Source organism: Ursus arctos, unplaced genomic scaffold (assembly GCF_023065955.2).
Source record: "Ursus arctos isolate Adak ecotype North America unplaced genomic scaffold, UrsArc2.0 scaffold_32, whole genome shotgun sequence".
Lineage (NCBI taxonomy): Eukaryota > Metazoa > Chordata > Mammalia > Carnivora > Ursidae > Ursus > Ursus arctos.
The window spans coordinates 23,642,340-23,774,435 of record NW_026623008.1 but is presented as its reverse complement, the minus strand read 5'-3'; the positions used below and the strand labels follow the sequence as shown (position 1 = coordinate 23,774,435).

General features: G+C 50.1%; 6 protein-coding genes across 9 annotated transcripts; 3 read left to right on the top strand and 3 right to left on the bottom strand.

The window, feature by feature from the left end:
• The first annotated feature begins 19,784 nt into the window (after positions 1-19,784).
• Positions 19,785-42,796, top strand: BSDC1 (BSD domain containing 1). Of its 3 annotated transcripts, none has more exons than XM_026516787.4 (11): positions 19,785-19,832; positions 20,089-20,149; positions 24,997-25,113; positions 27,078-27,245; positions 28,869-28,923; positions 31,263-31,378; positions 31,804-31,872; positions 32,031-32,109; positions 33,103-33,582; positions 39,646-39,749; positions 41,246-42,796. In XM_026516787.4, the coding sequence occupies exons 1-11, from the start codon at positions 19,822-19,824 to the stop codon at positions 41,276-41,278; spliced, it is 1,293 nt and encodes a 430-aa protein (XP_026372572.1). In that variant the 5' UTR covers positions 19,785-19,821; the 3' UTR covers positions 41,279-42,796. The 3 variants fall into 3 exon arrangements, with proteins under 3 accessions (XP_026372572.1, XP_026372571.1, XP_057161163.1); XM_026516786.4 differs by having other exon boundaries at positions 40,160-42,796; XM_057305180.1 differs by having other exon boundaries at positions 39,646-42,796.
• On the bottom strand, positions 42,518-45,077 carry TSSK3 (testis specific serine kinase 3). Its single transcript, XM_026516790.4, has one exon. The coding sequence runs from the start codon at positions 44,134-44,136 to the stop codon at positions 43,426-43,428; it is 711 nt and encodes a 236-aa protein (XP_026372575.2). The 5' UTR covers positions 44,137-45,077; the 3' UTR covers positions 42,518-43,425.
• FAM229A (family with sequence similarity 229 member A) lies at positions 44,975-46,416 on the top strand. The gene is made up of 3 exons (XM_026516789.4): positions 44,975-45,724; positions 45,806-45,952; positions 46,158-46,416. The coding sequence occupies exons 1-3, from the start codon at positions 45,588-45,590 to the stop codon at positions 46,258-46,260; spliced, it is 387 nt and encodes a 128-aa protein (XP_026372574.1). The 5' UTR covers positions 44,975-45,587; the 3' UTR covers positions 46,261-46,416.
• A 19,855-nt stretch (positions 46,417-66,271) lies between these two features.
• MARCKSL1 (MARCKS like 1) lies at positions 66,272-68,672 on the top strand. The gene is made up of 2 exons (XM_026516792.4): positions 66,272-66,557; positions 67,391-68,672. Exons 1-2 carry the CDS (start codon positions 66,471-66,473, stop codon positions 67,901-67,903), a joined length of 600 nt encoding a protein of 199 aa, XP_026372577.1. The 5' UTR covers positions 66,272-66,470; the 3' UTR covers positions 67,904-68,672.
• Positions 68,673-68,879: 207 nt separating this feature from the next.
• Positions 68,880-103,156, bottom strand: HDAC1 (histone deacetylase 1). 2 transcript variants are annotated; one of them, XM_026516791.4, is made up of 14 exons: positions 103,002-103,156; positions 96,564-96,676; positions 81,997-82,114; positions 76,539-76,613; positions 74,827-74,965; positions 74,226-74,367; positions 73,130-73,222; positions 71,826-71,934; positions 71,603-71,743; positions 70,984-71,092; positions 70,759-70,889; positions 70,327-70,479; positions 69,758-69,806; positions 68,880-69,483 (listed from the first exon to the last, which is right to left on the bottom strand). In XM_026516791.4, exons 1-14 carry the CDS (start codon positions 103,048-103,050, stop codon positions 69,456-69,458), a joined length of 1,449 nt encoding a protein of 482 aa, XP_026372576.1. In that variant the 5' UTR covers positions 103,051-103,156; the 3' UTR covers positions 68,880-69,455. The 2 variants fall into 2 exon arrangements, with proteins under 2 accessions (XP_026372576.1, XP_057161283.1); XM_057305300.1 differs by lacking the exon at positions 69,758-69,806 and having other exon boundaries at positions 103,002-103,145.
• A 4,434-nt stretch (positions 103,157-107,590) lies between these two features.
• LCK (LCK proto-oncogene, Src family tyrosine kinase) lies at positions 107,591-130,296 on the bottom strand. Its single transcript, XM_026516793.4, has 13 exons — positions 130,159-130,296; positions 116,554-116,663; positions 116,195-116,276; positions 115,926-116,016; positions 115,592-115,690; positions 115,356-115,459; positions 115,039-115,188; positions 114,594-114,746; positions 114,273-114,452; positions 112,018-112,094; positions 111,772-111,925; positions 111,557-111,688; positions 107,591-108,242 (listed from the first exon to the last, which is right to left on the bottom strand). The coding sequence occupies exons 2-13, from the start codon at positions 116,656-116,658 to the stop codon at positions 108,040-108,042; spliced, it is 1,530 nt and encodes a 509-aa protein (XP_026372578.1). The 5' UTR covers positions 116,659-116,663; positions 130,159-130,296; the 3' UTR covers positions 107,591-108,039.
• Between the last annotated feature and the right edge of the window lie 1,800 nt (positions 130,297-132,096).

Here is a 132,096-nt window from a genome sequence, read left to right as displayed (position 1 = left end):
GTTGATCCAGATGTAATTTGGAACACCATTTCAGAGAGGAATTTGGCAATATTTATTAAAACTTAGAATGCACACTTCTTTTGGGATGCCTGGGTGGCTCAGTCCGTTAAGCGTCTGACCCTTGATTTTGGCTCAGGTCATGATTTCAGGGTCATGAGATGTAGCCCTAAGTCAAGACCCTAGTGGGCTCCAGCATGGAGCCTGCTTAAGATTCTCTCTCTTTTCTTCTCCCTCTACCCCTGCCCCCCTCCCTGCTCATGTGAGTTCTCTCTCTCTCACTCAAAAATTAAATATATATATATAATGTAAAATTAAACACACACACACATACTTCTTTTGTCCCAGAAATATCAATGTAAAAATTTACTCTTTCAGATATGTTGCAAAAAAACATCAAATTACAAGTTCAGAGATGTCCATTCACCAGGATTTTGTACTAGTGCAAAAGTAAAATGACCTGAATGTCCACCAATAGGAGACAAGTTAAATCAATGAAGTACAATCACACAGGTGAATACTATGCGACCACATTTTTAATGAGCTAGACTTGTGTGTGTTCGTTATGGAAAGGTCACCAAGATACATTAGGAGAAAAAGGCAAGATGCAAAAGAAAGTGTACTGTATGATCCTGTCCATATATGCGTGATTTTCCCCTGTAAGGTTATAGAAGCAAGAGTTAATAGCAGATATCCTTGAGAAGAGGGATTAAGGGTAAGGGGTGTGTGGAGGGACCTTCACTTTTTGTTTTCAACCTTTCTATACTGTTAGGTTGTTTTACTATGTGTATGTACTGCTTTCATGTTTTCTTTTTAAACAAAGTGGGGAAAGGAGGAGGGACAGAGGGATAAGGAGCTGGCAAACCAGGGAGATAAATCAGTGTCCGCACAACACCTCTCAGCCTGAAGAATGGTTTTATCTACAGGGCCTTCTCACTGGGCACTTCCATCTTTCACTGGAAGATGCCATTTTCCAGCAATAGTACCCAAAACTCATCGCCTTTGGCTTTCTCACTGCAAATCATCTGGATTCTACTGGGTCATATAAATACTCCCTAACTTTGCAAAAGTCTGTCCCCAACCCTATACTTGGCATATACTGTGGGAATCATTATTCATCTCACTTGCCTTCAGTGTCCTGCATCCCTGGGACATGCTGAGGATCACTACCTCTCCTTGGAAAGAAGCTTTTTGGGTATACCGCTCTCAGAAGTACATTTATCCACACTCTGGCAGGGACCCCCCGCCCCGGCCCTCTCACTGTTCCAATTCAATTCAACAGTGACGCTACATACAATGCCTGACACAAGGAAGATGCCAGGAGTAGAAAATGAACCAAGTACGGTGCATGTCCTCCAGGAGAGAGCAGACGCCAACACTACCACCTGCAACACACTCCCGCATTCTCCAGGGAATCCCACCCAGATCCCACGACTGTCTTCACTCAGGCACCAAAACCAGCCTTGAATTCCACCCACAGACTCTGACAAGACTCCTTCAGTCTCACCAACCTGAATCATGAAAACCTGCTCATCAAAAAAAAGGGGGGAGGGTGCACATCTGGGTGGCTCAGTTGGTTAAGCATTGGACTGTTGGTTTCGGGTTCAGGTCATGATTTCAGGGTGGTGAGATCAATGGTGTCCCTGGTCCGGCTCCACTCAGGGCTCAGTACAGAGTCAGCTTAAGATTCTTTCCCTCTCCCACTTCCTCCCCTTCTGCTCCTCCTCACTGCTCACGCTCTCTCTTTCCCTCTAAAATAAATAAATAAAATCTTAAAACAACAACCACCCTGCTCATCAGTTAATAGCATTTACTCAACACCACTCCTCATGAAACACTGTAGGAAGTACTTTACAAGCATCAAGTTTTATCTCACAATCACCCGATGCAGTAGATATGATCGCTGTATCCTCTTTTTCAGAGGAGGAAATTGAGGTTCAAATTTATAGCTAACACGCCCAAGCTAGGATTGGAACCAAAATTGGTTTCATTCCCGAGTTGACATGCTAACTGCTATGTCAACCTGACTCCCCAAAGGTTGGGGAAGTCACTCCTCTCCCAACGCATGGAGTGGAGGGGAAAGGCACAGGAGAAGAGTTTCCATTTCCACCGAAAAAATTTCGGGGTCAACTGCATCTTCGGTTCACCTGCTAAATTGCTCCCAAGACAAGGGGATTTCCCCCCGCCCCCTTCCAGAGCCAGACGACTCTGCAGAGATCACCGGAACCAGTTACTGAACCGGTCTTTGGCTCCTGAGGGTGGGGAACTGGAGCCTTGCCCCTCCCGTGGCCTCCTGCAGACAAAGTGACCATCACTGCGGTGAGCACTGCCCCAGCCCGGCCGAGCTCTCGCCTCCCCACCTCCGGCCCCGTCGCAATGGGCGGGCGCCAGGACCACCCAGATGGACGACGCGGGGGGACAGTCCAATGCCAGGGAAGGGAGGACAGCTGCCGTCGCTCCACGCCACCCCTCCCCACGCTGGAGGGGAGGGAGGGTCGGTCATCCAGCTCAGGTTCGCGCGGCGGGGGTCTCGGGAGTAGCCAGGGCCGGGAGGTCCAAAGGAGGACGACCGAGAGGGGAGTTCCCTGCCCGCTCCCCCTACCCAAGGCCGACCTCCAGGAGAGCCCCGAACCCTCCCCAAACCAATGAAAACTGGACCGCGAACCCGCTTCTCGGCTCTCACCTTTCAGCAGGATCCAGCCGCGCGGCCGCCAAGCTTCGCGCACCGGCACGCCCCCCTTTCATTCACCTGTCGCCCCCTCCGTGAGAGGCGAGGCAGCTAACCAGTCACAGGAGCTCCTGGGTTTAGGAAGGCGGGCCCTTCGGCCAGCAGGTTAGTCAATGGCGCCCGCGCCCCCTCCCGAGGCTGCGCTCTGACGGCGCCAGTGCTCGCGCGGTGACGGGAGTTGTGGTCTCAGCATTGGTTTCTCGGGCAAAGATATAGTGGACAAAACTACAAATACCGAGATACCAAGAAACGGCGCTTGCAGAAGGCTGGGGCTCGGTTGGGTCTTCTGAGTCGCACTTGAGGGACCTGCGAAGTGTTGGTGCCTTTGTCCGGAGAGCTGAAAGCACGTTGTGCCGGTTTAAGCGGCCTGGAGCATAAGAGCTCTGACCTGCAGTCCGCGCACATTTCACTTGCCGGCGCTCCGCAGAAATTCTGGAAATGGCTTCAACCACTCAACAGGTTTTTATTGAACGCCGCAAAACTCTCTTCCGTTGAAAAGCTTTCAGGTTCATGGATACAAGTGAAACGGTTAGATAGAGGTGTGCCTGGTGCTCGGTGACTACGCAAGAATGTTGTGGGACAGCTGTGAACGAGACAACCCAGCTTGCGGTCCTCGGGGAGCTGAGTTCTCTTAGGGGGTGTATCAAAATACTACAAACTGGCTTAAACAGCAGAAATTCATTGTCTCGCAGCTCTGGAGGTTAGAAGTCAAGGTGTGGGCTGGGTGGGTTCCTTCTGAGGGCTCTGAAGGGAAGATCTGCTCCCGCCCTCTCTCCCGGGCCTGTAGATGGCCCTCTTCACGTCCGCAAGGCTTCAGCCTGTATATATCTGTGTGTGTAGATTTCCCTTTATATAAAGTCATCGGTCTTATTGGATTAGAGGTACTCTAGTACAAACTCCTTTTTTTGTTGTTTTTAAGATTTTTATTTATTTATTTGTCAGAGAGCGAGCACACAAGCAGGGAGAGCAGCAGAGGGAGAGGGAGAAGCAGGCTCCCCACTGAGCAAGGAGCCCGATGCTGGACTTGATCCCAGGACCTTGGGATCATGACCTGAGCTGAAGGCAGATGCTCAACCTACTGTCACCCAGGCGTCCCTAGTACAACGTCATCTTAACTAATTGTTACATTTGCAACAATCCTGTTTTCCAAATAAGGTCACATTCTGAGGTGCTTCGAGGACTTCGACACAGGAAGTGGGGGTGGTTCAACCCATAACAAGGGGAAATGGCCAATAAACAAATAAACAACTTAAAAAAGGAAATAAATGAAGTGCATGGCAAAGAATTAAAACAGGTTGGTGATCCATGAAAAAGTGCTCAACATCACTCGGTATCAGGGAAATACAAATCAAAACCACGATGAGATACCACTTACACGGCTCAGAATGGCTAAAATTAACAAATCAGGAAACGACAGATGTTGGCGAGGGTGCGGAGAAAGGGAAACCCTCCTACACTGTTGGTGGGACTGCAAGCTGGTGCAGCCTCTCTGGAAAACAGTATGGAGGTTCCTCAAAAAGTTGAAAATAGAGCTACCCTATAACCCAGCAATTGCACTACTGGGTATTAGCCCCAAAGATATAAATGTAGTGATCCGAAGAGGCACCTGCACCCCAATGTTTATAGCAGCAATGTCCACAATAGCCAAACTATGGGAAGAGTCCAGATGTCCATCGACAGATGAATATATAAGGGAGATGTGGTATACACACACATACACACACACACACACGCACACGCATATAATGGAATATTACGCAGCCATCAAAAAATGAAATCTTGCCATTTGCAGTGACATGGATGGAACTAGAGGGTATTATGCTAAGCAAAATAAGTCAATCAGAGAAAGACAATTATCATATGATCTCACTGATATGCGGAATTTAAGAAACAAGACAGAGGATCATAGGGGAAGAGAGGAAAAAATGAAACAAGACGAAACCAGAGAGGGAGACAAACCATAAGAGACTCTTAATGTTAGGAAACAAACGAAGGGTTGCTAGGGAGGGCGGAATGGGGTGGCTGGTTGGTAGACATTGGGGAGGGTATGTGTTGTGGTGAGCGCTGGGTGTTGTGTAAGACTGATGAATCACAGACCTGTACCCCTGAAACAACTTAACTAAGTGATTTGATTTGGTGCTTTGGAGGGTCAAGGATGGCGGCTCAGGTGGCAACCTTTCAGTGGAGACCCTAATGGGGAGTGAGCCATGCTAAGATTAAACAGAAAAGCATTCCAGGCAGGGGAAGAGCGAGTAGGAAGGCTCTAAAAACAGATTGGAATGTGCCTAAGAAACAGGAGGATGGCCACTGGGGTGAGGCGGTGGGTGACAGGCAGACCAGCTTAATGGGTGTCCTACCTGAGAAGTTGCACAGAGCTCTGGACTCAGAAAAGCCTCACGCCTGAAACTAGAAGGTGGTGGTCGTTGCACAACATTGTGAATACACTAAATGCCCCTGAATTGTACAGTTTTAAATGGTTAATTGTATTTTAGGTGGATTTTACCTTAATTTTTTTTTTAAGTGTGGAGAAAAAGTGGTCACAGAGAGTATCAGTTAATTCAGCAAGTCAGTTAAGTGTGGGTCAATTAAGAGAAATTCTTCTAATAAATTTAATCCAGATTATGAGACTGGATTAAATTTCTTAGCAAGAGTGTGGAGTGTTGTTTACTGAGCTCCAAAGAAGTATTCTCTCCTCCCTTACCTTAAGAATTTGATCCTTCCTTCATTGATAAGATTGAACCCTCATGGCTAGAGAAAACTTAAGTCCCTTCTTGATCCTTGACCAGAACCAAAGTCCAAACATAACATGTCCTGGAGGATGAAAAGCAGATAAAAACTAGGGGAAAGGAGCTCTGCTCAAAGAAAACAATTGCAGGAATCTGCTCTTTAATTGCATGAAAAAACAGGTGATTTTTTTATGGAGGTGAATTTGGAAGGTACTTAACTAAGGAAAGCCCGAATATAATTTCAGATCAAAATGAATTTCTTGGTTTGAGTGGACTCACTGGAGACACTGCACCCAGTGTGCTTGTCCTGACAGCTGGTAGCTGTCACTCTAGTAATTTGAAGTGTTAGTTTATGCAAACCTACATACAGTACCGACCTGTCATTAATTTGAATGACAGTGGAAATCTCTTGGCATAAACCAGGGGAATAAATTCAAGGATCGCAGGAGTCAGGATGGTTTATTGAATTGGTATATGCATCTTGCTGACCAACCCAAACGTTATATTCCTTGAAAAGGCCCAGAATTCTCCTCCTTTACCAAAGCTAAAGGACAACTGATAAGGGGAATGCCAAAATCATTAAAAAGCACTTTGCTGACCATCATTTCTAAGCCAGGAATGATAGCGGGTGGGTCTGTAATTGAAATGCACTCTCATCTCAAGGAGGCTGGGAGGACTCTGGAGTGATACAGCCCAGGTGGTAGCAGTTACCCAACAAATACAAAGTGGGAAGTGTGATGAATAAGCAACAGGGTTGGCACGAAATCAGAGTGGCTTGATCCACAGAGATCTTTGGAAACAACTAACTGATCATGAACAGCCTACTAAATTCCCATCTAATTTTCTTCTCTTCTCTTCTCTTCTCTTCTCTTCTCTTCTCTTCTCTTCTCTTCTCTTCTCTCCTCTCCTCTCCTCTCCTCTCCTCTTCTCTTTTTTTTTCTTTTTTCTTTTCTTTCTTTGCTTCTTTCTTTCTCTCTCTCTCTTTCTCGCTCTCTCTCCCTTCCTTTCTTTCTTTCTTTCCTTCTTTCTTCTTTCTTTCTTCCTTCCTTCCTTCCTTCCGTCCTTCCTTCCTTCCTTCCTTCCTTTCTTCTGTCTTTCTTTTTGGTGGGCAAGCAGCAAAGCAAAGTTTATTGAGCAATACCAAAGTGATAGTACAAAGCTCCCGAAGAGGGAGGGGACCCAAGAGGGTTGCCCATAATTTTCTTAACAGTAACAAAACAAAAAATACTTCCATGGTCAGTGAACAAAGCCCTATCTTGATACAACAGACAAGTTCTATCTTTCATCCAATTCCCATACCTGAGTCAGTTTAGGTACCTAGACCATTGAAGAGAAAGACAGTTAAGGACGCTTCCAGAAGGGGCGCCTGGGTGGCTCAGTTGTTAAGTGTCTGCCTTTGGCTCAGGGCATGATCCTGGTGTACCAGGATCGAGCCCCACATCAGGCTCCTCCGCTGGGAGTCTGCTTCTTCCTCTCCCACTCCCCCTGCTTGTGTTCCCTCTCTCACTGGCTGTCTCTCTCTCTGTCAAATAAATAAAATAAAATCTTTTAAAAAAAAAAAAAGGACGCTTCCGGAAAGATCTGACATTAACACTGCAAGACCATAACATGAGTCTTTCTCCCGTCTTTCTCCAAAGAACTTGTGCACAAATATTCAAACCTTTTGGGAACAATCAGACAGTGGCCACACTAATTCCTGGATGCCCAGAATGCCTCTGTGCTGCACTGGAGTGTGGGTTTATGGAAATGTATGAATCAGCGTCCAGTCAGGAAAACAGAGACCACCCTACAAGCAGAGAGGAATTTAATGAAGGGATCTGGTCACAGGGAACCTAGAAATGCTGTAGAATGAGGGAGAGAAATGGCATTTTCCAGAGCCCAGGAAATTGCTACTGCTCTCGGGCTGAAACCTACAACCCCACATTCACTACTCATAATGCTGGGGGACCCACTGCTGCCAAAGCCAAGTTTCCTCCTGAAGCAAAAAGATTTCTCCCTTCTTCCCAACTTTGAAGATAACCCAATGCCCCCCATTGGCAGAACCTAACTGGGACCCAGCTATCGATGGAGTCCAGGAAAGGCAGTTTGCAGGCTTCTGGCCCTGGCAGTCCAGGGGAGATCACAGAGGGACAGGTGAGAAGCTAAGTACCAAGAGACGATATGAAGCCCAGGGGGTCAGGTAATAAACAGAGTTTTGACCGAGGTCCACTCAAGAATAAATATAGCCCCCAAATCCATCTGCTAGTTTTTCCTCATTTGTATAATTAGAATAAATATCTTGAACTACTGGCAGAATCCTACACCGGCTCCCAGGCTAGAGGTCAACAGCTTGTAGGTTAGGAAAAACAAACTACTTGAAACTACTGCAAACTACTTGAAGTGCCTCATTCCCATAAAATGTAAATTAAAAGATCCTGAGAGCATCAAAGAGATTAATGCCACCATGAAAGACTTAAAATAGGCAGAGGTGGTGATTTCTATCACATTTATATCCACGTCTTCGTTTGGACAGTAGAGAAGACAGTCTTGAAGAAGGCAGAAGAATAGTGTAAACTTAATCAAATGGTGACCCCAATTGCAAATACTGTTCCAGCTGTGGTTTTGGGGGAACATATATCAGGACTGCCCCCAGAACTTGATCAGGCAAATGCATTTTTCTCTACCATGACAAAGAATACATGAGAAGCAATTAGCTTATAATCCTGCCTCAAAGAAAAGCCAACCCTGCTGAATGCCCTAATTTAGACTGTCGGAGCCTTGACCCTACCGCCATCTGTATCAGTCCATTCAGTGCAGAAAACAGAAACTGCTCCAGGTGTTTCAAACAGATCTTGCTCACCAACAGCCCCAGCTGCCGAGAGGTGATGTCTGCCTTACTTCTGCTTTCCCAAATCTCATGTGGGTGCATCTACTTAAAGGAGCTGAATTTACATCCAGAACCTTAGCTGTAAGGGAGCCTGGGACATGGTCTTAGCTTTACAAGTCCTCACACAGAAGGAGGACGGACTAGAGGTCAAGACTCAATCCAGGTATCTGTCCCTTCATCCCACAGGCTGTCACCCTGCTGGCCCCATGCTGGTAGAACCCAAAAAAGACAATAGCAGGTACCAAAGAATGGGAGATAAATCCAGTAAAAATACAGCACCCTGCCACTTCATTAAAATTCTGGGTGTCACCTGTTCTGAGACCCTTCAGGACATTCCCTCCCAGGCAAAGGATAGGTTGCTGATCTTTGGATTTCCTTCCTCTTAGAAGGAGCCCTAGTGCTTGATGGGTCTCTGGATTTTGGAGGCAACATACAGCATCCCAGTGCACTACTCCTACCCTGTAGTCAGTCTCCAGCTTTGAATAAAGCACCGAGCAAGAGAGGACAAAAGAGGCCTCCCTACCTGGTCCAGGCCACACCGTGCACGGAGTTCAGCTTTTTGGCCCTCATGACTGAACAGACTGTGACTCAGAGCCCCTGCAATGAATCAGGGTGTTCTATGGGGCCGACCACAGACACTGAGAGAGGGATCACGTAAACAGGACCTTAGGGCTCGGGAGCAAAGCCATGCTTCCTTCATAAGTAAGTGTTTTTCTTTTGAGAAATAGCTCCTGGGTTTTTGCTGGGCTCCCGTGGACTACACACCCAACCAAGGGCACTCCAGCTGACCTTGTAACCTGAGCTGTCCATCAATCTGATGGACATCCGATCCCTATGCCCAGCAGTCCTCGAGGGGAAATGGTCCCAATAGAACCTGGCCTCAACAGCCCCAAAGGGGCAATGGGCAAGGTGTTCTTGCTCCCAGTGTGTCCATTCCTGCCGCGCTGCTAGAGTGACTTCAACCTAGGAGACTGGGAAGGAAAGAAATGTGGAATTACTTTATGTGTCCTGGTACCAGCCAGAAATGAACTGCTGTGGCTTGAGCAGCCCTCTCAAGATGACCCTGAAGGAGAGCAGAGGAAGGATGTCGTCCTGGTGGCAGAACTTGGAGGGAGTGGGGCATGTGGTTTTCCACTTTGTCTGGAAGGACAGATGGCCTAAAATTAGGATCGACACTGAATCATAGGCAATGGCTACTGGAGGAAACTACTGAAGAGACTTGGGAGCAAAAGGTTGGGGACAGAGGAGCAAGGATAGACCTGGTGAAATAGGCCCAGGCCAGTAGAATGTTCCAAGCTACATGAGTGATTGAAACAAGGCTCCAGTGTGAAGGGAAAGATATCAGAGCCTGGTTTTCTTTTCTTTTCTTTTCTTTTTTTTTAAGATTTATTTATTTATTTGACAGAGAGAGAGAGACAGCCAGCGAGAGAGGGAACACAAGCAGGGGGAGTGGGAAAGGAAAAAGCAGGCTCCCAGCGGAGGAGCCCGATGCAGGGCTCAATCCCAGGACTCTGGGATCACTCCCTGAGCGGAAGGCAGACGCTTAACGACTGAGCCACCCAGGTGCCTCCCAGAGCCCAGTTTTCTGATGACAGATTCTGAAACAGCAAGAAATAGCTTAATGGAAATGATTAAGTAACCCCAAAGGATAGTGGGGAAGAAAATCCCTCAACAGGCAGAACTGTAAGCAGTATGTCTCATTACCCACTTTGCCTGGAAGGAGAGATGGCCTGAGGTCAGGATCTATACCAGTTCATGGGCAGTGACTAATGATTTGAGTAGCTGAGCGTCTTACAAGATTGGAAGTTCATGACAAAGAGGTTTGGGAAAGATAGATTTCTTAGAATCGTTCCTTAAAATGATCATAAGACAGCTTGTATGCCATACAAATGCTCACCATAGGCCTCTACTGTGGGGGAAGTTTTTTTTTTTTTTAAGTTCTTATTTATTTGAGAGAGATGTATGGGGAGGGGCAGAGGGAGAAGGAGAAGCAGACTCCCCACTGAGCAGGGAGCCCGATGCAGGGCTTGATCCCAGGACCCTGAGGTCGTGACCTGAGCTGAAGGCAGACGCTTAACTGACTGAGCCCCCCAGGAGCCCCTGGCAGAAGCTTTTAATAGTCAGCAAATAGAACGTTCTGTGGATGTTAACTAGATGGCCTCTTCCCCCAGCCAGTCCAGCTCTTTTTCTATGGGTTCATTGACAAAGGACCAAGATGACAGGGGTGGAGACTAACTATGCATGGGCTCAAGAGGAGGGATGTCCCTGGGCGCCTGCGTGGCTCCATTGGTTGAGCGTCCAACTCTTGGTTTCAGCTCAGGTCATGATCTCAGGGGTCCTGAGATCAAGCCCCACGTCAGATCTGTGCTCAGCTGGAAGCCTGCTGGAGATTCCTCTCCCTCTCCCTCTGCACCCCCCCAACTTGTGCTCTCTCTCTCTCTTTCTCTCTGTCTCTCAAATAAATTAATCTTTAAAAAAAGAAGAAGAGGGACATCCCCTCACCAAGGCCAACCTGGCAGCCACCACTACTGACACCCAGTTTGCCCACAGCAGCACCCAGCAATGGGCCCTTGATTTGGTGTCATACCTTGAGGAATCCAGCCAACTACAGAGTGGCAGATGGATGACATAGGACCATGTCCCTCATGGGGAATTTGTCTCACTAGAAGAGGTGCTTACTCTGGATTTGAATTTGCTTTTCCTGCCTTGCATGCCTCTGCCAGAACCTCCATCCGTATACTTCATACACCGTCTCATTCTGTCACAAGATGTTGTTTCTGACCACGGAAGTCACTTCACAAGAAAGAAGTGAGATACTGAGCTGACACCTGCAGGAGTCACTAGTCTTACCATGTGCTCCATTAGTCAACATTCTAGAATGTTGAAAAGGCCTATTGAAGGCCCAAGTAAGGTGCCAGCTGTTGGACCACACTTAGTGAATGAGAGAGCCATCCACAGAGTACCTCCTGTTCCTCCCTCAGCCAGATAGCAGCTCAAAAACCAAGGGGCTGGATGTCAGAGTGGCTCCTCTCACAATGAAACTTCTTGACACATCCAAGCACTACCTGCTTCTTGGCCTCATGAGACAATAGAGAAGTCAGGTCTATTAAAACCTTGTAGTGTCCAAGGGGGGGAATGCCTTCACCAAGTGATGTAGTTTTCCCACCGAACTGGAAGTGGAAACTGCCACTCAGCCATTTTGAACACCTCATGCCACTGAACAGACAAGCAAAGGAGAAATCAAAGTGTTTTCTGGGGTCAAAATCTCTGGCTATCAAGGGGAAAGAAGTTGTTACCACACAGTCGGGGCAAGAAGGCTTAGGGAAAGACTTGACTGTGGGCTCTAATGATCCTATTTCTAGACCACATCCTGTGATTACAGTCACTGCAAGACTGCCACAGTTGTATACAAGAGGTTCCCGCAGGGCAGGAATCTCTCAGGAATGAAAGCTTGGGTCTCTTCTGTGGGCTAAGAACTTAGCTGTCCAGGCAGAAGACACCTGGAAGAGGGATAGTGAAGAAGGAAGGTCATAAATAAAAGATCAGACATTTTAAAAAGATTTATTGATTATTTTATGGGGGGAGAGAGAGAGAGAAAACAAGAGGGAGGGGCAGAGGGAGAAGGAGAGAGAACCTCAAGCAGACTGCACACCAAGTGCAGAGCCCAAAGCCGGGCCCCATCTCACGACCCTGAGCTCACGACCCCAGCCGAACACTTAACCAACTGCGCTACCCAGGCGCCCCACAAGATCAGCCTTAAAATGGGCTATGGAGGTGAGGATTATAGCCTGTACTTGAACTTCCGTCCTCGGTGTGTACGCGTACATGTGTTAGATGCTTCTCCTTCCTCTCTGTTTCCCCTACCATGGTCTCCAGGCCCTTGTGTAGGGAGATTAACCTTACCAGTTAGTAAGACTGCAGATTTTTGGGAAGGGATTTTGAGAAAGCTAGAGGAGGAGCATCAAGGCATTGCAGTTCCTTCCTTGGGGAGTAGAGTGTTTTTAATTACCGCAGTCATAGCTGCTTTCTGCTACTTAGGAAGGAAGTGTAAGTTTGGGACATAGGGTGTATGTGTTTGACAGCAAATGGAGCACATAAGACTGTTAATGTTTGGGCCCCCCACATTACAGGGGAGGAAGAATTTTCCCTCAACCCTCCTAGGTTCCGTAGTTGGATCTATGAAATGCACTGATAACAGGCAGATTAATAGGAGAAAAGGAATACACATTTATTCACTTTTAATATTATACGCAAGCGGGGATCAGAGGGAAGAAAAAAAGAAATACCCCCAAAAGCAAAGGGATTTGAGAGCTTATACAGCATTTTAATAGGGGAAGGGGTGGGAGATGTAGGCCACTTAAGGGAGAGAGTAAATGAAGGGCCCTTAGAAGAAGATGGGGGGGGGCGCCTGGGTAGCGCAGTCGTTAAAGCGTCTGCCTTCGGCTCAGGGCGTGATCCCGGCGTCTGCCTTCGGCTCAGGGCGTGATCCCGGCGTACCGGGATCGAGTCCCACATCGGGCTCCTCCGCTGGGAGCCTGCTTCTTCCTCTCCCACTCCCCCTGCTGTGTTCCCTCTCTCGCTGGCTGTCTCTCTGTTAAATAAATAAATAAAATCTTTAAAAAAAAAAAAGAAGAAGAAGAAGATAGGGGGGATATGATGGTTTGTGACAAAGTGTGTCTGGGCGTGGTGTCGACTTCTAGTCTCTCCTGTGATAAAAGTCAATCTTTCCTGGTTGATGAAGCTCCAGGGGAGGGGATTTAAGACAACTGAGTTCCTTTTGAAGGATCTGTCATTGAGCAGATAGGGGTAAGGGGAATTCAGAGTAAGCCTCTCCCCCAGTTTCCTGTTTTATCAGGTGCAAAGCTCAAAATAGTCAGTATATCAAAGCCTCACATTTTGTGCTGGCATTTCCTGAATTCTGAAAGGATCCAACCCCAGTCTCCCTTTTTGGGGGAGACCCTTACTGTCTGACGTTCTAGTAAGAAGGAAATGCCAGCTTTCACCTCCGACAGCTATGACCTTCTACCGGCATAGAGGGGGCTAGATCTTTCCACTACCTAGTCTTAGGTATAGCTAGGGAGCAGGCTTCTGGTGCACAAGTCCCAAGAACAATGGTGGAGGCTGCTGGAAAGACACCATCATCATCATCATCATCATTAATTAACATTTTCTCATTATGAGACAGAGGCACAGGAAGAGAATGTGGCTTCCTTCCCTGAGTCAGACCACAGCGCCACCTTCTGGGAGTCTTGGTGACAGCCATCCCAGGAGCCAAAGTCATCCGCTCTACTGTGGCAACATCCCTTTGTTCTCTGTACCACAATACTCTTCTACCTCCGGGGTGGTTGTAAGATTTACATGAGACAACAGTGCCCAGCACACACAAAAATGTTCCCTTTTGTAAATTATAAAGTGATACACAGATGTACGCGTGGCCGGAGGGAAGAGAGCTTTGCCGGAGACCACACAGCACAGCACATTAGGAGTACAACCAGGACCAGGGGTGTACTGGAAAAAATTTAACTGGCTTCGGGGTGGGGGCGGGACATGTGGTGTTTGCAGATTTGATGATGTAAACACTCCAGCCTTCCTCAATTTTAAGCTACCAATGTGACATCACTGAACGCAGAGTTGGCAAGAGACGTAAAGCAAATAGGCACAATAAATGTAAGCCACTTCAAAGGCATAGATGATCATGAAATGTATAAAAATAATTATATAGTGATGAGTTTGGGGTATTTATTACCTTTGTTTTTATATAATTTATTTCATATAATTTTTATATAATTTAATTTTCTATAAAGGCTGTGTTCAACAGTCAGCTCATAAAATTCCTAATATTTTAAGTCAGCTCTAGAAGGCTGAACTAGAACCATTTTGCACGCTTTTAGGCAGGCCCTATGCTGCCTCTACGAGCAACTTAGGCATTCTTATTTTGTACTGGGTCCCACAAATGTAGCGGGTCCCGCTGCCAACACTGTGCTGGAATGTCCACAGCAGAACCAGGGTGGGTTTGGAGACTTCGCCTCCCAGGATCATCTCAGGGTTAGCTGCCTTCCACGCAGGAAGCCAAGCTTCACTAGGGGAGCCAGAGGGCATCGTAGGACTGCTCCCATCTGCTCAGCCTGGACCAGGGAACCAGCTTCACCTGAATGAGTCCCTAGCACCACCTGGTGGCACCAGGATGTCAGGCCCCCTTGGGAGCCAAAGCCCAGAAGATGCTTGGGACAAGAACCATCTGCCAAGAGGGGTCCAGCAGGGCAGGAGGGGGGATGTCAGTTAAAGGAGAGTCTGAGGGTCAGGGATGGGCTGAATTTATACATTCATACTTCCTCTAAGAGGTAGGAGAAAGTGTAGAGATCTCAAGGATGGTGAAAAAACAGTTTCAGAGAGACAAAGTGACCAATACCCATAACCCAGGATTAAAATGTACACCTGCTAATCATAATCCAGTGTTCCTACAAAATACTGTTTCATTAAACAGATGATTTTTTTAAGATTTTATTTATTTATTTGACAGAGATAGAGACAGCCAGCGAGAGAGGGAACACAAGCAGGGGGAGTGGGGGAGGAAGAAGCAGGCTCATAGCAGAGGAGCCTGATGTGGGGCTCGATCCCATAATGCCGGGACCACACCCTGAGCCGAAGGCAGATGCTCAACCGCTGTGCCACCCAGGCGCCCCTAAACAGATGATTATTAACCCTCTACCAGTGACTAGCTCTGTGTTAGACTCTGAGGACAGGGGTAAGGGGATAAGACAATAGTAATTACCACATTAAGGACTTTGTCATATGCTGTGTTAGGTGTTTTACTTATTTTACTTAATCCTCACCACAACCAGGAGTAGTATCCCCATTTTAATGATGAAGACAGTAAAGCCAGGGGACGTTAACTTACCCAAGTCCGCATGACTGAGAAGCAACTAGGCTGGGATTTGAACCCAGATCTGCGGGCTGGCGTTGAAGGAAGCCAAGGGACAAGGTGTGGGGATGAGCAGATGAGGAGGACCAGAGATCCAAGCAGAGGGTCCCACTCAGTCCACACACACTGAGGACCTCACAGGCAAGCAGTGTGCTAGGCCCGGGGCCGGGGACTGAGATAATGCAAACAAGACAAAGGGTGGTTTGCCTTCCTCACCTGTCTGTGGCGTATCACCTGGGTGGGAAGCAGGACAGGAGGCTGGACGAAGTTAAGACATATGAGATGTGCTGAAACTTGATGAGACAGGCTTGGGTTCAAATCAACCTTGGGAAAGTCACTCCATCTCTCTGAATCTCAGCTTCCTCAAAATGGAGATTAAAAATAGTTTCTACCTCATAGGGCTACTGGGAAGATGACACAAGGTACACTGTGTAAAATGCTCACCTGTTTAATAAATAACACCATTAGACTTATTAACAGTAGAGCCTGGTCACCGGTCACACCACCTTCACAGCACAAGCCAGGTCCATATTCACAAACCTTCGGTGACTCTCCTCTGTCTACGGATTGCGTTTGAATTTTTAGCCCTGCATCCGAGGGTCTCAGGAATCTAGATGTTAATGTCCTTTACAGCTTCACCTCTATCCTCCTCTTCTCCCTACTCATGTTAGCCACTCTGGCTTGCTCCAAATTACTCCTGTCTCTGTCGTTACCCTTACATTTATTCTTTCATTTGCTCAACAAATATTGAGTGTCTATTATGCCCCAGGCACTGTTCCAGGTGCTAGGGGTAGACGGGTGAACAAGACAAACAAAAACCCCTGCCTTCAGCGGTCCCCGGCTGGCTCAGTGGGTGGAGCATGGGACTCTTGATCTTGGGGTTGTGAGTTTGAGCCCCACATTGGCTGTAGAACTTACTTTAAAAAATAATAAAATAAAATAAAATCCCTATCTCTGGAGATAATATCTTTTTTAAAAAATCCCTGTTGGGGCGCCTGGGTGGCACAGTCATTAAGCGTCTGCCTTCGGCTCAGGGCGTGATCCCAGCGTTCTGAGATCGAGCCCCACATCAGGCTCCTCCGCTAGGAGCCTGCTTCTTCCTCCCCCACTCCCCCTGCTTGTGTTCCCTCTCTCGCTGGCTGTCTCTCTCTGTCAAATAAATAAATAAAATCTTTTAAAAAATAAATAAAATAAATAAAAAATCCCTGTCTTCATGGAGGTCACATTCTAGTCAGAGAGAGGCAGTTTTTTTCTGTTTTTTTTTTTATTTTTATTTTAACGATTTTATTTATTTGAGAGAGAGAGCGAGAGACAGTACAGAGGGAGAGGGAGAGGGAGAAGCAGACTCCGGACTGAGCAGAGAGCTTGACGCAGGACTCGATTCCTGAGATCATGACCCGAGCCAAAGACAGACACCCAACTGAGCCACCTAGGTGCTATTTTTTCTGTTTTTTAAAGTAAAGATATAGTATATCAGATGATGGTAAGTGGTGTGGAGAAAAAAATTAAGCAGGAGAAAGGAATGGGAATGCAGGGGTGCAATTTGCAATTTTAAATAATGTGTTCAGAGTGGCTAAAAGACAATATTCAAGTCAAGATTTGAAGGAGGTGAAGGTTTGAAGCAGATGATATCTGGGATAAGAGCATTCTAAGCAGAGGGAACAAGTTCAAAGGCCCCGAATCAGAGGGCCGTGCTGGGAACTTTCAAGGAACATCAAAATGGCCAATATGGCTGGAACCGAGTGACTAAAGGGACCAATGGTTTGAGGTCAGTTCAACTACATACGGCCTTAAAGGAGATCGTGAGGACTTAGCATCTTTTCCCTGAGTACAATAAGGAGACATTGGAGAATTTGGAGCAGAGGAGGATTGTGATCTGATTTACAAAACTTTTAATGTGATAAAATAGAACATGAAACTTCCGATTTCACTATTTTCAACTATACAGTTCAGTAGCAGTAAGTCCATTCCCATTGTTGTGCAGCCAAAACCATCAATCATCTCCAGAACTTTTTCACCGTACCAAACTGAAACTCCAACCCATTATTAAACAATAACTCCCCATTCCCTCCTCCCTCTAGCCCCTTGTATCTACCACTCTACTTTTTGTCTCTATGAATCTTGACTACTCCAGGTATGTCATATAAAGGGAATCATATAATATTTATCCTTTTGTGACTGGCTTGTTTCACTTGACATAATGTCTTCAAGATTCACCGACACTGTAGCGTGTGTCAGAATTTCCTTACTTTTTAAGGCTGATAATATTTCCACTGTATGTATACACCACATTTTGTTTATCCATTCGTCTGTCAAAGGACACTTGGGTTTCTCACACCTCTTGGCTATTGAGAAAATGCAGCAATGAACATGGGTATAGAAATATCTGTTAGAATTCCTGCTTTCGGGGCACCTGGGTGGCTCAGTCAGTTAAGCATCTGCCTTCAACTCAGGTCACGATCCCGGAGTTAAGACTATACTATAGGAAGGCAAGAGTGGATACCAGTTAAAAGGCTCTCGAGTTTATCTAGGTGAGAAACATAGTGGCCGGGATTTACAAAGTAGCAGGGGAGATAGTGAGAAGTGACCAGATTCTGGTTTTGCTTTAAAGGTAGAGCCAACACAGTCAGTTAAGAGTCAACTTTTGATTTTGGCTCAGGTCATGATCTCAGGGTTGTGAGACTGAGCCCTGTGTTGGGCTCCAGGATATGGAGTGTGCTTAAGATTCTCTCTCTCCCTTTCCCTCTGCCCTTCCCCCCTTTCCCTCTAAATAAATAAATAAATAAGAAATAAATAAGGGTAGAACCAATAGATTTGCCAAGGAATTAGCTTTGGAGTAAGAAAGAAAGAGAGAAATCAAAAATTTCTCCCCCGTTTTTGGCTTGAGCAACTGGAGGAATGAGGTTGCCATTTACAGCTTTGGGGAAGTTTGCAGGAAGTTGAGGTTGATACATCGGGAACTGGGGGACATGTTAAGTTTAATATGGCTATTATACAACCAAATAGAGATAATGATCCTGGTATTCAGAGATGTGAGGGTTAAAGAGAAAATTTGAGAGTAACCAGTGCATAGATGGCATTTAAAATCATGAGACTTGATGAGATCATCTGGTGAATGATTACAGACACCAAAAAGGAGAAGGCTGAGCCTTGGGACATTCCAGCAACCAGAGGCCAATGAAACAACAGTAGAGAACGTGAGAAAGAGATGCCAGTGAAGTAGGAGGAGAGTCAGAAGGGCATTGGTGTCCTGGAAGGCAAGTGAAGAAAGTCTTCAAAAAGGAGGAAGGTGATCAACTGTGTCAAGTAAAATGCTGATGGGCCAAATAAAGATTGAAAATTGGTCATTGTTCTTAGCATTCCCATAAAAGTTATTTCAGCGGATTGTGGGGAGGCAAAAATCCGACTGAAGTGAATTCAATAAAGAATGGGAAGAGGGGCGCCTGGGTGGCACAGCGGTTAAGCGTCTGCCTTCGGCTCAGGGCGTGATCCCGGCGTTCTGGGATCGAGCCCCACATCGGGCTCCTCCGCTATGAGCCTGCTTCTTCCTTTCCCACTCCCCCTGCTTGTGTTCCATCTCTCGCTGGCTGCCTCTATCTCTGCTGAATAAATAAATTTAAAAAAAAAAAGAAAAAAAAAAAGAATGGGAAGAGACGGGAGTTGGAGACAGTGAGTATAGCCAAGTCTCACAGGAGTTTTGGGGGATTAGGTAAAGGGTGTCCGATCAAGAGAGGGTTGGTGTTTATTTCCATGCTTTTAAGATGGGAGAAATAGCACGTATGACAGGAACAATCCTGTAAAGAGAGAAAACGAAATGGGGGGGGGGGATTACTAAAGCTCTGCCCCTAAACAGACAAGAGGCGACGGGATTTGATGGGTAGCAGATCCAGAAAGTCTCTGTCTCCCTTTCACAAGTCAATCCAGGTCCAGCTCCAGCTCGCGAAGTTCTGGTTTGGGCTACCAAGAGTTGACGTAGTTGAAAGTGTGTCTGTCTCCACAATATTCTCAGAGCCCTTCCAGATGCTGCATGGAAGTCAACTTCATGAAGAATTTTTCTCCATACACCTGCAGACCATGGCCCAGGGCCCCGCTCTGCGCTTGTTGGCCCGAAGAGACCCAAGCAGCGGCTACGCGGCTTGTTTCATAAAGGGGGGTGGTCCTGGCCCTGCGCTCTAGGATCCAGACTTTCGAGCTCCAGGCCGGGTCCCTTCTCTCCCCTCTGCTCCCACACCTCCCACGGTCCGGGCCCGCTAACGTGGCCCCTGGCAGCCACCGTATCCGAAGTCAGTTGATTAAAAAGTAGTTGTTGGTGGGGGTAGGACTAACGCTTGGGGGTGGACCCGAGAACATACTTGAGTGAGGATTGGGCCGAGAGTTCAGGGGCGGAGTTTAAGAGCGAACTCTAGACAGAGAGTGGACCGAGCTCAAGAAGGCGGAGCCTAGTGATGGAGCGGGGCGGAGATTGGGCCGAGGGCGGTGTCCGCGCGAGGATTGGGCCGAGCGCTCCGGGGCGGTGCTTGGGGGGGCGGTGCCGTGTCGGAAGTCAGAGGTCAGTAAATAGTGGTGATGTCATGCAGGCAAGATGGCGGAAGGGTGAGCCCGTCATCTAGCTCTCGGGCGTCGGGGCCTGAATTCTCCCAGGGTCGGGGTGCTGGGCCAGGGTCCCCGTGGGGAACAGGAGGCCAGCCCGGGAGTGGACGGAGCTGAAAGGGCGGGGTGGAGTCTCAGTGTGAGGGGGTGGGTCTGCCAAGTCTCGGCCCGCGGACCACATCTCAGGGAGAAACTGAGACCCGATCATGCGCGGGCAAGAGTCGCACCGCAGGGCCGCCAGATGTGTCTGTCTTCACAGGGAGGACGTGGGCTGGTGGCGGAGCTGGCTGCAGCAGAGTTACCAGGCAGTCAAGGAGAAGGTAAGCCGGGCCGGCGCCCTTCTTCCGCCAGGGCCTCGCGCCGCCTCATGCAAGCGGGTCCGAGCGGCCCCGCCCGACCAGTGTGGGCTCTGGGCCTGAAAGATGAGGCCCACCCGGGCTGTACCGTTATCCCCGGTCGGTCTCAGGGAGGACTGACCCCCGACTCAGACCAGTGTGACACTAGCCACGATGAAATACAGATTTTTTTTAAAGGCCGGAGCGACCCTTTTGTAGGAATCCATAGGAAGAGCAGTTTATTCCAGCTCAGGAAATTCACAGCTTCGTAGAAGAGAGAACCTTTGATCTAGGCCTTGAAGAAGAATTCTGCAATAGAAACTTATTACTATAGTCATTCAAATACTAGAATGCTACAGCTAGCACTGTCTGACAGGTCCTAAGGATGCAGATGCTATCCTGGGCCTCGCAAAGCTCACAGTCTAGTGGGGAGGCAGCAATCCTTATGGGATGAGTGAGCCTTGGCCCTGCCAATGAACAAGGCTGTTGTGTGTTTCTGTTCCACCCCATACTAGTTTGTCAAAACCAGCCCAAGTGAATTGTGGAGGAAAGGTTAATTATTGTTTACTTCAAGAAATTGGGGTGAGTCCTGCTTCAGGGCAGACTCCAGGAGGCTTCTGATCTCGGTTAAATCAGTCCTCTATTCTGGAAGCATTTTAATACCTCCTTTAGCCTGCATACTCCTGTTCAGCCTCTCAGCTACAGCCTAGCAAATTTGAGAATGCCCTGAGTTGTTTCTGTTGTTGATGAGGACTAAGAGAATTTCACACTGAAGTTTAATTGAAAAGACCTCAAAGGACCTCAAAGGACCATTGAGCAATCTCCTGGAAGGAGAGTCTGACGTGCCTTCAGCAAATGTTGGGCGATGACTTCCTGTGTGTTTTCCTCAAGGCGGGTCTTACCATAACTCATGAAAAATAGATAGTTGGTTAGCTTTCTATCTTTGTTTTTGGGGAGCTCTCTGTTTGAAGCAAGGGTGTGGATGTTGTTTCTGCCTTTGACCATTCCCCATTCAGAAAGAGGGGACTTAATGTCCCTCTCAGCTAGTTACCGTTATATGGATTTGGGCAAGTTATTTAACCTCTCTAGGCTTCAGTTCCTCATCTGCAAGATGGGAGTACTAATAACACCTACCTGATAATACTGTTGTGAGGATTAAATAATAATGTGTGTAAAGCACCAGGAACAATACTTAGCACACTGTAAGTAGTATATAAGCATCAGTAAATTAATTAAACTGAGGAGGGTGCTGGGGAAACCTCTTAAACACCATCAGTCCATTTTTACTTCCATTTTTTTCCTTGGTCTTTCAGTGCTTTTCTGGCCTTGCCTGCACCCATCCTGGCTCCATCTAGACTACTCAGTTCCCAGGACCCTCAGTTCCCTTGCACCCCTTAGCATACATTGCCCTAGACACTACAGTGCTGAGATGGTGCTATAATTGATCTTTCTCTGCTCCTTATCGCCTCCTATAGTGTATGTGTGTGTTTGCATTTACCCAGAGACACTGATAAAGAAAGTCATTGCTCTTTGGTCCAACCACAGATTGCCCAAGCTTATTTAGGCCTGAGCACCCCCACCCCCAGCAAGCTTTTTCATTCTCTGATTTGCTTTTCTTCCCCTTATCTTCTGAAACTTACCCCAAACCTAACTCTTCCCTCCAGTGGTCCTTTCAGCTACTTCCTCTTTTACCTCTAGGAGACACCCTCGCCTCCTACTTTTTATATTTGAGGTCAGCAGCATGACCTCTCATAACTCCCTCCCCATCCCTGCAGCTGCCCCATGTAAGCTTATCTGTAAACACACTCAACTTCACCTACCACGTGCCAAATCCAGCGGGTGGTTTTCAGCCCTTATCTTCCTGGGCCTTTCGGCTGCATTTGACACTAGTGATCACTCCCTCTTTCTTGAAACTCTACTCCTTTGGCTTTGTGGCAGGCTTCTCTCTCACTTCTCCACATCGCCAGACTTTTCTTTCCTGACTCTTTCATGGCTTCCCTTACAGGTGTGGTGTTTGAGGGGTCTTGTCCTCAGCTCACTGCTCTGTTCACTCTACAAACGCTTCCTGGGTGACCTCCTCCATTTTCATGATAGTGTGATTCCTGGTCCTTTTCTCTGAGCTTTAATGTTTGAGAATAACTCCTGCTGGACAACTATCCCGGATAACCCACTGTCATCACACATTCTGCGTGACCAAAATCACTGTCATCATCCTCTTTCTAAGCCTGCTCCCCCTTCTGCATTTCTGTCTAAGCTGGGAGCACTGTGTCTACCCAGTCACCTAGGTTAGCAGCCAGTGGCTCTTCCTTGATTCTCCTGCATCTGTTTAATCCCTAAATCTACCATTTTTGCCTAATATTTCTTGAATCAGTCCTATCCTTTCATCCTGACCAGCACTATCCTTATTCATATTCTTTCATTGCCTTTTCTGAACTCTTAACAGCAGCCTCCTGACTGTTCTCCTCCGTCTTCTAATCTTGTCACTTTTGGATCTATCCGTGGTACTCCAGGCCAGTCACTGGAGTGACCTACGAAAAATGCAGATCTTATCATGTCCCACCTCCTTCCAACTCTTGGTGGCTCCCCATCACCCACCATCGTTGCCCTTGGCAGCCTTTCCAGCTTTCTTCCAAACTACTTCTGCTTTATCTTGAATGTTCAGGACAGAAATGCTCAGAGGCCTCAGTAAACCCTGTGCCCTGCCGTGCCCCAGCTTCCTTTACCAACTCCTGCTCGTTCTTCTAGGTGCTCAGTCCAGGCTTCCCTTCACCAAGTCTTTGCAACTTCCTGATAAAACACTGGTCACCACTCTGCTCTTGTACATTGACACTGTTACGTGAGCAGTTCGCCCGGTAGATGATGACCTTCTTGAGGGCAGGCACCATGTCTGTTCATATTGGTCCCCTCAGAGCTCGCAGTCTAGTGAGGGAGACAGTCATTCATCAAATCATCATGGCAGTGGTTATATAATTAAAATTTGCCCTCGTACGTGTAAATTTAACAAGCAAACATTCTTTGAGCACCTACTCTATGCCAGGTTCTGTGTCACATACTGGGAAAGCATCAGTGAGCAAAAAACACGGGCTGTATGTTCACAGAGCTCCGTTTATCCAGGAAGCTAGCTATTGAACGGGTAATCATAAGTCTACAGCATGACAAATGTTAGAGAACATGCAGGTGCCCTGGGAAGCAGGGAGCCAACCTAATCTGAGGTGGCATCCGGGAAGCCTCTCTAGGGAAGTGACATTTAAGGAAGAATCAGAGTTAACCAGGTGAGGGGGTTCATTCGTTGTGTCTGTTCACGTATGTGTTTCCAAGAATTACAATCGTGTGTTCAGACCTCCTGAAGATAGGGAGGGTGCTAGAGCATTTGAGAAACTTGGGGAAAGCCAGCTAGAGCTCGTGAGAGACACAGTGGTAGGGGATGAGAGTCTGCCAGAGGTGAGATTAGGTGGGCTTTGGAAGTGAAGGTAAAGATTTTATACTTGCTCATAGGATACTGTGTAAGCACTGAAGACTGTGAAGCAGGGGCAGCCTGGTCCGCCCTGACTTCCAAAGCCCCCAGCAGTGTCACAAGGACAGGGTAGTAGAGGTCTCTGATGTACCCTGCAAGGAGTCCATTTGACAGAGCAGGTTGGCCTAGACCAAGGTGTTGGCAGAGTGGATGGAGAGCGAATTAGTAAATGATCCCTCCACCCCAATTAAGGAGTCCCGAGTCTAAAATGGAGACGCGATTCCCCTCTCAGAGAAGCTTCTGGCTGATAGATGACACTGCCCCATCCAGAGACATCCCAGGCTGCTGAAAACTAGACAGGCCCTTCCCCAAAGAAAAAAACCACCAGAACTCTCCAAAATGCTAACACACACACACACACACACACACACACACACACACACACTGCAGCCGATTATCCAGCAGCCGATTATCCATGTGTAAAATGAGAAGGCTTGCCAGGGCGACCACAGAGGTAGTCTGGGAAGGTCCCCCAGAGTGAGTAAGGGTGAAACAAAGCAGGGCAAGACTCAGACTGGAGCTGAGGGCCTGCTGTCTCACGCCGTCAGAGTGCAGGGTGAGTGGCAGGTCAGTTCAGCAGAAGAAATATCCATTCTGCCCTACGGATGAATAGAATCCTGGAGTGGTAGAACCAAGAACCCCTCGGAGAGAAACCAATCCAGTATTTCTCTCAACATCCCCTTTGTTGAATGTAAAAATCACACACCTTTTTACTGGTATTAAATTGTCATGAATCACTCATAAATGCTTTCTGAACTAATGCGACATGTTCATTAAACTTTTCAGACACATAATTTCACATACTGCCTCCTCTTTTAACTGAATCTCCCTGTACAAAAAAGTAAAAGTAGAAACACTTCCCTTTGATAAAAATTCACACACCTTTTCTTCATGTTATTTGAAAGTTGAAACAAACGTCATGACTTAAAGCATATCAGAGCAACGCGTCTGACTCTCTTTTGTTTCCAGATGACATGTGCCCCCTTCCCCAGCCTGCTCTTGAACCACTGACATGGGCCGCCTCCCTCATTTTACAGAAAATTGAGACTAGATGAGAGTTACTTGTGGCCACAGAGCCTCTAAGTGCCAGGGCTAAGACTTGTCCCCATTCTCAGAGCAGCAGGAAGTCCCTCTGTATGCTGCTATTCAGTAATCCCAGGTCATGGACTTGGGACAAGCAAGCATTGTTTCTCTGCCTGGGCTTCCCACATCACCTGAGTTTTCCATGTGTCTGTCTGAGACGGAAGAAGCCCAGGAAACAGGAACGAAGGGCGGTGGAGCCAGCTGGCTCTGTCGTCCTTCTCTTGTCTTCCCATAGTCCTCCGAAGCCTTGGAGTTCATGAAGCGAGACCTGACAGAGTTCACGCAGGTGGTGCAGCATGACACGGCCTGCACCATTGCGGCCACGGCCAGCGTGGTCAAGGAGAAGCTCGCTGTGAGTACTGCCTCCACCCTCTGAGTGACTGTCCCTCACAGCCTGACCTGCCCTGGGCCCCAACCTTTCTACTGTTAAGTGATTGTTTCTCCCCGTAGGCTCCCACTTGGAGAGAATTGTGTCTGTCGAGCAAACAGGCTACGTAGAATAAGTATTAATAGGCTTTCCCATTTCTGTATTGTTTTAACAAATGTTTTCCTGTTTGCAAAGTCATTCTTTGTAGACAGTGTAGAAAATACATGTAAGAAAAAGAAGAAGACCTAGAGACACCCAGAATTCCATCTCCCAGAGATAAGGACTGTTAATATTTGGGGATTTGTTTCGTAGGTCCACTTTTTTTTCAGAACGGGAATCAACTGAATATCATGTTTTATAACTACTTTCTGATTTAATCATTGCAGACCTCACTCTCCAGCCTCATAAATGGCCTGTTATTTTGGTCTGTAGATTCAACCAGTTCCTAGTTTCCTATTGCATTTTTTTCTGGTACTATAAACAGAGCCACAGTAAACATTCTGATTGCTAAATCTTTGCCCTTCATATTTTCTTTATAATAAAATACTATAATAAAATCATAGGGTGAGTACAGTTTTAGGCCTTTTACTATCTATTGCAAAACTACCTCCAGAAAGGTTGTGCCAACTTAATATTCTTACTGGCCCTGTTTTTCCTTAATCAAAGATGTGTAGCAGAATCTTCTGGTGAGAGAGGAGTTGGATTCTAAAGTCAGTGTGAAAAGTGAAAGTTGTGTATGGTTGGCTGTGCCTGCAAATCTCAAGCTTCTGATGAAGTATAATATCCAGGTTTTGTATGAACAGTTCCTCCTTTCGTATTGGGACAATTGCACTTTCTTCATTTGATCACCAGCTGAACCAGTGGCCTTGTGATTAGAGGCCATGTTATGAGAAACATGTTTCGGAGTTCTTTCAACCAACCTTATTTGGTTGCCTCTTCTTGTAAAATACCATCTGCCTGCTAATCACAGCTGCTGATGAGCATGGATGACAGGGAGTAACCCTGCTGATCCGCCAGAGTCCAGCCAGTAGCACAGATGCCACTCGTTTCTCCCATTTATTCATTCCTTTTCTTCATTCAGCAAAGTGACTGCGTGTCTGTGCCACGTGCCAGTGCCACCTGTGCCAGCACCCTGGTAGATTCCAGGTGTAAAATGCCTGGATGACCTCATCAGGAGTAAATATTATGGTTTCCACGAGGTTTAGGGCCTGGCCCTATCAGCATCCCATCTCTGCTTTGCTTCGAGGCCATTCTGACCAGTGTGGCCCAAGCTTGGTGTCCCACTTGCCCCGTACATTGGCCCTCAGTGGTCCCCAGTTTGCCTCTAGGCAGGGCTACCTGTTCTCATCCTGCCCATATTTCCCCAGCCTCTTGTACGAAATGTTCTACTTCGGGAACAACGATGATGATGAAATTGTAATACTACAGTACTGCTGTTCGGTAAATGTCTGTCGTGTGCCAGGCATTGTACATGCCTTATCTTTTTTATTTGTCACAGCCGCCCTCTGAAGGAAGTCTGTTTATCTGCATTTTACAGATCATGAAACAGACTCAGAGAGGTTTAGGTCGCCAAAACTAGTACCTTTCCCAGCACTCGACCCGAACGTCTGCTTCCCCACAGAGTGTGTATGGCGCACTTCCTCTCCTGCCAGTCTTTGATCAGCCTGACTGGCCTTGAAATTTTTATGAAACAACGAGTCAGAGAGTTCTGCTCTGACTTATCCAGGCCTACCGGGTCCCTGTGCCACATCCCCATCTGGTATACGGGGACTTGGCTACTTCTGTCCTTCTCCAACCCCAGAGATGGGGTGAGAGGCCCTGAGTGCTTCCCTGGTCCCCACACATGGCTCACACTTTTGCCCCTGATGCTTCACCCCTCGGTACCCCCATCCCCTAGATTGCAGCCTGCTCCTGGGCCACCTGTTTCCTCTGCCCCCTTCTCTCTGCAGACCGAAGGCTCCTCGGGGGCAACAGAGAAAATGAAGAAGGGGTTGTCTGACTTCCTAGGGGTGATCTCCGATACCTTTGCTCCCTCACCGGACAAAACCATAGACTGCGATGTCATCACCCTGATGGGCACGCCCTCCGGCACAGCTGAGCCCTACGATGGCACCAAGGTATTTATTAGCAGCCTCCCCTGCAGGTGCCTAACAGCACCGGGTTCTGGCTTCCAAAGCCACTCACGAAAGCCAGAAAATAAGTATATGGCTATGACTGAATTGGAGAGTACTGAGCTCGAAGGTAATGGCTCCTAAGTCCATAATCCCATCCCTCAAAGAGAATCACTGATTTCTCGTTGGTGTCTAACCTGTTACTGCTTTTTGTTTATGAGCATTGGTAAAGATAGTTTGGACTTTTTCTTTTTAACCAAAAAGGCACTTTATACATGCAATTTTATAACCTGCTGAAAAAAAATTATAAAAAATATTAGCATCTTTCTTAATCACCATAATCTTAATGTCTTTACGTTCTTGCAAGTGCAGGTAGCGTCATTATTCAGTCGTTTCCCTAGCGTTGCACGTTTGGACTCCTTTGAGCTTTCAGCCCTAAGAAGGAATGCTGTACGGACATGATACTGTCCGCACTGGGGTTAGGCTGATTTCCAGTGGGAATAAATGCATGGGGGGAGGATGTCTTCAAAGCACCTAGATCAACAACAGTGGCTGGATATTTCTTAGACATTTTATCTTCTCGGCATTACTTCTTAGAGTTCATGGAGTGTTTTCTCCTAAATTCACAGTGTGATGTCACAGCACTTTGGACTTCATAGCATTTTACCACATTGAATTTCCATTCCAAACATAATGACTTTTCAAGAATTATCTTTCAGCACTGGTGTCAGTACCACCATTTAGTGACCATTTGAGTGGAAGTGTGAAATTTCTTAAATTGTAGGATTTTAAATGGTAACAGCAGTGAATCACAAAGCCCCTCGATGAAGTTCTAATGCAGACAGCCAGCCCTTGCTTCACATAATACTGAGGAAGGAAGGTGAGGTTTTCTGTGTGTCACTCTTGTGGCCTTAACGGGAACACAGCAGATAATTCATTTGGCAGACTGGCTATGAAATTAAGAAATTCTTGGGGAGCCTGAGTGGCTCAGTCAGTTAAGCATCTGCCTTCGGCTCAGGTCATGATCCCAGAATGCTGGGATTGAGCCCCACATCAGGCTCCCTGCTTGGTGGGGAGTCTGCTTCTCCCTGTCCCTCTGCCCCTCCCCACTGCTTGTGCTGTGCCTCTCTCTTTCTCAAATAAATAAATAAAATCTTTTAAAAAAAGAAAAAAATCTTAAATTCTTGATGAATGGTTTTAACTTGGGGGAGCTTAATTACTTCAAAATTTGTCCATAAATTTGAACTTATTAATATATTTGAACTAACATTTTTCAAGTTTCACATAACTCAAAAGCATTTTATGCATACAATTGTATAGTCTGCTTACACTGTATTTTCTTAGTTCCCAAGGTAGAGTACTAGGGGAAAGACTATTTTTCTAGAAGCCTCATTTTGCACTCCTAGCCTAGTGCTTCCTTCTCTAGCCAGTAGGGTGAGCTGATAAGTGCCCCGAGGGTCTGGCAGCTATCAGGGGAGAAGCTGGGTTGAGATTTTGAATGGGAATAAATGTATAGGAGAGGGATATCTTCAAAGCATCTCAATTAACAACAATGATAGGGTGTGCTGTCCGAGGGGAGATGTTTTCGCCACCTAGCACTCCAGAATTTCTGTTCTTTGTTTCTTACAGGCTCGCCTCTATAGCCTGCAGTCAGACCCGGCAACCTACTGCAATGAACCAGATGGTGAGGGGGTAGCTGTGAGGGGACAGGCTTGCGGGGAAGGGAGACCAAGGGGGTCTAGGATGAGCACCCTGTTTATCTCTGATAGCACTGGCCCAGCACCCCCTGTGCAGAGGGACCAGAGTGGGGCTAGAGTGTGCCTTACATATGGTGGGATGGGTTGACAGTCCCTTTTCCTCCCTGAGCCTGGACTGTGTTCATCCCAGTCTGCAAGGACTTTGCTCCACTCCCTCATCCTCCGCTCAGGCCCCATCCCCGCCCTGCTGCCCTGCCTGCCTTCCCTTTGGCATTTGTTGGCTGAGCCCCTGCCATGCAGCAAGCCCCAGGCTGGGAACTGGAGCTCAGAAATTAGTCAAACCCTCACCCCAGTCCAGACCTCCAGGAACCTGCTGTTAGGAAAGAGAAACGGGAAACTGTGGATAAAGCAATGCTAGTAGGGATGGAGTGCTGCTTCCACAGACCCCAGGAGGGAAGCACCCAGCCCGACCTGGGGAACCCAGGATGTGACACTCAGATTGAGGTTTTAAGGATGAATTAGAAGTCAACTAATTTTGGGGCACCTGGTGACTCAGTCAGCGGAGCATGCGACTCTTGATCTCGGGGTGGTGAGTTCAAGCCCCGCACTGGGCATGGAGCCTACTTAAAAAAGAAAAAAGAAGTAAACTAATTTTACTTTTATCAGTGGGGGAAGGTCATTCAAGCATGGCAACAGGACATGTGAAGCTTCTACCCTGGGGAAGGCTGAGAGGTGCATGTGGGGGAAGGAGGCAGAGAGCTGCTGGTGGGGGCCAGGTCGGAAGGGCTTTGGGTGCCAGACTGAGCAGTTTGAATTTTGTTCGAAATGCCTCAAGGTAGTGGTTCTTGACCTTGTTTTAGTCACAGAGGTCTTTAAAAATCCATTGATAATGACAAGCCCTCTCTCCACAAAATTTTATAATGCAGTAGGGGAATTCTTTGACCCTCTGAAGCCCATCCTTGGACGCAGCTTAAAAAGCCCTCCCTAGGGGTACCTGGGTGGCTCAGTTGGTTGACCTCCTATTCTTGGTTTTGGCTCAGGGTCATGAGATCAGGGTCCTGAGACCAAAGAGTCAAAGAGGATTCTGCTTATCCCTCTCCCTCCCCCTTTGTCCTCCCTGCCCCCCCCCCGGCTGCTCACTTGCTCATGCTCTCTCTCTTTCTCTCTAAAATAAATTAAATCTTTAAGAAAGGCCCTCCCTAGACGGGTACCTGTCTGCCTGACTCATTCAGTGGAGCGTGCAACTCTTGATCTCAGGGTCATGAGTTTCAGCCTCATGTTGGGCGTAGAGTTTACTTAATAAAAATAAAAATAATAATAAAAATAAAAGCTCTCCCTAGTGAACTACTGAAGGGTTTTGAGGCCTGGGGTGATTAGATTTTGCATTTCGTAAAAGCGTCGTCAAGCATGGTTGTAAAGGATAAAATAGAGAAAGACAGAAGATGGGCAGACTGGGTAGGAAGCTTGGTAGGAATCCCCACGTCAGAGGGAAGGCCAGAACCTCGGGAGTAGCAGGTGGAATGAAGAGGATGGTGTGCATATGCACACTGAGGAAGTGGAATCCAGAGTGATCCGATAAAGGGGGAGTCCAGGAGGGCACCCAGAGCTCTGGTGGATAACTAGGTGGGACAGCTTGGGAGGGAAGAAAACGAGCACACATGGGTTTGCTGCGCTTAAGCAGGTAGAAGTGTCCAGGGGATCCCTGGACCCCTGGATCTGGAGCCCAGCAATGTAGCTGGGGCTGCCAAGACAGACTGAGGAGTTGTTGGGGGAAGGGAGAGGTTGAGACTTGTTGTTTAGTGGAGCTTTTCTGAGGAGAAAACAGAGAACGAGAAGAGATAAGGAAAGGAAAAGAGGAGCCCACTGAAGACTCCGATGGGAAATCACAAAAGCCCAAGAAGCCAGGAGAGAAGAGGGCATTCACGAGGACAAGCGGCTCCCAGGATCAGAAGCTGGATTGGTCACATGAGTGAGGGCAGAGAATAGCCTTTAGACGGAAACATGGGGCCCCTGGGGACCTGAGAATAGCGGTTTCAGAGAGGAGGGGATTCAGTAGCCAAGTGTAGTGGGCTAAAAAGCAAGCAGGAATGTGAGCACATGCAGACTGCAGCCCGTTCTAGAGATCACTTTTCAGTGCCTTGCCATGATACCAGTGGGGCCTACCTACCCCATCACCCTTCCTGACCCCCCACCTTTGGCCAAATGGCTTTGAAAAAACCTTAAGCTTTCCTCACTGTCCATGTCCAGACTTAGGTGTGTCTTCTGTAGGCCCAGTGTTCTCTCTCCAGACCCAGGAAACTGACCATCAGTGTCTGTCCCTCTGCAGGGCCCCCGGAATTGTTTGATGCCTGGCTTTCCCAGTTCTGCCTGGAGGAGAAGAAGGGGGAGATCTCAGAGCTCCTCGTAGGCAGCCCCTCCATCCGGGCACTCTACACCAAGATGGTGAGGACCCAGCTGGCAGGACCTCACCCACCTTCGGTTTCAGGTGTCGGGAGGTGGGAGAGACATATCTAGAGTCACCGCAGAGTCACCTGGCCCAGAGAGCAGTCAGAGACCCTCGAGAGCCAGACCAGCCAGGTCCTGAGCCAAGAATCCACATGGGTATAGTTGATTTGTCAGGTTTCTGGCAGTCATGTGAGAAATGGAAGGGCCAGCAAAGCCTGATGGGAATTCTTTTCTCCCTCCTTGGCCAAGCTGGGCCAAGAAGGTGGGTCTGGGGGTGGAGGGTGTAAGTGCTCTGAGAAAAACTGCTCAGCTACTTAACCACATCTGAAACCCAGAGTAGCTGGGGCAGGCTGATAAGGCTGGGGACACAAACCCTACACAACCACCCCCAAAGTCTCATCTCCACTGTTGCCTTCCTCCAGGTCCCAGCAGCTGTTTCCCATTCGGAATTCTGGCATCGGTATTTCTATAAAGTCCATCAGCTAGAGCAGGTATGCTGGCCTGGCCTGGGGAGGCCCTCCACTCAGCCCTTGGGGAAGTAAGCTGGGTTTTGTTGAGGGAAGAAGGGGCAAGAGCTCTGGGGTCAGGGCTGGGGTCTGGGAAGAGCATGCCCTGACTGCTTCTGGCCATCTTTTCCCCCCACACTCAGGAGCAGGCCCGGAGGGATGCCCTGAAGCAACGGGCAGAACAGAGCATCTCCGAAGAGCCTGGCTGGGAGGAGGAAGAAGGTAAGAGATAGTGAGAGGTGATGGGCAAGTAGCAGGTCCTGTCCTGCCTCTGGGGACCATCTGGCCATTCTGTGAGCACTGGAGAGACCTGGCACCCGTGGAAGTATAGGGCATGCACACCGTGTCTGTACGTGCTGAGGATAGGCTGAACCAACCAGGAAATGTGTGCCTGGACTGATGGGAATTCCTGGTGTAGGTACAGAAGTCACGTGTGGCAGGAGCAGCACATTCCCCGGCCAGCCCACGGACCAGCCCCTTCAGAGCCTCCTGGGATGCTTATTGGAATTCCAGACTCCCTTCCCCCTGTCCTAAATGAGACTCTGTGGGGATGTGGCCAAACTTGTTTTTTTGCTTCACACCCAGCACAGAGCCCAGAGCGGGGTTTGAACTCATGACCCTGAGAGCAAGACCTGAGCTGAGATCGAGAGTCAGACGCTTAACCAACTGAGCCCCAGGTGCCCCAAACTTGTATTTTTAACAAGCTCTCCTGATAAAGTTCATGCCTAGCCAGGTTTGGGACCTGTTGGCTTAAGGAGGGAGCTGAGCATCCTCTCTCTGGTAGCTCGGCTTAGGATAGGATGTTAGAGCCACCTGCATGCCAGGAACACATTTATTAAGTGTTTTCTTTATTGTTCTCTTTACTAAGGAAAGTTAAGTGTCTTGTTGCAGATCATACACTGGAGATACAGCGGAGCCCATCCTGAGCCCAGAACTTATTCACTGTCAAGCCTTAACTTTCTAGTCTGTAATACCATCCCGGGCTGTGTTGCCGGAAGCTGCCAGACAAATACTAGGCCTCATGGGTAGGAGAGATTTTGACCTACAGGGAGTATCTGCAGACGAACCATGATGGGGAGAGGGTGAGGAAACTGGCACCCTTTAGTCTTGATCAGAGTAAGCTTCGGCAGGAACCTGAGGTCTGTCTTCAGGGAGCTCCAAGGTTATCTTGGGGCCGACCAGGGCACATAGCCCTCTTCCCTTTTCTCTCGACAGAGGAGCTTGTGAGCATTTCACCCACATCTCCGAAAGAGGCAAAGGTTCCTGTGGCCAAAACTTCCACACCCCCTGAAGGACCACCTGGCCCCCTGAGCCCCTGTGAAGAGAATCCGGTGACTGCAGCCGAGCCTCCCACAGAGGTGACTCCGTCCGAGAGCAGCGAGAGCATCTCCGTCGTCACGCAGATTGCCAAACCTGACGCTGCAGCCGAGGCACCGGTGCTGCCCAAGGACCTGTCCCAAAAGCTTCTAGAGGCATCTTTGGAGGAACAGGCCCTGGCTGTGGATGTGGGTGAGACTGGCCCCCCGCCCCCAGCTCCGTTCAAGCCCCACACCCCTTCTGGCCGCCCCAGTGGCCCAGAGCCCAGGCCTCCAGCCAGAGTAGAGACTCTGAGGGAGGAGGTACTCACGGACTTACGAGTGTTTGAGCTGAACTCGGACAGTGGGAAGTCTACACCCTCTAACAATGGAAAGAAAGGTAAGTCAAGGCCGAAGCCCAGTGGGTGGGGGGCAGGGGCAGGCAAGTGTTGCTACCCCATAAGGCAGACTGTGTCCTCATCCCTTGTGAGGATCCCAGCAGCAGTTGCCCTTTGTTTGTGATACTGATGATGATAACAGCTGCTGTCTATTAAGGATTTATTACCATAGTTCATCCATTTAAAACGTACCTATTTTCTAAAATAAGGGTGCATCTTACAATCATTGGGGTCTTAGGTTCAACAAAATAAGGTTTGTGCCAGGTTCGTATGTTATATTGCACTTAGTTTCTCATCTCACAGCCCAGTGAGGTCAGTGTTATTGTCCTCTTTTATAGATGAAGAAAGCAAAGCTCAGAAACATTAAGTAACTTGCTCAAATTCGCATGCCAGGACGTGGCAGGCCCAAACTGAGAGCCGGGTCTCTCGGACTCGAAGCCCATGCCCATAGCTACCACGCTGTGCCAGTTTCCATGCATTTGTACGATGCAGCCTTATGCTGGGTTGGAAGTCCCTGTGACATTGAGTGATGTCAGAGGTCTTTTCCCCTAGGTGACCTCAGAAAAGTCATTTAACTTCCCTAAGCTTATTGCATTATTATAAGTATGAAATACATAAACAACACTTAGAGGTAGAGTTGAAAAAAGAATAAAATAAATACTCATGAACTTGTTATGACCCAGCTTAGGTAATAAAGCTTTAGTTTCTTATCTGCATAATGGAATTTTAGACTGGAGACTGACTTTTTGTCAAAGGGGAACCTCTCTATTTCCTGGAATTAAAGGACAATGATAGCTCCGGTGTTGACTTTTTTGCCACATCAGAATACCTCTTCAGAGATAGCTGATTGTCAGCAAGGCCTCTCCACATACACAGACACACACAGTCTCTGCTGACCCGCCAGCCTCTCCTGAAACACACACACACACACACACACACACACACAGTCTCTGCTGGCACACGGTACCAGTCAGCCACAAAACTTGCCCAGCAGGTGAGCCCACGCCTGCTGATGCAGTGAGAGACTGGTTTGCTGCAGTGGGAGGGAAACTGGCCCCACCCCACCCCTACCCTTCTCCCTGATGGAAACGGTAGGGTTTCCAGTTTCCAACACAATGCTTCCCTTCTGGCTCTGATTCAGTGAGGTCATCCATTGAGCTCCTACCTGCTCTTTATGAGACACTGAGGAGGGAGGGGCAAAAGCTGCGGTCTTTGTGATGAAGCATGAAGCAGTATGGGGCAGGCTGGGTGCTGGTGGAGTTCAGAGAAAGAAGGAACCTCCGGGCATCGGCGGTTGTTCCACCGAGGAGACAGGCGTTGTAGAGGAGAGGTGGAGGGTTTGGGGCAGGTGCGGGGGAGTGGTAGTCCCGGCTGAGGGGCCTATGAAGTCCAGATAGCAGAGGCCATGGGGCACATGGAAGGGGCGGTGATGAAAGCCTACTTTGCTGTATTATCTCCCAGGACAGGGAGGAATCGGAAGGGTAGATGGGTTAGCTCAGAAGTAGAACTTAAGAGCTTACCCTTAAGCCAAACTTGGAAGGTTGGACTTGGTGCCGTGAAGCAGCAGGGCCTGCTGCTCACATGACAGGCCCGACTGGTACTGAGAGCTTTCCGTGTACAGGCCGAGGGCTCAGGCTCTGGGGTTCAGACAGTTCTGGGTTCAAATCCCAACCTTGCTCCTAAGCCATGTGACTTCAGAAAAGTCACTGATCTTCCCTAAGCCCCATTTATTCCTCTATCAATTGGGGGTAACTGTTTCACGATAGGTCCTCAGTCAGGGAAGAAATCTGAGTAGAGCCCTGCTTTGGGGAAATGATAATAAGGAACCATCTCTGAGCACTTTCTAGATGTCTGTATAGCTCTGTGCTAAGCACTGGATATGCATATCACTCAGTCTTCACAGAAGCCCAAGAGATCTGGGTAATTTTCCCCATTTTTTTTTACTGGAAGGAAAGGGAGATCAATCACCCATCCACTAAGTATCTAGAAAAGTGTGAAATGGTACTTTGGGAAGGTGGAAGACTAGGTGATGGACCCAAAAGGCAGTGGGGGGTTCCTGGCCGGGTGGTATGAAGGGCCCATTTGAGGTTGTGGTTGTGGGGAATTGGGCCACGGGAGAGCAGGATCAGAAAAATAAGCGGCGGGTTGAAATGGGACGAAATGAGATTGTGGGGAAGCTGCCGCACGAGCTCTCCATCGCTCTGCCCTGCTGCCTCTGACACTCAGGGTTGCAGGAGGGCTGGGGAGTAGCTGCAGAAGACCCACCAGAAGCAGTTGTCATCACGTAGTCGGGGGAAGCTAGGGTCTTGGACTAGGGGGGCACAGTGGGAACAGAGTAGAGAGAAGGAATCTTAAAAGAATGAAGGCTTGGAGACAGTGACTCCTGTTCCCTCTTATGTCCATATCCTTAGATGACAGAAGAGAGCTTGGTCCCTGCATGCAGCAGAGTCTCCTGGGGTGGCCTCACCACAGGGTCTCCCAAGGTCCCGGGGCAGTCACTGTCATCGCAGAGCTGCTTCCCACCTGCATTTTCTCCCAAGATCCATTCAGTCTAAGAGACTGGACTTACCCTGCTCAGGTTCCCTTAGCAGGAAGGGGGAGGAGAGATGGGGACAGGACTGTGGCCTGCAAACTAGAAGGAGCCCTGGGCTCAAGGCCCTCCTTCCCCAGTGACTGACCTGGGGCTGGCTTTTGCTTCTGTTTCTTTTCTGGGGAAGCAGAGTTCTAGTTAAACAATAAAATGAGCTGAGTGACAGCACCGTGAGGTTAGTAATCGCCTGAAAACTCCCCTTTCTTAAAAAACAACAGCAGTGAAACTCCATGAAAGCTTAAATTGTTTTGGCATAAATCCATTCTCTGCCATGCACACAGTGTCAGGGAGATCTTAGTACTCTTGTCGTGTGACCGGACAGGATGGGGGGAGGGGAAAGAAAGCCCCGATTCTCATCTCTGCCACTCGAAGCCTTCGTCTCATTATCTGTAAATTGGGACTGTTGGTACCCACCTGAGAGGGTGGATGTGAAGTGCTCCAGACTGTAAGCTGATACTGTTTTCCACCCCTGGAAGGGCTGCCCTAGCATTTAAAGCCTGAAAAAGAGAGACTCACATCCCTGGAGGGCAATCTGAGGTTAGGGAGAGCTGTCATGGCCACGGCCACAGCTCCGAGATGCAGAATCAGCCAGGAGTCCGGCTTCTAAGCCACAGGAAGCCTGCCCTGACAGATAGCCCGGCGTGTGCCACCGGAGTGTCCCGAAGGCGCAGGGAGACTTGGACACAGAGTGTGAAGAACTGGGTCTTGGTTGCCGGTCTGCCCTGGCGGGTGTCGGGACCACACGCAGCATTACTTACCCCTGAGACAGTGCCTGTGACGGCCCCGTGTGTTCAGTTCCCGCCACGTGTACGTGGTACGTGCACGCCACACTGACCCTCTCATCCTAACACTGTTGTACCTCAGAACTGCAGGCCCTGGTCTACAAGGAATCACCCAGGTACCTATTTATAATGCAGAATTCTGGGCCACTACCTAGACCTGCAGAATCTGAATGAGGGGGGTGGGGAGGCAGGCGTCTGCAGTATAATCTCCTCCTGTGCGGTTCTCTGCAAAGAGGCTGATTTTATCCTTATTTTATAAATAGACTGAAGCCCAGAATAACTTACCCAAGACTACACAATAGATAAAAAAAAAAAGTAGGGATTCCACGCAGGTCTGCGTGGCTGCAGAGACCACGCATGATCTTCCGAGGATGCTTGTGGCTAGCCCCGTGGCTAGGAAGGAGAACAGTGCAACACCCCTTATAAGGAGTGTAGGGGCGCTTGGGGGGGGTGTCAGAGCCTGGGTGCCTGGTGAGGAGCAAGCTGAGCAAGAAAGAGCAAGGACATGTTTCTAGGTCATGCCATTGAGAGGTCAGGGACCTCCTCTTTTTGAAGGTGCTTTTCATAGACGAGAAAAAATACAAAGTAGTGTGTGTTCATTTTAGGAAGAAAAAAAAACCCCAAACAGAAAAATTACCCCCTGACCTCATCACCTAAAGGGAACTATTGTTAGTGTTTTTGTGGGTATGTTGTGCATCTTTTCTCTATGTGTACAAGCATCTCTGAGCATATTTTTAGTAGAATCATACTGCATATACTTTTAAAAAAAAAAACTATTTTTGTAGTTTTCTTCTTAGTAATAACTTTTGTGTGTACATTTTTTTTTTATGTTGCCTATAAGAAGTCATACCCAAATGTGAATGTTTAGAACAGTGATTGCCAAATTTAGCAGGCATCAGAATCACCTAGAGCAAGGATTAGTCGACTTTTTCTCTGTAGGACCAGATCACAAGTATTTCAGTCTGATGGAAGAACGCCTCAGCTCTGCTGTTGTCGCCGCAGAGCAGCCGTGGGCGATATAGAAACAAATGGCAGTGGCTGTGCTCCAAAATTTAATTTCCCAAAACCGGCAGTAAGCTTTTGGTCCCCGTGCCCTAGTCTGCCAACCCTGCTTTAAAGATGTTTTTTATTTATTCATTTGACAGAAAGAGAGAGCACAAGCGGGGAAGAGGCAGAGGGTGAGGGAGAAGCAGGCTCCCCGCTGAGCACGGAGCCCGACGTGGGGCTCGATCCCGATCCCGGTCGATCCCGGGGTCGATCCCGGGGTCGTGACCTGAGCTGAAGGCAGACGCCCAATCAGCTGAGCCACCCAGGCGCGCCTGCTGACCCTGCTTTAGAAAAGGGGTCCATGAATATTTATTGAGCTCAAACTCTGTATTCGAGGCACTTGGCAGACGTGAGAAGGGAAAACAAAGATCCCTGCCCTCAGGGAGCGCACATTCCAGCTCCTCTATAGTTAGACAATAAGCAGAGGAAGTCTCGCGATGTAATATATTCGAAAGTTGACAAATACAATGGAAAAAAAGAACAAGTAGAGCAGAGTGAGGGGAGTGGGCTGCAGTTTGGAGTATAAGGTAGGATAGTTTGGGGGGCGGCGCCTGGGTGGCTAGTTGGTCAAGCCGTTAAGCGTCTGCCTTCCGCTTGGGTCGTGGTCCTGGGGTCCTGGGGGGTCCTGGGATCCAGCCCTGCATCGGGCTCCCTGCTCAGCGGGGAGCTGCATCTCTGCCCACCCCACTCGTGCTCTCTCTCCCACTCACTCTCTATCTCAAATAAGTAAGATCTTTTAGAAAGAAAGAAGAGAGGAAGGGAGGAAGGGAGGAAGGGAGGAAGGAAGGAAGGAAGGAAGGAAGGAAGGAAGGAAGGAAGGGAGGGGAAGGAAGGAAGGGAGGGGAAGGGAGGGGAAGGGAGGAAGGGAGGAGGGAAGGAGGGAGGGAGGGAGGGAGGGAGGGAAGGAGGGAAGGAAGGAAGGAAGGAAGGAAGGAAGGAAGGAAGGAAGGAAGGAAGGACGGAAGGACGGACAGCCGGGGTAGGCCACATTTAGATGGACAATTTGAGCAAGGGTGTGAAGGAGGCCAGGAAGTTGGCCTGTGGATGTCTGAGGAGAGAGTTCTAGGTACAAGGAGCAGCCCCTGCAGAGGCCCTGAGGCGGGAATGTGTCTGCTGGGTTTCCGGAGTAGCAAGGTCAGTGAAGGTGGAATGGAGTAAGTGAAGAGGAAGAGGTCCGTTGTTTATGTCTTCTGGAAGATGTCTGTGGCTCTGGGGAGCCTCCGGGCCAGAGTGCTTCTCCACTGTAGTAACTTCCTTTTTCTCACTTAATGGTTTTAGACTGTTTTGCCATGTGTGTAAGTGTTCTGCTGCCTAACATGTAAAAGTCACATAATGTTCCATCATGTGACTACGCCGTTTATTTATTTTTGGAATTCCCTATCAGTGAACCCTCACGTTGTTTTTTATGTTTTCATCACTATACCAGCACTACAGTGACCATTCTTTTGCCTAAATCTTCGCCTAAATCCAGGATTTTCCCTTCGAATAGATTCCTAAAAGTAGACTCACTGAGGGAGAGGGACGGCAGAATGTAAGCCCTCTGATGTGTACTTGTCAGGCCATTTTAAAGAGTGCCATCACCCTCAGCTACAAATGGTTCCCACATACCCCCTTCCCGCCTTTCACACTGTGGGTCACGGTTCCAGGCTCAAGCACGGACATCAGCGAGGACTGGGAAAAGGACTTCGACTTGGACATGACCGAAGAAGAAGTGCAGGTGGCGCTCTCCAAAGCGGATGCCTCTGGGGAGGTGAGTGGGCCTGACTGGCCTCAGGGAAGCCAGCCCCGGATCCCCGTGTCTGATGGACGCTCCCCGTCAGGCCCAGCTGTCCCCTAAGGGTGGATCCCTGCTTCTCTCTGAGATGGCAGCTTTGGGGAGGGTGCTGGGGCCTCCCACTCAGGCCCTGCACTGTTCCCATCAGCAGGCTCTGCTTCCCCTTCAGTTCCAGGGTGGATGGTGGGAGAGTTTCTGACGTTAGCTCTACATGAAAGTCACCTGAGGAACTACTAAAAAAAATATAGACTCTAAACCCTGCCCCACATCTTCTGATTCGTGGTCCCCAGAGATGGGACCTGAACAGATTTCCTGGCCTTGCGGCAAAAGACAGATCTAGGGCAAGTCACTTAACCTGAGCTTCTGTTTTCCCCTCGAAAACCTAGAACTGGCCCCAGAAGCTTGTCAGCCGTGATCGATAATGCACGTAGACATGGTAGGCATCGTGCCTCGGACGTGGGAGCACACAGTGACATTACTGAAGCCACCACAAAACCCATCCAGCTAGAAGCTCAGAGGCCTTCCTGCTCTTACTCTTCATTACCTGCCAGGGTCAAGAATGGGTCATTTTGAATGAAAGGCAGGGGGGAAAGCTCTCACAGCTACTATGTGACAGGCCTGAGGCTCCAGCCCAGACAGCTGATGCAAGTCAGTGTTTGTCGCACTGTCACACAGGAACCACACGATTCCTTCCATCGTGTCGCTCACAAACCTGCTGTGAAGAGGGGAACAGATGAGACACAGGCAGGGCTTCGGTTTTCATATTGGAAAACTGAAGCCTGGGGAGAGGTAGAGACCTTCCCAAGAGTCTTTGGCTCCTGTGACCTCACTATACCCAGGGCAGGGAAGGCCCCTGATGCCCTCTCATGTCACAGGGGCTTGATGCCTTCTGTGTTTTTGTGGCCCTCTGTAAAACCTGACAACATAAATACCTAAGCAGAGTCATTCTACCACCTCTTGTACCCGGGATCAGCTGACAGCAGGCCAATAGAAAGTTCCCTGGGGAGACTTCAGTTGGGGGAGTCGGGTGCTGGAGCCCCTGAGGAAGACTGTGTGAGCACCCGCAGCACAGGGCCACCTTGCTGCTGATCCCAGGGCCACTCTCCATTTCTCCTTAAGGGACTGACCAGCTCGGTTCCGGAGGCAGGGTGTCTCCTTCTAGCTTCCCCCCTTCCATCAAGCTGGTGGAAGCATTTCCTTTGGGTCTGGAGTGATGAGAGCAGTAGACCCACCCCTTAGGCCGAGAGCAACTCTGCTCCCCAGACACATTCCTTAAGACAGTGGTTCACTGTCACAGAGGGCAGGAGGGTATGGCCCAAGGCAGGGCTCGTGGGGGGGGGGGGGGGCAAGGCGGGCTGCTATTTAGGGGAGGGCTATCCGAAAACGGAGGCAGCAAGGGGAGCTTGGGTCTGGGCTTGACTCAGAGGAGTAAATATGTGTTTGTGCTCTCCATTATCCCCTCCTATCTGCAGCTGGAAGATGTAGAGTGGGAGGACTGGGAATGAGGGGAGCCAGAGCGTGCAGCTCCCCCACCCACAGAACCTCCCACCCCCTCGCTCGTCTCAGCCCAGCCCTGGAAGACACTGACTGAGAATGTCCCCCCAATGGCCTCTGTCAACCAGAGCTCTGGGCACAGATTCTGGGTGGCTCCTTGTTGGTCCTTTGGGCCTCTGCTCACGTCTGGGAAGGGGCTCACTAAATCCAAACCAGGAACTCTGACTTGTGCCAACCATAGGATGACTCAAGGGGGAGGAGACCTGCCCCCCTCACCAGAAGAGCCTACTTTTCTCTGCTGAACACCCACTGTTCTCGGGGACTCTTGCTGGGAAGTCCCAAGGGATAACTCTAGCCCTTCTACCTGTGTAGACAGAAGCTAAGCGGCAGTCTCTTGGAGGAAGCTGAGACAACGCTCTGTCCGCCCATAAGCAGGCAAGGAAGGCCAGCCTACCTGTCCTTGGCTAGACAGGGAGGCATGTTCTGGTTCCTAGCCCAGTGAGTAAGAGGCATTCGTCTCTGGGAAGCTCGCCTCTCTCGGGGATCTCCCCCTCCCAGGCATTTTCCAGTCCCAGAGAGGTTCCTTGTGGTTCCGAATCTAGAGACCAAACCCTGAGTTCCCACCTCCTTCCTTTTGTCCGGCCCAGGCTGGTATGTCCCCGATGCCTCTCCCAGGGCTTCTTCGTGTCGGATGCACCCAAGTCCTTAGCCCAGCTGTGCCGCCTGCAGGAGTCTGCTCTTGCGTTTCTTCCCCTCCCCAGGAAGGGAGGGCTCACTTCAGGCCCTTCTGTGCATTGCCTGGCGGGATACCTTGTCCAACCAGCTACCCACCTCGACCCCCCTGTAGCTTAGGACACAAGCCAGCTACCAGCGGTACAGAGCAGTGCTCAAAGCCGAGTACTTACAGCTCTGGTGAGCCCACCTTCTCCACCTCAGCCCTTCTGCTTCTTGAAGGGATATGCGGGGGGTGAACTTGTTGAGACTCTCATCAGGCTTCTGCAAAAGCTCTTCTTCCTGAAGACCGACCCAGTCTTTGTGGCTCTCACCCTCCACTCTGGTCAAGCTGTTCCTCTCTTGGGGAATGAGGGGCTGCGGGAATTCCTGGGGACCCTGGTGCTTCGTGACGCTGCTCTGGTGATTCTTGTACGGAATCTGGTGTGTTCACCAATGATTTAAAGGGATTGTGGTCAGGTATGCCAAGAGAGTGGTGGTCACTTCCACGTCAAACCTTCAGTGAGGGGGTGGGATGGAAAGAATGTTGAATCTTTTTTTTTTTTGACGGGATGGGGTATTTCTCTTTGTAATTATTTCTTTAGTTTAATTAACCTTTGGTTGTTTGTGCAATATTATATATTTTAAATTATAATGCCTCTCCCCAGAGTATTTTGTAGCCAGGAAAAGAAAAAAGGAAAAAAAAAAAAAAGATTCTAACAGCTGTTAGTTTTGTAATTAAAAAAGAAAGAAAAAAGAACTTTGTCCTGAACCTTTTCCAGACTTGCCGTTAACAGCATTAAAGAGATTCAACAGAAGCTGGAAGGTGTCGGGAGGGTCTATTCTTGTCCCCAGCAGCAGCTGCCCCGGAGGCAGGGCAGGACGGACACAGCGTGCAGGCCGCCTCCCTGCGTGGAGCCTGGGGAAGGGGCAGGGATGGCAGAGGGGGTGGTCTGGGTCACAAGGAAGTCCCCTGTCCTCACCTCAGACTCTGCTTAGACTCTGGGGTGGGGCAGGGACCAGGCCCCCAGCAGGCCTCTCACCAAGACAAGGAGCCGAGAGAGGCCGAGAGGCCGGCTCTGCGTTCCCAACGCTTCTGCGTTTGTTTGGAAAGGAGGTTGCAACAGCGGTGGTTCCAGTTGCTCTTGGTCACTTTTCCCCTCTCCTCCCCCGTGTGCATAGGACTCTGGGGTCTGTTTTTCATTAACTTGGGTTAAACACCTGTGTGAAAATCACTTGGTAGCTGTAATAAAAGGGAAGTTGAATGAGGCCCTCCGGTTGCATGAAGATCTTTAAAGGGAAAGAGAAGTAAGGCTGGGGAGGGTGTAGGTAAGTTTTAGGATAGAAGTAAACTTAAAGTGTAAAATATATATCACCATCTTAGAAACGGGTTTTTGGGTTTGCTTTCTCCCCCTGCTTTATTGGGGAGGACTTGCCATTGCTTTTATCAAGTGCTTGCTAGCCATGGATGCCAACTAACTTCTTCGATTGAAGGCCGGAGGATCATATCTGGTTCCAGGAGCCGCTTGAGCAGGTCCTGGCACTCGGCCGAGATGCCCAGATGAGCGGGGAAGGACACCCCCTTCTGCTGCTGCCACAGCATCTTGGGGATGTCTGTGTCGTCAAAAGGTAGGCTGGCACAGAGCATAACGTACAGGACCACGCCCATGCTCCAGACGTCCCCCTTCTTGCTGTCGTGGGGGACACCCTGCAGCACCTCGGGGGCGGCGTAGGCCGTGCTGCCGCAGAAGGTCTGGCTCAGCTCTCGGCGTGACTTGGGCAGCACCTTAGCGAAGCCAAAGTCCGTCAGCTTCAGGTTGAAGCCCTGCAACAAGGCGTTCTCACATTTGAGGTCCCGGTGGGCCACACCACAGCCATGGCAGTAGCGGATGGCCTCGACCATCTGACGGAAGAGGGCCTTGGCCCGGCTCTCAGGCAGCGGCCCCCCATTCAGCACACAGTCAAAGACATCCCCTCCTTCAGCCAGTTCCATCACCAGGTAGATTTTCCCGTCGGCAGACTCCAGCATCTCATACACCTGGATAATGTTCTTGTGGTCCAGGGTGCGGACGATCTGGAGCTCCCGAGGCAGGAATCTCTGGATAAATTCTGAGGAAACAAAGGGGAAAGAGATGGGGTATCGAGTCCAGAAGGGCATCGCTCTTCACCCTGTCTCCTGCCTTCCAGCTTCCGTCTGCCCACTGTAGCTGGGTCTGGGGCCTTGGTTCCCATTACCAGTCTTAAATGTCTAACTGCTTGGACGTTGCGAAGGATGCCCGCTGCTATTATTTTTGTAGTGAATATATTCAGAGAACTACGCCTTGCCACCCTCAGGGACTGTTGTGAGCAACCTGAGAGACCATGGATATCAAAGTGCTTTGGGGATTTTTAGACAAAACCGCTGAATCTCAGTTATGAGGCTTGATTTGCCCACAGCGTGGTGAGCTAACCCCTCACACCCCTGCCTCCGGACCCACGGTTCTTCCCATGAGCGCGGTCTTCCTTTTTCCCGCTTCTGCCCGCCATGGCAGCAGCTCCTACCCTCTGCCAGCCCAGGCCATGGCCCCTCTGCCCCTCTCTGTCCCCTTCCTGGAATAGGGAAGGCCCAGAAGGCTGCGTTCTGCCTCTGAGGACCCTTTACCTCCTGCCACTTTAATCTTGGCCTTTAGAGGTGTGATATTCCGGGACTCCCAGCATCCTTCTGTCCCCCTGACCTACCCCAGAGCCACAAACTCTTGCACTCCTTGGTTCCAGACTAAAGGGGAGGAGGGGATGATCCTTCCCACTCGAGGAAGTGCCCACCCATCTCAACCAGCCCTCCCTTCCTCCAAAGGGGCCCCAGCTCACCTTCTGGCCCTCCCATCTTGTCTATAATTTTAATTGCTACTTTTCTTTGGTGTTTTTTGGAAAATGCTTCTTTGACTTTTGAGTAGGTCCCTTCCCCAATGGTCTTGCCCAGCTGGTACCCATTGGAGAGCAGAAAGTCCTCCATGCTGTCTAGCGCCTCCTTCCTTCCTATCACCCTCTCAGCTCATGCTGCCTCTGTGAGGCAGCTCTACTCCACCATCGCCCTTGGCCTGCTTCTTTTCCCCCCAAGGACTTCATGCGCAGCCGCCCCCAGCGCTAGAACATTCTCCGTCTGGACACAGCAGCCACGGGTGGTGGGGAGGGAGAGGGCCAGACATTTTAAATCTCCGGCCCAATTGTGATGTAAATGCTGTGTGACCCTTGGCCAAAATTGTTAGTGCCTTTACCTGCCCTCACCATCACCACCACCAAACCCAGCAGGGGTTACAGTCACCGCCACGCCCCGTCCCCTCCCGCCAGGCAGGGAGTCGCTGCCCGCCGGGGGGCGCTCCTAAGCGTCTGGGCGCCGCCCGGGATGACGGGCTTCTTTTCGTGGACGCCGCCTCACGGCTGCTTGTCGCCGCCTCCTGCGCCCCAATCGGGCTGCCGGGGGTCTGCACGACCCGGTGCCGAGGCGCCATGGCCAGAGCCCTCCAGCCCCGGCTCGCGGCTGCGCTGAGTGCCGGGCGGCCCGAGACGGCGGGGGGTTCCCGGGGAGAGGAACGGGCTCTGTGAGGTCAGCGCGCCGCGGCCCGGGTCACAATGCAGCCCGCCCCCTCGACGCCCGGGCCGCGGCGCGCCGCAGACACCTGCCCGGCTCCGCCTGGACCGGAGCGTCCTCCCGCGGCCAGGGGTCCGGCAGCTGCTTCCAGCCTGGGACCGGCCTCGGCCTCCGGCAGGTGAGCAACGGCCCAGGGGGCGGGCGCGGGCAGGGGGCGCCCGGAGGCCCGGGAGCGGCCTGACCGCCCCTCCCCGCGCAGAGCGCCCCGGGGCCTGGACATGAGTGCCCAGGAGCCCCCGCAGGGTCGAAGATTCCCCATTGAGGCCGGAGACTCCCCTGGCCTTGCCGCCGCCCCCGAGTCCCAGGACAACCCGGAGCCGGTAGCCACGGAGCACAACCCGGTCAGGTGAGGAGGGCGCCCTCCCCGCGGCCCCTCCTGCCGCTCTGGCCCGGTCCCCGCCGCGCGGGGCTCCGGACCGCCTGCGTCCACTTGCCCTGCACAGAACCCCGTCCCCGCGTCAGGGCCCCGCGGAACCCCGGGGTGGGGGGATGGCCCGGGGGCACTCCGCGGGCGCGTTCCCAACAGCAGAGGCCCGCCCCGCTTTCCCTAGGCCGCTTCGACGCTGCCCGGGCTGCCACTGCCTGACGCTGCTGCACGTGCCCATCGACGTCTACCTGGCCATGGGCGGGAGCCCCCGGGCCCGCGCCACCTGAGTGCGCCTGCGCACGGCGGCTCCGCGGGAGCCGGGCGGGGACGAGGCCCGCCGCGGGCCACCACGCTGAGGTCGCGCGCGCCGAGCACGAGACAATGATGCACATTTTAAAATAAAAGAATGATGCACATTTTAATAAAGCACAGCATAAACTGTTCTTTCCACTCCGGGCTGGCCGTGTATGTCTATCCCGTCCATCGGCCCGCAAACTGCTCCGCCCCATCCAATAGCTCCTTCCCGTGGGCCGCCTCCTCCCTTGGACCCAGCCCTAGAGGCCCGTCCTCCCGGTCCGCGCCAACCACTCCCCCTCATTTCTTACTGGTCCTGATCTCTTCCAGCGCTACCTTTCCCCTTGGCCCCTGCCCTCATCCTTCTCCTCATCCCTCTCCTCGGTTTTCCAATGAAATTCACATAGCTGTGCTGGATTCCGGGGGTCCAGAGAAGGTCTGGACTGGAGAGGTTGGGCAATTTAGAATAAAGGGAATGACCCACCCGCACCTGCCCATTTAATGCTCCCAAGATGGAATTAGATTTTGCTACCTGCTGCTGTTCTGTGACACTGGGCACCTCGAATTAGGGGCCTTCCAGGCCATTTAGAGCCTTGATTTGTCCCAGGAGTGGTGGGACCAGAAAAAGATTGGGAAAGAAGTCGTTTGAAAAACCTTGATTTCTCCTTCCTATTTTATAGGGGAGCCTTGAGAGACTTGCCCGCGTTCCCCCAGATGATGACAGAGGCTAGCACACTCCTCGGTGTCCTTAGACTTAATGCTCTAAAATCCATCCAAGATCCAAGGCTTCCTGGAAGTATTGGCATTTAGCTGAACATGTATTTTCCACTTTCCAATTTTGCTTTAATTAGCCTGTATTGTTTTAATATTGGAAAAAATACACATAACCCAGCGGTCAGGTTCAGTCTCCTGTCCCCTGAAATCTAAATGCAAATGACTTAACACTCCTAATCCATGTGGGGTAGAATTCCAAGCCCTCCTTAGAGTACTTCAAAATCCCACACTCGCCCAAAATGACCACCGTTCTCGGTTTCCACATAAATTCTCTCCCAGGCGGTCCCAAATGTAAGAGACTTATTAAAAGAGGAGAGGATGTCAGTATATTGTACGCCTGAAACTAATATTACACTATGTTAACTAACTGGAATTTAAAACTTTTAAAAATAAAATAAAAAATACATTTTAAAAAAAAGAGGAGAGGATGTTTGCCAAAAAAGGGTCTACTTCGAAGTGAGGATTTTAGACTTGACCATTCGGTGCCCGGTCCTTCAAACACCCTCGTTCTTGAAAGCCCTCCCATGCTTCTCTTTGCCTTTCACCCACCGGAAGAATCCCTGGCTTTAGGCCACAGTGCTGGGTTCTCTCTCCTCTTTACTCCTCTCCTCCTCCACCCTTAATTCCTAGAGAGACCCCAGGGCTCTCAGTCACCCCATTAAGTGGAGTAATCCAGCTGTTTCGCTTCCCACCAAACTCCCTCCAGGCCGGCCCTACTCAGCATAACCCACGCCTCAGCTCTGGAGGAAAAGGGCCTTCTTCCCTGTAAACAGTCCCCCCACCTCCTTAGAAGACCACTGTAAGTTTCAAGAGAAAAAAATTATAGGCCTCTGTATTGATAAGACCTCTCCTTTGCAAGCAACTAAAGTTAACTTACGCCAAAAAGGAATTGGTTGTTTCGAGTGGCCGGGAAGGATATAAGCTTTCCAGATACAGAAGCTTCAAGGAAGAACTGCAGGAACTGAGTTTATCTCCTCTGGGCCTCCCAGGACTGCCCCTCTGTTCATCTCTCATCCCTGACTATCTCCTCTGGGCAGGGAACATGGCTGCGGCAGTTTGGAAATCTGTAGATGGAAGGGAGAGGTGCTTTCTCCCAGACTCAGTTTACCTGACCTTCGGAAGGGCAGTGATTGGCCCTCCTTTTAAGTCGCATGCGCACTCTTTTGGCCAATTAGCATCGGCAGGCAAGTGCGAGGCTATAATTGCCCCAGCTGGGCCAGCCGAACCTACCCTCGAGGTGGAAGCATGGCCAAGTGATCAGGGCATCACCAGAAAATAAGAGGCAGAGATGGAGAAAAAACATTTCGGGAGCAGAGAGAGCTTCTGTAAAGTTTGGGTAACCCTGGCAGGAAAAGAAGCCCGGAGAGACAGTGGCAGGAGCCAGGGCGACAACTCTGTTCCATGGCAATGAGGAGCCTTGGACAGTGTGACCAGGCGTCGGGTCACTGGGTTCTAGTTTGGGCTCTGTTCCTGCCTCGGTCAATACAAGTCCACCAGCCAGTCCTGTGCAGGGCACTGGGGATTCAGCGGTGAACTTGAAGGACACAGGCATTGGCCCTCCTAGGACTCACACGGCCTCCCTCAGGCAAGTCCCTTCCTCACTGGATTAAAAAAAAAAAAAAAATGGGGGGCCGCCTGGCTGGCTCAGTTGGAGGAGCATGTGACCCTTGATGTTGGGGTGGTAAGTTCGAGCCCCACACTGGACGTAGAGCTTACTTAAATAAATAAACTTTAATTTAAAAAGGGGGGGTGTCTGGGTGACTCGGCTGAGCTGAGCATCTGCCTCTTGGTTTTAGCTCAGGTCATGACCTCAGGGTCCTGGGACCAAGCCTCACATCGGGCTCTGTGCTTCCCCCACCCACACCCACCCCCTCCACCCCCACTCTCTCATTCTGCCTAAAATAAATAAAATCTTTTTAAAAAGAAAAAAGGGGCGCCTGGGTGGCTCAGTCTTTTAGCGTCTGCTTTCAGCTCGGGGCGTGATCCTGGGGTTCTGGGATTGAGCCCCACATCTGGCTCCTTTGCTGGGAGCCTGCTTCTTCCTCTCCCACTCCCCCTGCTTGTGTTCCCTCTCTCGCTGGCTGTCTCTGTCGAACGAATAAATAAAATCTTTTTAAAAATTTTTAAAAAAGAAAAAAACCTTACTGCCCGCCCTCCCCCCCATGCTTGGTCAGACCCTGGGGCCAGTTAGCTCCACTAGGGGGAGGGAACATTGCGCACAAAGGCCTGGAGGCTGGAAAGTGCGGGGCACGTTCCAGGAAGTCACTTCAATCACCTTCTCCCAACACCTACCTATCTGGACCACACCAGGTGCTGAGAACCGAGGCTTGAATCTGACAGATCTCTGGCCCTCGCAGAGCTCAGAATTCAGGGGATCTGGAGATGAGGTAACAGAAGAAAAGCTGGATCAAGGAGGCCTTGAATTTGAGCTTTGTTCTGTAGTGACAGCATGACATGCTCCAACCTGAGTCACTCACTCTCCTGTTTCTTTTCTCCTTTTCTATCCTGTTCTCTGTTTCTTCCTTTTTCCCCCTGGAAAAGTCACTGGCCTAAACTCAGATTTGAGTCCTGACTCTGCCGTTTACTAGCTGTTCAAACTTGGGCCCGTTACTTCGCCTCTCTGGGTCTCTGCTTCCAAATCTGTGAAATGGGTTAATGACACCTGCTGGCAGGTTTCATGCCTGTGTAGCACCAGCCCGGAGTCTCTGGCACGGCCAGCCCTTGAGCAAGAGAGGCTGCTGCTGCTCCTACCTCTGGCTTCAAGGGGCAGCAGAGAGCCAGCCTGTCACGTCCCCCCCCCCCCCCCCCCCCCCCGCCCCGGGCCTGGGCAATGTCCAGCCTTGGAGAGGGTCGGGGAATCCCTCTTGCCTCCCTCTGCCAACTTCCCAGCAGTTCTGCTCACACGAGCCTAGGAACTTGGTTGGGGGACATTTCCAGGGGAATCCCCAGGTGGGAAGGGGAGAGCTGCCTCCCTCACCCTCAAGGGTGAAGCTGTCCCCAGACCCCAGGCAGGACCCCCTGATCCCAACCTTATTCTCTGGGCCCAAGGAATAAGGAGGGACCTGGGGAAAGGGGCGTACACGAATCATAGCTTCCCGACTTGCCTCTCAGACACCTTATTAGCTAGCCCCTCCCTAAAGGACCCCCTTTTAGAAGGAGGGGGCGAAGTACAGATGGACCCCCAGGTTACCATGGAGATGGCAGGGAAAAGGTTGCTGCATTGTCATGGCAACAGTTGACGTCAGTACTACCCTTTCCCGTTGCTTGATATGGGGGGGGAGCCACCCCAACCACAAGCAAATACCCCACAAAGCCTCCTTCCCTTACCGAGCCAATCAGCCAGGGGGTCGACAGGCTTAATATAGCACAGAGTTAAAAGCAGTCTCTGATGTCAGTCAAACCTCGGTTCAAATCCTCGTGCTGCCTCGTCTAAGCTGTGGGAATTTTAGCAAGTTCCTTAAGCCCTGGAAGTCTCATTGTACGATGGGGGTAAATAAGCTACGTGCCTCCAAGGGCTAGTGTGAGGACAGCACGGGGTCAGGCAGGCCACGGGCACCGGGCCAGCTCATGGGAGGTGCGAACTGACATTAGGGACTGTTGAGTCCTGGGGACCCATCGGTGGATGTGCCCCTTCGGATACAGACTCAGCCCCTACAGAGCCTAGAGAGGATCGGGGAGGGAAGGGGGGTGTCTCAAAGTGGAGCCAGAGAGAGTGGAATTTCCAGACTCTGAGGAAACCCCAGATGCCACTTTCCCTGAAACCCTGTCACATCCGGACTCTGACCCAACTTCCCCTTCTCCCCTCTGCCTCCTCCTAGGCCTTCACGGCCGCCTTCTGCCTCTTGGGCCTCCCTCTGCTCTTCTAGGGGAAAGGATGGATGAGGACCCACGTGAAGACATCAGGCAACCAGACACCAGCTAGGTCAGCGGGTTGGACGCCACAGGGATATGGGTGTCCCGGCGCCCGGGGGCCTCTCCCCACCCACCCTCCAGGGTGGGGCCACCACAAACATTCTCATTCCCTGTCTCTGCCCTCACCTTCTTCCAGGCAATGACAGTCCATTCTGCTCCAGTTCCCCTGCCCGCACCCTGAATCCGGGGGCCCACCATTGCCCAAGCAACCCCAGCCAGACTCCCTGCTTCCTTCCTGGCTTGATGCCTCTAGTCCAGACATACAAAGACCACAGATCCAGCCATACCATTCTCTTATTTAAGACTCATTGATGGTTTCTTTACGTCACTTATCCAGCCGCACCAGACGCCCCTCAGCGATTCACAGAACGTTCTTCTGCCTTTAAGCATGCTGTTCCTTCCGCCTGGAACAGCCTCCCTCCCAACCCCGCTTACCCTTCAGATCTCCACCAATTGTCGCCTCTCCCAGAAGGCTCCTCTGACCTCCTGTCCTTCCCCTCTCACAGCACCTGCTTGTCCAGTGTGTACTCAGCTATTCCTAGATCCCTGGTGAAGGTCTGCCTCCCCCACCACACTCTGGACTCACGGAGGACAAGGCCTCTGGCAGGTTCGTCTTGGCATCCCAGGGGCCTAGAGTGGCAGGCTCAGGAGTTGGGAGGTCTGCAGATCAGACTAGCTAGCGAATGCTTGATAAGTCCACAGAGGACAGGCCCCAGTGCTGCGAAGAGAAGGAAGAGCAGAGCCAGCTAGGAGGCCCGGAATGGTCCCCCGAAGGACAGTGGAGCTGAGAGGAGCAGCAGTGACCCGGGAGGACATGGGGGGAGGAAATGTCCCTGGCACTGGAACTGGTAGGTGCCAAGGGTGAACTTGGTGCTGAAGACACTGTGCAGAGGGACGAACTGATGTTCTGGAAAGACAACCCTGTCTGCTTTGTGGGACCAGACCACATAAGGGATAGAGAGTGGCGGCAGGGAGCCAAGCCCGCAGGCTGCTACCGCCCAGGGGAAAGGCGAGGGGGCCTTGGACCAGGCATCCATTAGCAGTGGAAATGGAGAGAAGCAATGGGATTTTTTTTTTTTTTTAAAGATTTTATTTACTTATTCGACAGGATAGAGACAGCCAGTGAGAGAGGGAACACAAGCAGGGGGAGTGGGAGAGGAAGAAGCAGGCTCATAGCGGAGGAGCCTGATGTGGGACTCGATCCCATAACGCCGGGATCACGCCCTGAGCCGAAGGCAGACGCTTAACCGCTGTGCCACCCAGGCGCCCCAGCAATGGGATTTTTTAAATGTCCTGGGGGCGCCTGGGTGGCTCAGTTGGTAAAGCGGCTGACTCTTGACTTCAGCTCAGGTCGTGATCTCAGGATGGTGGGACAGACCCCCAAGTCAGTCTGGCTCCATGCTCCGGGAGAGGCTGCTTGAGATTCTCTCTCTCCCTCTCTCTCTGCCCCTCCCCCCCACTCGTGGGCTCCCTCTCTCTCTCTCTCTAAAATAAATAAATATAATCTTTTTAAAAAAATAAAATAAAATGTCCTGGAGAGAATAGGATTTCATAGCTGCTTGAATATGAAAAGAGAGAGAAGATACTACAACAAAACCCAGATTTTTGGTTCTGGCAACTGAGAAAATGGTCAAGCTAGGGAACATGGGTGGGAGGAAGGGCAGGCGTGGGGCACGTGTCCTGTGAGGTGGGACATCTGGGGGAGGGCGGGGAGAGGGGTGCCAGGAGACAGGTGTGGGGCAGAGAAGACAGATGAAGGCTGAAAGAGAGACGTGAGTCTCTGACAGAGGAGAAACCCCAGGCACGGGAACCAATGAGATTTCCTTAGGACACGATTAGGCAGTGAGCAAAGGATGAGAAATTTGCCATGTGGCAGCAGCCAGTACGATGGCGAGAAAATCAGGAGTGCACAGTGTCCAGAAAAACAAGGACGCAAAAGTTATTTCAAGGAGGAAGGAGAATTTGTATCGAAGGCAGCCACTGCTAAGGGGTCAAGTCAGATAAAGACTCCCAACCATCCCTTGGATTTAGCCACAAGGAGGTCAGTGGTGACCTTGAGAGCAGAGCTGTTCCTGCGGAATGGTGGGGGAGGAAGCCAGATCGCAGGGGCTGAGCGAGGAAGTGGAAACAGCCCTTTCAAGAATGTTGGCTGTGAAGGGGAGCAGGAGAAGGACATTGGGTTGAAGGAGAGCTTTCTTCTTTTTCAAAGATAGGGAAGACTAGAGCCTGTTTGCTGCTGGGAAGGAGCCATAGGGAGGGAGAGGTTGGAGATAGGGAAAAGAGGAAGGGATGAGGGGAGGGAGATTCCCGAAGGAGGGAAAACAGGAGATTAAATCCCCAAATATGGCTGCACAATTGGGGGGAAGTCAGGACCTGTATTGGGCCCTGGGGGCTCGGAACAGCTGCCCACTCTCCCCAGCAGCCAGTGTGAGTCACTGGGGGGGAAATAGCCCAAACTGGCAGTGTGGGAAAGGGAGCTGGGCCAGCACGTTCCTCTGGATCCCCAGGGGGTCGGGGGGCAGGGCCCAGCCTGGGCTCTGAGCCCTGAGCTGAGCCCTGAACCCCAAGCTCTGCTTAGAACAAGGGCACAGAGGGGTTGTCTCACCCCCTGTAGGGGTGGGCAGAGTCGTATGAAACCTGGGGTTTACTTTTGGCTTTTCTCGGCCACTCTCTAAACCTCAGTTTCCCCTTTTCCCAAAAGAGGGTGTTAGACCAGAGCAAGAGATTTCAACTTTTTCTTTGGGGGGGGGGGTATGCTGTCAGGGATCCTTTCTAGATTCTTTCCAGAAATATATGTGTATTTGGAACTTTGAGACAGTTTAGGGGGTCCTGGATCCCCAAAAGTTCATTCGCAGAATGTCTCCAGATAAGAACTCTTGAACTAAAGGTGGCCGAGGAGCCTTCTGCCTGTAACATTTGAAAGTGCCCTGGAGCAAGAGGGCCTTGGGAGGCAGAGGTGGGGGATCGTAAGCCTGAGAGCGGGGCCACCTTTTGAGGTGCGGGTTCTGCCTGAGCATGCCATCACGGGGTCTGTCTGTAAGCAGAGGCTGGAGGCCCCTGGGTGGGACGGGGAAGCTTTATCTAACCGGCAGCTGACCTTACTGCCCTCGGCCCCCTCTTGCTGCCTTTGACATCCTTGGTCCTGGGGGCAGGGAGTGGGGTAGTGTCTCAGGAGATCTCGGAAATCTGTTACCTGGCCCCCTCCCACCATTGCGGCTGGTGAAATCAGATCACAGACTAGACCCCAGCCGCCGGAGGAGCTGGTGCTGCCCCCATCTCGCTCTGCCAGCTGATGCCTCCTGCTAAAAACGGCCGTCCCGGAGGGACTATGGGCTTTCAGGCCTCCCCCTTCACTCCGGCAGGTATTTAAGAGGCCGAAGCCGGGCCAGGCGGGCTGGACGCCATGCTGTTCACCGAGACTGCCCACTTCGTGGTGAATTTTCTTCTGTCCCGGTAAGGGGGTCCCCGGGGAGGGCGCCGGCGCGATAAAGGAGCCTGGTCCAGCAGCTGGGGGAGGAGGCGTCCGGGCCCGAGGGCCCCGATGCAGCCTTCCGGTGCCCCTCCCTTGTCCCTCTAAAGAGTCCCTCGACCAAGAGTGACTTCGACGCAGGCCCCTACGCGTCGGATCCGAGGCGGCCCCTTTCTCCCCGCCCGTCGTGCTCCGAGGTGACCGCTGCCCCGTCTCCCCCGCAGGCGGCCCCGGGCCACGCCCCCGCACCGCCTGGACCAGGAGTTGTGTTTCTGGGGCTGCCGGGGCCCGGCCTTGCCAGCGCCCGCCTCCCGCCGCAGCCTGGGCGACTACTGGCTGAGCCCGCAGCGCCGCCGCCCGCCGGGCGCCGCCTGGCGCTGGCCGACGCGCAACCTGCTGCTGCTGCCCGGGACCACCAGCCTGGCCGACGTACCCTCTGCGCGCTGGCCCAGCTGCTACAGCGCGCGCCCGCGCCTCACGTGAGCGCGCGGGGCGGGGCGGAGGCCCTGGAGGGGGCGGGGCGGGGCCTGTGGCCGAGGGGCGGATCCCCAGAGCCCAGGGCCGGTCGGGGGTTGGATAGGCTGGGCTTGACGGTGCCTGGGAGCGGGAGGAGGGGGCGGAACTGGGTCGGAAGGGCGAGGCCCGAGGCCGCTGAGAGCAGGAGGAAGGGGCGGGGCTAGGCGAAATGGGCGTAGACCCGGAGTGGGGGGCGGAGCCTTGCCCATCCTGTCTGCCCAATTTTCCCTCCCTCCAGATGGAAGCACCGATGGCAGAATATTAACTACCAATTCCTGGGCAAGAGGAAGAGACATCTAGTTCCCCTGCGCCCGTGAGAGCCGGTGAGGGGCGGGGCCAACAGAGGGCTCGGCCGATGGGGCGGAGGCGGGGTTCCAGAGGCGGGGCCTAGCGGAGAGGGTGGGGGAAGGGCGAGGCGTGAACACCCGGTGGGGCCGCGGCAGCCGGGGCCTCCCAGGTTCCAGGACCTGGAGGGGTTGAGCTGAAGTCGGAAGGGCCCCTCCGACCGGCCGTGGGACTCTGCGGGGTAATTCATCCCTTCCTTTTTCTGACCACCACAGTCTTCACATGATTGACAGATTTGACTATATTAACATTTCTGTTCATCAGAAGGCACCTAAAAAAGTAAAATAGAGGGGCGCCAGGCGGGCTCTGTCGGTAGAATATGCAATTCTTGATCTCAGGGTCCTGAGTTGGAGCCCCACGTGGGCCATAGAGATTACTTTTAAAAAATAATAGTAATAATAATAATAATAATGTAAAATAGAGTTCCAAACAAGGCTCCAGCCTAGCAACCAAGCTGAATGACCTGAGAAAGGAAGGCTCGGGTGGCCTTGAAGGCACAGTCCTGAGTGTCATCCTATGTGCTTCTCTGAATGTCTGCATCGACCCCTGAGCACGGCGCTGTTTCTCTGGGTGTCCAGCTATCTCTCTGATCTCTATGTCCATTTATTTATTCAGCAAATACTTATCAAGGGCCTATTTTAGTTTGTGCCGGGTTTATACTCTGAGTCATCGGGTTCACATTGGTAAAAGAAACTATTGAAGTCCCTACCCTCATGGGGCTTACATTCTGGTTAGAGAAACAATAAAAAGAAGTCAGAAATCGACAGTGCGCTGGGTTTGAGAAGAACAAGGTGGGCCAGAGGCTACTTTATCTGGAATGAGCACGGACTCTGTCTAGTCTAGAACAGTGCCTGACTCATAATCGCGGCTCAGTAAATGTTGAATGAATGCATGGGTTGGTGAGGGCCTGTCTGAGGAGGTAACTCTCCATCAAGGCTTGAAGGATGAAGGGTCAGCCGCTCCAGACCCTGGCGAGAGTGTTCTGAGTGGAGGAAACAGCCTGTGTCATGTGTGGCCCCTTGCTTCTGCCTGTCTGCCCTGGAGTATCCCTGCTGCTGTGTCTCTGTTTCTGTGTGTCATCTCTGTGATCTTGGGAATTGAAAGGTAGGTTTAAACAGGGCCCCTCCAGGGTCTCTGGAAGTGAGGTCACTACTGAGCTGATTCAGCCCTCAGCCTACTCTGGCCTCACTAGCCTGGCCTGGACATTCTCCTGGAAGCAGGTCCTCTCCCCAGCGGCCTCAGTCCCACGACTTCTGGCTCCTTCCCAGGATAGCATCGTGTAGCCTGGCAGGAAGTCCTTCTTGCTATCTAACCACAGTCCTTCCTCTCATTCTGCCTTGCAGGCAGAGGAGTCCTGCCTGGAGAGCGAGCCCAGTAAAGACCTGACAGAGTGGGAGGGATAACCCCCCTGCAGCCCCAGATCTGACAAAATAATAATCGTAACAACTAATATGTATTGCTCATTTACTCTCTGCCAGGTAGTGTGCTAACACCTCGCGTGCATTTTCTTTTTTAAGACTTATCACACACCTACGAGGTGGGTACCGCTGTTATTTCCAGTATCCTCAGAGGAGGAGACTGAGGCTCCAAGCCATTATGTGACTTGCCCAAGGACACCCAGCTAGTTGGTGGCAGAGCTGCATGTGACCCCAGGCAGTGTGGGGTGCCCAGCTACACGCCCTCTGCCCCAGGGTTCCAGAGGCGTGTCATAAGTGTCTGTCTTCCAGGGATCTGGGGCGACAGGCTTCAGGCTCATCGCGTGATGGTCCCGAGGCTGACTCGCACCAAGCCAGGGTGAGCAGGAAGACGTCCTAGGAGCACTGCAAAATCCGGTGTCCCTCTCTGTGGGCGAACGTGCTCTACCTTTGCCCCCTCCCCTGGGATCTCCACGTTTCTGCCCTTCACTGCCCAAATAAAGCAGTTTTTGCCTCTCTCTGGCTCTCTCTACTTTGGGGGTGATCATTTCAACTCTCCCCATTCACACACACTGAGTTAGACTGAACCCACAGGGCTGGAAGGGCATCTGCCGTCACTCCTGATCCTTCCACTGCCCCCATCTCTGCCCCCACCCCACCCCGAGCCCCCTCAGTGGGAGAGAATGGAGGAACCCGACCTGGCTCCTGCTCTCCAGGCTCTCACAGTGCCATAGCAAGAGAAAAACAGACATAGGCCAGCTCAGTAAAATGCCACGGGGCGGGGGGAGGTGACAGTTTGTTTGGGGCACAGTGAGTCCTCTGGTAGGTCAGGGAAGACTTCAGGAGGGGTTCCTCGCGCTAAATCTCAGTGGGTGGGCAGGCACTGGGTAGGCATACACAGCGAATAGCACTCCAGCAGAATGGGCAGCATGGAGAAAGTTTTGGTCATTTACAGGCTGAAATGGTCACCCCACTGAGGGAGCCAGGGGGGCTCTGCCTAAAAGGAGGCTAACTGGGCCTGGAGCTTCAAAGACCTTGAACGCCAAAGCAAGGGGTTGGACATTCTCCAGGAGGAGGCTGGGAACCATGGACAGATTTAAAGCAAGGGAGGGACATGGTCCCCTCGTGGCATCTCCAGGCCTAGAGCCCTTTTGGGGCTGGTGGGCAGTGAGTAGTCTCTGGCCCTCAGCCAGGTCCAAGGCCTCAGGGCAACTGTCCCTGTGCTCCCCCTTACACACTCTCCCAGCTTCTACCTGGGGCTGAGGCCAGGAGTGGATCCTGCCCAAGCTCTCCTGCCAAGGTCTGGCGGAGGGTGCTGATGGCTGGATGGGGGAGTCTTTGGGCTGCTACCCTAACCATCCACTCAGTGGTCGACAGCAGCCCCCTTCCGCAACCCGTGAGGCCCATGTAGGACTCATCCCATGCCCTTTGTGGGGGCCTCAGTCCCATCAACAGGTAACGATAGGCAGCCCCACTCTAGCTTCCCACAGGAGCAGACTCCTAGAACCATCTCCCTTCCACCTCCAGCCCCTCTCCCTCCACACGGGACCCAGTCCCTGTCTCTGGTGCTCTCTGCTCCCTGAACGTCTCTGGACGTTGTCTTCTCCTCCTCTGCCCTCTGGCCTCACCTAGTTCCGGCCACTCTCGCTTTCATCTGGACAAGTCTCTCCCTGGTTTTCTCACCAACAACTCTGTCCCCTCTAGTCCACCGGGGCCTGTTTTCCTGTGTTTGCGTGTCCTTGTGGGTCGTCCAGGGTGATCTCCAAGGGGAGCTGGAGTCCTGGAGAGATCTAGGCTAGAGACAGATTTCTATAGACTTTCTGTCACACACACACACAGAGAAAGAGAGAGAGAGGTGTTGCTCTCCACCACAGATTGCTCTCCAGACGCATTGATCCTAATGACATCCCAAAGTCCCGTCACCTCAACTTGTCCCAAAAAGACCTCTCCGTTTCCATGCGTACCCACTGCTCCTCGTCTAGGCTTCCGTGTGCGGCTTGGCACCTCCTTCCCCCCATTTGCCCACGGTGGACCCTCCCTGGGCACCATGCTCAGCCTCCCCCCCACGCACTCCCTCCCTCCAGTCCTAAGTCCTTCCCTAAGTCCCGCCTCTTCTGCCCCCTGAACACCGCCTTCTATCTTCTTCCCCCCTTCAGCTGCGTTTGACATGGTGGGTCCCTCATTGCTTCTGAAAACCATGGCTTCCCTCAGCCTTCGGGACACCCCTGCTCCTGGACCTCCTCCTTTCTCACTGACCATCAGCTGAAGGCCCCTGCTAGCTCCCCTCCCAGACTCGAAGTGTCGGTGAGGCCCCTGGAGCTGTCTTCTCGAGCCACTCCTCTGGTGAATTCCATCCAGTCCCCTTCAAATCTGGGACACCCCACACTCTTAAGTCCAGGCTCACACCCTGTTAACTGCGAGCCTGATGTCTCCACGCGGACTCTAACGGGCATGTCAAACGTTAACTCCAAAGCTAGGCCAGGAACTGGGGACAGGCCCAGCTCTGGGGGTGCCAGTGTGGGCTGCCGCTTTGTACCTGAGGTCATGTCCCCATCGTGTCTTGCCTGGGTGACTGCAACAACCCAGCAGGGAGGGACCATCCAGGTAGAGGGACTGCCTGCGTGACGGCAGGAGGGAGAGCGCGGTTGGAGCTCGGCGGCCAGTCCGGAGTGCGCATGGGCCCCAGATGGTGAAGACCTAAGGCACAGACGCTCTGAGGGCAGTCGAGAGCCACAGCAGGGTTTAAAGCCAAGGGGACATGTTCGATTTGACATTCCTTTCACTCCTTCGTGCCTTCCTTGGCACATTTACTCCATCAGCCAATAAATATTTATTGAGCACCCTCTATTGGAAAGTGACCCCAAGGCAGAGGAGAGCATCTGGAGGGGCGGGACGTGGGGCAGAAGACAGTGAGAAGGCGGCTGTGGTGACGGCCCCGGGCACAGGGGAGAAGGAGAAGGAGAGGGGGAGGAGAGGGGATGATGAGCTGAGGGGGGTGGTTGTGGGGTTCCTGGCTTGGGCAACAGAGCAGTGGGAGCCCTAAGCCCAGACGTATGGACCATGTGGTGGGGAGAGCCTCTCTTCCTCCTGTGGAACCTGGAAGTCCTCAGGAGTGGTTTGGTCTGGGTTTTAAGAGAGAAATAGAGGGGCGCCTGGGTGGCTCAGTCAGTTAAGCCCTGCATCAAGCCCTGCATCTGGCTCCCTGCTCAGAGGGGAGTCTGCTTGTCCCCCACTGCCCCCTCCCTGCCTCGTGCTCTCTCTCTGTCTCAAATAAATAAAGTCTCAAAAAAAAAAAAAAGAGAGAGAGAGAGAGAGAGAAGAGTAGAAATTCAGCAAGTAGAGAAGTGGAGAGAGGCATTCTAGGCAGAGGGAGCAGCTTGTTCAAAGGCCCTGAGGCGGAAGAAGCTCAACACTCTGAGGCACTGAAAAGCCAGTAGTCAAAGTTCAGTGAGGTCGGGAAAAAGAGGGGAGATGAGGCCGCAAGCTTGCTCTCTCTGAGGCACGACCTGGAGTGCTCAGGGAGAGTCACCAGGATACCAGGCCCCCCTGTGCAGACAGGAGGGAAGGAGAATTTGAGGAGAGGCTAGGAGGGGACAGACAGATGTATTGGGGCAGGGGGCTTCCTAGCATGTCTTTCTAGGAAAAGTCACCACGAGGAGGTCCCAGTGGGACACTTCTGGGGTTGCAAGAGGAGAGGGTGAGAATCCTCAGGGTTCTGGGGAGAGACAGACCCCTTTCCCGTGTAAGGAATTGATTGAGCCAAATAAATTCCCCCCTGAATAATTCAGCATCCTGAGAACAGCCCGGTCAGTCCCTCTACCACCCGCCCCAGAAGAGAGTTGAGGGAGGGGGCGCAAGGTCGTCTCAGGGAGCTCCTGGCCTCCTGCCTCTTCCCCCCAGGCCGGGAAAGGAGTGGGCACACCGTTGAGTGTCAAGTTTGTGCCACGTTCTTGCCCAGCATGTCACTCGGTTGCCCGGGAATGTCGCTGGCTGCTCCCCAAGTGCTCTGCGCCTCAGGTGATGGGGGGAAGGGCTTCACTTGCTGGCACCCGCTCATTTACCTCACAATCAGCCCCAGACCTGGCTATTATCTTCCTACTTTACAGGGGAGGACACTGAGGCTCAGAGAGGGCCTACAGCCACACAGCTAGGACAGGATGCCTCGTCACCACGATCGCCTCAACACAACAACACCTCGCTGAGCCCTTGCCACAGCCTCAAGTGGCAGCCAGCGTCCTCGTTTTACGGGGTGCGCATTGGGAGGCCGGGGGGGGCCACAAAGCTGCAAGGTGGGTCCAGATCATTTGGAGGAAGAGGCTGAATGGGAGAAGTGAGGGGTCCGAGCAGTGTGGAGAGGAAAGGGTGGGACTGGGGACTGGACTCGGACAGGGTTTCAGTTTCCCTTTTAAAGGGACTGCCCCAGAGGGGGGATTTGGGGTTGGAAAGTTGTAAGCAATCCACGTTCCAGCCATTTGGCTGCCTCTTCCCCAGTGGCACCCAGGATCTGAACAGAAACTGAAAGTTGGGAAGAGGGGAGGGAAGGGGGAAGGGAGAGGCTCGGGCAGCCCAGGGCACCCGGGTTGAATTTCTGGTGACCTCATCGAGCCTGGGGGAGATAGGCAGGTGAGCCGATGACACACCTCTTGGCTATTGGGGAAATTGAGCCCCAGAGAGACAGCTCTGTTAGTGACTGGGCCCTGGCCAGGTTACACAACCACCCCACCCCACGCACGCACGCACGCGTGCACACACGCGCACATGCTCATTCACAGAGACCAAGGGAAGAGGGAGGGGAAGGAAGAAACAGGAGGGCTGACCGGCCTAAAATTTTGAAAAGGAACCTACGGAATCCCTGTGATTTGGTGACCGGCTGGATGGTGGGTCCTAGCGAAGAGCCCCTAACGTGCCCCAGGATCCAGCCCCAGGTTCAAGGCCCGTGACTGGCAGGGAGGCTGTGGACCTGGGGTCTGCTGACAACTAAACCAGAACCCGATGTACCCAGGATGCTGGGGAGTCGAGTCCCTGGGGTCCCCAGCCCGTGGCCGCCTGGCCTCTCCCCGCTGACACTCTCCGTGCTCCTCACAACTCGAAGCATCGAGCCGTTTGCGAATGCCTCTGGCCAAACCTAGCACTGCTCTGCTCCCCCGAGATCCCGAAAACCACTTTCTGCTAGTTCTGACCTCCACCTCTTCTGCTTGCAGAAACCCTCCGCCCCACTGGGCTTGTTTCCTCCTCCACAAACGGGAACAATGAGGGGACACATGTCAGCAGGTCACGAGATAAGGTATGGAAAGCAGTTGGCACAGGGCTTGGCATACGATCGGCGTGTAAGCAACGCTAGCAACTATGATTATTGTTGTCAGTGGTCATTCCTGCCTTTTCAGAACTCTCCCCAGTGGTCAAGGATCTCCATGATTCTGTGCTCTGGGGTTTTTCCTCCCCCTCTCTGCTGGCTCCCTCCCAGACTCCTTCCCGGGGTCCCTGCCTGCTGCCTGCCCCTCCAATGGTAGCACTCCTCGCTGCCTGGGGCCTTCCTGGGTGAACTCACGCACAGCTTGGCTCCCCTTCCCTTCAGCTAGCAGCATCCAGAGGCCCAGATTTCCTGGGGTCACTTCTGACTTAAAACCTACGGTCTGTTGTCCCTGTGAGGTCACTAGCCAGATTTTGGGCCCTGGTCTTTGGCTCAGGAAACATGATCTGATGGCATGTCTATGCGCTGCCTCCTGGATGTGCTCCCGAATGTTCCCTGGGCACCTCAGATTCAACAAGGCTCAATTCAGCAAGACCCCCCCCAATCTCCAAATTCTCTTTCCCTCCGTTTTCCTGTCTCAGTCCATGGATCCACTTGGCCAGCTGTCACCCACAAAAGAAATGCGGCAACAACATGGTCTCTCCCTTCTCCCAACACCCTCCCAACCCTGCACCAGCCAGTCAGGGAGTCCTAGGGATCCTGTCTCCAAACCTTGCTCCAGATTAGGCCTGTCCCTCCACCTCCACCCTCACACAGACCATTTGCTGTTCCCACTTCATCCTGTTCTAAACTTTTCCTCCATCCCTGGCCCGTGCATGTGCCCCTCCTTTGTGCAGCCTACAGGGCCCTTAGCTGACCCCCGTCTGGCTCTTCTTCTCCCCTTAAGGCACTGCCAGTCTCTCCCCCTAGATGGGAAACCCCTGAGGGCAGGGGCCCCGCATGACTCACAGCTGGTGCTCTGCCACTTGTGAGCAGAAAGAGGAACTCTCGTCTTCGTGAGTATGAATCATGGAGCCCATGGTCACTACACAGACCAGCAAACTGAGGCCCCAGGGAGAGGACTAGCTCACCGTTACAGAGCAGGAGGCCAGACGGGCCAAAACTAAGGTCTCTTGGTCCAGCTGACGCTCCCCAGAAGGAGATGGGGTGGCTGGGGCTGGGAGCCAGGCCATGCCAAGTCACCATACCTGAGGTCTCCATTGGGACCTAGCCATCCTCTGACGTCTCTTCCCCTCTCCAGGCCTGTGCACGTGCTGGTCCCTTTGCGAGGAAGGCCCACCCCCATCTCTGACGAGCTATTGCCCACTCACCGCTCACCTGGTATCTAATCTCATCGCTACCACAGGGCCCCCTCGGAGACCTCAAAGTGCACACGAACCTCCTTTATGGGGGCCACGTTCTCTTCTGCCTTCCCCCCACCTTCTGCCCCACCCTATGGCTCTCCTGAGGTCCTGGGCTACCTGCCAAGGAAACTTATTCCCTTCCATCCAGGGAGGCTAGGAGCACCTCAGGCCGGGGCGAGGGGCTGACGCCTCACTGGAGTCCTGGGACAGACAGGGGGATCTGTGTGAAAACATGGGGGTTCTAGTCTCTACAGCTGCCCTTCCCCCGTCCATCCCAGCGTGACCTTGTCCTTCCCATCCTCCTTCCCTTGCCACTCTGTCCTGGCAACAGCGCATACCTGAGAGGTTCTGACCACCACAGCCTCCGTGACCCACTGAGGCACACATAGCCAACACTCCCACAAACACCAAATAGCTACTTGTTCGTCCACACGCTCATAGATATTCTCTCACACAGACACACACGCATACACCCAATCACAGGCGACACGGTCACAACACACAATCTCAAGGACAGGCAGGCACACACCCAGAAAATCTCAGAGGTGCCCAGAGCACCACGCCTCTCTCTCTCACCCTGAATACACACAGCTAAACAAAGATGCAGGCTCACACAACCACAAACACGCACACCTGGTCACACACACACACACAGAGTCACAAAGTCTCTCACACACAGACAGATACAGAGCAATACAGAGTCACACACAGAGAGAAACAGACACACACAGTTGCACACAGGCCCCTGGAGACACAGAACAATGGGCGCATTGTCTGGCCTGGCAGCAGCTGGGGAGGAAGGAGCCACAGCGTGGACGGAGGAGGCCGTGGGGGCTGTTGTACCAGCCCCTCACTCCCACAGCATCCGAAGCCTCTCGCCTCTTCCAGAAGCCAGATTCTGCTGGGACCTGGATTTACTGAGGGACTGGGCTCCCAGACGACCCTTCCCCAGCCTCCAGCGATGTCTGGTGGGAGAGGCAGAGCTCCCCCGTGGCCCAGGCTCCCTCTGGGGCTCTGGAAACTCAGGGTCCTGATGTTCCTCTGTCCTCCTGGGATTTGCCTGTCAGCCCCTCAGTGCAGAGCCTGGAAGTCCGGACGCTTGGGATCTGCTCTTAACCTCTGACCCCAAACCCTCCAGTTCTTGCGCACCCTCCATCCGAGCCCTGCCAGCCGGTGCGGGCAGCGCCTGGCAGCATTGTGGGCTCCCTATTGTGGTCGAGACAGAGATGCAGGTCACCAAGTCCGTCCCTTAGTGGCAGCGGGTGAAGGCACCGTTCTGTCAGTGAGCAGCAGTGGGGCGTGGTGCCCCTCCTCTCCCAAAGCTGGTCCCCCTCCCACTCTGGCCAGGCAGTCCCAGATCGCAATGGAGAATTTTTCCAGGGCTTCCTCACTGCACCCCCCTTATTTTAGTAGGTCTTTCCAAAACCCCCTCTCACTCTCAGTTACTGGCATCTGCTGTGTGCCCTTGGAAGTGTCCCTTTCCCTTTCCAAACTTCAGGGTCCCAGTCTGGAAAATGGGGGTGGGGGGCGGCCGAGTGTTAATGAAGCTGCGAGTCTTCTGTAGCTGCAGAGTAGGGGTGAGGCTGGAGGCTACAGGGGTGAGGGCTGAATGTAGGTGCCACCTCAGCCCTCCTCCGCCCCTCTGTGGTCGGATCTGTGGGGAGTTCCTGATTTCTCAGGCCCTGGGGTGTCTCCACACCTCACAGCCTCAGGCCTCCCAGGAGGCCTTACCCGTAGGAGGGAAGGAGGGAGGGAGGGACGTGCTGAGCTGTCCAGGACACAGCCTTGCTTTTGCAACGCTTTCCTTCCTCCAGCCCCCGTCCCCTTCCTCCTGGGGGCTGAGGGCAGGCAACCGGACACACACATCCGGGGCCAGTCAGGACTCGGGGGTTCCCACAGACCTGTCCATACCAGGGGAAGGGGAAGTGGCAGAGGACCAGAGCTGGAGGGTCTCCAGCCACAGGCTCTCTGCTGCTGCCTCCAGGCTCCCTGACTCTCAGGCGGGGTAGGAGGCTGGGCTGGGCAGCCCTGGGGGCTGTCCTTAAGGGGCTGTCCCAGGAGCCTTGGTGATGTCCCACCCCTCCACTGGAGTGTTTAAAGTTTTGTTGAATTCCCTCCTGGAGTTCCTCTGCCTGCTTGGGGAGCCCTGATGTGGGGGAGCAGTTGTAGGGGGAGAGCATCTGGCAAGTCAGACAGGTTATGTCAACGTCTCTGAGCCTCAGACTCTTCAGCTTTCACATGGGGGATGGAGAAGCCCTTCAAGGTCACAGGACCGCCCTAGCCCGGGCTTTGTAACGGGTCCAGGCTGGGGGCAGGAGGGACTAAGGGTGAACTGGTTTGTGGGGGCTCCGTGCGACTGGCTGACAAGGGGCTGGGAGGAGAGAGGAGGGGCGGGCCTCACCAGTCTGACCAGAGTGACTCCGCAGCGGGCCAGACCCCCCAGGCTGACCAGGGCAGGCAGGCAGGGACGTGGGTGGGACCTGTGACGGGTCTCCAGGCCTGAGGGGGCGCAGACCCAGCGCGGGGCCCTGAGGCTTCTATGACCACATTCTCCTGAGCATAACTCAGGACCAGCCCTCTGACGAGTCTGGGCATGTGAGCCCTTCGAAGAGTTCTAGGGGGAGATTGACAGCAGCTGTCAGTGCAGAACCAAGGCGTTGGGGGCCACTCCAGGTGCTGGGGCGTCCACCCTGGGGGTGGGCGGTGAGAGGAGGGAATGGTTGCTCTCCCTTTCCTCAAGGAGCCCCGCTCTGCCCAGCTCGCTGAACGACCCGCCTCTCCCCTTTCCACGTTGGACCCCACCCGTCCGGGGTAGGCGAGTAGGCTGGGGGGTACCAGACCGCCAGCGTCGCCCACTGCGCCAGTGGGGCCCCGGACCTGAGCCCGCCTCTGCTCCTCGATTGGGCGCTCATTTAAATGTCCGGCCCCGCCCCGAGCTCGGGGCGCATATATAAGGCAGCTCGGCGGGCGGCGGGCGGCATTCTGGCGCGGAGCGGAACGGTGGCGGGCGTAGCTAGCGGGTCGGGCGCCGAGAGGGGGTGCAGCTCGGTTCCCCCCCCATACCCCTCCCCCTCAAGCGCGAGCCCCACCCCTCCGCCGGCCAGGCCGACCCGGCCGAACTATCCCCTGCGGCGCTAGCCCGGGGCGGCCCCGGGCGCCCCCCAGCAGACCCCCCATCATGGGCAGCCAGAGCTCCAAGGCTCCCCGGGGCGACGTGACCGCCGAGGAGGCAGCAGGCGCTTCCCCTGCTAAGGCCAACGGACAGGTGGGTGCGCACGGCACGGCCCGACTTGGCCCCCTCCTCCCACACCTCGCCCCCTCTGGGGCCCTGGGCCGGGGCCGCGCGCTTTGTCCGGCCCGGGACACGCGGCGCCCCCTCCCCCGCCCGGTCCCTTTGTTCTCGGCGCCGCAGCCCCCGCGGGCGAAGCGAGGGGAGGGGCGGGGAGGGGGCGCCGGCCCGGCCCCGCCGCCTTCTTTGTTTGCGGCCCCGGCCCCCGGCGCTGCCCCCCGGCCGCCCCGAGTGCCGCGCGGGGAACAAAGGCGCTGCCGGGCCGCGCCAAGGGGGCGCCCAGGGGCCGCGGGGCGGGTGCCCGGGAGGGGGGGGAGGGCACTTCACCCGCAGACCCGACCTCGGTGGCTTACAGCGTTTTTTTAGTGGGGAGTCGAGATGTGGGGAGAGGTGGGTGGGGGGCCGTTTACACAAAGCGGGAGGCTGGGAAAATGGGCCGTCCAGGTTCGGAGAAGAGCGCCCCGGGGCGGCTTCCCGCCCGATGTCGGCTTACTGGGCTCGCCCGCCCGCCGGGGATCGGTGGCCGCGAGCGGGTCCCCGCCGAATGGAGAGCGCGCCCCGGGGGAGATGGGTGGGGGGCCACGGGACCCCAGCGCCTCCTGCCGGCCGCGGCCTCTGCGCGCTCGGCCCCCGCGCGCTCGTGAGGACAGGAGGGAGATGTTTGACGGGATCCCGGTGTGGGTGAGGCTACAACCAACCTCCTGGGTTGCATTAGAGTCGGGATCGCATTGCCGGGAAGAGGTCAGGGGCGGGCTGGGGGAGGACGGGGTAGAGGCCCGACCCTCACTGCTGTCTCCTCTGCCCTGCAGGAGAATGGCCACGTGAAAAGCAATGGAGACTTATCCCCCAAGGGTGAAGGGGAGTCGCCCCCCGTGAACGGAACAGAGGAGGCAGCCGGGGCCACTGGCGATGCCATCGAGCCAGCACCCCCTAGCCAGGGCGCTGAGGTCAAGGGGGATGCCCCTGCCAAGGAGACCCCCAAGAAAAAGAAGAAATTCTCTTTCAAGAAGCCTTTCAAATTGAGTGGTCTGTCCTTCAAGAGAAATCGGAAGGAGGGTGGGGGTGATTCGTCTGCCTCCTCACCCACAGAGGAAGAGCAGGAGCAGGGGGAGATCGGTGCCTGCGGCGAGGAAGGCACAGCCCAGGAAGGGAAGGCTGTTGCCACCCCTGAGAGCCAGGAGCCCCAGGCCAAGGGGGCAGAGGCTAGTGCTGCCTCCAAAGGAGGAGACAGAGAAGAAGAGGCAGGGCCCCAGGCTGCAGAGCCGTCCACTCCCTCGGGGCCGGAGAGTGGCCCTACACCTGCCAGCGAGCAGAATGAGTAGCTGGGTGGGGGCAGGTGGGTGATCTCTAAGCTGCAAAAACTGTGCTGTCCTTGTGAGGTCACTGCCTGGACCTGGTGCCCTGGCTGCCTTCCTGTGCCCAGAAAGGAAGGGGCTGTTGCCCCCTCCCAGCCACGTTCCCTCTCCTTTTCCCTCCTGTGGATTCTCCCATCATCCATCTGGCCTTCCTCTTAAGGCCGGTTGAAGATGGTCCCTTGCAGTTTCCCAAGTTAGGTTAGTGATGTGAAATGCTCCTGCCCCTGGCCCTACCTCTCCTGTCCCCAGCCCTGCAGAAGGCAATTGCTGGTTTTCTTCCCCAATTCTTTTCCAAGTAGGTTTTGTTTACTCTACTCCCCAAATCCCTGAGCCAGATGTGGGGTGCCTACACTCCCAAACCCTGAGTGTCCAGCCTTCCCCCCTGTTGAGTTTTTAGTCTCTTGTGCTGTGCCTAGTGGCACCTGGGCTGGGGAGGACACTGCCCCTGTCTAGGTTTTTATAAATGTCTTACTCAAGTTCAAACCTCCGGCTTGTGAATCGACTGTGTCTCTTTTTTGACTTGGTAAGCAAGTATTAGGCTTTGGGGTGGGGGGGGAGGTCTGTAATGTGAAACAACTTCTTGTTGTCTTTTTTTTCCCCTCCCATTGTTGTAAATAACTTTTAATGGCCAAACCCCAGATTTGTACTTTTTTTTTTTTTTTCTAACTGCTAAAACCATTCTCTTCCACCTGGTTTTACTGTAACATTTGGAAAAGGAATAAATGTCGTCCCTTTAGTAGTGCTTTTTAATGAGTGGTCTTCTGGGGGTAGGGTGAGAAGATCGGTTAACCTCAACCCTTGAGGGAGGGATTAAGGTGAGGGGTAAGTTTGTGGGGTTGTTTTCTTGTTCAGCGGGTTGCCCAGGTTCTCATGGACCCCAGAAGGGCAGGGAGTGGAGCTGAAATCAACCCAGGGACACTGCTAGCAGACAAGCTCAGGAGGATGTAGAAATGTACCATTTTTATTACAAAGATTCTCACGAAAATGAAAATAGTATCTCAAAAAGGATACTAGACTACCAATCTCCACCTGCAGAACTGGACGAGGTTAGAGGGCAGGCAGTGTGAGTTCCTCGGCTCACATGGGGCCAGTGGGAAGGTATGATAACCAAACCAATCTAAAAATGGCTGGTGTTACCTTAAGGAGCATGACGGGAGGGGGTCCCTGAAGACCCAGCACTCCTAGACGCTCAATAAGGGCACCTTTCCAAAGCTACTAAGCAGCACTTGGCATTTTAGGATTCTGTCCTATGGCTGCTTAAGAGTACGCCTTCCAGACCCGGCACCCGTTATGGTTCAAAATTAAGAACTGGGGAAGGATAGGTGGCAAGGCAGCCACTAGAAAAGCTCACTCAACTTGTGCCCTGGGCTCAGGGCCCTGGTTCCTGTCTAGTCCCTGGGGATATTTATATTTAATATATTTTTATATAAATACACAGAGAAATAGAAAATATAAAATCTGAGGGGTTGTGGGTGAAAGGTGGGGAACTTGGCAGGAAGCCAGAACTGGAGAGGCGTGCTCAAGCCAACTTGACCTCCTCCTTGACCCTGTGGAGAGAGCAGAGACTGGCATGAGATAATGCACCCCAGAGGCCTTGAGGCAAAACATAGGGACAATGACTTCTATAGGACCCCAGCTGCCCAGGTGACTGCCGAGGGCTGGGGCTTCCTAGCTCTGCCTAGAACTGCAGAGACAAACAGACTGGTCCCTGAAAGAGGTCTTTGTAAGCTGCACCAGCTGTCCCTGCGCCTTCCCTCAGCCTAGCGGACAAAGGGGCTGGCGCTCCAATGCCAGGGAGATGGCCGAAAGCTCCTTCCTCACCCTTTGGCTTCTTGCTTCTCCTCCTTGGTTTTCTCCTCTTCTGTGACTTCTAGAACGTAAGAGTACAGGGATGACCAAGGGCTCCCCTCCAGAAAGACCCATGGAATCTTTACTTAGCCTGAAACCCATTCCCTAACACTACAGCTCACTGGGCATACAAAAGAGAGAAAAGCCCATCCCAGGCCCTCCCATTGAGACCTGCTGAGAACAAACAGGTCGGACCGGTTTTCCAGCCTGCTAGTGCCTGAACCCGGTGGGCGGAGGCAGCCCCCTGGGAAACTGGGGTGAAGTGCTGGGAAAGGGCTTGGGTGGTATGTGAGAGCCACACTCCTGACCACGGGGAGCCCAGGCATGTCCCTGGCTCCGGAGCCTGGCAGGGCTCAAGCAGCCAGTGGAGATGACAAATCGAGTTTCATTCTTTTGTGGGCCCTGCCACTTCTGGGAGCTGGGGCAGAACCCCAAACAAGGCAGGGTCTGAGTCAGCTCCCTCCTCCCAGTGCCCTACATAGATTCATCCTCCTCTCTGGTCTGGGGCTCAAGACCCAAGTGTGGGCGTGATCCAAACCCACCTTTCTTCTCTTCTGGGTCTTTCTCTTTTTCATCCTCAGTTTTGACTCTCTTGGCTTTTTTGAAGTTGGAAGCGTTCTTGCGACCACCTTCTCCCTCCTCATCGGAGTCTGAGAACTCTTCCTCACAGGCAATTCGCTTGTCAGAAGAACAGACTGGGAGGCAATGGGAAATGTGGGTGAGACAGCAGGAAATTAGCTTTACCTCGGGGTCTGTGCCCAGTGCTTCCCTGTGTGTCCTCCAAGAGACACCAAGGGAAGGGGTGACCAAGAAGAGGGGAACAAAGCTCAGACTCCCTAAACTGTCCCAAGCACTAGAACTTGGGTTTCTCAACAGAGGGGCAGCTTGGGAGGAATGTGGAACCAAGAACAGTGGTGGGAAGTCAGAGCTAACTACTGAATGGGAAGGTACTGGCCCTTGGGTCTGGGTCTTACTCGAGATACGCTTGTCAGGGTCTTCTTCGTCCTCGTCGCCACTCTCCTCTGGAATGGCATCCTCAGGAATCACCTGCATTTGGACCCCAGGTGCGTGGGGCAGCATTCTCAGGTTCTCAAACAGTCGCTGTCTATGGCCAATGGTAGAGAGGGTGGCTGGGCTCTGGTTAGGGACAAACCAGAGCCTGGAATGTTCAGTCAGGGGGCGTCTGGGGATATACTCACTTGATCTTCTCCAGGTATTCATTGGTATTCTGGTTGGTCATATTGGAAGGACTGATGTGAAGTTTGAAATCTGGCCCAAAGTATTCGAAGTAGTCGTTGTACGGAAGCTCTAATTGGGGCAGGAGATAAGAGTCAAGAGACCTGGCTACCACGGGACCCTGAGAAAAGCATCTGTAGGTTTATCTAGAACTGTCAGCCCAACCATCTAACAAGAGTACTTGGGTACTTACAGGGTTTCAGTCTTTTTAACGCCATTCTCCAGTGTATACACACACACACACAATGAGAAGGCACAAGCCCCTGGTTAGAAAAATTTAGGCAATGCTCATTGGGAGCACCTCCTCGCTGACTACCCCAGTTCCCCTACGGAGGAGAAATTCCAAAGCTATAAATAACCACTGATAATTTTGTCTAGACCAGAAGCGGGAAGGAGAGAGGACGGGGTCAAAAAAGGACTCAGGAAACACTGAAGTTCTGACAATCACGAGAGTACAGGCAGGAGAATCAATGACTAGTATCAGAAGAGGAGAGGCCACACGGCCAACGGGAAAGGGCTCGTGAACTTGAGGACACATCCGCTCCAGCTCTGCCCAGCCCCACCTGGCCCTGGAGCTATTACCATTCGGGATCTCCGTGTCCAGGGCCACAGCCGTTTCGTACGTCCAGCAGCGGGCCACGTTACGGATGGTGTAGCCGCCTCCGCCCAGCATCAGCATAGGCAGGTTGAAGCTCTTCACAAACTCCACACACTTGGCATGCCCTTCGGTGGGAGAAAGGGGTGCTGGGTTACAGGAACACCCAGCGGGACCCTGCCCACCCATCCCTAGGCTACACGGTCTCACCTTTGATGGTCAGATTGAAGCAACCTAACCGATCCCCAGACAGGGAGTCAGAGCCACACTGTAAGACAACCGCACTGGGCTGGAACATCTCCATCACTTTAGATATGACCTAAAAGGACACATCCTGGTCACCACTGGCTTTAAGAAAAGTTATGTGATGTTTGGGGCTGCAAAGGGTGGGTGCAGTACTTCTGTTCCCTATCATTTACTCCTACCTTTCCACTCTTCCTCATGCTGGGTGGTCAAGAGGGAACATCGGTCTGGGGTTCTTGTTTCCCTCCTTGGGATTTCAGTTCTCCCATTTGAAAGGCTCTCCAAGATCCTTCTAGCTCTAGTAACGCTGAACCTAGAAGAGCCTCCTCAACTTTCCCTCAATCTTTCCCTTCCTTACTTCTCTGCCCAAGCTCCAGTGCCACTCCTCCTGACCCTTGGCTGCATCTGCCCGACACCTTCGGTCCCACAGACTTTGAGCCTCATATTGTGAGGGAGCGCTCACTTTTGTCTTTCTCTTGCTGACGGGATTTTGACGTTAGCCTAGGACAAAGCCCACACCTTGGGCTTCACTGTCAGCCTTACTACAAGGCATACGGCAGGCACTTGACTACTTCAACTTATTAGTCTAATACTCCAGTAATGGTTCCTTGTGGCCTGCAGGCAGAGATTCAACTCCTCAGCTTGGCATTCAAGGCTCCCTTTGAAATACTGACCCCAACATACGTGCCCTACCATATCCTTCAACAGTCCTCCCACCCATCATACTGGCCTACACACAGCTACGTACTGGCACCTCTGTGCTTCTGCTGGTGCTGTTCCCCCTGCCGAATGCCACCCCCAGCCCTCCAGCCTCCATCTCCGTCTTCACATGGGCAACTCTGCATTTTTCAGAGTCCAGCTCAAATATCACCACCTCTATGAAATCATCTCTGACTGCTCTCTCCCCAGCCCAGGCAGTGGTTTGTCTCCCACTGTTCTGTTCATCCTGCAAAAGCAGTAATGACCACACACTGCTGTGTATGCGCCTGCCTCCCGCAATGTAGACTGTGAGGTCTTCAAGGGCATGATTCATGTCTCACATATTCTGGTATCCAACAGAGGGCCTGACCCACAGAAGGCATCAATAAATATTTGGATGAATTTCGTTCCTCTAGCTGACCACACAGCATACAATCCAGGGTCAAAACACATCTCATTGCCCGAACAGCTTCTCATGGGGGGAGAGGCCCCTGAGGTATGCTGGGGGTACTTTGCTACCCCTCCCTTAGACCAAGCCTGACTGCAGTCCAGGTGGTGGATAGGCCACTTACCGGCTTGAAAATGGCCTCATAGGACTCGTCATCGATCCCATCTCGGAGCGGGTAGTTAACAGCGTAATACTTGCCTTTGCCAGCCCCAATGTCCTAATCAAGAGGGACATTAAAGTAAAACTGAAAGATGAAACTAGGAAGAAGTTCAAGGATGGGGGCTGGAAGGCTCAGGACAGAAGCAGTGGTTCTAAGAGAGACAAGAGGGGCCCAGAGCTGAGCCAGGGACAGAACAGAAGCATCTTGGTTAATACCAACCCCTTCATGGGCAAGTCTAGCTCACAACTCTGGACACCCCACTGAGCCTGTGCCCAGGCTGAGAACTGTTTATGGAGTCGGAGATGGACCATCCCATGCCACAGCACGAGACCTCTGAGCCGGGCTGGGCCAGAGACAATACCCACCCTGGGACAACCGCTTCTTCCCCGGAGAAGGTGGAAGAGTTCTTTAAAATTAGAAATGCCCACGTATTCTAATGCTTGCCACAGCAAACAAATGAATCAATGCCACTTTTTCACCAGAGGGCTACCGCATGGCAAAGGGCCGGTTTCATATTCATGCTAATAGAAACAGATACAACGGTTCAGTGAGTTAGCTTCCGAGGACTCTTATCCTGAGGTCTACTGATGGGCTTCCATAAGGGGAGGTGTCTTTAATTAACTATTCAGTATCACATACAAAAGATTTCCTATACTTTCCTGGGGACAGAGTCCATAGCTTTCAGGGGATCAAAGGGGAAGGTTATGAACCCTTGAGATGGTCCATAAGGTCCCAGTTCCTAGCCCATGGGAAAGAACCTGATATTTCTAACCTAAAATTCAAGTCGTATGGGACACCTGAGTAGTATAATGTAACTTAGCTATGGCCAAGAGGGACCTGTCATGAGTCATGCGACCCCTATCCCTCCCAACCCCTCAGGCCCCATCACTCCCTTCCTCCAGAATAAGGGAGGGAAGGAGACCAGGGCAGGAACCCTAGGCTGGGGGTATGGCTTTCCGAACGGCAGAAGAGGCAGGAAGTGGTTTCTGGTGACATGAGATAGGAGAGTTAGAGCTGGCAGCTGAGGGTGAGCTGGTAGGCCCCTGAAGGGAGTTCTCACCCGTAGGTCCCCAGTTCCTGGGAAGTACTCTCCGTATTTATGAAAGGACACAGTCATGACCCGGTCTGTGGTATAGAAGGCCTCTTCCACGCCATCGCCGTGGTGAATATCAATGTCAATATACAGCACCCTCTGGTGATACCTAGGATCAGAAGGGGGTCAGGGGTCTGGGGGCTCTCTGGGAATGGGACGCGCCAAGGGCGCCAGGTCCCAGCTTACCGGGCTGGCTGCCTCCCTCAGGTATCTCTAAGCACCAGAGACGTGGAAACTGGCTGAAGGAAGGTGGAAGAGCGCCAGGGTGTCTCCAGAGGCCTGACCAAGCCGACCAAGTCCGATCTTCCTACTCTACAGCCAGGGTCAACTCCAGCCACACAGGGACACTCTGGAGGCAGGATCTGAGCAGCGCCTGCCCCTGATCTTGCCGTGGGCTCAGATCAAACCAAGACCCCGTCAAGGAGAGGATGGCCAGAGACACTCACTGAACACATCCTAGCCAGCACACCGCTAGGAAAAGCAAACTAGGGAGGCAAGCCCAGGGGGACAGGGAAGTGGGAACCTGGCCTAAGGTGCTCCTCCAAGAGACAAGGCCAGGCAGGCATACTTTAGCAGCTCCAGGATGGCCAAGACGATATCATTGACGTAACAGAAGCCAGATGCCTCAGACTTCTTTGCGTGGTGCAGGCCCCCGGCCCAATTCACGGCGATGTCCGTCTGCTGCTTATTCAGTTTCACAGCACTCGCTGGGTGTGGGAGAATGAACATAAGACTGTTAGCAAGCTGTTCTCCCCTTTTCCCCAAGAAGCCCAGGAAACCCAGTGAGAAGTGGGACCTATTCAACAACTGGACTGTACGATTCACAGGCCAGTCCTCTCCCTCCCTCCCTCCCTCCCTATTCCAACAGGGAGTAAATATGACACTGGCTACTCTACGTAACTTTTTCCAAACTGAGGGTGGAAACCCACCAGTAAGCCTTAAAACTGGTTTAGTGGGTCATGATTAGTGTGTGTGTATTAAACAAAACCAACTAGGATAAAATAACAGTAAAGGTAACTGCTCTTCTGTGAAACTGGCTTCAGAGCGAGAACGTGTGTGCACAACCTCGACTGCAAGTGTAAACGTATTTCTTACTGGGGCTCATGGTCAAAAAATGGTGAAAATACTACAGGTATTAGAAGCTCAAAGTACAAACAGGCCACAGAGATGAGAGAAACGTACGCCTGTGTATTCAGTGTGTCTGCGGCAGTGTGACTTTAACGGCAATCAGAACATGGAACAAACCAAGTGATCCAACAAGAGGGGACGGACTATATCAACCGAAGTTGGTCCATAATATGGAATAATTATGTAGCCACTAGAAATCATGCTATAGACTACTAGAGCTAAAGAAATTTTAAAGATTTACTAAGTAAAAGCTGCAGACACAAAACTATGCATGTGACACATTTTTTGTAAAATATAGATGTATATTTTATATCCAGATATATACACACAGAAAAAAGAATGGATGCACAAACACCAAAATGGTAATAACGATTATTCGTGGACAGCGTGATAGTGAGCAATGTTCTCCCATGCACATCTTTGTTTTCTGAGATTATACTGGGAGCCAGGGGAAAGGGGAGAGGATAGAAAACAATGATCATAGGAAAATAAATATTTGTTAAGAAAGGGTTTAGGGGCGCCTGGGTGGCATAGCGGTTAAGCGTCTGCCTTTGGCTCAGGGCGTGATCCCAGCATTATGGGATCGAGCCCCACGTCAGGCTCCTCCGCTATGAGCCTGCTTCTTCCTCTCCCACTCCCCCTGCTTGTGTTCCCTCTCTCGCCGGCTGTCTCTCTGTCGAATAAATAAATAAAATCTTTAAAAAAAAAAAAAAAAGAAAGAAAGGGTTTAGAGTAATCGTAGAGGTAATCTAGAAGTTAATAATGGAAGTGGGAGATATGTGGAGAGTCTGACCTCTAAAGGTAATTACTATGGTCTTTTGTAAGACACAGATGATGACACTTCCCATTTTTATAGCACTCTGCAGTTTGCAAATTGCTTCTATGTACAGCGTCTCCACAACCCCACAAGGTCTGCAGGGAGTTCCAGTATATAAGATCTCTTGGTAGGAGAGGACAGTCAAGGACACCTGTCAGTACCATGTCAGAGACTGAACCTGGGCTGGGACCGAACCAGAATGATATTTTAAAGGTAAAAACCCACAGGACCATTTTACAGGGTCCCAGATCAGCCCTACTGGGATAGTGGCCTAAAAGGCAGACCTCACTAGTTAAACCCAGCACAGCCCGTGAGGAGGGAGGCATATTGCTTACCCACAGAGCCCCCAGTAGATAACTGACAGAATTCAAACAGGCCATCAAATACTGGACAGTCCTCACCGACGTTGACTTAAAAGACATAAGAGAAAGGTTAGTTTCCACAATTCCTTTAGTTTTTGTTGACATATTTATGACCCTATGGGTGCAGGGGCTGGAATACAGAGTTTGGATTCAGAAGGCCTGGGTTCTAGTCCAAGCTCTCCTTACTGGTTTTGTGATTGGGTCAAATCATTTAACTTTTCAGAGCTTTGGCTCATTACCTTTAACTAGCAATCATGATATCCACCTCACCTAAACGTTGAGAAGATTAACAGAAATCTTACATGGGGAAGAATATAGCAAGTAAATACTCAGAAAATGTTGGCTCTTTCCTTGAGGGAGAAAAACTGAGCTGCTTTTTCCCGGGTTTGTTCCAGGGCTCACTCCAGCTGACCGACAAGGCAGGGAAGAACTGAGACCTGTCTAACTATCATCTGAACGCTTCACGATGGGCCAGACGCTGTGCTAAAGGCTTTAAAGTTCCTTATGTCCTTTATCCTCACATAACCTTCTAACCTTCTGAGACAGGACTTGGTCGTCTTTTATAAATGGGAAACCTGCTCAGAGAGGTGAACTGCTAGTAAAGAGCAGAGGCGACATTTAAGCATTGGTCTGCCTGCCCTAAAAGCCCATGAAAATATACTCCAGCCTTCTCTCCAATCATTTCACATACAATCTCATCTGGTCCTTGTCACAACCCCATGAGTTGGACAAGACACATCAACCCCACTGTCCATAGGAACAAACAGATCCGGAGAATTAAGTGACCTGCCCACAGTTATATAAGCAGGCAGCGGCAGAGCCCGAATCAGAGTCCAGGTGTCTCGACTCCCACAGTCCAGTGCTCTTTCTACTACACCTACAAGTGACAACTGGAGTCAAGTTATTTCAGGCCTAAAAGGGGCAAAAGTACAAACTAACACGTAATGAGGAAACACATGCAAACAGTGATGCAAATGAACAGAGAGGCAGGAAGGGAAGCACACCTGAGGGCTGCCGAGTCACAGAGCTAGAGAGGAACCGTAGGGCTCCAAGTCTCCTCTCCCAGAAAAGGAAACTACCAGGGGCGCCTGGATGGCTCAGTCAGTTGAGTGTCCTACTCTTGGTTTCGGCTCAGGGTCATGAGATTGGGCTCCTTGTGCAGCAAGGAGGCTGTTTGAGACTCTCTCTCTCTCCCTCCCCTCACACTCCCAGGCTCTTTCTCGCTCTCAAATAAAATCTTTAAAAAAAGGGGGGGGGGAACTACTGAGACATGAATGATACACAGGAAATGAGAGGCAAGGGCTATTCCTTGCCCCAGCCTCCCTACTGCACCTGTTGCTATCAGCTGGGGTTCCCCAAGCAGAGCAGCGAGGAGCCCTAGGAGGAGGACGGTGGCAGAGCGCAGCTCAGACTGTGGTAACCTGAGAGACAGCTGAAGCTCAGAGTTTACAATAACCACACACGTTACCAACCCTGGCGCTGCCCTAAACTTGGAGGGTGTCCTACTAAGACAAGCGCTCTGAGGAAGTGTGGCCTGCATAAGGGGGTGAGCAGTACTAGGTGGCTCTCACCCCCACTGCCTGGGTAAACACTGGGAGGCTGTGTCAATAAGAACTTTGGTCCCTAGGGCCAGGCTCTTTATCCATTGGCAACCAATTGCCCCCTCCGGCTGCTTCCTCCTTCACTGGATTTGGCCTGCCTAGGTTTCCAGAGATTTGCTTATACTCCCACTTGGGATGTGGAGCCACCATGGGAGAAATGGTTGTTTTATTTATTTTTTATTTTTATTATTATTTTTAAGTAAGCTCTATACCCAATGGGAGGCTGGAACTTACGACCCCAAGACAGAGTCACATGCTCTACTGACTGAGCCAGCCAGGTGCCCCAAGAAATGGTTGTTTTAGATAGGAGAAAAAAATATTTTTCTTCAGGCCCCAAACCAACATGTGGCTCAAATGGCCAGCCCATTATTCCCAGTTCAACAAGCTGTGTGACTGGAGATTTTGGAAAGGGGGGAAATGGGAGTGTAGACCCTCGCTTGGGCTAATGTACGAAACGAGGGAGGGTTTCCCTCTTCCCACTACAAATATGTTTCTTATTCTTAGGCTGGCGTTAGACTGAAGGGAGCAATACTGGGTGAGAGATGGGAGAGCGGAAGGAGATGGGGAAGGCAGTAGAAAGCCCACTGCAGAAAGAGATGCCTGGGATTAACAGGGACATCACAGCACTGTGGTGCTGTAATGGGGGGTGAGGGTAGGAGAGACAGCATGTGTGATCAAGGGGAGGTGCCGGGGGGGCTTCAACTATATCGGTACTGTTTTCTTAGAAAGAAAGGCTGGTAGTGGGTACTTGAATGTTCATTCTATTACTTTTTATACTTCTGTGTGTGTGTCTGAAATATTTTACATGCAATGTATTTAAAAATACTCCAGAATTAGGAAACGAGTTCCATTCTCCATTCTACCACTACTTTGCTGGATGACCCTGGGAGAGTCACTTGACCTCAGTTTATATAATCTATAAAATGGACGACAATGTCTCCAAATTTTGCCACCATAATTCTCCTTTATCATTTTCCCACCATGTTTCACATTCTGATAAACAATCTGGCAAAAAAACAAAACAATTGCATTTATTGATGTTCGAACCCATTTTGTTTATTATTATTATTTCTAAGAAGGCCTGAGCCCAACAGGCCACGAGTTCCCTGGCAAGGAAAGGCTGGCTGACAGGGGACCGACTGCAAATGGGCAGATCAAGTCAGGTTGTCAGGGAGTCTACTGTACAGCATGGCCCCATTTTAACTAATTAAAATATTAGGTCAGAACTTCTGATCAGGGTTCTCAAAGTCTCAAAATGACCATAAAACATTCATTACATTCTAGCCAAGAGCAAGGAAGCCTAACTTACTTAGTCTTAGTACACGTATAACTTCCTAGGTTAGGTGTTGGTAAATATAAAAAAAGAGCTCAGCTCTCACATCCCTGTTGTTGTCTCTGTAGATACCCCTGGTTATACAGCACTTCACTAAGTGACATCTTCCTATGAATCAAGTCAGGAAGGTGCCTGAAAGTCCTTAGAGAGCCTCACCCTTCCTAACCCATCTTCAGTGAGAGAAAATCCCAGACCTAATTTTTTAATGCACAACCTTAGAATGCTAGTTTCAAGAAAATTGGAGCAAACTGGGAGCCAGACCTAAACCTGGGCATTCCTCAGAGCGTAGTATTTTATGCCTGCCTTGACAGATTTGAAAATAATGAAAGCTGGGATGCCTGGGTGGCTCAGTCAGTTAAGCGTCCGCCTTCGGGTCAGATTCTGATCCCAGGGTCCTGGGATCAAGTCCTGCATCGGGCTTCTTGCTCAGTGGGGAGCTGGCTTCTTCCTCTGCCTCTGCCCCTCCCCTTGCTTGTGCGCACTCTCTCTCTCTCTCATTCTCTGACAAATAAATAAAATCTTTAAAAAAAAGAATGAAAGTAATATGTCATCATAGCAAAAGTTACTATTCATTGACAGTCAGTGCTATCTCCCTTATCCCCCCAACTTCCACTATGAAATAGGCACTATTATCTTCCTTTATTTTTTTTAAAGATTGTATTTATTTGAGAGAGAGTAAGAGAGAAAGCATGCACGAGGAAGGGGGCAGAGGGAGAGAAAGAAAGACAAGCAGACTCCCTGCTGAGTAGGGAGCTCGATGCGGGGCTCGATCCCAGGACCCTGGGATCATGACCTGAGCTGAAGGCAGACACTTAACTGACTGAGCCACCCAGGCACCCCTCTCTTCCTTTTAAAGAAGAGAAAACAGGGGTGCCTGGGTGGTGCAGTCAATTAAGCACCCGACTCTTGGTTTCGGCTCAGGTCATGATCTCAGGGTTGTGAGATCAAGCCCTGCATCTGGCTCCAGGCTCTGGGCTCCATACTCAGTAGCAGAGTCTGCTTGAGATTCTCTTTCCCTCTTCCTTTGCCCCTCCCCCTTGCACAAGCACTCTCTCTAAAATAAATAAATAAATCTTTAAAACTAAAGAAAGAAAGAAGACAAAACAAGGCTTAGAAAGGCTAAGGACTTGCTTAAGAACACACAGCAGCTAAGTGGCAGACCGAAGGGCTTCAAACCAAGACATCAAAGTTCATTTTCTTGCTTCAACACCAAGCTGCTTCTCTAATGAGAATCCTCTCTGCTGACAGTGGAGCCTATCACTGGCCTAAAAAGGTTATGAGAAGCCCTAAAGCCATCTAGAGCAAAGGAAGGAATTTGTCTCATCCTGGAAGCAAATAAGATCTTCAATTCAGGGGCGCCTGGGTGGCACAGCGGTTAAGCGTCTGCCTTCGGCTCAGGGCATGATTCCGGAGTTCTGGGATCGAGCCCCACATCAGGCTCTTCCACTATGAGCCTGCTTCTTCCTCTCCCACTCCCCCTGCTTGTGTTCCCTCTCTCTCTGGCTGTCTCTATCTCTGTCAAATAAATAAATAAAAAATCTTAAAAAAAAAAAAAAAAAGATCTTCAATTCAAAGAGCAAATACTGCACTTCGAGGGGGCAACAGCTCCTGGAGGTGTAGGTGGTAAAGAAGCCTGATGCTTTAAAAAAGGTCTCTGTGGTTCTGTAATCATTATAACTACACGATTATTGCAACAAATAAACTTTCTGCCCTGGGAATCAGACTACCTTGTGGCCAGCAGCAACAAGGACCACAGCTTTGCTGATATTTCCAAATAAGCTGTTATGAGCTAATCAAAACGTCTTCTGGACAATGTTGTTTCATTGTTTTATTATATGAGATATTAGGTACTGAGAGACAGTTTCTAAAAGAACACAAGGGAGAAGTCAGATATGATAGTTTTTCTCCCAAATTTCAACACATTTTCTCCCACAGCTGAAAAAATGCCCATGATTCCTACAAACCCAGTGTGGCTTCTGAGATGCCACCTGTTCTGAGGTCTAAGTCTCAGGAAGCAGGAGCAGCATCACCTCAACTCAAAGATCACATCGTCTAGAGTCTATTCTAAGCGGCCACCTGATTCTCGGTTAATACTCACAAAGTGAGAGCAGTTCTACTTGTGAAGGACGACATCCAGTCCATTTTACAAAAGAAAAAATCTAAGGGAAAGTGACTTGCCTGGTCAGCTGAGAGTCAGAGCTGGGGCTTGCATTTCCCATGCCCCTCTCCCAGGTCAGTGCTTTTTCCACTCCAACATTTACAGTTCCCTTGGCATAGTGCTGTGAACCTAACTAGACAAAGATCAGACTCTATTCCTTATCATCAAGATACAAGGAAAACTACACTTGAGAAAAAAGCAGCCCTTCGGCATCCTTGAAAGGCAGGGGAAATCAGGCGTCGGTGGAATGGGAGAAACTAGGGAAGGCAGAGTGGACCTCTGCAGTTCAAAGGCAGACCACCGGGGGCCCGGAGTAAGGAGGGAACAGAATGGACTTACATCTCTGCATCTGCTTGCTGTACTCGGACATGTTATCTGGGCGGATGGAGCGCAGGAATTTAATGTAGTCGTCGCTGTGGTACTTGGTCATCTCCTCAGCATTGGCTTTGTGCGGGCGCTAGAGGGCAGAGGGGAGAAAGGACGCGTTAGTCCCGACCGCGGCCAGCCGCCACTCAGTATCTGCCCAGCACTGAACTAGGTGCTGTAAAGATTGAAAAGCAATTGCTGCGTAGATTAAGGCTCCAGAAACTTCTGATCTCATTAGGCACAGAAGATTATCAAAGGAGAGTCAGTATCAGGAGACCCCGACTGCAACCCTGGCTCTACTGCTCAGGCAAGGCTATCTAGTGAGCCTCAATTTTCTCATTTCCTAAATGGGGGTAACTTCCACCTCACAGGGATCGTGAGAACTGCACGAGATGTTAAATCTCCTTGTACACTGTGAAGCGCTTTACCAACTCTTACTTCTTTTTAATATTAAGTATAACGATATATAGTTATGAGCCACATGGCTCCAAGAGTTTGAGAAAAAGCGGTGACTAACAATAATTGAAACAGGAAATGTTTTATAAATCATCATCACACCAACGATTCTGATCATACCCTCCCCACTGAAGCTTCCTTGACGTGGTAATTTCCGGATTCTCCTAACATTCTGATTCATCTTTCCCTCTTTTTAAAAATTCTCTTCTCGGGGCGCCTGGGTGGCACAGCGGTTAAGCGTCTGCCTTCGGCTCAGGGCATGATCCCGGCGTTATGGGATCGAGCCCCACGTCAGGCTCCTCTGCTATGAGCCTGCTTCTTCCTCTCCCACTCCCCCTGCTTGTGTTCCCTCTCTCGCTGGCTGTCTCTATCTCTGTCGAATGAATAAATAAATAAAATCTTAAAAAAAAAAAAAAATAAAAAAATAAAAATTCTCTTCTCGGGACGCCTGGTGGCTCAGTTGGTTAAGCGTCTGCCTTCGGCTCGGATCATAATCCCGGGGTCCTGGGAAGAAGCCCGGTACTGGGCTCCCTGCTCTGCAAGGGGCCTGCTTCTCCCTCTCCCTCTGCCTGATGCTCTCCCTGCTTATGCTCTCTCTCTGTCAAATACATAAATAAAATCTTTTAAAAAAAAATGAGCCTTTCTCACCATTTCAAATTAAAAAAAAAAAAAAAAGCTTCTGCCTTCAGCTCAGGTCATGATCTTAGGGTCCTGGGATCGCATCAGGCTCTGTGCTCAGCTGGGAGTCTGTTTCTCTGTTGCCCTCGGCCCCACCCCCTTCTCGTGCTCACTCTTTCTCAAATAAATAAATAAATAAATAAAATCTTAAAAAAAAAAAAAGAATTAAAAAAACCTGTCTTCTCTTCCTCTCATCCCTTAAAGGTAGGTCTCCTTCTAAGATGACCCTCTGTTTTTCTAGCTACCAATACCTTCCCAGTTTATAAAGCATTTTCAATACACACCTAACATCGTTTACCCTGAGCCAGGCACTGTATGCTATTTTGTGATCCTTACAACAACCTCTTAAAACTCTGTACTGTTAGTACCCTCACTTTGCCCACGGGGAGGTTAAGTAATTTGCACAAGGCTGCACAGCTGGTAAACCGGACTAGGAACCCAGAGGTCTGGCTGCAGGCACTAGTTGACTCTTGTTTCATCCTCACTTAATGTAAGGAGGTAAACCGGACTAGGAACCCAGAGGTCTGGCTGCAGGCACTAGTTGACTCTTGTTTCATCCTCACTTAATGTAAGGAGGAACGTAAGACTAAAAGATGGAGACTGTTTTATATAACACACCCATAGTGAAAGAAGAAAACTTGTCTCCAAATACTAAGTTGTTTTTACTATATAAAAACATATTAAAAACCCTTTACCCTCATGGCAATGTTGCGGACGGAGCTTTGACTACCCCTTCTACATAGATACCTGCCCAGACTCACTCCATCTTGATTTCTGCTCTGAGCTCCAGATTCACAATTCCAACAGCTTCTCAGCCAGCTCTACCTGTGAATCCTAACGGCACTTCAAATTCAACTGGATCTAACAATTCATAGAGAGCCCAGAGACATTCAAATTTAACTTCACTTCCAGACTTCTCTTTTACTATTTTAGTTAATGACACCAACATCCACTCAGGCTGAGAAACTAAGTGTAATACTTAACTCCGTCCTTTCTTGACTTCCATTTCAATCCACTGCCAATCCCCTTCATTATACCTCCTTCATAATCTTGACTGCATCCACCGCCTTATTTCTCCTACGCTCTTCTTTCCCAGGGTTCCCATCCTCACCACCATCCACCAATTGCTCAAGACAAGCCACCCTGAATTCTGCTCTCCTGATCTACTACATTCAACAAAGACAAAGCCCATCTCAAAAGCTGCCTCTTTGACGAAGTAAAAGCAAATCTTGCTCTAAGAACCTATCTTCATCCCAGGCCACAAAGTTCCAAAAAATATGACCTCACAGTCAAAAATCACAAAACATGCAGGGGCGCCTGGGTAGCTCGGTAGGTTAAGCGTCTGCCTTCCGCTCAGCTCAAGATCTCAGGGTCCTGGGATGGAGCTCAGCGGGGAGTCTGCTTGCTCCTCTCCCTCTCCTGCTACCCTTCCCCTCTGCTTGTGTTTCTCTCTCCCCCCTCTCTCAAAAAAGTAAATAAAATCATTTTAAAAAATCACAAAACATGCAAGGAAACAAAGCACTAAGAGTCAGAGCTCACAGAAACAACGAATAGCAGAAAGAGATTTAGAGACCTTGGATATATGTTTAAATTTAAAAAAAAACTGCATTACATTTCTATATACCAGTAAACAATCAACATATAAAATTTTTAAAAGATACAGTTCATGAGAGCATTAAAAAGAGATACTTGGGGAAAAAAATCTAAGCAACGATGTGCATGACTTTTACGGAGAAATTTATAAAATTTTAGACTGACAGCCAAAATCTCAACAACCCATCAACGGCTGAATGGATAAACTGCAGTATAGTCTACAGTAAAATACTATACAGCAATTAATATGAACAAACTACAAGAAACAGATACCGTATAATTCCACTAATATCAAGTTTCGCAAAACTGAACTATATTGTATTAGGGATGTATATTTAGGTAATTAAATTATGATGAAGAGGAGCAATTAATAGAAAAATCAGGATTCTGGTTACCTCCGCACCAAGAGAAGCAGCTGTGATCAGGAAGGGGCATAGGCAGAGTTCTACTTCTTGCACTTGCTGGTGTTTACAAGCATGTTTACTGTTTATCAATTTGCTAAATTGCACATATGTTTTATACACTTTACTGTACATGTATTATATTTTACAATAAAGAAGCTAAAAGAAGCCTTTGTAGAAGACATTTAAAAAGACTGAATTAGGGGTGCGTAGGTGTCTCCGCTGGTTGATCCCGGGGTCCTGGAGTCGAGCTCCACCACAGGCTCCCTGCTCAGCGGGGAGTCTGCTTCTCCCTCTGCCTCCATCTCCCCCCACTCAAATGAATAAATTAAATCTTTAAAAAATAAAAAATAAAGACTCAATTAAAAAAATAAATAAAGGGGCGCCTGGGTGGCACAGCGGTTATGTGTCTGCCTTCGGCTCAGGGTGTGATGCTGGAGTTATGGGATCGAGCCCCACATCAGGCTCCTCCACTATGAGCCTGCTTCTTCCTCTCCCACTCCTCCTGCTTGTGTTCCCTCTCTCGCTGGCTGTCTCTATCTCTGTCGAATAAATAAATAAAATCTTTAAAATAAATAAATAAATAAATAAATAGTCCTAAATAAATGGAGATATTGACATGTTCATGGACTCAAAGACTCAACAGTCTCAAAATACCAATTCTCCCTAAAATGCTATAAAGATTCAATAAAATTACAAACAAAATCCCAGCAGATTTGTTTGTAGTAATTGATGAGTGAGTTCTAAAATTTATATAGAAGTACAAAGGGCAAATAGCAAGTCACTTTTTTTTTTTTAAGAACAAAGTGGGAGGGGGGTCTGCCTTCGGCTCAGGGCGTGATCCCGGCGTTCTGGGATCGAGCCCCACATCAGGGTCCTCCGCTAGGAGCCTGCTTCTTCCTCTCCCACTCCCCCTGCTTGTGTTCTCTCTCTCACTGGCTGTCTCTCTCTGTCAAATAAATAAATAAATAAATAAATAAATCTTAAAAAAAAAAAAAAAAAAAAGAACAAAGTGGGAGGACTTGTGTTACTAGATATTAAGACCTACTGAAGAGCCATTATTAGGCCACTGGGTATTGGCATATGGGTCAATAAGCAGACCAAGTCAACAGCACACAGAGCCCAGAAACAGACCCACACACAGTGCCTGGCACAAAGCAGGTGTTTTAAGTATTTGTGGAATGAATGAATATGGACATCTCATACATAAAAGAGCTGGCACTTAGATCAGTGGGGAAACAACACACTTTTCAGTAAATCAGCTGCAATATGGGAGAAAAATTTCAGTGGATTTCTACCTCAAACCATATTAAAAAATCAATTATAGATGCTGTAAATACATATATGTGAAGGGAAACCTATAAAGCTCTTTTTTTTTTTTAATTTTTTAAGTGAGCTCTCTGCCCAACATGAGGCTTGACCTCATGACCCCGAGACCAAGGGCCACATGCTCTACTGATGGAGTCAGCCAGGGGGCCCCCTATAAAGCTTTTAAAAGATGAACTCAGGGGGGCGCCTGGGTGGCACATCAGTTAAGCGTCTGCCTTCGGCTCAGGGCGTGATCCCGGCGTTGTGGGATCGAGCCCCACATCAGGCTCCTCCGCTAGGAGCCTGCTTCTTCCTCTCCCACTCCCCCTGCTTGTGTTCCCTCTCTCGCTGGCTGTCTCTATCTCTGTCGAATAAATAAATAAAATCTTTAAAAAAAAAAAAAAAGATGAACTCAGGAGAATAACCTCAAGACTTGGGAAGGATTTTCTTTTCTTTTTTTTCTTTCGTTTTGTTTTGTTTTAAGTGATCTCCACATCCAACGTGGGGCTCAAACTCACAATCTGGAGACAAAGAGTTGCAGGCTCTTCCAACTAAGCTAGCCAGGTGCCCCAAGGGAAGGATTTCTTAAGACACAAAAGCCCTTATAAAGGAAACAATTAATAAATATGACTATTAAAATCAAGAATTTCTGTTCATTAAAGATACATTAGAGTGAAAAGACAAAACCAGAATAAAAGATATTTAGAGCAGGGCGCCTGGGTGGTGCAGCTGGTTAAGCGTCTGACTCTTGGTTTTGGCTCAGGTAGTGATCTCAGGGTCGTGGGATCCAGACCCACATCAGGCTCCATACTCAGCGCGGATTCTGCTTAAAGATTCTCTCTCTCTCCCTCTGCTCCTCCCTGCCGTGTACTCTCTCTCTAAAATAAATAATCTTCTTTTTTTAAATAAATAATCTTAAAAAAAAAAAGATATTTAGAGCAATACACTGATACTGGACTATTTTTACTAAAATAAAAAACTACAGGGGCGCCTAGGTGTCTCAGTCGTTAAGCGTCTGCCTTCGGCTAAGGGCGTGATCCCAGGAACCTGGGATCGAGGCCCGCATCAGGCTCCCTGCTCTACTGGGAGCCTGCTTCTTCCTCTCCCACTCCCCTTGTTTTTGTTCCATCTCTCACTGGCTGTCTCTCTCTCTCTGTCAAATAAATAAATAAAATCTTTAAAAAATAAAAAATAAAATAAAACAAAATAAAGAACTACAAATTGGTAGGGAAAAGAAAGTTAAACAACCCAAAAAAGGAAAATGGGCAAAAGAAAAGACATTTCACAGTAGAGGACATACAAACAGTTAATAAACATACAATGAGACACTCATTCTCACTGGTCATTAGCAAAATGCAAATCAAGACCACAATGACATACTATTTATACTCATTTGGTCAGCAAAATTAAAAGTCCAATTCCAAGTACAGGAAAGGATATGAATCAAGGTATCGCTCTTTTTTTTTTTTTTAAGATTTTATTTTAAGCAATCTCCACATTCAACATGGGGTTTGAACTCATAACCCCAAGAGCAAGAGCTGCACAACTCCACCAACTGAGCCGGCCAGGTGCCCCTCAAGGTATCACTTACACACTGCAGTGGGAGTATAAATTCATTTGACCACAATGCAAAGCAACGTGACATGTAATGTTCACATACCCTACAGTCCAGCAGTTCTAGTACTAGAAAAACAGCCAAAAGAAAGTTTTTAAAAAAATTTTTAAAAGATTTTATTTATTTGACAGAGAGAAAGGCAGCGAGAGAGGGAACACAAGCAGGAGGAGTGGGAGAGGAAGAAGCAGGCTTCCCGCTGAGCAGGGAGCCTGATGTGGGGCTCGATCCCAGAACGCTCGGATCATGACCTGAGCTGAAGGCAGACACTTAACGACTGAGCCACCCAGGCGCCCCCAAAAGAAACTTTTGCATGCATGCACCAAGAGACACATACAAGAATACTCAAGCAATTAAGATCATAGGAGAAGGGATAAATTGAAGTATAATGACAATAAAATATTATTCGACAGAGAAAAATGGGAGAACAATAGCTATATGCAGAAAGGTAGATGGATTTTACTAACACAATATTATGTGATAAAAGCAAGTCACGGGGGCACCTGGCTGGCTCAGCTTGAAGAGCATGCAACTTTTTTTTTTTTTTTTAAAGATTTTACTTATTTATCTGAGAGACAGAGAGGATGGGTGGGGGTGAGGGGCAAAGGACAAGGGACAGGGGAAGCAGACTCCCCACTGAGCGTAGAGCCTGATGCAGGGCTCGATCCCAGGACACTGGGTTCATGACCCAAGCTGAAGTCAGACCCTTAACTGACTGAGCCACCCAGGTGTCCCGGAAGAGCATGCAACTTTTGGTCACGGGATCGTGAGTTCGAGCCCTACGTTGGATGTGGAGATTACTAAAAATAAATAAATAAACTTTAAAAAAGGAAAGGGGGTGCCTGGGTGGCTTTTTTAAAAAGTTCAAAAACAGGAGAATAATTACTATATATTGTTTGGGCATATACACACAGGATAAACATTTTTTAAAAAGCAAGAGAATAATAAACACAAAATTTAGAAGAGTGATTAGGGTGTAGGAATATGGATGTCCACAGCACCATTAAAATATTTAATAAATGAATAAACAAACAATAAAATACATATCTTAAAAAGAAGATAAAAAATGGAACTTCTTTTGATGCTTATGAGCCAAAGATAATGTTTATTCTAATTCCGTGTATCTAAGGTCCAATTAAAACAAAAACAGGCAATCTGGGGCGCCTGGGTGGCACAGTGGTTAAGCGTCTGCCTTCGGCTCAGGGCGTGATCCCAGCATTCTGGGATCGAGCCCCACATCAGGCTCCTCCGCTAGGAGCCTGCTTCTTTCTCTCCCACTCCCCCTGCTTGTGTTCCCTCTCTCGCCGGCTGTCTCTCTCTCTGTTGAATAAATAAATAAAATCTTAAAAAAAAAAAAAACAAAAAAACAGGCAATCAAATAGGAAAACGGGTAAAAGGCTTGAAAAGGGACTTTAATAAGGAAACTTGAATGGCCAATAAACATACAAAAAGATTCTCAATCTCCCTTGGAATCAAGGAAATACAAATCAAAACAACAGTAAAATATCATTTCATGCCAAGCTAAACTGAAAAAAAAAATTAAATATGACAAAATCAAGTGTTGGCAAGGACTTAGAACAACTGCAACTCTTCTACATTGCTGGCAACTGGACACCATTCTGAAACTAATAAGGGTAAATATGTGCATACATCCTGTAGTATATTCTTTCAATGAAACAGTGAAAATAAATCCAGCTCTGTGCATCAACGTGTATGACTTTTCAGGAACATGTTGAGCAAAAAAGGCAAGTCACATAATAAATACTGTATGACTCCATTTACATAACACTCAAACATGTGAAACTAGACATGTATTGTCTAAGAATTCATAGTGGTAAAATTATCTTTAAAAAGCAAGGAAATAATAAGCCCCAAACACAGGGCAGAGGTTAACTCTGGGGAAGAGAGCAGATAGGATCAGGAAGGACTACAGGGGCTTTAGCAGTCATAGCAATGTTTGTTTTCTTAACTAGGTTGTATTAATTGTATTGTGATTCTTTATACCTTCCACATATTTTATAAAAATTCTTTCATATCTACTCAATATTTTATAAAAACATTTTTTAAAAAAAGCACAAAAGAACAGAAGGCGATGAATAAGAAGCCTGGGAATATACAAAATTAGCATCCAAGGCAAGGAAGAGAGCAGAATTGTTGATTATGTAAATAGGAAGGTTCCTGGATGAAAAATGAGGATATAGATTCTGGGAGAGATTAATTAGATGTGTGGAGGCAGAATTGGGGGAGGGACTAACTGTGTGAAAGACTTCAACATGTCCTCTTCAGGTATAGAGGTAGAACAGAGCAACTTCTTTTTTTTAAGATTTTATTTTTAAGTAATCTCTGCATCCAACATAGGGCTCAAACTTACAACCTCAAGATCAAGAGTCACATGCTCTACCAACTGAGCCCGCCAGATACCCCAGAATACAGCAACTTCTGTAAGAAGTCTAAGGAGCTTCTTCCAGGACTGACTCTGAAAAGCCATCAATTTCAGGACAGATATTAAAATGGCCATCTGTGCTTTGGGGAAGGAATACTAGGATCACAGCCCAGAGAAAGGAGAAGATATAGAAGGGATGAATGCACAGAAACCCTGCTGGGGGAGAGGATCAAAGGTTCATACTCAGTGGAGAAGCAGGGCCAGAGAAGAAAACAGATCACATTAAACAGAGCAAGTCTAGAGATTTAAGAAAGAGATTATACTGGAATTTTGCTTTAGAAGTTTACAATGATACCTACAGATGAAGAAATTTCCAATAAGGTATTATTATCTCTATGACAGCCACTGTGAGATGCTTCCCAAAGAGCAATTCTCTCCCTTCTTGTTAGCAGATCTCAATTTGGTTGGGTGTTAATGTACTCAGCCAAAGGAATAAAATGTGATTAGGCTAAGCCAATTGCTGGTGAATGGCCTAAGGATGGCAAATGACCCAATGAGATTTAAGGGGGAATCTGCTGGGAAACTTCTGGTAAGGGTTTTTCTCTTTAATAAAAAAGGGAGCGTGGGGTAGGGATAGTGGAGAATGATCCATTTGCCTCCGGTTCCCTTCTTCTTTGTATTCTATTGTACGAACACATGATACTTGGAGCTGAGACAGCTATCAAGGGATTTCAAGGCAAAAAACAAAAGGATAAAATCAAATAAGCTGGGGTGCCTGGGTGGCTAAGTCAGTTAAGTGTCCAGCTCTTGATTTCGGCTCAGGTCATGATCTCAAGGGTCACAAGATTGGACTTGCGTTGGGTTCCACACTACTCAGGGCATCCGCTTGAGATTCTCTGTCTCCCTCTCCCTTTGCCTCCCCCTGCTCTTTCTAAAATAAATAAAATACATCTTTAAAAAAAAAAAATCAATAAGCTAAGGATGGCTGAGCAGGAGGACAGAATAAGCCTGGGTCCCTCATGACATTACCAAAAATTCCTGAGACAGTCTACTTCTAGGCTTCTTATTAAAATATTGCTTGGGGGGGCACCTGGGTGGCTCAGTTGGTTAAGTGTCTGACTCCTGATCTGAGCTAAGGTCTGGACCTAAGGGTTGTGAATTCAAGCCCCACGTTGGGCTCCACACTGGGCATGGAGCCTACTTAAAAATATACATATATTGCTTAGGAAGAGGGAATAGCACAAATGGACACATAAAGACTCTGGAACCAGAGAGATCTGGATTGGAGTCTTAGCTCATCTGTTAATAGCTATGTGACTTTGAACACGTTAATTATCCTCTCTGACCTTGTTTTCTCATCCATAAATTAGGGTTGCTATAAGGATTACATGAAATAACAGGTAGCCCTGGCCTCCCACCTAAGCAATCTTCAATAAATGTTAGTTTATTTTTCCTCTCACCTGAAGATAGGATCCATTTTTTAATATCTCAATATCACTCATGGAGGTTAACATAGTCCCTGGGGTATGACAAGTATTCAACAAAAATCTACTGAATGAAAGAAAGAAAGAGGGCTTAAGGTGACTTTGAAGATGAGTAAAATACGACTGGGCAGAGTAAATAATCCTCTCAGTCAGGATAGTGTGGAAAGAGGCAAAATCTGATCTGGCTGACTTAGAGGATTCTGAGAGGGGAGTGGCAGGGAAGGAGGCAGGCTGGGGCCAGATTAGCATGGTAGAGATGTGTACAAGGCAGCTCTGGAAGGTCTTGGTGCTCGCTATTCCGCATTCAGGTATCCTCTCTATATCTAAATGCTTAGTCTGCTCCCTAGAGTCCCTCAACACCTCTGTCTTGCTATCTTTTACGTTTTTCATTCCCAGACGCCTTTCACGCCTGAAAAAGCTCTCTGGTCCCAATGTCTGTCTGCTCCTCTACCTCCCCTCCTTGCTTCCCCAGCTGCCTCCAGTGGCCCTAGGGACATAACAGGGCCATCTGAGACAGAAGACTCATCTCCTTTCAGTCTCTGGAATGGTGAGGAAGGATACTGCTGTTGCTAGGTTACTTAAGCTGCCCGCACAGGCTTTAACCACAGAATCTTAGGCTCTAACCATAAGGCAACATGCGACCCCAGCCCTTCTTTATTTTCTCATTTGGACCTTTGCAACAGCCTCCTAACTAGCTTCCTGCTTCTAAAACGCATGCCTGGGGGCCCTGACTGGCTCAGTTGGTGCAGCATGCGACTTGATCTTGGGGTTGTGAGTTTTAGCCCCGCACTAGTGTACAGATTACTTCTCCCTCTCCCTTCCACCCACTACGTCTCTCTCTTCCTAATAAATAAATAAAATCTTTTAAAAACAAATATGTAAATGAATGAATGAATGAACGAATAAATAAACAAACAAACAAATAAATAAATAAATAAATAAGATGCATGCCTGTTTTTGTATCTCTTTGATTTAAAATCCATGACTTGGGGGTGCCTGGCTGGCTCAGTCAGTACAGCATGCAACTCTTGATCTTGGGTTTGTAAGTTCCAGCCCCACAGTAGTGTAGAGATTACTTAAAAAAAAAAAAAAAAAAATCTTTGTGGCACCTGGGTGGCACAGTCGGTTAAGCGTCCAACTCTTGGTTTCAGCTAAGGACATGATCTCAGGGTGTTGAGGTCAGACCCCACATTACATAATAATGTAGATTTCTAGATTCTCTTTAAAAACTGGTAGGTGGGGGCACGTGGCTGGCTCAGTTGAGTGTCTGCCTTTGGCTCAGGTCACAATCCCAGGGTCCTAGGATAGAGCCCTGCATCAGGTTCCCTGCTTAGTGGGGAGTCTGCTTCTCTCTCTCTCCCTGCTCATGCTCTCTCTCTCTCTCTCAAATAAATGAAATCTCAAATAAATAAATAAAATAAAAACTGGTAGGTGGGCAAAAATCAGTTGGAACTGAGTTAAGCAGTTAGAAAGTCTATGCTCTCTAGTAATCAGAGACTTGTCTAGTTCAACACAATCCTGATCACTCTTTTTTTTAGGCATTGGATTTTTCTCATCCTGGCCCATCAGAATTGCTTATTACATAGTACAGAATATCCAATCCTTGCTAACCTCTCCAGCTCTAGGTCCCCTCACTCTCACATGTGACCTTTACACTATTCCACTACCCGAACACCAAACTACTTGCAGTTTCCCCAAATACACCATATTGTTCTCACCTCTTTGCCTTTTTGTCTACACTCTTCCCTTGGTCTAGAATGTCAGTCCCCTCCTGAGCTCCAGGCTAAATTCTATCCAAACATTTAAAGAAGAATTAATACCTATTCTTTGAAACTGTTTCAAAAAATAGAAATGGAAGGAAAACGTCCAAACTCATTTTATGAGGCCAGCATTACCTTGATCCCAAAATCAGACAAAGACCCCACCAAAAAGGAGAATTACAGACCAATATCCCTGATGAACATGGATGTAAAAACTCCCACCAAAATACTAGCCAATAGGATCCAACAGTACACTAAAAGGATTATTCACCACGACCAAGTGGGATTTATTCCTGGGCTGCAAGGTTGGTTCAACATCCGCACATCAATGTGATACAAAAAGCATATGATCCAGGGCGCCTGGGTGGCGCAGTCCCGTTAAGCGTCTGCCTTCGGCTCAGGGTCAGGGCGTGATCCCGGCGTTATGGGATCGAGCCCCACATCAGGCTCCTCCGCTATGAGCCTGCTTCTTCCTCTCCCACTGCCCCTGCTTGTGTTCCCTCTCTCGCTGTCTCTATCTCTGTCAAATAAATAAATAAAATCTTAAATAAAAATAAAAATAAAAAAAAGAAGCATATGATCCTCTCAATAGATGCAGAAAAAACATTTGACAAAGTATAGCATCCTTTCTTGATTAAAACTCTTCACAGTGTAGGGATAGAGGGTACATATCTCAATATCATAAAAGTCATCTATGAAAAACCCACAGTGAATATCATTCTCAATGGGGAAAACCTGAGAGCTTTTCCCCTGAGGTCAGGAACACGGCACGGATGTCCACTATCACCACTGCTGCTCAGTACAGTACTAGAAGTCCCAGCCTCAGCAATCACACAACGAAAAGAAATAAAAGGCATCTGAATTGGCAAAGAAGAAGTCGAACTCTCACTTTTTGCAGATGATATGATACTTTGTGTGAACCCACAAGTCTCCACCCCAAAACTGCTAGAACTCATACAGGAATTCAGTAAAGTGGCAGGATATAAAATCAATGCACGGAAAGCAGTTGCATTTCTATACACCAACAAGACAGGAGAAAGAGAAATTAAGGAGTCGGTCCCATTTACAATTGCACCAAAAACCATAAGATGCCTAGGAATAAATCTAACCAAAGAGGCAAAGGATCTGTACTCATAAAACTACAGAATACTCATGAAAGAAATTGAAGAAGAAACAAAGAAATGGAAAAACATTCCAGGCTCACGGAAGAGAAGAACAAATATTGTTAAAATGTCTGTGCTACCTAGAGCAATGCAATCCTTATCAAAATACCATCAACTTTTTTCACAGAGTTGGAACAAATAATCCTACAATATGTATGGAACCAGAAAAAAACCCAAATAGCCAAAGGAATGTTGAAAAAGAAAACCAAAGCAGGAGGCATCAAATTCTGGACTTCAAGCTCTATTACAAAGCTGTAATCATCAAAACAGTATGGTACTGGCACAAAAACAAACACATAGATTAATGGAACAGAAGAGAAAACCCAGAAATGGACCCTTAACTCTAGAGTCAACTAATCTTCGACAAAGCAGGAAAGATATCCAATGGAAAAAAGACGGTCTCTTCAACAAACGGTGTTGGGAAAACTGGACAACCACGTGCAGAAGAATGAAACTGGACCATTTTCTTACACCATATACAAAAATAGACTCAAAATAGATGAAAGACCTAAATGTGAGACATGAATCCATCAAAATCCTATAGGAGAACACAGGCAGCAACCCCTTCGACCTCGGCCGCAGCAACTTCTTGCTAGACACGTCTCCAAAGGCAAGGGAAAGAAAGGCAAAAATGAACTATTGGGACTTTATTAAGATAAAAAGCTTCTGCACAGCAAAGGAAACAGTCGACAAAACCAAAAGACAGCCGACAATGGGAGAAGATATTTGCAAATGATATATCAGATAAAGGGCTAGTATCCAAAATCTATAAAGAACTTATCAAACCCAACAACCAAGGAACAAATAATCCAGTCAAGAAATGGGCAGAAGACATGAACAGACATTTCTGCAAAGAAGACATACAAATGGCCAACAGACACATGAAAAAGCACTCAACATCACCTGGCATCAAGGAAATACAAATCAAAACCACAATGAGATACCACTTCACATCATTCAGAATGGCTAAAATTAACGAGTCAGGAAACGACAGACGTTGGCAAGGGTGCGGAGAAAGGGGAATCCTCCCACACTGTTGGTGGGACTGCAAGCTGGTGCAGCCACTCTAGAAAACAGTATGGAGGTTCCCCAAAAAGTTGAAAATAGAGCTAGCCTATGACCCAGCAAGTGCACTACCGGGTATTTACCCCAAAGACACAAATGTAGTGATCCAAAGGGGCACCTGCACCCCAATGTTTATAGCAGCAATGTTCACAATAGCCAAACTATGGAAAGAGCCCAGATGTCCATCGACAGATGAATGGATAAAGAAGATGTGTAGACTGATGAATCACAGACCTGTACCCCTGAAACAAATAATATATTATATGTTAATTTTCAAAAGCCAAAATAAAATAAAATAAAATAAAATAAAATAAAATAAAATAAAATAAAATTCTGCTCAGATAGCACTCCAGGAAACTTTCCAAGGCTCCCCTTCCTCCTTCACTTCTCATTATCTCTGCATCTTGTACATTCTTTAATTGTTGTACTTACAGACTGTAGTACAATTTATTTGTGTGCCTGTCAGTCTCCAGCACAAGAGTGAACCCTTTAAAAACAGAAATCTCTATCATTTACAGTGTCTGCCACATAACAGCCACTCGACACATTTGATGAATGAGTAGTTGAGAAAATGAGATGAATAACATATGACCAGAGCTTATGGGGTTAGGGAGTGGTGGGGCTCCCAGTAACTCACATAGATTTCCATTTTTCGGTAGAGACCATAGTTAAGTAGCAAATTGTGAGTCATGCGGATTCGGTGAGGCTTCATTGGGTGGCCTTGTCCATAGTAGTAATTTCCAACATCCCCTGAAGAAGAAAGAGTGACAGTTTCAGTGACACAGTTAGACACACACTCCCAGGAGAATCCAGGAATTTTTATAACCATCTCCTAGTCAAATTCTTTCTCTTTCATTCTAGTCTCCAAGAATCTCACCCACATCGAGGAGGTACAGTAACTCCAAAATAAAAAACACAAAACAAAACAGAAACAAACAAACAAAAAAAGCAGGGAGCCCTGGGGAGGTCAGCACTTAAGGATGTAAGTCTAGCCCACAGGCACTAGACAGTGTAAAGGGTTCATTCCAAAGCTACGGGAGAATAGCAGGTAGTGAGGAAAGGATTCACTCCTACAACAGAAAAATAACGATTACTATTCAGAATTATTATAAGTCACAGTTCACCTCTTTCACATTATGACACTTTATGGAGTTAAAAAGCACATTTGGGGCGCCTGGGTGGCACAGCGGTTAAGCGTCTGCCTTCGGCTCAGGGAGTGATCCAGCGTTATGGGATCGAGCCCCACATCAGGCTCTTCTGCTATGAGCCTGCTTCTTCCTCTCCCACTCTCCCTGCTTGTGTTCCCTCTCTCGCTGGCTGTCTCTATCTCTGTCAAATAAATAAATAAAATCTTTAAAAAAAAAAAAAGCACATTTGAATTCATTTTCTTACTGGATCCTCAATAACCTGGTATTTGACAGAGAGAGAGACAGCCTTCGAGAGAGGGAACAGAAGCAGGGGGAGTGGGAGAGGAAGAAGCAGGCTCCCAGCAGAGCAGGGAGCCCGATGCGGGGCTTGATCCCAGGACTCTGGGATCACGCCCTGAGCCAAAGACAGAGGCTTAACGGCTGAGCCACCCAGGCGCCCCGTATAGCAATAGACTTCTAACTGGTTCCTCTGCTTTCAACTCAAACTATCTGTCACACTACCCAGTTATTTTTCTAACACACAGCTTTGATAGCATCACTCCCCTGATCAAAAATCCTTAACGGCTCCCCATCTTTTACAGGATAGAGAACAACTTCACTGGCCTGGCATTCAACCCACAACACTCTCCTTCTCCTGCTCTCTTCCTCTCCCAGTTCTCTGCTCTAAACTGGAGTAGGCAAACTATGGCCCTTGGGCCAAATACTACTGGCTGCCTGTTTTTTGTAAATAAAATTGTATTGGAACACAGCCATGCCCATTAATTTAAATATTGTCTATGGCTGCTTTCACATTATAATAGCAGAGTTGAGTAAACAGTCGCCACAGAGCCGCACCCACATGGCACACAAGGCCAAAAATATTTACGATCTGGACCTTTATAGAAAATTTGCCAACCTCTGTTCTAAACACACTAGATGATTATCAGCATCCTGAACATGGCATCATTCACCTTCACACCCAAGTAGCCTTTGTTAAGACTGTTCCTTTGACCCGGAATGTCCTTCCTTTTCTGATGATGCTCACACTACAAAGCCCAGCTTAAGCGCCAAACATATTCCTGATCAAATTAAATGGTCGTTTCCTCTCCATGCAATTTGTATGTATCACTTAATAAATTTTGCTTTGAGGGGCACCTGGGTGGCTCAGAGGGTTAAGCGTCTGCCTTTGGCTCAGGTCATGATCCCAGGTCCTGGGATCGAGCCCCACATGAGCCCCGCAACGCATCAGGCTCCCTGCTCAGCAGGAAGTCTGCTTCTCCCTCTCCCTCCCCCCAACTCGTGCTCTTTCTCAAATGAATAAATAAAATCTTTATAAATAAACAAATAATAAATAAATAAATAAATTTTGTTTTGTGTCTGAGTTACTTATGTATCTATTTATATCCATACGACTGGATGCTCCTTGAAGGCAGGGACAAATGCGCCCTGTACAACATGAAGATTCAAGGAACTGAACTGAGTGAGACTCGGAGAAGTGACTATACAAGATCACAAACTAACAAGTGATGAAGGAGTCAACTCTTCTGACTCCAAATCCAGTATCCTAAAAGCTGCACTGGGTTTCCCAGGTACCTATTTCAGTTTGCACTTGATCTAGAGGGCTCTGTGATTCTCCTTGGAACAAAGTTCCTGGCACAAATATTCCAAAAATCAAGTTGGGGTGTCTGGCTGGCTCAGTCACTAGGGCATGCGACTCTTGATCTCAGGGCACAGAGCTTACAAAAAAAAAAAAAGAAAGAAAGAAAGAGAGGAAAAGAAAAGAACAAACCAAAATGAAAAAAAAAAAACCAACCCAAACCAACCAAACAAAAACAAAACAGAACAAAAATCAAGAGAACTGCACACCCAAGGATCTCTCTTTAGAAGTCCATCAGGTTGAAGCAGATCTTTGGGCACCAGTGAAAAGAAGGTCCCAACCTCTCATGCATCGTGGTTTGGTGGTGTTAGTAACGGTCTTCATTGTAGGGAGCAATGCACTGTGGGGAGTGCTACCAATAGCCTCCAAACCACGCTCCGTGCTCTTTGTCATAGACATGGCCAGGGACAATGGGACACTTCTAAACAGCTGGGTGTTTAGGATCTCACCCTCTTCTCTGTCTTTTTGATAGCCTTTACTTTTTAGAACAATTTTAGATTTATAGAAAAATTGCAAAGATAGTACAGAGAGTTCTCAGATACCCCACAGGCAGTTTCCCCTATTATCAGCATTCTACGTGATAAAATAAGTATTTGTTACAATTAATGAACCAATATTGACACAGTATCAACTAAAAGTCTATGCTTTTTTTTTAAAGATTTTATTTATTTATTTGACAGAGATAGAGACAGCCAGCGAGAGAGGGAACACAAGCAGGGGGAGTGGGAGAGGAAGAAGCAGGCTCATAGCAGAGGAGCCGGATGTGGGGCTCGATCCCACAACGCCAGGATAACGCCCTGAGCCGAAGGCAGACGCTTAACCGCTGTGCCACCCAGGCGCCCCTAAAAGCCTATGCTTTATTCAAACTTCCTTAGTGTTTACTTAACGTCCTTTTACCCTCTTCTCTGAATCTTAGTGAGGCCTCTGAGGGCAAAACTGTGCTCTCAGCCAGAGCCACAAGCCAGAGTGCAGTACTGGTGGCATTCAGTTGGGACCCTTGTCTCATACAGACACAGACTTTTGAGATGCAGTAGCAGAGAAGGCAGGAGGAAATTTTGTTTCCAGAGACCCTCAGTCCACCTTATCAGCCACGGGGATTGGCAGAATATGTTCTCAAGGCATTGGCTGAGACATGCAGATGCAAACCCAATTTGAAGGCACACAGTAACATGACCACTACTGTTATGTAATTGGATTCCTGGCTTACCCAAGTCTCTGGCCTGGGCCTTAATCCCGAGCAACTCCCCTGCCTATCAAACCTGAATTCAGCCAAGGCTTAGACTTGGGGAACTAAGATAACTTATCTAGAAGGCTAGGGGAGTACCTGAGGGTGGGGCCCAGAGGCACCATCCTTTTCTTAACAGCTTTTAATCTGGTTGCTGAGAGACTTTTTAAAAGAAATAATCCTTTTTATTTAGATACTACCTTTATAGTTTAGCGAGCTTTTCCCGCGCTTCTCATAGCTTTTCAGTTTTATAGGAGAGTGACCTGAGGCCTACAGAGGTAAAGTGACTTGCCCCATACTGCAAAGCTTCTGAGGGGCAGAACTAAGTCTGGGTCCCAAGCTAGCGACCTCACTGCAAAACGCACAAGCGGTTTCTCAAAAAGTAAGACGTCTCCTTTGTCTAAAAACGAAGGTCTTTCCACTTTTTCTCGTTTTAAACTGCGGTATAGAGACCAAAACACTGTGCAAACTGATATGGCTACAAAGTCACAGGCTCCAGCCTCGAATGGGCCCTCACCACTGCCCAGCAGTCCTTCCAAATTTATTTCCCTACCTCCCTCTTTCACAACAGCTACTTAACAACTATCTCTCTTCGAGATGCCGACTCTTCCAACTGCCCTCCTGCACTCACGGGAAAAGGAATATTCACTTACTTCATTTTGAAAACTCCCTCAACTTTCTCCCCATCCAGCTTACCTACATTTGAACTTTTCCTTGCCTCTCATCATGAAGAAACTTCCCCTTGAAGGCTAGTGTCTCTCCCTGTGCTCTGGTTTCCATCTCACCTGGCCTCCTCAGGAACCTCCATCATCACCAGCCCCTCTCTCCTGTATCTTCAGCCACTCCCTCTGGCTATTTTCCATTGGATTTTGACTATGCTCAACCCTCAACCGCTATGTCTCCTTTTATAAACAACCCTTTCTCTCTGCCCCAACCAAGCTTCCTTTGAAAAGGGTTCATTCAAGCTGATGTCTTCTCTTCACCCATCCACTCATTCTTCAATCTATTGCAATATAGCTTCACTTCCAAACTGTGCACAAGAAACAGTTCTTGCCAACACTTGGCCACTCCCTCCTTCTTTTGGCTACTGTAACCCAAGACTTTCTGGTTCGTGGGGTGCCCGGGTGGCTCAGTCAGTTAAGTGTCTGACTCTTGATCTCAGCTCAGGTCTTGATCTCACGGTCGGTCGTGAGTTCGAGCCCCGTGGTAAAGAAAAAACCTTCTGGTTCACCTACATTCCCTCTGTACAATTTAATCGGCAAGTATTTATTGAGAGCCCACTATGACCGAGGCACTGTTTGGGGGCTGAGCATACAGAGCTAGATAAGACACAATCCCATTCCCTAAGGAGATTACTGTCTAAGAAGAATGAACAAGTAAACAGGCAATTCCAATACACAGTGACAAGCGCTATGACACGGGAGTACAGAGCCTGAAGGGCACTAGACTGTTCTCAGTCCACTTCCTTAGAATTCCACCCGGGATCCTCTTCTCTTGCCCCTATACAACTTCTTGGGTGATCACATCCTCTTCCGTTAACTAAAATTACCATCTGTATGCTGACAACTACCAAAAATCTCTATCTTCTCATTTCTGTCTTTTAAACTGCAGACCTGAATGGCCCACAGCCTACTGGATGCCTCTACTTGGATATCCCCCAGTAGGGATATCCCTCAACAAGTATTTCTTAAAAATACAAAACTCAAAGTTATCAACTGATGTAGCCTTCTCCTAACACATCAAACTGCCCAACCCAGGAATTCGGGATCCTTGCCTTCTTCCTTACCCCACATTTGTGTACTTAATTTCTGCCTTAGAGTGACAGTTCTAAGGTATAAATCTGATGATGTCATTAGCCTGCATAAAACTTCAATGATTCACAAGTGCACTCAGAATAAAGCTCAACTTCCTTAAGACAGTGTGTCCAGCCCTTCACGATCTGGTCCCCATTTACTTTTCCAGCCTCATCACTTGCAATCTTTCCTTCCACCCTATTCCCTGACCTTCTACGCTCTGCCCTCAAACCTATGCTCCAACCATACTGTACACATGCCTGCTGTCTTTCAAAAATGCTGTCCTCTCTCTTACCTCTGAACTTAGTGTCATCTTTGCCTTCCCTGGGCCTGGCTAATAACTCCTGTTCTTCAGGTCCTAATTGAGATGGCACCTCGACGAGATGCCTCTCCTCTGTGCTCCCAAAACACTCTGAGCTTTCCTTTATCCCAGCAGGAAACTGGAGAGCGATTCTCTGTCACTGCCCATCTCCCCCTCCACACTGAGAGGAAGATAAGTGACCTGATCAGCCCCATGGCCCCAGCACCCAAAACGTCCCTAGTACAGAGTAAGTTGCTCCACAGGCTTCTGTTAAGTGAAAAAGTCTGTTTTAACAGGTTGCATCTTTCTCCTTCCAAGCCCAGGGGCCCCATTTCCCAGCAGCAACTGCAGGCCCAGCTCAAAGACTGGGGGAGGGGAGGCTGGTGACTGGAGGTGGTGACTCCTGCAGGACTCTCACCAAAAAAGATGAGGAAGCAAAGGGGCAGAGGAAGACCTTTGTATTCTCGGCAGGAAAACACATCCTTGCACCCTTCTCCGCCAGATCCTGCCTCCCCCCTCAGACTCAGCCTCCCCTCCAGGAGTCCGACTCAAACTCTCCCCATCAAGCTTCCTGAAAATCCCCTCCCCAGCAAGTTACCCCAGGTCTCCCCAGAAGACCCCGAATCGGCCTCAGCCTCTTCTCTCAGCCTCCACTTCCTTTCCTTTTCTCTGAGCCTCCTCCCTCAGCCTCTACCTCCTGCTCTCAGCCTCCTCCCCCTGCCTCCTCCCTCCCCCTGACCTCTTTCCTCTGAGCCTCCTCCCTCAGTCTCGACCTCCTTCCTCTCAGCCTCTTCCCTCTGCCCCGCTCTCCCTTCCTCTGAGCCTCCTCTCTCAGCCTCGTCTTCCTCGCAGCCTCCTCGCTCAGCCTTTCCCCAACGCCTCAGCCTCTCCCAGCCTCCCCGCTCGCATCTCCTCAGCCTCGCTCTCCCGGATCCGGCCCGGCCCCGCCCCCACCCCGCGCACGGTGCTCACCGTCGTAGTAGTAACAGACTTTCCTCCTGGTGCCCTGAGTCTGCGCCATCTTGCTCGCCTCCCGTCCCTCCCGTCAGTCGGTCCGTCCGGCCTCCCGCCCGCGGCTCCGCTCAGCGTCCGACCCAGGGGGGAGGGGGCGGGCCTCCAGCCCGCTCCGCCCGTCCCCTCCCGAGCTCACCTATAGCCGCTCAGCCCGGGCACGGCTCCAGCCAATCAGCTTGCGCAGGGACGGCCCGGAACTCGGCGGGGGGCAAGGGCAGCCCTGAGAGGCAGCCGAGGGCCCCCTGGGCCTGTACCAAGGTCTGCGACAGGGGGGTGGGGGAGCTGCCCGGGGACCGTACCATTAGTCCCGGGGGAAGAAAGCAGATCCGTACACTTCACGGTCCCATTTCGGTGTTGGAAGCGTGCATGGAGATCAGAAGCCAACTTCGTAATTTTGTAGAGACTCAACCGAGGCCTCCGGGGGTCGGGGGTGGGGGGGAGGTGACTTGCACAAGGTCGCTCAGCTAATGACAGGGCTGACCGTGGATTAGAACGTGGCTTTGGAAGAGGGAGAAATAAACTGACAAAGGAAAGAAAACCTCTGTGGGCCAAGTACTGTGCAACAGCTTTACCGACGTTTATCTCAATGATTGCTCACAGCAGCTCTGGAAGAGGCTTTTTATTCCCATTTTATGGATAAGGATAATGAACTTCAGATCTTTGTGACCTGCTCAGAGTCACACAATTAGTAATTAAATTCAACTTTCAGTAGTACAGATTTTTTGAATGCCTACTGTGCAACAGAGACACTGTAAGGATGGTGTGGTCTTTCTTACTCCAAAGCCTACTTCCCTGATGCTGTCACCCAGGAGGACTGAAGAGTGCCTTTACACAAGAGGAAACTGATTGTCCGCCTGTAGGAGAACTGGGTTTCTCAAGCTGTTGAAGCTATTAGCATTTGGAGCTGGATAATTCCTTACTATAGGGGGCGGTCTTGTGCATTGTAGGACGTTTAGCGGCATCCTTGGCCTTTACTTGTTGGATGCCAATAGCACCCTCCACTCCCACCCCGGGTTGCGGTGACCAAAATTGTCTCCAGACATTGCAAAACTGTCCCCAGGGCAAAGGGTGTGTGTGTGTGTGTGTGTGTGTGTGTGTGTGTTTAATATCGCTCCCACCTTAACCCTTGAGAACCACTCACTAAATTGATCAATCATCAACTGAGCATTATTGAAAGCTGAAAGACTGAAAGGCACTGTGATGGGCTATTAAAATAACAAAATACAACAGTATTACTATTAAGTGAGTACTTACTATATGTGTGCCAAGTAACTTACAAACTCATGGTCCTATAGTTGATAGATACATTTTTATGCCTCTACAATTTGTTTATTTTTTACGGTGCCTCCGCGTTGAGTGTGAACCACTTAACAGGAGGATTGAACTCACGACCCTGAGATTAAGACCTGAGCTGAGATCAAGAGTTGGATGCTTAACCAACTGAGCCACCCAGGTACCCCCATACCTCTACAATTTAAAGAGTGCTTGGGTTCTTGTGTTCCTCACTTGAGAACTGCGTTTGGGCCACTAATTCTAAAAGTAACAGAAGATCTAAGACTGGGCAATTCTATTTAAAAAAAGCTTGGGGCACCTGGGTGGCTCAGTCGTTAAGCGTCTGCCTTCAGCTCAGGTCATGATCCCAGCGTTCTGGGATCAAGCCCCACATCGGGCTCCCTGCTCAGCGGGAAGCCTGCTTCTCCCTCTTCCATTCCCCCTGCTTGTGTTCCTCTCTCGCTGCCTCTCTCTCTGTCAAATAAATAAATAAAATCTTAAAAAAAAAAAAAAAAAAGCTAAAGGGCCAGGGAACAAACTCTGTTTCCAGCTCTGTGTTGCTGCTTCCTGGCTCATAACCTTTCTGGCCCCCACTTCCCTCTTTGCAAAATGGAGAGGATAAGAATACAAAGTTCACCAACTCTATGGCTGCCACAGTATCCAAGTGAAGAGATGGGTGGGGATCAGATGAGGTCATGGGTGTGGCAGCATTTTATAAAACGCAGAACAGGAATCAGAAACTCAGATCCTTCCAGAGGTGGGGCAGGTGGTATAAAAATAAGTGGATTTATATGAGTTTGATTCAGGTGCTTTGCATTTTTCTAAAATTGGATTCTTTTTCACTTTCATAAAGCAATATGCCTCTCCCCCATCGTTCCTCAAACACACTGCCATCTGCAGGTATCTTTCATTTTCTCACTTTTTAACGGAAATAGAGGTGAAAAACATTTCATTTTCCTCTTCATTATAAGAACAACAGTGCGAGCATGATGATAAATAACCACTAACACTCAGTTTCACCGTCTGGCAGAGGGACTCCGGCAAAGGAAGAGCTCCACTCCTACCTGAAGGGGGGTGGCCACTACTCAGCTCCATGAGGACTGGTAAGCCCAGTGAAGCCAAATCTTCAAACTGTTGTTTTTTTTCCCCCACGAGAAGGCAGAAATCTGTAGTATTATGCAAAATCTCCCCAGTTTTATAAATTGACTGCTAACTCACTCTGTTAACATTCAAGACAGTAGGAAGAGCCATTCGTTTAAATCATAAGTCAGATCATGGGGCGCAGGAGTGGATCAGGTTGGGCTCAGATCATGATCTCAGAGTGGTGAGATGGAGCCCCGCATTGGGCTCCACGCTGGGTGTGGAGCCATAAGATTCTCTCTTTTCCTTTCCCTCTAGCTCCCCCCATCACTTGTGTGTGTGTGTGTGTGTGTGTGTGTACACACTCTCTCTCAAAAAAAAAAAAAGCTTAAAAAGTAATAATAAGGGGCGCCTGGGTGGCTCAGTAGGTTAAGTATCTGCCTTCGGCTCAGGTCATGATCCCAGCGTCCTGGGATCCAGCCTCACGTGGAGCTCCCTGCTCAGTGGGGAGCCTGCTTCTCCCTCTCCCTCTGCAGCTCCCCCTGCTTGTGTTCTCTTGCTCTGTCAAATAAATAAATAAATAAATAAATAAATAAATAAATAAATAAAATCTTTAAAATAGAAATAATAATAATAATAATAAAATGTAAGTCAGGTCAGGTCATGGCTATGCAACAATCCCCGCAAAGGCCACAAGGCCCCACAGGATCTCTGTGCCTCTGGCCCCCTGTCTGGACCTTCTGTCTCTGTGCTTGCCAAACGAGCTTCCGCCTCAGGCTGTTCCCTCATCCTGGCCTCTCCTCCCCAGTACCACGTGGCTCGCTCCCTCCTCTCCTTCAAATATTTGCTCAAGGGGGTGCCTGGCTGGCTCAGTTGGTAGGGCATCCAACTCTTGGTCTTGGGGTTGTGAGTTCAAGCCCCATGTTGGGTGTAGAGATTATTTAGAAAGAAAAAAAAATCTTTAAAAATAAAAGAAATTAGCAAATATTTGCTCAAAAGTCACCTTCTCTATGAGGCCTTCCCAGACCACCCTGTTTAAAAGTACACAGTTCCCCCCAAAACATGACATTCCTAATTCCCCTTACCCTGCTTATTTTCCCCTTAGCACTCAGCACCTTGTAGCGTACCGTATCATTTACTTCTTCGTGACGTTTTTTGTCTGTCTTCCCTTAGTAGGATGTAAGCGCCAAAAGGACAGACATTTTGTTTGTTTTATCTACTATATATTCTATGAACCCAGAACCATGCCTACCACACAGATGTTCAATAAATATCTGCCGAGGCATGCCTGGGTGGCACAGTCAGTTAAGCGTCCAAGCCCTGTTTCCGCTCAGGTCATGATCTCAGGGTCCTAGGATCGAGCCCCATATGGGGCTCCCCGCTCAGCACCCTGTCGACTTGAGAATCTCTCTCCCTTTCTCTGCCGCTCCCACTTGTGGTGTCTCTCTCTCTCTCTCTCAAATAAATAAATAAATCATATGTAAGTAAATAAATATTTGCCAAATGAGTGAATTAATTCCATGTTTAAAAACATCTTGGGGGCGCCTGGCTGGCTCAGTCAGTAGAGCACGTAACTCTTGATCTCAGGTTGTGAGTTCCAGCCCCACGCTGGGTGTAGAGATTACTTCAAAATAAAATCTTTAGGGGCACCTGGGTGGCTTAGTCGGTTAAGCGTCTGCCTTCAGCTCAGGTCACGATCCCCGGGGTCCTGGGATGGAGTCCTGCATTGGGCTCCCTGCTCAGCGGTAAGCCTACTTCTCCCTCTCCCGCTCCCCATGCTTGTGTTCTCTCTCTGTCAAATAAATAAATAAAATCTTAAAAAAAAAAAAAAGATTTAAAACAAAACAAATCTGAGTACAAATATAGCCCCAGAATCAGTAGCTGTAAAAAATGCTATTGCCCTTACATAATGGGAGGGGAGGGTCCTGGGACATACCCACTCCCTAGGAGGTTCTGGGTAGGGGCACCCTTAATCCTCTGGGGTGGGGGTTTGAAGGAGTTCAAAGAGCCCATACAGCAAAGTGTAGGAACTTCCTCTTGGCCCCCCAAATCAGCAGAGCTGGAAAAAGTTCAGACATTCCCTCAATCCCATCTTTTAGCCCAATTCAGGGTGACTTATTTTCCATCTTCTGAACCCCCACTCCCCCCTCCCAAGGAAGAGGAGATGGGAGTGGGGAGCTGAGAGCTGTACCATCTTCATCAACAGAGAGTCATTTATTGAGCTCCTAATGTGTGCCAGGCACCAAGGAGGAGCGCACAGAGGTGTTAGATAAGGTCTCAGCCTTCAGGGAGCTTCTTGATGGTGAGGGGAAAGGGAAAGGGGGCGGGCAGAAGCTGGTGTCAATCACAGGCGTCGCTCTTCTCTCTGGTGGTCTTGGGAAGTCAAAGGGCCCACAAAGGGACAACTTGAACAGGTGCCCACGACATATATACACATGCCACACACACACAAGACACCTGTGCAGAGCCCACACAACTGTAGGACCCCCGTATAAGACACGAGAAGTGTATGTGCCACCCGTGGGTGGGAGTCCCACGCAGAGTCCATACGTGCAGAGGTGACATGGCTATGACACAAGAACTGCATCTCCCCCAGCCAGGTCGGCTAGATGCAGGGAGGGCTCCGGGCCGCCGGCTAGGTCTGTCAGGGCTGGGGCTGGTACTGGCCCTCCGTGGCCGTGAAGAAGTCCTCCAGCACACTGCGCAGGTAGTCGAAGGTGGGCCGTTCCTCTGGGCGCTCCTTCCAGCACAGCATCATGAGGTGGTACAACTCCTCGGGACAGTTGTCGGGTCGCACCATGCGGTAGCCTCGCTCCAGGTTCTGGATCACCTCGGGATTGGTCATCCCTAGAAGTTGACGGGAGAAACAATATCAAGGCCCCAGGCTTTGGACACCCATAGGAGGGGCGGTGTTCAGCATACTTAACTGGCACGGCGTGAGTACCAATCCAAAAGGATCTGGGTCTGCGTCAATAGTCAGACCGTATACGTCAGCTACCAGCCAAATGTCAGTCACGCCACCTGGAGTGTCTGCTGTGGCTTAAGCACTCAGTAACACGAACATGTTGACTGTGAGACCTTGGGTGAGTCATCTCCCCTCTTTGAGCCTCAGTTCCCTCATCTGGGAAATGGACGAAATAGCAGCTCCTACTTCATACAGCTGTTATGTAAATTGAATGAGGGGCGCCTGGGTGGCTCAGTTGGTGGAGCGACTGCCTTCAGCTCAGGTCATGATCCCAGGGTCCTGGGATCGAGCCCTGCATCAGGGTCCCTGCTCAGCGGGGAGCCTGCTTCTCCCTCTGCCTGCTGCTCCCCCTGCTTGTGCTCTCTCTCTCTCTGACAAATAAATAAATAAAATCTTAAAAAAAAGAAAAGAAAAGAAAATTGAATGAGACAGTGCATAGAAAGCACCAAGTATAGGTCCTGGAGAGGAGATGCTGTATGAAGACTGTCTGTGATTATTATGATTTGGTGGGGGAAGATGGGGTCAGGGCCCAGGGCAGGATGGGAGCCCACAGACAGCAGGGGGGTGAGGCTTCTCTGGCTTGGGGACCATGTACATGAGATGCTGAATCAGGAAGCCAGATGGGCCCTGGACCCCAGCAAAGCAGACTCTGCTTAAGGTAGTAGATTCAGCAGTCCCCTCCATGACGCAGATCAAATAATTTGGGGGCCATGTCCTTAAAACCAGGAAATTAGAGGACATAGACCAGGGAACTAAATACCCATGGCTAGAGTCAAGGATGCAAACCCAGGGTCTGCACCCAGCCTAAATATAGCCCATCGACCTACTTTGGTTTGAGCCCTATAGTGTTTTTATTTCTATTTTATTTATTTTTAAGGCTGCACACTTAATGCGGGGCTTGAACTCAAGACCCTCAGATCAAGACCTGAGCTGAGATCAAGAGTTGGACGCTTAGGGGCGCCTGGGTAGCGCGGTCGTTAAAGCGTCTGCCTTCGGCTCAGGGCGTGATCCCGGGGTTCCGGGATCGAGTCCTACATTGGGCTCCTCCGCTGGGAGCCTGCTTCTTCCTCTCTCACTCGCCTGCTGTGTTCCCTCTCTCTCTGGCTGTCTCTCTGTCACATAAATAAATAAAATCTTTAAAAAAAAAAAAAAGAGTTGGACGCTTAATCGACTGAGCCACCCAGGTGCCCTACTGTGGTTTTAAACAATTTGAATCCATCATCAATATTTGGATATAGGCAAATTTCCCTTAAATTCCAAGTTTTGGCTCCTCTTGAAAAAGAAAAGATCTGAGGGTGCCTGGGTGGCTCAGATGGTTAAGCGTCTACCTTTGGCTCAGGGCATGATCTCAGGGTCCTGGGATCGAGTCCTGCGTTGGGCTCCAGGCTCAGCGGGGAGCCTTCTTCTCCCTCTCCCTCTGCTTCTCTCCCCTGCTCATGCTCTCTCTCTCTCTCTCTCTGTGTCTCAAATGAACATATTTTTAAAATCTTTAAAAAAAAAAAGGAAGAGATCTGTTTTGGGGGTCCCTATGTCTTAGTAGCAACCATCTTCTGGAGCAGATGGAAGTTTACCCAGGTCCCCATTACTCCACATTGTCTCCCTGACCCTGAAGTGTCAGTTGCCAATTATCATCATGCTTTGAATGCTTTTTTTCATCTTTTTAAAACTTTATTTATTTACTTATATTTATTTATAAGTGGGTTCCACGCCCAGTGTGGGGCTTCCTGAGCCTGAGATCAAGAGTTGCACGCTATACTGACTAAGCCAGCCCGGTGCCCCATGCTTTCTTTTCTTCTAACAGAGAAATTCTCTATGGGTTCATCTCTATGGGCACAGTGCAGGAACAGTAAGGATACTTGGCAGGCTGACTGGAGTGTGGTTCTAGCCCCCAACGTGCCTTTGGACTCTGTGATGGGGCTGATCCTGGGCAGAGAAGTCCTTCAGGCTCTCACCTGATTCTAAGGTGCCTTTACCTTTCTAGGAGCAAAGTTCTGTACATATTGCTCTGGGGATGAGGGAAGCTTCTGCATATCTGGCCACTGTGCTGCGTGACCTCTCTCCCTTGTCTTTGTGTTCCATTTCCTTTCCCCGGAGTTTCCTAGCAAGTTCCTTTCAAAAAATTCCATCTGTCTTGGCTGAATTCAGGGGTAAAGAACTTTGTCCAGAGGCTAGAGGAAGGGATGGGAGAGGGTACGAATTAGTCATTTACATCTCTCTCTCATTCTTTAGATGGAAAGTTTCAGAGGAAAGGGAAGTCAGTGTTTAGTGAGCACCTACTAGGAGTCAAGACCAATAGTCTCCTTTGTTCATGTCAGGAAACTGAGGCTCAGGGAGGTGAACTCACTTGCCCAAAGTGATGATTAATAATAAAACCTAGGGGCTTCTGGGTGGCTCAGTCGGTTAAGCGTCCGACTCTTGATTTTGGCTCAGGTCTTGATCTCAGTGTCGTGAGATCAAGCCCCGAGTTGGCTCTGTGCTCAACGGGGTGTCTGCTTGAGATTCTCTCTTTCCCTCTTCCTCACCCCTCCCCCTGCTCTTTTTTTCTCTCTATGAAATAAATAAATCTTGGGGCGCTTGGGTGGCTCAATCAGCTGGGCATCTGCCTTCGGCTCAGGTCATGATGCCGAGGTCCTGGGATTGCGCCCTGCAGCGGGCTCCCTGCTCTCAGAGAGCTTGCTTCTCCCTCTCCTCCCTGCTCACGCTCTCTCTCACAGTCTCCCTCTCAAATAAATAAATAAAATCTTTAAAAAATTAAATCTTTAAAAAATAATAATAAAACCTAAAACTCTTGAGTGCTCAGTATGGGCCAAGTACTGTTCTAAGGTCGATTTACAGATGGGGAAAGAAAGAATGATCTGATCAAACCCAAACAGAAAGTTAGCATTAGTACCAGATCTAGTAATAAAGGCAGGCCTTTTCCCTCCCGAGCCAGACCCTCTTCTACCATCCTGGGCTGCCCGTGTCAGAACTAAAGAAAAGAGCTGGGATTATTGCAGGAGGAGAGAAATCGAGACAGACATGGAAGCCAGCCCTGGGAGACATGGCACCTGACTGGGCATGCTGGAGTCCTGAGTGAATACAGGAAAAGCAGCTAGAAAGATTCAGAATCGGAACCAAGGACAGATGAAGTGAGTGGACAGACATGGATCTGCTGCTCTTCCCCATCACTCTTTCAGTTCCTGCCCTTGGCCCTGACCTGGGTAAGGGATGCGGCCATGGGTGACAATCTCCGTCAGCAGGATCCCAAAAGACCATACATCCGACTTGATGGTGAACGTCCCATAGTTAATGGCTTCTGGTGCTGTCCACTTAATGGGAAACTTGGCTCCTGGAGGGAAGCAGAGTGAAGGCCCCTGAGTCTGCTTGGCCAGATCCTGTAGGCCCCAGACTTCCCTTATATCCCACACCTACCCTCCCTGGCTGTGTACTCGTTGTCCTCGATGAGGCGTGCTAGGCCAAAGTCTGCGATCTTGCAGCTCAGGGTGTCAGACACCAGGATGTTGGCAGCCCTCAGGTCACGGTGGATATAATTCCGCTCTTCAATGAATGCCATGCCCTCTGCAATCTGCAGACCAGGTAGGAGGTCAGCAGTCCTGGGCCAGACATCCTTACCCCGCTGGGCTGTGCACCTGCCCAGCCCCTCCCCGGTCTCCTTACTTGGGCTGCCATATCCAAGAGTTTGTTGATGGCCAGCTTGATGCCCGGGGGGGTCTTGAGGAAATCCACCAGGCTCCCTGTGAGCAGAAGCGGAAGTTGCTGACTCAAGTTGCCCCAGCAGAAAGCGCCCAGACCCTTCTCCCCGAACTGGCTGTCTAGAAGCAGTATCTGACATGTGGAAAGAGGAGTAAGGGGTGAGAATGGAGAAGTGTGCATTCAGGGTGAAGACACCCGGGATATATGAGTCTTTTCCTGGTGACTAGGAGGGAGCGTGCTTGGAGAAGTCTGTACGCTTCTCGTCACCAATGGGGTAGAGTCCAAACTCCTTAGCCAGGTGTCCAGAGCCCTGCATGGTCCATACCGTAGTTTCTTCCCTTTCCCCCCACTCCTGCCTCTTTCACTTCACCCACTCTAGACAATTTTGAGATTTTTCACATAGACCACTGGGCTCTCACCCCAAAGTCTCTTTGTCCCATCCCTGCCTACCAAAAATTCTATTTTTCTTTCATGGCCCAGCTAGATTATTCCTCTAGGAAGCCTCTCTAGGTCCTACCAGGCCTAATCAATTGCATTTTTATCTACATTCCCCAAGACATGCTGGAACTTGCCCGTGGCAAAACTCTGGTTTTCCTAGAGTTTGCGCCACATAACTAAAACGAACTTTCCCTGGAAGCCAGAGTCTTGTTTTGTCCGTCCATGCTCCCAGGGCCCAGCCCAAAGTGAGCAGTGATAAATGTATGCTGAATGTATTGAATGGAGAATGGAAAGAGGTGCCTGGAGGGCTGAGGGACCATGTCTGGTAGCAGAGGGTGACGAGGAGAAGACCAGGGATGGGAGTGGCTGGAACGGAGCCAGTGACTGCTAGCCTTTCTCAAGAGATTACAGCCCTGCATAAAGATGGCAACAACTTCAGTGTCCCCGCTACGAGCGCTGAATTAGTCGCCGAAGATAAAAGGCTCTCCCAGACACAGCAACTATGTGGACACGTACTGCTACTCCTGCATCAGGTTCATGTCGGATGCTGCTGGTCAATCCCAGCACGCATTTCCCGTGAGCCTCAGAATCCTCAACACATAACTCCAAGCAGCCACCGACTGAAGTTGGCCCACGTGGTCAAACCTATTTGCTACTTTCAGAATCCATTAGCCAATTAAAAGCTGTTTTCCCTTCCCGAAAGAGGGACAGACTCTATACTCGCAAGGAATCAGAGCCAGATGACAGCAAACTTTCTGAGCAGTTAGAATAGTACAGACACTATTCTACCTGCTCTCTATTCACTGACTCTTTCATCCTCCCAAAGGCTGTGAGAAAGTTACTATAGCATTATTACCACGGTTTGACAGATGAGGAAGCTATAGCAGAGAGCAGCGAAGTGATTGGCCCAAGGCCACACCATCGTGAAGGCAAGATTCTAACTCAGGCAGTCAGATTCTAGAGCCCTTAATGACTACTCTAAATCATTTCTAGGTGAGCCCATTCAGATTTCTGATATTATACTTCAGGAAAATGAGCCCCAGAGACAGGACGAGAACCTGGCCTGTGTCATAGCAAATGGGTGACAAAATCGGGCCTAGAAACTTTTCTTTTGGGGGGGGTCGAGAAACTTCTATCCACCGTCCTGGGTGCTCTCAATCAGTCCAAGAGAGGGCAAGGGGCTCACCTAAAACTGAAAAAGAGAGATTTGGGGGCAGATCTGCCCTCCCGAGGGTCAGAGTTAAAAAGAAGAGAAATAGGGCTAGAGACCCACTCGTTTGAAATCAAGCATCCCTGGGGGGTTCCTGGGTGGTTCAGTCCATTAAGCAACTGCCTTCTGCTCAGGTCATGATCCCAGGGTGGGGCTCCCTGCTGGGTGGGGAACCTGCTTCTGCCTCTCGCCCTGCTTGCTTTCCTGTTCTCTCTCTCTCTCTCTCTCTCTCTCTCTCTCTGTGCGTGTATGTGTCAAAAAAGTAAATAAAATCTTTAAAAAAATAAGCATCCCAGAGATCAAGGTAGAGGTTTGAAAAAGGCAAACAGGACTGCAGGTCACGGAAGAGGAGAAGTGAAAGCTCTTCCAGAGCCTGCCATCTTAGGCTGGGCTCCCAGACAGGCCGGACATCACACCCTCCTCCCGTCCCTGGTGGGGAGTCCTTAGAGGCCCAGGAAAACTAGAAACCCTCGGTGCCTGAGCCAGGCGAAAAGGCAGATCTCCATCTTCTATCAAGTGGCAGAGGGGATGGCAGCGCCCCCCAGCGGTCGATCGCAGTGGCGGCACCCACCGTTCTCCATGTATTCCGTGATGATGTAGATGGGCTCCTGGGTGACCACCGCGTAGAGCCGGACCAGTCTCTGGTGTTGCAGCTGCTTCATGAGGTTGGCCTCGGCCAGGAAGGCGTCGGGGGACATGCTGCCCTGCTTCAGGCTCTTCACTGCCACCTTTGTGTGCCCGTTGTAGTACCCTGGGGCGGGGATAGATTGGGGAATGGCTGGGAGCCTGAGCCCCTGGAGCCAGGTAGCTGCCCGGACACTGTCTCGGGACTCTCACGACCTCAGCGGACGCCTCCCCTCTCCCCCCCGCGGTCCCGGGGGTCCTCACTCACCCATCCACACCTCCCCGAACTGGCCAGCTCCCAGCCGCTCCTCCAGCTTCAGCGTCTCCCTGGGAACCTCCCACTCGTCCTCCCACCAAGGCTTCTGGGGCTTCTGGGTCTGGCAGGGGCGACTCAATCGCGTGCACAGCCCGTCCGAAGCATCTGCGAGCACAAGGGAGGGGGTTAGAGCCGTCAATAGGGTGGACTCGGGTGCCCCCACCGAATCCCCACCGGGCCAAGTCCGCGGCCAGGGGAAACGGACTGGCAGGGGAGGTGTGGGGCTGTCACCCGACACCTGGGCAAGCGGGTACCGCACCTCACCCGCTGCGGGAATGAAGGATCATACTGAGATGGGTGGAGGGTACCCCTGAGAGGGACTTAGGGGAGGCAGGCTAGTAGGGGACGGGTGAAGGAGCCCCTGGCGCACGTCGGAGGGGCTCCTGCTAGGGCTCACTGGTGTAATGGCGGACCAGCTCGTGCAGGCCAGGAAAAGTGATGCGAGGGGAGATGTAGAAGCCGCCGTTGTCCAGATTACGGATTTTGTAATGTTTCACCACCTCTCCCTGGTTCTGGTCGAAGTCCCGCACGGACAGTGAAAACGATCCTGGATGAAAGAATGGGTGAACGAACGCAAAAGAGGGGGAGAGTGGCCTCCTGCGAGGGGCGCCCCCGACCCCGCACCCCTTCCTGGGGATCACCCGGCCCACACCTCCGCTCTACGGCCCCGATCCCGCCCCGGCCCCGGCCCGCGGGCCCCGCCCAGCCGCTCACCCGCGGTGCTCTCGCTTTCCCGGATCAGGAAGGAGCCGTGCGTGTTCCCGGGCGCCAGGAGCTGCCGCTCAGCGTCCTTGCGGCTCAGGTTCTTGAAGAACCAGCTGCGCAAGGCAGAAGGGAAGGCCGTCGTCTGTCGTTGGTCAGTTCCTCCGCCGCCGCCCTCAAGCATTCACCACCAGCCCTAGCAACCCCACCTCTGCTCCCACCCTTCGCCACGGGCAGTCCCCTCTTACGGTTCGGGCTCTAGGCTGTTCGCTTTGGCCACGAAGTTGAAGGGAATGAAACCTTCCTGGCCCGTGGTCAGGGACTGTGCCTTCCACCACTCGCCGCTCCTGCGCGACAGAGACAGTTGGTGGGATCTCCTTGGCCTTGGATTAGGCTGGAAACCTTCAGAGCCCCCAGTTACACCATGCCACCCCACCCTCCAGCCCAGCACTCTGGAGCCTCCCATTTTGTCCCAAGGGCTCCCGCTGCAAGCCAATCAGGGACCGCAATGGATACAGGGGATCCCTGCTCCTTTCCATGCTCCGGTAGGGCAAGGATGCGTGGGGCGGAGGGGGCACTCACTGCTCCAGGATGCGGAGCTGTTCACCCTTCTCGAAGCCCAAGTCTCCATCGTGAGAGGGCTCATAGCTGTGCAGAGCGATAACCAGGTTGTCTGGAAAGACAGAGGGCGTCAGGGAGAACCAGCCCGCACTAGGCTGGGAGCGCAGAGTTCAGGAATTACAGGGCAGTGCTGAAGACCAGGGGCAAGAGAGGCAAGACAGGGTAGAGAGTGGAGAGGGAGATGGAAGCCGACAGTCAAGGATCCATGGCCCTGCTGGTTGTGAGGTCACCTTGCAAGGGTGAGGCCGGGGGGTTGGAGCCTTCGTAGGTAACCAGTGGATCCCGCACATCAGAGCCATTCCGGATGGGCAGCTGTGGGGTGGGGGGTGAAAGTGGGGTTGGAGAGCAAGAGACTGAGTCAGATCCTGGCTCCCCTCCCCACTGCCCTGTTTTCACTTCTCCGGCTTGGCTGGGTCTTATCCCTGCATTTGCCAACTACTTAGGAGTGTCCCTTCCCCCTTCTGGACCTCCTTCCCTTTCTGTTTCCCAAGGGGAAAGGGTCACTTTGTTCTTTCGGTGGTGGTCCATTTCCTTCTGGCTTGTATACTCCACCCGACTCCCTCACCAGGTCCCCCATCTTGCCTCTTACCGTGGCCTTGCCATCCAGTGGGACTATGGGGTAATGGCAGTTCTCACAAACATCGATGTTTTCCATCCAGTCATCTTCGGGGTTTGAGCTGCAGCTACAGCCCATGGTCCCTGGGGGAATGGAGAGGGGGCTGAAGGGGCTCCCCCAAGATCTACTTCCCCAACATCAGACATCCTAGGGCCTTGCCCTGGGAATTTCCAAAAGTACCTGAGATTGTCAGGTCCCCATCCCCCATTCACCAGCCACAGAAAAGCTGAAATGGGTTGAGCTGGTCGAGTTGGTCGGGTCAGGAGCTCCCTACTAGTGCTCCCTCTGAGCCCCCAGCCACAAGTCATGTCACACATGGGCCCCCGCTGGGCCCTAGGCCCCGCCCTCCCACCTGGGATGGGCAAACCGCCACACATACCTTTGTTAGCCTAGTTGCCCACTTCCTGCCTCTCCCCCAACCTTCTCTTTCCTCCCATCCCCCATGTTGGAGGACTACCTACTGGAGATCACACACACACTTCTCCAGGCCCTGGGGGAGCCCTAAATTTTGATCCTCCCCTACCAGAGAGGTGTGTGTGCCCCACCTCCTAATTACAGCTCCCCTCTCTGGCGCAGAAAGCTGAATAAGAGGACCCTGCTCCCTCATGTTAGAGGTCAGGCCCCAGCCTTTCCCAGAACAAGTCTCCTTCAGAGGGTGCTGATTCCCCCCAGCAGAAAACCCTTCAGTGGTGCTATTGGCCATAACTTTTTAATTTGTTTGTTTGCTTAAGCAGTGGAAACTTTTCATCAGGTGGAAATCTGACAAAATTTTTGTCAGCTGGAAGTCAAGCGGAACCTCATAGATAAAGCAAGTAAAAGTGAGGCTGTTCTGCCTGAAACAGAGTGGAGACGTCATGGTGAGGCCCCCGGGAGTCCTGAGACACCACCTTCCCTAGGGCTGCTCCTCGGAATGGCTTCGAAAGCACTAGTCCTCAGATAAAATTCACTTTACCATTCGAGACCCTTTTTTTTTAAGTAGGCCCCACGCAGGACTCAAACTTACGATCTTGAGATCAAGACCTGAGCCAAGATCAAGAGTCGTATGTCTAACCGACTGAGCCACCCCAGGCACCCCATGACCCTTTAAAAAATTTATTGGGGTGCCTGGGTGGCTCAGTCGGTTAAGTATCTGCCTTCGGCTCAGGTCATGGTCTCAGGGTGCTGGGATCAAGCGTCGAGGAGTTGGGCTCCCTGCTCACCAGGGACTCGGCTTCACCCTCTGCCCCTCCCTCCCACTTGTGCTCTCTCTCTCGATCACTCGCTCACTCTCAAATAAATAGATAAATAAAATATTTAAAAATATATTAAAAATATAGATTTATTTATTCATTCTAGAGAGAGAGAGAGAGCATACTTGCAGGTGGCAGAAAGAGAGGGAGAGAGACAGAATCCCAAGTAGACCCCTCTGCGAAGCTCAGAGCCCAACGGGGCTCAACTCTACGACCCTGTGGTCACCACCAGAGCCGAAACGGATAGTCAGGCTCAACCAACAGTCACCCAGGTCCTCCCCCATGACCTTTAATATCAAGATCAAATCCCCCTCCACAGTCTAGTCTGCTACACACACGCACACACACACACACACACACACACACACACACACCACACACATCACACAACCTTCATTCTGAGCTACCCCTGCCTTTCCCAAACACCCCATACTATTTTTTTACTCCATGCCTTTGCATATGTGGTTCCCTTACCTTGAATGCTTTCTTGTCTGCCTACTGAACTAACTCAACCTTTAAGGCTCAGCTCAAATATCACCTACTCTGTGAAGCCCTCCCAATTCTCTGCTCCTACAACACTCTACTCAGACACAGTCGTCAGCTTAGCACTGAGTGCCAGGACTAGACTGATTTATGTGTCAGTCCCACTGCCTTTCCCACCCCTTTGATGAGATGGGAGGTTCATTCAGAACAGAAGCTGTGCTCTACTTGCCCGAATGCCCCAGCACCCAGAACTATTTGTCGTTAATAAATGTTGGTACGTGGAGGGTTAGTGTACAGATTCGCTCATCCGCAAGAGTCTTAGAAATCACCAAGTCTAACTTCTGATTTTAGATGAGCAAACAGAGGTCCAGAGAGACCTGCTTAAAATTAAACTCACACGGGGGCACCTGGGTGATACAATCGGTTGAGCGTCCAACTCTTGGTTTTGGCTCAGGTCTGATCTTGGGATTGTGAGATTGAGCCCCACTTTGGGCTCCCCACTCAGTGCAGAGTCTGCTTGAGTTTCTCTCTCGCTCTCCCTCTGCCCCTCCCACGCCCTCAAATAAATAAATCTTAGGAAAAAATTTAAGCTCACACGGGTCACCTGGGTGGCTCAGTTGGTGAGCGTCCAACTCTTGGTTTCAGCTCAGGTCATGGTCTGAGGGTTGTGAGATCGAACCCCCCGCCCCCACATCCTTGGGCTCTGCACTCAGCGGGGAGTCTGCTTGGAATTCTGTCTCTCTCCCTCTGCCCCTCCCCTGGCTTGAGCACACTCTCTTTCTAAAAATAAATGAAAAAATACTTTTAAAAAATTAGGGGGCGCCTGGGTGGCACAGCGGTTAAGCGTCTGCCTTCGGCTCAGGGCATGATCCCGGCGTTATGGGATCGAGCCCCACATCAGGCTCCTCCACTATGAGCCTGCTTCTTCCTCTCCCACTCCCCCTGCTTGTGTTCCCTCTCTCGCTGGCTGTCTCTATCTCTGTCGAATAAATAAATAAAATCTTTAAAAAAAAAAATTAGAATCACGCAACCTATTTGGGACAGAACAAAGCTGGAGATGCTGATCCATGCTGGGACCAAGTGGAAGTGGGGAGTAGTAGAGATTTTTGGGTTTGCAAGACTGAAGGACACATGTCAATTATATCTCAATTGAAAAAGAAAAAAAGACTCAAGGGCAGGCCTCAGAGTCAGAGAGACCTAAGTTCAAACCCCGGTTCTGACACTTACTGTATGACTTTGCTGAAATCGTTCTTTCCAAGCTTCACTTTCCCTTTCCTGTCCGGTGGGGATCGTCAACCCTTTCTCACAAGCTTACACAAATCTTAGCTTAGTTTACAGCTTAGGAAGCTCTAAAGCTTCCACCACTGCTCATTCTGCCCTCCCAGCACCTACTGTGGAGGGTGGCAGAATGGGATTGGTAAATAATCCTCCTTACTAGAAACTCATGTTTCTTAAACCGAGATACTCAGAGCCCCTCACGGGTACCAGAAGTCACGGGTGTGCCTCTTCCTAGAACATGAGTGTTATCTGACCTTATTCATAGAGTTAAACAAACATAGATCTATTACGGAGGAAAATGCAAAATGTACATGGAATTTTAAGCCAAATCAAGAGACTTTCAAGGAAAAGGGTACACCTTCACTCTCCCCCCTACTGTTAGGAGTCCTGGAGTGTGGGGGAGAGACATTTGAGAAATCCTGCTCAACCCCCAATCTGTGACTGCAAACGGCTTTTTTTTTGTTTTTTTAAGATTTTATTTATGGGATGCCTGGGTGGCTCAGCTGGTTAAGCATCTGCCTTCAGCTCAGATCATGAACCCAGGGTCCTGGGATCAAGCCCCACATCAGGCTCCTTGCTCAGTGGAGAGCCTGCTTCTCCCTCTAACTCCAGCTCCCTCTGCTTGTGCTATCTCACTCTCTCTCTCTCTCTCTGACAAATTAATTAATTAAATTCAAGTAAATCCTTTTAAAAAAAGATTTTATTTATGTACTTATTTGAGAGGGAGAGAGAGAGAATGAGTGGGGAAGGAGCAGAGGGAGAGGGACAAGCAGACTCCACGCTCAGGGTAGAGCCCGACGTGGGGCCCCATCCCAGGACCCTGAGATCAGGACCTGAGCCAAAATCAAGATTCAGACATTGAACCGGCTGAGCCACCCAGGCGTCCTGCAAGTGTCTTTTCTGACACCTAATTTTGTTATGGCTCGGAACTAACGAGCAGCAAAAGCCTCCAGAGAACTACTGATAACCATCTGGAAGCAGCCTAAGATGAGCTGAGCTATTGAGTGAGACTATGAGCATCCCGTTGTTCGTGACACTCAAACGGGCCTTGGAAGATCACAGGTTGGTTGTACTATAGAGAGAACGCCAACATTAGATGGAGTTGAACTTAGATCTGTAAGGTCCCTTCCAGGCTGACATTCTCAGAGGCTTCAGAAAGGAGTAAGAGAGAGACGAAAAAAAACTTGGGGTTGGAGGTAAAGGAATGAGTTTGGACGCAGCAGTGAAGAGAGGCCAGTGGAAGGGCCAGGAAGAATCAAGGCTGCAGATCACAGGGCTGGAAGCTGGTACCTGGTCATGCGGGGAGGGGGAGGGGGGAAAGAGCCCCAAGGCCTCGGGCCAGGGTCCAGGACAACATGCAGACAAGACCTACGTCCTGGAATAACTCTGGGCCTACCAGAGAGGACCTGATGTCCCTAAAGACTGGGGCCAGGAATGAGGAAAAATTCAAGCTGTGTCTTAATTAAGCCAAAAGGAACTCTAACTCCTCTGGGAATCTGACACCTAGTGTTTCCTTGCTCTGTGCTCCTGGAGCCCTCCAGCTGTAGGGAGCAGATCCTGCCCTCTCCAAAGTGTGAGGTGTGGAGTGGAGGGCCTGGCAGAGATCATGAGACACTAGGATCCGGCAATGCCAAAGATGATTTTGGTGAGTGGCTCCCAGCTACTGGGAGCTCCATGCTCCTGGGAGGCCCCAGGATAATGTAGGAGGCCTGTAGGCTATTTCCGTAGCTTAAAAAACCTGAAGGGAAATTGTACTATAATTTGTTTCTTAGCTTGACAAATTATATTGTCTCTTCAATGCATACTGATTGTCTCTGATTAAAATTTGAATTGGAGAACATGGAAGTGGGGACTTAAACAAAGTAGTTCAGTAGGCAAAAACTTCAAAATCATGAGATCTGTGACCCAGGAGGCTGGGCAGTACAACAGGGGAAGGGGCCAAGGAGTCTGGGAGGGAAGAGTTTAGAAGCACTAGTGTACTCTACCAACCTTGCTTCAAAGATGAAGAAGCTGGGGGATCAGAGAGGTTACGTGATTTTCCCAAGAGCACATGAAGGCTGTCGGCAGAGGTGAAACTCAGATCAAGTCCCTATCTTTTATCAAGGTATATCCCTCTATTCTTCACTCCCTGGGAAGTCCAAAGGGGGTGGAGGAGCCTATGAGGTATTGGAGGAAACAGGTCAGGGAGGCAGGTCTGCAGGGTGGGGAGCCACTTTTCATCAAAAATTTGATCGTGGAGCACCTGGGTAGCTCAGTCAGTGAAGCGTCTGCCTTTGGATTGGGTCATGATCTCAGGGTCCTGGGATGGAGCCCCAGATCGAATCGGGCTCTTTGATCAGCAGGGAGTCTGCTTCTCCCTCTGCCTCTGTGATCTCTCTTGCTCTTGCTCTCTCAAATAAATAAATAAAATCTTTAAAAAATTTTTGATCATTACGCTGTTAACAAAGGGCTTTTTCAGGGCCCCTGGGTGGCTCAGCCGTTGGGCGTCTGCCTTAGGCTCAGGTCAGCCCGGCATCGGGCTCCCCACTCGGCGGGAAGCCTGCTTCTCCCTCTCCCACTCCCCTTGCTTGTGTTCCCTCTCTCGCTGTCTCTCTCTGTGTCAAATAAATAAATAAAATCTTTAAAGAAAAGGGGGAGGCTTTTTCTCTGAGACAATTCTCCTTCCGCCTAGAATGCGTGCTTCTGAGTCCATTTACCTGACAGGCAGATGCAGGTCTGTGTATACGAAGGCATGTGACTCAGTGAGCACCGTGCTTGCATGTGCATGCCCGTGGGTTTGTCCGGGGCCGTGTGTGCAGACGGATGTGTAACAGAACGGGGTATGGACAGTTTGTGCCTGTCTCTATGTAATTGTGAGGTCCTATATGGATACATCTATTGAAGCAAAATGTGGGTCCCATCCTTCTCGTCTTAGTTTGACAAAAATTACTGGGTAGCCCACACGATCTAACCAGGTTAATAAATGAGGTCAGCAAAAAGAAAATCAAAATGAAAGCTTAATATAAATGTCTCATTGTCAGGGACACCTGGGTGTCTCAGTAGCTTGAGCGTCTGACACAGTCAGGTCAGGTCGTGATCTTGGGGTCCTGGGACCAAGCCCTGTAGGTGGGCTCCCTACTCAGTGCGGAGTCTCCTTCTTCCTTTCCCTCTGCCCTTCCTCCCTACTCATTCTCTCTCCCTCTCTCAAATAGATAAATAAAATCTTTTTAAAAAAATAAACAAAGGGGCGCCTGGGTGGCTCAGTCATTAAGCGTCTGCCTTCAGCTCAGGGCGTGATCCCACGGTCCTGGGATCGAGCCCCACATCAGGCTCTTCCGCTGGGAGTCTGCTTCTTCCTCTCCCACTCCCCCTGCTGTGTTCCCTCTCTCGCTGGCTGTCTCTCTGTCAAATGAGTAAGTAAAATCTTAAAAATAAATAAATAAATAAATAAATAAATAAATAAATAAAACCTTATTTTAAAAAAATAAACAAAATAAATAAATAAATATTTCATTGTCTGAAAGAAAGAAAAAGAAGAAGAAAAAACAGATCCAGAGAATCCCCAGCGTTCTCAGAACCAGCAACGAGAGCAGATTCTGGGGTGAATGAAACAGGACATTCTCTCCTCCCAGCTTAAGAATTCAAGGTCAATAGCAGGAATTTTATAGATCTTGACCTCCTCTGACCAGGGTCTGTAATGTTCTCGGTGAAATTCAAAGCTGCTCGGGGTCCACAGAGCACATTGTGCCAATTATAAAGAGCCACCCATCCCTGGGGGTTCAAACTTGGAGAGTGGAGTGAGGGCTAGACCTCAGTCCCCTCGCCTTTGTGCCCCTCACACACGCAGCGGCCCTGCTCACTTGATGGAACTGATCAAAAATCCCAGACTACGTGCAGCTCCTGGCCTGGATCGTCTGAACCCAGACCTGTTTAGGGTTCATGTCACCATGAGCTCCGATTCTTGCCAACTCATTCACCCTTATCAACTCCATAAACATTATCTGGCGTGGCTGGGCCTAGGATGTGTTTTGTCCCCTTTAAAAAAAAAAAAAAAAAAAGGCAACACTTTCCCTCCCTTAAACTGTAAAGCTATTCACTTATCGAACATTCTGTCCGTAATGTGTGCTAGCTTCTTGCCAGGGTTTCTTAGTCAAGAGCAGGCAGGCTATCGTGTGAGAGACCATGGTGCTACCTGGGCCACTTTGTGGCAAAATCTGTCGGGAATCATTTAAAACATTTCCTTGGCCTTTTAACTTTGGCCGAGATTTGGTTGTTAGCAAAGTTGTTGTATGTTCAGTGAAGAGCCTTGGCTGTGGAGGCGGCCCACACAGATCCCTCATCGTGGTACTCAAGAATTAGGGTTGGGGCGCCTGGCTGGCTCAGTCAGTTAACCGACTGCCTTCGGCTCAGGTCATGATCCCAGGATCCCGGGATTGAGCCCCGAATCAGGCTCCTTGCTCAGCGGAAAGCCTGCTTCTCTCTCTGCCTGCTGCTCCCCCTGCTTGGGCTCTCTTTCTCTTTCTGACAAATAAAATCTTAAAAAAAAAAAAAAAAAAGAATCAGGGTTGGCGGACATGGTAAATAATTTCTAATTGGTAAAAGAGAGATGTGTCCTGAGTTCCCTCCTTTTTCACGTGTTCCTTTGGCATAACCCCCCCCCCCCACCTTTCTTTTAACCATAGAGAACAAAAAGGTAAACTTTCCCTTCAATGCAAACAAGATGGATTTATTCTCACAAAAATGAGAGTGGCTTGACCTTAACACTGATTGTTAGTAAATTATTGCCAGAGACAGGGGCTACGGAGCAATGATGCCAAAGCTGGTATTTTTGGTAGAGATCCTCCAACTAGTGACTTGTATGTACCTAGTAATCCCTCCCAGCGAGTCCACTCTCTGTGTACCTCTTCGTGCATCTTGTGACGGGAGGGTTTTATCAGGCCGGACGGGCCCTTACTTCCAGCTCGGCAAGCCATGCTGCTTTAGTCAAGTTTCTGGGAGTCTGCGGGTCATGGAGTCTCAGCCCACCGTATCCACGTCCAGTGACACGAGGTCAATCCCAAGGCCTCCCAGGCACTCCCTGGCAGAGGGCCTCGGGGCAGGTCCTAAACCTCTCTCCATTCCTTTTTCCTGCAAAATGGGAATTATAGTGGGACCTGCAGGTAGGGCTGCTGTAAGCCTTACCTGTGAGATACAGATGATCCCATAAAGTGCTTATCATGTGCTCAGTACACGGCAAAAACCAAATAAATGAGAGCACGGTTGACCCTTGAACGACACGGGTTTGCGCTGCATGGCTCCACTTATACGTGAATATTTTACAGTAGAGTACTAGAAATGTATTTTCTCTTCCTCGTGATTTTCTTTTTCTTTCTTTCTTTTTTTAATTATTATTTTTATTTATTTAGTTTTATTTATTTATTTGACAGAGACAGCCAGCGAGAGAGGAAACACAAGCAGGGGAGTGGGAGAGGAAGAAGCAGGCTCCTAGCAGAGGAGCCTGATGTGGGGCTCAATCCCAGAACGCCAGGATCACGCCCTGAGCCGAAGGCAGACGCTTAACGACTGCGCCACCCAGGCCCCCTCCCTTTTTTTTTTTTAAGATTTTCTTTTTAAGTAATTTCTACACCCAACCTGGGGCTCGAACCTACAACCCTGAGATCAAGAGGTGCACGCTCTACCGACGGAGCCAGCCAGGTGCTCCGTCTTCCTTACGATCTTTTTTTTTTAATGTTTAAAAAGTTTTTGTTTGTTCATTTTGAGAGAGCGAGAGCAAGCACAAGCCAGGGGGAAGAGCAGAGGGAGAGGGAAAAGCAGACTCCCCACCTAGCAAGGAGCCCGACGCGGGACTCGATCCCAGGACCCTGGGATGGTGACCTGACCAAAAGGCAGATGCTTAACCGACTGAACCACCAAGGTGCCCCTTACTTATGATTTTCTTAATAACATTTTCTTTTCTCTAGCTCACTGTATTCTAAGAATACAGTGTATAAGACATATACAAAATATGTGTTACCCAACTATTTACGTTATCAGTAAGGCTCTGGTCAACAGTATGCCATTAGTAACGTTTTTTGGGGAAAGTTAAACGTGGATTTTTGACCGCGCTGGTAGTCAGTGCTAGGACCCTCACATTGTTCAAGGGTCAAGTGTAGGTAAGTTTTTGGGCAGTCAAAGGTTAGATGTGGATTTTTGACTACATGCGGTCAGAGCACGAACCCGCTGTTGTTGAAAGGTCAGCTCTAATTGCTATTCGAGGCTAGCATGAGCATTTCATTGCATCAGCCTGAAGCATTTTCCAGTCTAAATGCTAACGTTAGCCGTTACCATTTTCGTTCTCCTTTGTGATTTGGGGGCACTTCCACAGACCACTTTCTCACCTTCAATATATTTCCCTAAACGGAAACCTCTCTACCATAAATGGAAAACCAGTATCACCAGCCATAGATAGGAATCAGTATCCATTAAAACAAACCTATAATATCATATGTAAATTCACATTCATTACCCCCTAAGATCACTCCACAGCAGAGGGGCACAGGCCATATTTTGGGACATGCTGCAACGTGAGACAGAACTTTGGGCTTAGACCTCTGTTGGTAAGTTAGAACACATACCATTTTCCTAACTGGCCAGCCTACTGACAAAAATTTAATGGGTACCTCTCAAAGCCAGGCTCTGATCTAGTGCTGGGGACACAGAGGTGGGCAGATAGAGAGGTTTGTGTCCGTTTGGCCCTGCCCTCTCTGGCAGGTCACTCCCTTGTCACAGGACGCCATAGGCCTGTCTTCAGCTCAGTGCCTGGTAATGTCTGTGACCCACAGCACCACTGGCAACACAAACAGCAGTATTTGTCAGGAAGTAGCATTGCAAAATCACCGCCACTACCCATTTACCAAGTTGACGTTTAGCGAAAATCACTAAAGATGAGGTCGATCTCCATGTACTGACAGGGAAAGACATCCCGGACATAACATGGCAAGCAAAAAAACCCCCAAAAACGAAAAAACACGGCAAGCAAGTTACAGAACAGAATGTAGCATAGACGCCTATTTGCATTTAAATGTGTATATTTGGGGATTCTTTTAAGCCAGGTTCTGCGCTAAGCTTTTATTTGCATGTTTTCATGCAATTCTCATAACAATCCTATGACGTAAAGGCTATTATTATCCCCATTTTACACATGCAAAAACTGAGGCACCAACAGAGTGAAAGGATCTGTCTGAGGCCTCATAACAAACAAATAAGTAGGGGAGCGGCTAGTTGAACTTTGGTTTATCTGCCTCCAGAGGCAGGGCTCCTAACCGCTCCACTCTGTAGCAGTCGTCCATAGAAACATCTGGAAGGATCCATACACCAAATTGTTCGCAGTGAACACATCCCAGAAGTGAGATCAGAGGCGGCTGTGTTTCTTATATTTCTTTTTATGCCTCTGTACTGTTTGAATTTTTAACGACAGCCATGAGCTAATTTTGTAGATGAAAAACAAAAACAACGAACCACCCCCAACGCAGAAACTCTGCCAAGAGACAGGATCGTTTGAGGAGGATGCATTGCATAGCCCACCCTTCCATTCCTCTCCTTGTCTCAGGAAAGGTAGGCATGGAATGAATGGGGTCATCCGGGAAACAAAGCTTCTGTGACCAAAGACGTTTGGGAAATGCTGAGTTAGACAGAATCGATCAGGCCCCTTCTCTGCGGGAGTTTTCAGAGTGCTAACAAGCTGACAATGACCAGGAGGTTAATATGGGCCAGTCTGTAGCTGAGGCCATGTGGGTTTGGCCCCAGAACCGTTCTCCTTCCAGACGCCTCATGGAACTGGCCTTCTCTAGCACAAGCATTGGAAATGCAGCACCAGCTCCTTCAATGCCGGAGCGTGTTACTGGAGGCCACATCCCCGGGTGGCATCTTGGGCCTGCCTGCCCCCATCCTACCCCCACACCCAGCTCCCCTCAGCATTGCTTTCACTGAACGGAGCTTGGCGTTGAAGTCATCAGCCTGGGCGGGTGTGTGTCGATTTGTAACATCCGATGTGTGTTGTGTGTGTGGAGCCTGCCTCTGCCCAGAGCTGCACACAGACATTTTCGGGACGGGGTGTGTGTGTGTGTGTGTGTGAAGTCGTGTGTGTGGGACTGTCCTCTAAGGCAGACCCTGTGGCTCAGCCTAGAATTCTCACACCCACCATATACAGGAAACAAGCTCATTTGCAAAGCCACACCACAAGTGTGAGGGAAGGAGCGGGCCGCGGGCCGGCCGAGGTGCCAAGGCCCGTACGCTGGCCAGCCAAGGTGCTGACTAGGTGTAATTCTGGGTGTGAACAGCCCTCCCTTTGGTGCACCGTTTCCAGGAGGAAGGGCTGCCTCACCTCTGTGAAGCAACTACTGTGTGTCAGTACAACCCAGGGCACGTCACAAGTCCCCACACGCATTCTGCCAGGGAGAGATTTATCATGGCCGCTTTACAGAGTTTGGAGTCTAGAGAGGTGAAGTCAATACTGTTCAAGGAAACGGCAGAACCGGAATTGTACCTGGATTGGCCTGACCCTGAAGCCCATGTTCTCCGCACTACACCATACCCGTTAACTCTCTGGTGTTTGGTCTTGTTCTGCCCTCATGGCACTCAAGAAACAGAAACCAGGGACAGTGACCTTGGCTCATGTCGTAAGTGCTTTCCAAAATGGGCCTTTGTCTTTCTCAGAACTGTGTTGACTCTTTCAGGGAGCCTCCGAAATCACCTGAGGGAAGTCTTCTGTTCTCTGAGAACCTCACCTCATTCTCTTGCTCCATCACTTGGCTCTTTACCCTTTGAGGAGACCCTCCGTCCCTGAACCATGAGGGCAAGGGACCCTGAGTCATCTGTCAGGACATGCTGGATGAGAGGTGCAGGTCTAGGGTGCAGATGAGCCCCCCTGAAGCACAGGGAGAGCCAGCGTGTTCTCCAACCCCCACAAAAGGCTGCAGGCCTTGGACTTGGGGACAAGAGAAAGGCTGGGACATGCTGACTAGGTGGAAATTGCATGTCAAGAAAAACTCCAATGGCAGAGGGTGGGGTAAGGGAAACCTGGAAAGTCTGGCTCACACGGGGATGCCCCCCCATAAACTGAAGACTCAGAAGAATGTGAGGAGGTGGGCAGATAGCTGACTATGCCTTCCTGGGCCTCCACCTTCCTGGGGTTTGAAGCAGCAATCAGCAAGACCAGCTGGTCCTACACATGCCGTGTGTGTGTGTGTGTGTGTGTGTGTGTGTGTGTGTGTGTGTGTGTTGGGGGGGGGTGAAGCCAGAGGAACCAAGTGGAGGGGGCATCCTGTGACACTTGGCAGGGGCAGGAATGGCAACTTCCCAGATGGAAGTGCAGACGTTCCTTGCCCAGGGCCAACTGCACCCCTGTCTCGATTAAAAATAGCCCTTCCTCTGCCCTTCCCTTCCCATTCTCTGTCCTTCAACTTCCCAGCCTCTGGTCAGATACTTCCGCCCTGGAGGGCCCAACCCAGATGATAAACGTGCCCTCACACATCCGTCTGCTTCCAACAGAAGACACCTCTGCCTCTCCAGCACCGCTGGTCACTGAGGCTAAAGTCACTTCTCACGTGTCCATCCGGATGTTCTGTGTGATTCCTCTCTCTCTCTCAATCTCCCTCTCTCTCTCTCTCTCAGAAGATTCTTGTCACTGGGGTCTGCCCCAGCAATCAGTAGGATTCCTGGGTCCCCTGCCTCAAGGCTGACCATCGCCCTGCCCCATGGATGGGGTGGGAGAGTCCTAGCCTAGGCCATCACCTTCCCCCAGGGACTGGCTCTGCCACAGTTTTGCTGAGTGACTGTGGGGAGGGAGGGCTTGCCCTCTCTGGGCCTCAGGAAGTTCATCCATCAACGGGATCAGGGACTGGACTTGGTGAGTTTTTTTTTTTTTTGAAGATTTTATTTATTTATTCGACAGAGATAGAGACAGCCAGCGAGAGAGGGAACACAAGCAGGGGGAGTGGGAGAAGAAGAAGCAGGCTCATGGCGGAGGAGCCTGATGTGGGGCTCGATCCCAGAACGCCGGGATCACGCCCTGAGCCGAAGGCAGATGCTTAACCGTTGTGCCACCCAGGCGCCCCTTGGTGATTTTTTTTTTTTTATATTTTATTATTTATTTGAGAGAGAGAGAGAGCACAAGTGGGGTTAGGAGAGAGGGCAGAAGCAGAGGGAGAGGGAGAAGCAGGCTTCCCACTGAGCAGGGAGCCAGATGCGGGACTTGATCCCAGGACCCTGGTATCATGACCTGAGCTGACGGCAGACGCTTAACGGACGGAGCCCCCCAGGTGCCCCTGGACTTGGGGATTTCTGAAGGCCTTTTTAATACCTGACAGTCCACGCGCCAGATCTCCAAGAAAAGGCTCCCAGGGAGGTAGGGACCCGTGGCAGACAGCGTGGCGGGGGTGAGAGCCAGCGGCTACGCAGGCAAGAGGCGATCCAGCTGCACGGCCTGCCGCCCACCTACCCCCAGCAAGATTTTCCTATCCCTCAGCCGGAGGGCTGCTGAATACCCAGGGGCCCAGCCCCATGCCCAGATGCAGCCCCCGCTGTCAGCCTCCCACCGCAGTCCCTAGACCCTGTTCCCAGTACTCCTTACCTGCCCAGCCCAGGAGCCCCCTGGCCCCATTCACACGGTCCTCATGGCCTAGCCTGGCTGCTCACGCTCGTTTTCGGCTCCCTTCGCGGAGGTAGCCACCGCCTGTCTTAGCGCGCCCACGTCCCACCCTGACTTCCTGCCTCCTCCTGAGGGCTCCGCAGCCAACCGGGCCCCAGCAGCCCAACCACAAGCCTCCAGCACCCCAAACTTCCTGCTGCCATAGCCCCCCACTCCTCAGTCCCCGGGGGTCCTAAATATCTCCAGGCTTTCCTGAGGGTGGCACTTGGAGCTGAAGAGAGGATCTTTGATGGAACCTTCCTCCTGCCCCCCAGGGGGCACCTGGACGAGAGATTCAAGGGCAGCCTTTATACCCCAGTGAGCAGGGGGCAAGCAGACATACACTCAGCTTTCGGTGAAAGGCAAGTGGCACCGCCGTCACAGTCTGAAAGCTGAGGGACCCTTTCACAATCTAGAGAGGGCAAAGCTAACCCCACTTCAGAGTAAGAGGAGAGAACACCATCCCTGCTAAATAGTTGGGGAGCCAAATCCCCTATTGCTACAGTCAGATGTCAGGCTAACAGGGCTGCCTAACGTTAGTCCTGTCATCTCAGGGCGAGGGACGGTAACTTTATCAGAGTCAGAGGGTAAGCTAACACCCTCCTTACAGACAGAACGCTGGACAGCCAGCTGTTTAAGGAAGCAGGCAGGACAACCCCGTGGCATCAAGACGGCCAAGTAACAGCCCCTGTTGTGGGCAGAGGACAGGATAACACCCACTAATTCGGGTGAGATTTCTAATTCAGGAAGAGGCAAAGCCACAGCCCCTGCTAGAGACGTAGGGCCTGCCACCGTCTCCTGCAACAGGTGGGAGACACACAGACCCTCCTGCCCGGGGAGCCAGGTGCAGGCAGCTGACTGGCACGGCTTTCTGTCAGAGGCAGGAACCTTGTCACAAGCAGCAAGCAGGCCAAGAATCTCCCTTCCCCTGGGCCAGGCTGCGGGTGGCCCCCATCACAGGCTAAGTGCCAGGTCACCAGTGTTATGAGGAACCCTGGGTGGCCTCTATGAGGCACCAGAGCTGGGCCTTGCCCCCCCCCCCAAAAGTATAAATGTGTCACAGTCACCACCGCTGGAGCCAACACTTAGTGAGCAGGGTGGGGGAGGGGAGCCCACAGAGCATTGTTGGGGTTTGTGAGGTGGAAGCTGATGTTCTGTGCACCTCAGCTGCAGAGGGAAGGGGGAGACAGGAAATGGGTGGGGGGAAGAGGAAGCCCGAGCTGGAAAGTCAGACAAAGCGGCTAGTACAGAAACACAGGCTGAGGAGATACAATGTTAAAAAACCCACAGAGTGACCCAGAGCCCTGCGCCCCATCTCTGGGCCTCCGCACCGCAGTACTGAGACCACTGGTGATAGCAAGGATAAGCAAGAGAGAGTTCTTGGGTTCTGAGTGGTGTGTGTTTGTTTAAAAGTCTTTATTTAATTGTCAGAGAGAGCGATCACGCACAAGCACAAGCAGGGGGAGCAGCAGGCTGAGGGAGAAGCGGGCTCTCCATTGAGCAGGGAGCCCGATGTGGAACTCGATCCCGGGACCCTGGGATCATGACCTGAGCCAAAGGCAGACGCTGAACCGAATGAGCCACCCAGGCGCCCCGGTTCTGAGTGTTTATTAAGCATCGTCTCACTTAAATGACATCCCAGCTGCTTGTGGAGTAAGAACTAGCAGAGTAGCAGTTCCAGTGCCAACAGCGGCAGGCTTCAGGGACCTTCGCAAGGGCGGATGGAATTGCGTGGGAGAGGGGCGTCTGGATGGCTCAGTGAACCCGGCTGCCTTCGGCTCGGGTTGTGATCTCAGGGTCCTGGGATGGAGCCCCAGGTCCAGCTCCCTGCTCGGAGGGAGTCTGCTTCTCCGTCTGCCCCTCCCCCTGCTCATGCTTACT

Coding starts and splice junctions, on each gene's coding strand:
- HDAC1 (XM_057305300.1), bottom strand. CDS start 103,050: ATGGCGCAGACTCAGGGCACCAGGAGGAAAGTCTGTTACTACTACGAC. Junction 71,093..71,602: donor GGACACGGAGATCCCGAATG/GTAATAGCTCCA, acceptor TGCCCCAATTAG/AGCTTCCGTACAACGACTAC. Junction 70,480..70,758: donor CCCTGACAAGCGTATCTCGA/GTAAGACCCAGA, acceptor ATTGCCTCCCAG/TCTGTTCTTCTGACAAGCGA.
- FAM229A (XM_026516789.4), top strand. CDS start 45,588: ATGCAGCCCGCCCCCTCGACGCCCGGGCCGCGGCGCGCCGCAGACACC. Junction 45,725..45,805: donor CCGGCCTCGGCCTCCGGCAG/GTGAGCAACGGC, acceptor CTCCCCGCGCAG/AGCGCCCCGGGGCCTGGACA. Junction 45,953..46,157: donor ACGGAGCACAACCCGGTCAG/GTGAGGAGGGCG, acceptor CGCTTTCCCTAG/GCCGCTTCGACGCTGCCCGG.
- MARCKSL1 (XM_026516792.4), top strand. CDS start 66,471: ATGGGCAGCCAGAGCTCCAAGGCTCCCCGGGGCGACGTGACCGCCGAG. Junction 66,558..67,390: donor CTGCTAAGGCCAACGGACAG/GTGGGTGCGCAC, acceptor TCTGCCCTGCAG/GAGAATGGCCACGTGAAAAG.
- TSSK3 (XM_026516790.4), bottom strand. CDS start 44,136: ATGCCCTTCTGGACTCGATACCCCATCTCTTTCCCCTTTGTTTCCTCA.
- LCK (XM_026516793.4), bottom strand. CDS start 116,658: ATGGGCTGTAGCTGCAGCTCAAACCCCGAAGATGACTGGATGGAAAAC. Junction 116,017..116,194: donor CCCGGCCTCACCCTTGCAAG/GTGACCTCACAA, acceptor CTGTCTTTCCAG/ACAACCTGGTTATCGCTCTG. Junction 115,189..115,355: donor GGAAAGCGAGAGCACCGCGG/GTGAGCGGCTGG, acceptor TCTTTCATCCAG/GATCGTTTTCACTGTCCGTG.
- BSDC1 (XM_057305180.1), top strand. Junction 25,114..27,077: donor TGGTCAAGGAGAAGCTCGCT/GTGAGTACTGCC, acceptor TTCTCTCTGCAG/ACCGAAGGCTCCTCGGGGGC. Junction 31,379..31,803: donor GGGCACTCTACACCAAGATG/GTGAGGACCCAG, acceptor GCCTTCCTCCAG/GTCCCAGCAGCTGTTTCCCA.